At 40.5% G+C, this 139,849-nt stretch overlaps 2 protein-coding genes across 4 annotated transcripts in view; one reads left to right on the top strand and one right to left on the bottom strand.

Annotated features, from left to right (window-relative positions):
- Window positions 1-14,095, top strand: part of snorc (secondary ossification center associated regulator of chondrocyte maturation) — a 17,128-nt gene extending 3,033 nt beyond the window's left edge. The window contains exons 2-3 of one of the 2 annotated variants that reach the window (XM_028792261.2): window positions 13,224-13,412; window positions 13,774-14,095. In XM_028792261.2, coding sequence (XP_028648094.2) covers window positions 13,224-13,412; window positions 13,774-13,883 — 299 coding nt within the window. In that variant the 3' untranslated portion in view covers window positions 13,884-14,095. The remainder of the gene's footprint in view (window positions 1-13,223; window positions 13,413-13,773) is intronic. The other variant, XM_028792262.2, reaches the window with a different exon arrangement.
- An 18,536-nt stretch (window positions 14,096-32,631) lies between these two features.
- On the bottom strand, window positions 32,632-115,446 carry ngef (neuronal guanine nucleotide exchange factor). Of its 2 annotated transcripts, XM_028794761.2 has the most exons (16): window positions 115,289-115,446; window positions 114,683-114,994; window positions 96,608-96,722; window positions 87,462-87,734; window positions 85,703-85,812; window positions 75,852-76,102; window positions 66,979-67,139; window positions 63,348-63,500; window positions 61,093-61,222; window positions 55,174-55,248; window positions 51,866-51,955; window positions 51,094-51,257; window positions 46,679-46,837; window positions 37,004-37,080; window positions 33,204-33,308; window positions 32,632-33,044 (listed from the first exon to the last, which is right to left on the bottom strand). In XM_028794761.2, exons 2-16 carry the CDS (start codon window positions 114,954-114,956, stop codon window positions 32,854-32,856), a joined length of 2,328 nt encoding a protein of 775 aa, XP_028650594.1. In that variant the 5' UTR covers window positions 114,957-114,994; window positions 115,289-115,446; the 3' UTR covers window positions 32,632-32,853. The 2 variants fall into 2 exon arrangements, with proteins under 2 accessions (XP_028650594.1, XP_051779516.1); XM_051923556.1 differs by lacking the exon at window positions 55,174-55,248.
- Between the last annotated feature and the right edge of the window lie 24,403 nt (window positions 115,447-139,849).

A 139,849-nucleotide genomic window follows, 5' to 3' on the forward strand; every position in this document is an offset into this window, starting at 1 on the left:
CTTAGGAGCTCTATATTCTTGTTTAAATATTTTATCCACTGAAAACTGCATCTCATCCAATAATCCTGTATTCCTATATTAGCACACCAAATACGTCTAACTATTACAAGGCAGCAAGCAGGTGCACAATTCAAGCCAAGGATGGTGGATCTGTGAGTCGGCAGCGCTTACCACTGCACCAGCTCACCCTTCCCTCCATGTGTATATACACTTCTGTTAGCTGACACATTTGTGTACGTCTATCTCTTTAGTGACCCATGGCCACTGTTCACAAAGAGCCAGTCTCTTTCATATCTCCATTTTTAGTCCTTCTAGACACAACCTTCCTTTCATTTGCTGTTTCCTTATTTCTAAAACATTTTTTAAAGCTGTGAAAAACTAATTAGTAGATTAGACATGCATCAGAAGGTCAGCGAGTTTTATGTATCTGCTGTTGATCTTTGTTCTTATTTTAAGCTGCCTAATGAAAAAATAGCAAATAGAAATGGAGCAGGATCTGAGAAATGAAGCAATGCCTCCATTCTGGGAAGAGCAGTTTTGGGCATCTAAAACGTATTTTTGAGCCTTCCTTGGAGTAAACAGGTCCCTTTTGTATCCACAAACACGTCCGCTAAACTCAAAACATTTTCAAAGTGACTTCTCCAAAAACAGAATGTTTCCACAGCTCTTGAAAACAAGTTTGTTTAACATTTGGGGCCTGGGCTGGCCTGTGCAGCACAAGAGCGCATTTGTGGCTGTGGAGAAAAGCGCCTTTGAGTGGGCGGCTGGCAGGGCCTGTGGCTTCATGAGGCTGTGGCTCGGTTAGCCTGAAAGGAGTGAACAGAGGCCACAGAGTAGCTGGGTCAAGCCTGGGGGACTGAGCTGTTACACTCCCAAGACTGGGGGTCACCCCAGGAACCTTGGCATGGCTTGAAGGACTGCTGGGGACATAAAGGACTTGACTGGGCAAATTAAAGCAGAATCCAAAGCTAGCGTGGTGTTGGCATTAAAGTATAAGGCTCACGACTGGTACGTCTCACTTTAGTGTACTATAGGATACCAAACCAACTCAAGGACATGCCAGTCCATAGGTTGTCTCCTCCTTTTTGTCTCCACCCTGACAGGTCCTTCAGTGTGTTCTTTATCCTTCACCCAGATGGGCTAATGGATCCGAAAGGAAAGTGAGTGATGGGTCCAAATTTCCCTTGTACCCATCAACACGTGTCAGAGAGAGACAAGCCTTCATGAACTAAGCTTGTCAGGAGAGCAGAGCACTAGTTCCGCAGTAGTCCCTACACCTTTGCTTTTTTCCCAAAATGCTCAGCATCACCAAACACTCATTCATGTCTTCTCCACTAGTTCACCAACACTGGGTGTATTCTTCCCACCAAGGACAGCTCTTGATTCAGTGGAGGAATAGGGTGCAATTACCCCCAGACCCCAACCAGCAGCCTCTTGGTGTCCAGTCAGTAACCATCACCCTTTATGTAAAGTAGACATAAGGCTAACCTTACTTCAAGGGTCATGTCACCCTGCACTTTTTATTCGGGCCACTTTATAGGAGAAGCCCCTGCTCCCATTGAAATAAGACTACAATTTGATTTAGTGCTGTGTTTTAGGTGAAGGAGGAATGCCTTCCTAACTGACTTAAACAAGATGACTACCTATTAATGCCTTAACCATAAACAGTGCTGGTGGGGCAGTTGCTCTGGATCCCATGGAGCTGGGGGATCCAAAGAGACTTCATAGTTGTTGTTTTAATAACTTCATTTATTATTCACATGCTTACCTACTTCACATTAGAAAGAAAAGGTTAATTTAGCTCTCATCCCCACAACTCCATGAAGCTTAATTTTGACTGCTGACTTTTCACATAGTGTATATGCTTGATGGTGGTCATTTTTTAAATTGGATTTCATTTTATTCCACATGGGGGGACCCAATTAATTTTTTTTGCACTAAAGTCCATCAAATTCTAGTTAAGTCACTGCTGTCTAATTTGGAACCTTTTGCGAATACTGTACTCGAGCTTTTGGACATTCTTAAATAACATGGTATTATTTGGTGTTCAGTCTTCATAAACAATTACTTTGAATGGAAGCAGAAATGGATGTCTTCTTTTGTGACGTGCTATCTCCATGTTTCTTCATTTTTTCTCTTTGTTTTGGTGAACATATATAACTCAGACATTAATCCACTTAGGAGTGACCAGTCTTGGGCTTGACTCTGGACTTGGCCTACCACAGTGTTCCATGAAGGAGCCTGCTTATGTGAATTTGTTCTTGGCAAATGTGTTTTACCAAAAGATCATTTGATGGGAGAAGCCCATTCTGAATCCTACAGATTTTTATCCCTGGGTTAGATTATTTTACACCTTGATCATCATTGAGGTGGTCACCTGAAGTCTGCAGAGTCCCAAAACTTAACTGCCCAATCCCCATTGATGTGGTTCCCAAATGCCACGTCACCATGGCCATCAGTGGAGTCAAATCATCTCTTCAGTCTCCTGGGTCCTGTCCATATGACCTCCAAAACATTCATCTTTTACTCATTGGATCACTAACAATCCTATCCTGATCACCACTGATGTAATCACTTGGCCTGGTTGCCATCATCTGAGTCCAGGCTCCTCTGATTCCAGAGAGTGACCCACCCATAACTCCATCTTTTCAAGTCAAATGGCTTTTTGAGGTTCCCTAAGCCAAGCCCTAATTGCCATCAATGGAGTCACTTGGCCTTTTCAGATTTGTAGCAGCTATACCCCAACTGCTATTGACGGAGGTATGGAGGTGTCTGGTGTCTTTGGGGGGGGTCACAAAAAATGCATGCCAATCCCCATTGTTGGAGTTGGCCTTGTGAGGCAGTTGATGGAGTGTTTCACAGTCCCAACAGTCACATGCGGGTTGATAGTGACTGATGGGGTTAGAGAACTGTTTGCAGGATCCTTTGCTTTCTGTAACTCTAGGGATGGACGCTCTATAATGCTGAGACTGCACAAGGAGAAGCACAGGATTAAACTCTGACCAGGACTACTGAATGTGCAGGTTAGGCTCAATGTTAGCTGCTTTCTTCTATTGCTCTTTTAAATTGCAAATTACAGAGTGATTATTGATATTTTAAATGCTTCTTATATGCCCTTTTTATTTTTAATCACTGCAAAAATATGAATCCCCTTGTATTTGTGAAACTGAAGTGAAGGCTTCTTGAAAAAGTGTGTACAGTCGAAGTTTTTTTTTCAATGTGTTGGTTTCAGTAGTCAAATATTTTGCATTTGCTTTAAGTCCTTACAGCTGAATGCTAGATAGATAGATAGATACTTTATTAACCCCAAGGGGAAATTCACAACACGGAGCTGCTGAAAAGGCTGCCACTCTTGGCGGCGCCTGAGTAATAACATTAATAATAAATAAATGCTGATGAATGTGTTGTGTTTATAAAACAATTGTTAAGAATGCTTTGAAATCACTTTAGATTTTTTTTTTGTTTTGTTTCGTGCTTACTAACTTATCGGTATGAGGAAACCTCCACACATGATGTACTGTTCACCTCGTCTTGATGTTTAGTTATGCAAGATGTCAAGCCTTTTGGGGTTTTCCACTAATGTTGACCCTGTGCATCCTTGTTTTTAGGCTATTCTTGAACCATATTTTGTGCAGGAAATTACACCCTTATGATAAAGAGTAAATCAATAGGTACCTTTACCAAAAATGATCAGAAGGACCTGCAGTTGTGAATACCATTTCAACTAACCCCAGGGGTTGACCCCCTAATAAATTTACTCATTTTCACAAAACTTCAAAAAAAAAAAAAAAAAAGGGGGATCGGTAATATAGAAATGTAGAATGTTGTTTTATGCCATTTTTAGATTGCTGATCATGAATATGATAATATTTTTGGAACTTGATTCTTTACTGATGGTCCTAACCTTCCCAGAGTCCCTCCCAGAAGTTTAAAAATGACAAATTTCAATACTGTTTTACACTGTTTCAAGGTCGGTGGTTACGAATATAATGTTATTTTTTATTACGGATCTAGCCCTCTAAAGTCCTCTATCAATGGGTGAAAAATGACAACTTTCTATTAAAATTCAGAATATTTAGACTTTAAAGATTTAAACTGAAGCTCACATCTTAATATATCAAATGTTTAACACATTATTATGTACTCCTACCTTATGAAGTAAATGAGTACATTTCTGATGTACACCTGGAATTAGAGCAACTTACTCTATTTCAGACTCTCTATCCACTTTAATAAAAGGATAAGTGTCTTTGTGTCTGTGTGTTTTTTCCGGTTGCTTTGTGAAGCACCATCTGTTGGAAAGACAGAGACAAACATTTGTAGTAATAAAATGCATTGCTTTTTTCATTCCAACATATGGTACATCAGACATTAACACTGCTTTTACGAATTCCTTTCAAAAATGTCATATTATAATAGACATATGCATTTCATTTGTCATTTCAACAGATGGTGCACCACAAGCATTTATAGTAATGTACAGTATTTTATTACTACATGCATTCCAAAAGATGTTGCATGGCAAACTTTAACACTGGGGCCTATGTTGAAAATTTAGATTTCCGTCTGTCTTAGACGGCTAGCACAGCTAGTTTATATTTCAAGCACAAAGACTAGTTCAGCTATCCTAATCGTGCCTATTTTACATACTCTTTTTGTCAAATATTTTATAGCACAGCATTGCCCTGTGTCTCCACAGAGGTTTTGGGGTCTCCTGCTGACCGATTGATGCAGTGTAAAAACAAAAGCCAGCTTTCTTTTGTGCAGACCACCTCAATAGAAGTGTTTTTTTTTAAATACCAATTTCCCAGCACAAAAATCTATTTTGGCTGAATATATTTACATAATGCTAGCCAATTTTTCAATAAGCTGTTATTTATATTTAATTACATTTTTAGTATACCTCCACTGGTGAGCCAGAACAGCTGGACACAAAGCAAGTGGTCAGCAGCAGAATTTGAAAGCTGCCGTGCTCCTGTGAAAAGCCCATACACTGGCAGCGTGAAATGTAGACCAGTGATGTGAAAAATGGATATGCCTAGAAACGCGCCTACACAAAGACCCCCTTCATGCAGGCGGAGTGTGCAGACACCACAAAACAGGGTGAGAAGAGGACACCAGAGGAGGTCCAAGTTTGGTTCGTTTTATGTCTTGGAGGCACTGAATTGAAGGCTCTGTGCTTCCTCCTCCTATAAAAGTGACCTGCTGGGCAGCCATGTGCAAAGCTGGTAAGGGTCAGCAGCCTGGTGGAAACAATATAAATCTGCTGTTGTTTGTCTGTCTGTGCTGAAATGGGCATGAAAAGTGTAGGTCCAGTTAAAGCCCTTGGAAAAACACAACAGCCCCTATGGCAGCTTATTCACAACAAACCTGATTTAATGGCGGTCTTTGCAATTTTACCGTTATCCCACACAATGGGCCATCAGAGCAGACCAGTAGACTCAACTGTCCAACTGCAGTAAAACTGACTGCCGGTCGCATCTTTAAAGTCAATAATTGAAAGATAAAATTTCAGACAGGTACATGTGCAAAGCAACAGAGAAGACTTCCAAAGTCTGCTTTTATTGTCAAAGGCAATTGTTGTTGTTACATATCCATATTGTGTCATTTTGTATAGGACAGTGATGGGGCCCAAAACCTTTAAGAACTCAAGAAATTTAGCAAACAAGGTCTGATCACTCTGTTTATCAACATTAAACTAATAATAAAGTTATCCTAGAATCATCACTAGATGTTTAATAAGGGTCGGTGGGATCTGAGTTTCACCTGCACTACTTGGTAGTTCATTCCCAATTCCCATTACTCTTTGTGTGAAGAAGGGGCTCCTGGATCCTGCATGAGTGTACTTTCATAACAGCAGAGCGATACTGAGAATAGACAAACACGACAATGACAACGTCACACACTGAATTTAACTTTAATGTGAAATATGCTGTGCACACAATGGACAAAGAAAATTAGTCACATCTGGCTAAATCTTATCTAATAGGGTGCAACTCCCCCGTGAGACTGAAGAACAGCTGCAGTTCTGTCTGGCATAGACACCACCGGTTTGCAGATGTAGGCGCCATCAATTTCCATACATATCCCATATATAATCCCGATTGGTCACTAGGATTTCACCCGTTGCTCCAAATAGTTCCACAGATTTTCCATGGGGCCTGTCAAGATGCAAGAATGCTTCAGAATGCTCAGCATGCCAATCACACACACTTTCAGCCATGTGCATTCAACCATTGTGGTCTTGGAAGACTGGGGTAAGCATTCTGTGTTCACTCTAGAAACGAAGGTAACATGGTTTTTTCCAACACTTATTTTAGACAAGCATTAACTCTTAAATGGATTGCGACTAATTTTTGTCCAGTTGAATTATGTGTGTGTGTGTGTGTGTGTGTGTGTGTGTATATATCTCTATATAAAAAAGAAAATCCTGGAATGGAGAGCAAATGCAAGGCTACGATACGTGATAATCTCGAAAGAATTTTTAAACACCCGCGAGACCAAAGAGACTTGCCACAGTGTGTCTCGTGAGGACCGTAAACATGAGACTTGGTGCCAAGAGATTGTCCCAGGGCCGTAGCAAAAAGGACGGCGGCTGTACAGGCTTTAAAAAGATCGAAGGGCAGCGCGACAGCAGCTAAAACGAACGTGAGCAGCATTATACATCCAGCAAGAAAGAATTCAACCACACCCGTGGCCAGAAATAAAAGACAGGTATTGCTTTTACAACGTCACGCAAGACCAGGCAGTGAGCCATCATTTAAAACAAGCCAACAGACCTCTAAGCTAGCAGTTGTTGGATTGCTTTTGGCAGGCAAGCATCGTGTGCTCCCAGCTCTTAAAACAACGACATGCGACAGGCAGAAGAGGCAGCTAGCAAGCAGTAAAAAGACAGCAAATGATCAGCTGCAACACCCTTCACAACATGAGCAGCATTACACATCTGGCAAGAAAGAGATGTAACCAGGCTTGGGGCAGGAAATAAAGAAACAAGTATTGTTTTTACAAAAGTTTTTAAAGTAAAAGTGAAAATAATGCATATGTAACAATTCCCAAGAAAATAACAATCTCTTTAAATTGTAAATGGCCTGCCTAAGGTAAAGTCATCCCTGATGAATGGGGACGTGGGAATGAGGGGTCATTTTTTCGGATTAGCGCTATTTCAGATGTGGAATGGCAAAATGGGGGAGGCAGCTTGATGAATGAGGTCTCCAGGACTTTAAACAAATCCAAATCATATTATGTGATATCATCTAATGTGAAATTCTACTCCGTACTACTAGAATTTTTATTTTTATACTGTATTGAGGATTTATTCTGTTCTATGTATTGTACTGTATTGTATTGACCCCCTTCTTTTTGACACCCACTGCACGTCCAACCTGCCTGGAAAGGGGTCTCTCTTTGAACTGCCTTTCCCAAGGTTTCTTCCATTTTTTCCCTACAAGGGTTATTTTTTGGGGAGTTTTTCCTTGTCTTCTTAGATGAGTCAAGGATGGGCGGCTGTCAAGAGGCAGGGCCTGTTAAAGCCCATTGCGGCACTTCTTGTGTGATTTGGGGCTATACAAAAAATAAATTGTATTGTATATCCGATAAACCAAACACAGGGGTTGGTGAGCGAAGCGAGCAGGGGGCAGAGCCCCCTAGTGTGTATACTAGCAAAATACCCGCGCTTCGCAGCGGAGAAGTAGTGTGTTAAAGAGGTTATGTAAACATAAATATACATATACATATATACATATCTACATACAGTATACACATATCTACATATACATATATATACATATACATATACACATCCACATATACATATATATATACAAATTTACACATCTACATATATATATATATATATATACATATGTACATATATATACGTATAAATATATACATATCTACATATATATACACATACATATATACATATGCACATATATATATAAATATAGATATACATATATACATACATACATACATTCACATATATATATACATATCTACTTATATATATATTCACGGCATTCGTAGTCTGAATCACAATCTGATTGTATGGGTGGTTACCTACCAGGTAATGCTTATGGTTGGCCAGCAAGTCAGCTAACATCAGCCACGGTGCCTTCAGTTGTGAGAAGCAGATCATAGAATGGTTGAAAATAGTTTACTGTCAAATAATGCAAAGAGTACGCGACACGTGTTTCGCCCTAATTCTTCGCTCATCAGGCGTACACACTCACTGCACTCCCTTACAGGAATCGAACCTCGGACGTCAGCGCTAGAGGAGCTTTGCAGCGGTGAAGTATTGCTTTTGAATTTTAATTAAGAAGAAAAGAAAACCTTTTTAAATTGAGGGAAAATATACCAATAACAATTTGTTAAGGATCTGTTTTTTTGTGAAGCTGCCTTTACACAGCCTGTCCGCTGTTTTATAAACGAACGCCATATAAGGCCGTCCTTTCTCAGTTCACGTGATTACGTGGGAGGCGTGATGATGTGATACACAACCCTGCCTCCCACGGCCAGCGAGCTGCAGTCCATTACAGTATATGGACAAAAAAGAGGTTCCAGTTATGACCGTTACGCTTTGCATTTCGAAATGAAACCTGCCTAACTTTTGTAAGTAAGCTGTAAGGAATGAGCCTGCCAAATTTCAGCCTTCCACCTACACGGGAAGTTGGAGAATTAGTGATGAATGAGTGAGTGAGTGAGTGAGTCAGTGAGGTATTAGTATAGATATCGTATATGCTCACATATAAGTCGGGTCTTGAAACCCGAAAAATTGATCATAAAATCAGACCAAGACTTGTACGCCTGTTCAAAAATGTGACACTTAAATTTTATTTTATTTTTTTACATCTTCTTGCCTCCTCTAATCTCGCATCGGTTTCTCAGACGCATCGAATTTTGTTGCAGCACCACAGTTATCAATTTCTTTCGCTACTTCAACAACATTTAATTTAAAACCAGCTTCATATTTTCTTCTGATCGAATGCACCATCTTGGGTAAGGGATGCTTTTACAACAAAGGTGTATGAAGGTGTGAAATACAAAAAGCACAAATCAGTGCAAACGTCACCTCAGAATAGTTCGGGTATTACCATGTGGTCACTTAGCCACAATAGAGTGAGGGAGATTGAGGTTAGGAGAACACGCTGATACAGTGCATTGCCGCACCCACATAGACAAAAAAGGCAGTGTGCTCTGTGGTTACTCTCTCAGGTGGGCATTAGCATATCATAATCTCTTGGACCAATAACATGAGTTTTCCCAACTGTTAGAAGTCAGTGATGTGAAACTCTTCAGATCACAGTCAGTATTTGATCTCTGTGTTTACAAAGACTGAGCTTTGAATAACAAATGAACAAAAGCCCAGACTGGATCAGTAGGACTACATCCAATAATGATCAATATAATTAAAGATAAACCACAGAATAAAGAAGTGTGATCTTTTAGCCTTTTTGGTTGTTCATTGGCTCTGAAGATAGCATTACTATTAATCCTTTCTGGCAATGCTCTCTGATAATTCAGCAGCACGTCATTGCAGGGGACACTCGGGCACGCCCAAACTTATTAATTCTTGTCATCTCCTCAGTTACTATGTAATCTGACATGCAGGTATTTCAGATGTGAGAGGACAGAGTGTGCTATTTCCATAACGTTAGGGAGCTTCACCATTCTTTCAGCTGAATGCCAATCCGCAATATAAAAATCAGTGGCCAACCCTCTCTCACAGAGAGAAGCACAACTGAAGATTTTGAGTCAAATGAAAGGATATTAAATTGGGCCCACCACCCTGACCAAACCAACCCTGTACACCACACCTTTGAACCCATTCAAAACTTTTGATATCTTCACCTATGCTGAGCCAACCATGCTTGCTGGTTTAGATCCAGGTGAGTCCTGTGCTTACATAAGCTAATGACATATTCAAACTAAGGTTAACAGTTCTAGATGTTAATTGTTTTATGTGCGTTTTATATATTAATATTAGGGTAATGCAAGCAACATCAAAAATAAAATCTAGCAGGAAACAAGAATAGTAATACTGGGGTAATTGTTATTTAAATATAAGAAATATAATAGCCAGGAAAATTCAGTGCAAGTGCGCTGTATAAAAGAAAAGCATCTCCACGGCCAACTGTTGTCTTCTATCTAGAACTGACTAATGAGTGAGCATTAAAAATGTCTCCTTAGAGGGGTGCTGTCAAAAAATAAGGCCTGTTAAAACCCATTGAGTCATTCCTTGTGTGATTTTGGCTTTACAAGAAATAAATTGTTTTTGTTGTAATAAGAGCTTGTCAGGACAGTGAGCCATAGAATCAGCCATAAGAAGGAGTTCAAATCCTCACTAGCCACTTGTGCTGTCATCACACTTTGCTGTGCACTTTGCTTTTTGTGTGCGTATGTGTATTACTACTTGTAATTCACATTTGAAGCCCAGGCAAAATCACCCAGGATTGCTTAAACAGGCTAAATGTCATCTTTATTTTTCCCCAGCAAAGTGGATTTTTGTTCCTTAAGGCCAGAAGATGATCGTTTAAATATATAAATGGAGGAGCTGTGATTCCATTGAATAAGATGATGCCTGTGTTCATGTTTCACAAATGCAATAACTGAATACGCCAAAGGTTATATTGTAATGATCTGCACATACTTAGTCCTCATCATAAATTTTTACTTTGCAGATGTTTTCAAAGCAACTTAAATTCTATAAATTGAATTTGAAAATTTACCAGGAAACGTTAAAAAGCTGTCTACCATTAAGATCATTAGTAACAGAAACGTGTTTTTTTATTTAGTGCCAAATAACACATTCCTCATGGATTACTTAATATTATAATAAGATCTACACAGCTTATTCAAGCTTTTCTTGTCTTTCTTTTCTGGAACCCAGAATTTCCCTTCAACATTTCAGTTTATGCAAAACAACAACACATCTAATGTTGGCTAGTGAGCGTGTCAATTACCGCTCTATAAGAGAGGAGAAATGCAATGTAGAAACACCTTAGATTGCTACTGCATGCAAAAACATTAGTTTCTAAATTGCAAATTATTCGTTTAATGTAATTTCAATAACTGACTAATAGAAACTGAAAAAACTAGGTTCCAATATTTTTCAAGGTCACCGTCAGTCAGAGGCCATTGGAATCATCCTAACACCCCCCCTACGTATGGTACACCTGGTCACTAAAAACTGTGGACTACTCCAACTACATAAGGGACAAACAATTGTTCTCAGGAGACGATTTTGAGATTATCTTGGTTACCTTGGAAAATGAGAACGTGGTCACATTCATAATTTGTGTGTGTTGCACTGTTCTAGATAGATAGATAGATAGATAGATAGATAGATAGATACTTTATTAATCCCAATGGGAAATTCACATTCTTCAGCAGCAGCATACTGATACAATAAATAATATTAAATTAAAGAATGATAATAATACAGGTGAAAAAAACAGACAATAACTATGTATAATGTTAAATATTAACGTTTACCCCCCCTGGTGGAATTAAAGAGTCGCATAGTTTGGGGGAGGAACGATCTCCTCAATCTGTCTGTGGAGCAGGACAGTGACAGCAGTCTGTCGCTGAAGCTGCTCTTCTGTCTGGAGATGACATTATTTAATGGATGCAGTGGATTCTCCATAATTGATAGGAGCCTGCTGAGCGCCCTTCGCTCTGCCACAGATGTTAAACTGTCCAGCTCCATGCCAACAATAGAGCCTGCCTTCCTCACCAGTTTGTCCAGGCGTGAGGCGTCTTTCCTCTTAATGCTGCCTCCCCAGCACACCACTGCGTAGAAGAGGGCACTCGCCACAACTGTTTGATAGAACATCTGCAGCATCTTATTGCAGATGTTGAAGGAAGCCAGCCTTCTAAGGTAGTATAACCGGCTTTGTCCTTTCTTGCACAGAGCATCAGTATTGGCAGTCCAGTCTAATTTATCATCCAGCTGCACTCCCAGATATTTATAGGTCTGCACCATCTGCATACAGTCACCTTTGATGATCACTGGGTCTATGAGGGGTCTGGGCCTCCTAAAATCCACCAACAGCTCTTTGGTTTTGCTGGTGTTCAGGTGTAGGTGGTTTGAGTCGGACCATTTAACAAAGTCATTGATTAGGTCCCTATACTCCTCCTCCAGCCCATTCCTGATACAGCCCACGATAGCAGTGTCATCAGCGAACTTTTGCACATGGCAGGACTCCGAGTTGTATTGGAAGTCCGATGTATATAGGCTGAACAGGACCGGAGAAAGTACAGTCCCTTGTGGCGCTCCTGTGTTGCTGACCACAATGTCAGAATTCTGTTGAAGTGAAGTAGGAACTAACCTTTATGGTAATTGGTTTTTGTTTGGCTGTAAGTCTGAAAAAAACTTAAGGTACAAACACCCAAAATGAATTTCTTGGCATTGTTCCCACTTGTTGGTATTCTAGGATCTAATAAATGACTGGAGTTCTGCCAGATCATTCATAGAATCTGATCAATGACAGGGTGCCTGTACGGTATCAGAATCTATTAATAAACAATTGATATCCATCGCTGTGCTAAACACAATCTTTTCTAAACACCATTCTTTCAGTGGAAAGGGTCTCAGTAATGAGTGATATATAGATTTTTTTTTCCCCATCAGTCACAAGTAAAAATTTCCTACATTAGGGTGATTCTCCTCATTCAAAACATTTTTTGGCAAGTCAATGGATGACTCAAACTGACTCACGAATACAAACTTTTACCAGTATTTAGAGAAATATTAGAGACACCAACCAATCTGGGAGCACCTTTTTGACTTATGGGGAGAAAGCTGCATAGACTTGTGAAGGACAAGCAAACTCCAAATATAAACTTTTCAAACCAGAATCAAACATCTTCAGTGGTATCAATGCCAGATGCTGTGTCAGCTATGCTGACAAATGTTGTCTGCTATATATTGAGGCCATAACAATGAAATCAACTGACCAAAACCTGAGTATTTTAATTAATTTTGAATCACAGTCTTGAATTAGTCGATCTTATTCATCAGTGTTATTTAGCACTCATGTTAGTGTTAGTGGTCACATAATATACTAAGCAGCCGAGTCATCCTACATTAGCACTAGTGATTACAATTTAGTGGGGGACACTGTAGAAGCAGACATTAAAACACATATAGTAGGAAACATCTTGACTGTTTTCAAGTCATTTTCTTTATGCTTATTAAATAATTTTGCTTGTTTTTCTAGCGGCTCCAGCAGACCCTATCCCTACACCTGAAAACGTCAATATTGAAACTTCATCAGGTGGAGGGTCCATTGATGTTACCACCAAGGGCGCTTCACATGGTTTGACAGAATACCCCATTACCACTGAGTATGAGTACGAGGACATCACTTATTCTCAGCCTGTGGACAGAGAGGATGGTAAGACTCAAGGTGAAGCTGTACGTCTTCCCGATCTTTCCAGATGTGTATATATATATATATATATATATATATATATATATGCCAGTAATCTGAACTATGGCCATGCTTGAAATTATCTGCCTTTATGTAAAATGATAGGAAACACAATCTGTTTCATCAAAGTTCTTACTTAATTACTATTTTTTCTCTCATCATTTTTTTAACACTTGTTTGATCCGAGTTTATTCAACTATCCATTCCAAATGTGTGAAGAACACATAACCTCTAAAAGAGAAGACCCCAGATAAAAACACCGAGACAATATGACCTATGGTTATTTTCTCACTGGACTTCACTACTGTGATACTCATTCATCTGTTTCTCTCTGTAGGTTCACTTGGACCTGGTGCCATTGCCGCCATTGTGCTTGCAGTGATATTGGGAACTTCTGTCCTAATCGCCCTTGTTATCATCACACTGAAGAAATTCACAACGTCTTAAGTGTCTGTCAAAATTAAAAGACTCAAATTAAATTGTTTTGTGTCACTTCGAGAAAACATTAATTTGGCCTGAGCCACGTGGAATCAACATTCCCTAATGACAACGTGCAAATACAGACTCTTGGAATTTGGCAATCTAGGCCCTCAGGTACCAACATAGGCCATTTGTAAGTGAGTTAGACAAAAGATACTGTTATCAAATAAATATTCTTCTGATAATAAAATCTTTTTTTTATTTCTTAGTGTGGGTGCAGAGGTTTATGTCATTAACCCATGGATGCCCAGTGGTTTATGAAATGACTGCAAGATGACTTCAAAGTGCAGTCAGAAAGGCTGATTGACTTTTTGGAAGGATATATTAAAAGCAATTAATCTTATCAGTCTGAAGTACATGAGTGAGAAAAGAGCTTAGACAAAAAGGAAAAAAAATACAAACCCAAAACAGTAATCTCATGGAACTGTGGTCTAGAGAGCAACAATGAGGTCCCACAATGTTACTGAGCTGTGGTGGAGCACAAAGAGCTGGAGATCTCCTCATCTGATGAGCTGTGCAAAAATATGTCGGTGAGGTGTTGTTGTTTGAGGTGTTAATTATCAAACAAAGATAATGATGGTGAGTGGCACCATGGACTAGTGGCAACCTCTACCTTCTTATAGATGCAGAAGACTGCATCTGAATCATGGCTTAGTTACTGTCAATGTAGGATTTGGTAGTTTTGCCAGTCTAAATTGGCATCAGTGTGAGTGAGTGTGACAATGGCCTGCAATCTACTGGCACTTAGGCCAGCATCCTAGACACTACCTAAAAAGGCTGGGACAGGCACTGCCCAGATGGTAAATTAAATCATGCAGGTTAGATGAAGACTCTGATCAAAAGAGGGAGCATTTCTGAGTTAGGATTTGCTAATGGAGAGCAGGGTATCTGTGTTAAAACTGCTATGAGAAAAACTGGGTATGTGTTAGTCTGCCTAGAGAACAATATGGATGTCAAGGTGGGCTATGTTATGGTTTTGTTCATGGTTAAATTAATCATTGGAACATCATGGTGAACAGACGGTTCAAATTCTACTTTCTGATGTACTAGTGAATATGTTTACTAGCGTGTAGTACTTGAGAGTTCTCTTCATGTGGACAGCAAGCGTCTGAGGGAGTTGTTAATAAGCAAAGATGTGCTGTGAAACCATGGAAGATGATGGAAGTTCACATCATACAGCTTAATCTGTGTTTCAAGCCGCAATGAGATGTATACACAAATGAGACGATTGGAGAGTTTTATTTATAAGTAGTGCAATTCTTCTTAACTATTGTGAATTATGATTATTAATATGAGATTTATTAACAATTTCCCCTGAAAGTATTTCATTTCAGTTTACAGGATGAGGTGGACCCTAATAAGAATGGGGTACAAAATAGATTAGGCATCAGAGTTTGTTGCAATGAACCTCCTAATACCCTAATAATATGAGATGGGGTTCCCAAGTTCAGTTCTGTGGTCCCACTGTGGCTGTCATTCCAACTAATCTGACAAAGAAATGGTCCAGTTTCACTTCTAAACACTTGAATTGTTTCATTAATCTTAATTCATCTCATTGTTTTTCTGTTACCATTGCATGTACTTTAAATGCTAACTTTTTTTGTACCATATTCTTTTTAATTCACTTTTTCCTATGGAGTTTAATTGTATTCAAACACTGACAATTAGTGATTTGCAAAACTGGGAAATAACAGCTTGTTTAATAAAGGCAAGACTTAAATTAAAAGCAGAAGATTGGGATTGAAATGAACACTTTCAGGTAACGTGGTCCACGGCCTGAACTTGAGGGCCCCTTAATTAAGCTTTTTATTACTAGCTATGCTACCTGTTGAGGACAGGTAATGGAATCATTTAAAAATATTTGCTGTCTCTTGCCCTCCTTCTTCCCTCCTTGTTCCTTCTGCGCATTTTCTCAGTATCAGCGTTTGTGTGAACCTCTCTCGACTACGTTCCCATAAATCCTGCACATCAAACTCTGTCATTATTTTTGAGGAACCTTTCTCACCTCCTCTTTGCTTTTTTATATTTCCTGTCTTTGAAGTCAACTCTCTTAGCATGCCACTTATGCTTTTACTCATCCTAATGCTCCCACTTCCTCTTTTCATTCGGTCACCAAAGCCAAACTGACTAATCAGATTGCTCTGGGGGAATGGGCACACACACTCACACACAGACCTTAGTGTTTTATTAAATAGTAGACTAGCTGTGCTGCCCATCTAAGACAGGCTGAAATCTAGGCAATCGACATAGACCTCATCATTAGTGTTTGCAGTGCACATGTCTTTGCTATATGCTGTTTGGGATGGGATTGGTAAAAGCAGTGTTAATGTTTGTGATGTGCCACCTTTTGAAATTACAAATGCAATAATATGTCTCCATTATATGTCATTAGGTATAGGATTCGTAAAAACAGTGCTGATATTTGTGATGCGCCATCTCTTAGAATGACAAAGGCAATGCATTTTATTACTAAAAATATTTGTGATGCACCATCTACTGCAAAGACAGAGACATAGTAACCGGATGGACACACAGTCAGACACACAGACACTTATGCTTTTATTAAAGTGGATTAGCACACAAATGAATATAACATGGAAGTAGAGGCTGTGCTTTAACATTCAATGAAAGTTTTTCCTCTGTGTACGCAGCTAATCCAAAATTGTCAGTATTTTTGATACCATTTAAGTAGTAAACTCCACAATATTTGGGAAAATTATAATAAAATTGGTAAAATAAAGTCGTGTTTAACACTATGACACAGAAAATACATTTCTGAATTTCTTCTAAACGTAAATGTCATTCTAAAGCACTTTTCGGAATGCATAATTAAAAAAAGGCCAGCTGTCAGGGGTGGGGTTTGATTTGCTTTCAATTTTGTTTGGTTATAAGTTGATCTATTTGTATGGAATGATTACAATAAAAATTAATAAATAAAATATATATATATAAAAAAAAGGCCAGCTAAACAATTAGATCAATGAAACATAAGTGGCCCACTGACCAGTAAAATATTTGGAATGAAAGCCTGTAACCACAGCGGTATTCCAGAGATAAACTTGAGGACCCCCGACATGAAGCACTGAATGATGCTCAATTACCAATGTGGTCTAGAGAGGGGGTAGATCCAGACCTAATCTGACAAATGTAAGCACCGGGATCTCGTGACTTCACGTCTGTGTTTGTTACCATAGAGAGCAGCAGATGGACTGAGAAGAAGATGTGTCACACAAACATTAAAAACACTTGTGGAGGACACAACATCCTGAATGTGTGCTGAATTGTGGCAGACTCGGTCTGATGGGGCCAGATGTGATACTCTGCACAAAATTCACATCTGGAGACAACATCCTAAAACCAGGGTGGTGAATGGTGGGATAATCTGTCACTGAAAAGGATACGCTCACAAAGTTTCCTTCTAAAAATCTGCACCTAATTTGCTCCAGTCCATGCACTGTACAGTATATGTTCAGGGTACAACCAAAATCACAAGCCAGTCCACATTGTGCAAGCTAGCAAATTGTACTGAATTTCTGGAGGTAATATTAACGGAAAACTTCAAAACGTGAATCTTGGGAAAACCATTTGATTCTGTTCTGTCAGAGGTGTGTCCTGCTGGAGCAGCATCAGTGTCGTTGGGCACATTTACTGTTTCGAGTGCATTGAGTACTGAAATTTGCATCTCCTGCTGTTCTTCAATATCAATAGCACAAATGCCTCATATAACACAAGTTCTTTTCTCATTCTTTCAACTGGATGTAACAGTAGAACTGTGTAGCTTGAATAAAAAAATTAAAAACATTTCTTTGTATAGCAGATTTTCATACAAAAAAGTAGCTCAAAGTGCTTTACATAATGAAGAACAGTAAATTAAAAAAATATAACAACATAAGAAATTAAAATAAGACAATATTAGTTAACATAAAAAAAGAGTAAAGTCCGATGGCCAGGGTGGACAGAAAAAACAAAAATAAAAAAACCTCCAGACGGCTGGAGAAAAAAATAAAATCTGCAGGGGTTCCAGGCCACGAGACCACCCAGTCCCCTCTGGGCATTCTACCTAACATAAATGAAATAGTCCTCTTTGTATTTAGAGTTCTCACGGAGTCACTTGATGATGATGGACATGCACACTTCTGGCTTTTAATTCTTCACTGTTGAAATATCATGGTGCTTTGAGTAGATGGTGGTGGCGAAAGCAACCACCAAAAGGACACCGGAAAAAGAAACAGAAGAGAGAGTAGGGGTTAGTACAGATTTTAGAGCTACCATGGATAGTTATTATAATGAATTGGATATACAGAGTATCAGGATTTAAATTACAGTGAAGTTATGAGAAGGCCATGTTAAAATAATGTGTTTTCAGCAGTTTTTTAAAGTGCTCCACTGTATTAGACTGGCGAATTCCTACTGGCAGGCTATTCCAGATTTTAGGTGCATAACAGCAGAAGGCTGCTTCACCACTTCTTTTAAGTTTTGCTCTCGGAATTCTAAGGAGACACTCATTTGAGGATCTGAAGATATGATTTGGAATATAAGGTGTCAGACATTCCGATATATAAGATGGGGCGAGATTATTTAAGGCTTTATAAACCATAAGCAGAATTTTAAAGTCAATTCTGAATGACACAGGTAACCAGTGTAGTGACATCAAAACTGGAGAGATGTGCTCGGATTTTCTTTTCCTGGTTAGGATTCTAGCAGCTGCATTCTGCAGTAGTTGCAAACGATTTATGTCTTTTTTGGGTAGTCCTGAGAGGAGTGCGTTACAGTAATCTAGTCGACTGAAAACAAATGCGTGAACTAATTTCTCAGGATCTTTCAATGATATAAGAGGTCTAACTTTTGCTATGTTTCTTAGGTGAAAAAATGCTGTCCTAGTGATCTGATTAATATGCGATTTAAAATTCAGATTACAGTCAACAGTTACCCCTAAGCTTTTTACCTCCATCTTGACTTTTAATCCTAATATATCCAGTTTATTTCTAATAGCCTCATTGTATCCATTATTGCCAATCACTAAGATTTCAGTTTTCTCTTTATTTAGCTTGAGAAAATTACTATTCATCCATTTAGAAACACAAGTCAGACATTGTGTTAGTGAATCAAGAGAATTGGGGTCATCAGGTGCTATTGATAAATACAGTTGTGTGTCATCAGCATAGCTGTGGTAGCTCATGTTGTGCCCTGAGATAATCTGACCTAATGGAAGCATGTAGACTGAGAAGAGCAGTGGACCCAGGATAGAGCCTTGTGGAACACCATATAGAATATCATGTGTCTTTGAGTTATAATTACCACAACTAACAAAGAATTTTCTCCCTGCCAGGTAGGATTCAAACCAATTTAAGACACTGCCGGAGAGGCCCACCCATTGACTAAGGCGATTTCTACGAATATTATGATCAATGGTGTCAAATGCGACACTCAGATCTAAGAAGATGAGAACAGATAAATGGCCTCTGTCTGCATTTACCCGCAAGTCATTTACTACTTTAACGAGTGCAGTTTCTGTGCTGTGATTTGTTCTAAAACCTGACTGAAATTTATCAAGAATAGCATGTTTATTGAGGTGCTCATTTAACTGCATAATGACTGCCTTCTCTAAAATTTTACTTAAGAAAGGAAGGTTAGAGATGGGTCTAAAATTTTCAAGAGCAGAGGGGTCAAGATTATTTTTCTTAAGTAGGGGTTTAACTACCGCAGTCTTGAGACAGTCTGGGAAAACCCCCGTATCTAATGACGAATTTACTATGTCAAGAACATTATCAATAAGCACGCCCGATACTTCTTTGAAAAAATTTGTTGGTATTGGGTCAAGGGCACAGGTGGAGGGTTTCAGTTGAGAAATTATTTTATGTAAATCAGGTAAATCTATCCTGGTGAAAGAATTTAAATTGTTTACAACAGAATACTGGGGTTTAGGAGGATCCTTAGTGTTGGGGAGATATACTATGTTATTTCTAATATCATTAATTTTTTGATTGAAAAATACAGCGATTGCCTCACAGGTTTTACTGGAAGTACTTAGGAGGCATTCCTTTGAGTTACCTGGGTTTAACAGATGATCAATCGTCGAAAATAAGACTCTGGGATTACTGAGCATTGTTATTTATAATCTTAGAGAAATAGCAGCGCCTCTGAAGACGGACTGTGTTATTGTATTCTGTTATTTTAATTTTTAATATTTCATAGTGGATAGTTAGTTTAGTTTTCCTCCATTTACGCTCAGCTCTACGGCATGTTCTCTTTAAATCAGCCACTCTTTGGGTCTTCCAAGGTATAACAATGCTAGAAGATTTTTTAACTGTCTTTTCAGGTGCAACTATGTCAACAGCAGCCCTCACTTTAGTATTAAATCTTTCCACCTTACTATTTACATTCTCCTCGCTATTATAGTTGGGACTATAAACGGACTGATTGGTTAGAATGTTTGTAAGTTTTAAAGCTGCTAATGAGTCACAGAAGCGTTTTTTAACAAAATGCTTCTCATATGTGTTTTTTTATAACATTATTTCTAAATTAAAAAGTAGAAGAAAATGGTCTGATAGACCCATATCAATGTCCTGCTTTATATCAACTTTTAGTCCTTTAGTAATAACTAAGTCTAACGTATGACCTGCTTTTATGTGTAGGCTGATTAACGAGCTATCTCAAATCAAAAGAGTCCAGGAAGTTCATAAATTCTTTTACTTTTTAGTCACACTGATTATCTAAATGAAAATTAAAGTCGCCGACTATTAAAAGCGTGTCATAGTTCGTAATTAAAATTGACATTAATTCAGAGAATTCCTCAAAGAAAGATGCGTTGAATTTAGGAGGTCTATACACGGATAATACTAGAACGTGAGAATCTCCATGAATAACAACGGCGAAATACTCAAAGGACTTGAATTTACCAAAACTGACATCTTTACATTTTAACCGGCTCGAGTAAATATTTGCTAAGCGGCCACCATTTTTTCCTTGGCGATCTGCACGAGTAAAACTGTAATCCAGAGGTGCAGATTCGATTAAAACAGCTGCGCCATCTGAGCTAAGCCACGTCTCACTTAGTGCAATGAAATCAATTTTTCTATCACTAATAAGATCGTTGATAAAAAACGTCTTGTTAGTTAAAGCTCTAACATTTAATAGAGCCATATTTAATGTTTCGGAGGGGCAGAGATGAATACTATGTGCGTTATTGATATTTGGTACAGGAACTAAGTTATTTTTATTAGCGCTACTCTGTGTGTATTTTTTGTTTAATCTATAATCTGTTTTTATAGTTTTAATACATTGTTCATCTAAAGTAGTAATTTTAATTAAATTATTGTTGTTTATGCCATACTGCCTAGATTTTCTATGTGCATTGAGATTGGTTATTAGAGTATTAATGTTGTGCACTTTTACGGAAGATTTTATTAAACAATTATCATGTCCTACCACAGCAATAGCATTTCGGAAGGGGTTTAGAGTAGAGATAGATAGTCAAGATAAACGAATTACCTTAGATATGTTTTCGGAGAGGACCCGGGCTCCGAAACTGTTCGGATGCAGGCCATCTCTCTTGAAGAAACGCGGCCTTTCCCAAAAGAGGTCCCAGTTGTTGATGAATCCGATGTCTTGATTCTTGCAGAAGCCTTGCAGCCAGTTGTTTAATCCTAGCAGATGATCGTCTGATGAGAGATAGTGGACCCGAAATGAAGATCTTTGTTGATGGGGTCTTCTCCTTTGTGTCTTCAATTAGAGCTGCGAAGTCAGCCTTGAGGATTTCCGACTGTCGATGCCTTATGTCGTTCACGCCGGCATGCAAAACAATCGCTCCAAATGCCCTCTCTTTGTGCTTCTCGTAGATTGCCGGAGCACGTCTCATCACATCTCGGTCACAAGCACCGGAAAAACAAGAAACAAACGATTTTCGATTAGGGCATGCAATATTGAGGTTTCTAACAATAGAATCACCTACCACTATTACATCAACAGAGGCTGAAGGCAAACTGGGGACGCGGAGAGGGTCGATCCGGTTCTGAGTCAAAATGCTCGCCTGTGCCGATGGAGGTGTTCTAGCCTTGAACCCCCGCCTGCATAGCTGAAATCGGCCGAGGTCTTCGTCGGAGTCGTTGTTGCTTCCTTGAGGCGCGGGGGTGAAGTTTACTTGAGTGGCACAACGCAGGGTTGATGTTACTCCGATTACAGATGGTGAGGACGGTTTATCCAGTAGCCGAGCCTTCAGATCCCTAAGGTATCTTCGTCTGGACAGGAGCTTCTGAATCTGTTCGTTGAGTGCCTGGAGTTCTTCTATGACGACGACAAAGCGATTCATCTCACTGTCTGCTTCCGCTTCTGCTTCATGCCCTAGGAGGAATGAGAGAGAGAAATTGGTTAGTGAACCTTCCACACCCTCCCTCCGCTACTTTCTTGAGTTCTTGTTTCTAATTTTTTTAAACCTCGTGTTTCTTCTGACTGTATTGTCATAACTGTAAATAACAGAGAACAACATACAATCAGTGGCAATGTATCATTTACTTTCACGACTAATTTATTCATATCTTCCACTGCCAGAACTTATTCCAGTCTAACTAAATGGTTTTCCTTCTGCAGTATTTTGTATTTGCTCTTAACGCATGTAGTGTGTTCTTGAGACACAAGACACACACTTGTATGTTTAATAGGAGACTCTTCATCCATCAACAGTTTACCTATCATAGCCACAGGCTCGGATGACATTGACTAGAGCACTATTGCTCTTTGTTATTTAAATCACCACCCTTTCTATTAGCCCTGCCTTCAAGTGGCATTGGATTGGTTTAGAAATCAGTCAGTGAACCATCTAATTGTTCCCACCCAAATTTAAGCCAGCTTCATTCATGGCTGACTCCTGAAACAAAATGTGGTTTAAAGTGGAGGTGATGTTCTGGCAGATTGTCACTCCGTCATTAGGTAGGGTTTGTGCAGCAGGGCCGCTCCTGTTGTCTTACACTCACACTCTGATCAGCAGCATCCTTTGGGAAGCCCTCAAGTTTTGTCATAGCTTATGTCTTTGCCATCTTTCTGTGTCATTTTGATCACTCTTATCTTTTATGTGTCCTTCAGGATTTAGGTGGTTTAGGTGGGCTTTACTGCCTCAAGTAGTCTTTCAGAGCTCATGGCTGACCACAACTGACCTGAGCCCATGGAGATAGAAGTTTCTGGTGGGTGTTTAGATCAGTCAGGGTGAAGGGAACAGACTAGCTGGAGTAACCAACATTTGAGAAGATCGTGCCCTACAATAAAATGTTATTAATGATGGACACTGAAAGGGCCGAATACAAACAATAAACAAGGACAGCTGTTATGCATTTATTTATTTAAATAATCCAAAGATGTTCACTAATAAATACTTAACATGTTTTTTTTATTATTTCAGTAATTCAGATAACTCTGTGATTGCTTCATCCAGATCTGAATATGGTGAGAGTTCTTTTAGCATTACATTGGCAGAAGGGGCTGGGCATTACCGTGGATGATCACAAGTCTTCTTGTGGCCTAGAGGGGGGACTGAACCTGGTTCTGACCGATGAACCTGAAATGACTGACTGGTTTGGTCATTGATTGTCTGCAGGCTATACTTATACATTTCCTGTGCTTTTGTTTTTTCAGAAATTAATATCAAAGTATATTTTGTCTAGCGGCAAGCATCTATCTCACTATGAGTTGCTCCATGGGGGGCTTGTACTGAACAAGCAATGTGCTGAACTCTCACAAGGGTGGTTATTTAGAGAAAACGTCACTCAGCTGTCTTCCAAATGCTTTTCATTTTCCTCATTCACAGTTGCAGGTGGTGTAAAGTTTCTTTCTTTTTGTGTTCTGGCAGACGATGTCTCCTTCCTAACAGTGATAAAAGCCTATGGGCTAAGTGGATGCTTCCTCTGATTAATGCCAGATAGTTCATTCATTCATCCAAGAGTTCAGTGATGGCAGAAAGCAACTTAGAAAACCCAGCCACAGGGAATGCACAAACCAGTGTGTTTCTTCGTGCCAGTCCCAAGCCCGGATAAATGGGGAAGGTTACGTCAGGAAGGCCATCCGGTGTAAAATTTTGCCAAATCAATATGTGGACAACAATACAAATTTCCATACCAGATCGGTCGAGCCCTGGGTTAACAACGACCGCCACCAGTACTGTTAGCCAACAGGGTGCTGGCAGAAATTGGGCTACTGTTGGCCAAAGAAAAAGAAGGAGAAGAAGAGGGGGAGATGTGTCCGGAGGCAGGAGGAGAGGAGGAGGAAGGTAAAGAGAGTGGAACTGAGGGTAGGAACTTTGAATGTTGGCAGTATGACTGGTAAGGGGAGAGAGTTAGCAGATATGATGGAGAGAAGGAAGGCTGATATATTGTGCGTGCAAGAGACTAAATGGAAGGGGAGTAAGGCCAGGTGGATCGGAAGTGGATTCAAATTGTTCAATCATGGTGTGGATAGGAGGAGAAATGGAGTAGGGGTTATTCTGAAGGAACAGTATGTCAAGAGTGTTCTGGAGGTGAAAAGAGTGTCATGCAGAGTAATGATTATGAAGGTGGAAATTGGAGGTGTGATGATGAATGTTGTTAGTGCATATGCACCGCAAGTTGGGTGTGCAATGGATGAGAAAGAAGATTTTTGGAGTGAGTTGGATGAAGTGATGAACAGTGTATCCAAGGGAGAGAAAGTGGTGATTGGAGCGAATTTCAATGGGCATGTTGGTGAAGGGAACAGTGGAGATGAGGAGGTGATGGGTAGGTATGGTGTCAATGAGAGGAATGAAGAAGGTCAGAGGATAGTGGATTTTGCCAAAAGGATGGCCATGGCTGTGGTGAATACGTATTTTAAGAAGAGTGAGGAACATAGGGTTACATACAAGAGTGGAGGAAGATGCACACAGGTAGATTACATCCTATGCAGAAGAGTTGATCTAAAGGAGATTGAAGACTGCAAAGTGGTGGCAGGGGAAAGTGTAGTTAAGCAGCATAGGATGGTGGTCTGCAGGATGATGTTGAAGATCAAGAAGAGGAGGAGAGTGAGGGCAGAGCCAAGGATCAAATGGTGGAAGTTGAAAAAGGAAGATTGCAAGGTTGAGTTTAGGGAGGAGGTGAGACAGGCACTAAGTGGCAGTGAAGAGTTAACAGACAGCTGGGACAGCAGATATAGTAAGGGTGACAGCAAGAAGGGTGCTTGGTGTTACATTTGGATAGAGGAAGGAAGAAAAGGAAACCTGGTGGTGGAATGAGGAAATACAGCAGAGTATACAGAGGAAGAGGAAGGCAAAGAAGAAGTGGGATAGTCAAAGAGATGCAGAAAGTAGACAAGAGTACAATGAGATAAGGCACAAGGTGAAGAGAGAGGTGGCGAAGGCTAAAGGAAAGGCGTATGATGAGTTGTATGAGAAGCTGGACACTAAAGAGGGAGAAAAGGACCTGTACCGATTGGCTAGACAGAGGGACCAAGCTGGAAAAGATGTGCAGCAGGTTAGGGTGATAAGGATAAAGATGGAAACGTTCTCACAAGTGAGGAGAGTGTGTTGAGCAGATGGAAAGAGTACTTTGAGAGGCTGATGAATAAAGAGAACGAGAGAGAGAAGAGGTTGGATGATGTGGAGATAGTGAATCAGGAAGTGCAACGGATTAGCAAGGAGGAAGTAAGGACAGCTATGAAGAGCATGAAAAATGGAAAGGCCGTTGGTCTAGATGACATACCTATGGAAGCATGGAGCTGTTTAGGAGAGATGGCAGTGGAGTTTTTAAGCAGATTGTTTAATGGAATCTTGGAAAGTGAGAGGATGTCTGAGGAGTGGAGAAGTGTACAGGTGCCGATATTTAAGAATAAGGGGGATGTGCAGGACTGCAGTAATTACAGAGGAATAAAATTGATGAGCCACAGCATGAAGTTATGGAAAAGAGTAGTGGAAGCTAGGCTAAGAAGTGAGGTGATGATTAGTGAGCAGCAGTATGGTTTCATGCAAAGAAAAAGCACCACAGATGCAATGTTTGCTCTGAGGATGTTAATGGAGAAGTTTAGAGAAGGCCAGAAGGAGTTGCATTGCATCTTTGTGGACCTGGATAAAGCATATGACAGGGTGCCTCGAGAGGAGCTGTGGTATTGTATGAGGAAGTTGTGAGTGGCAGAGAAGTACGTAAGAGTTGTACAGGATATGTACGAGGGAAGTGTGACTGTGGTGAGGTCTGCAGTAGGAGTGACGGATGCATTCAAGGTGGAGGTGGGATTACATCAGGGATCGGCTCTGAGCCCTTTCTTATTTGCAATGGTGATAGACAGGTTGACAGATGAGATTAGACAGGAGTCCCCATGGACTATAATGTTTGCTGATGACATTGTGATCTGTAGTGATAGTAGGGAGCAGGTTGAGGAGACCCTGGAGAGGTGGAGATATGCTCTAGAGAGGAGAGGAATGAAGGTCAGTAGGAACAAGACAGAATACATGTGTGTAAATGAGAGGGAGGTCAGTGGAATGGTGAGGATGCAGGGAGTAGAGTTGACGAGGGTGGATGAGTTTAAATACTTGGGATCAACAGTACAGAGTAATGGGGATTGTGGAAGAGAGGTGAAAAAGAGAGTGCAGGCAGGGTGGAATGGGTGGAGAAGAGTGTCATGAGTGATTTGTGACAGACGGGTATCAGCAAGAGTGAAAGGGAAGGTCTACTCTACAGGACTGTAGTGAGACCTGCTATGTTATATGGGTTAGAGATGGTGGCACTGACCAGAAAGCAGGAGACAGAGCTGGAGGTAGCAGAGTTAAAGATGCTAAGATTTCCATTGAGTTTGACGAGGATGGATAGGATTAGAAATGAGTACATTAGAGGGTCAGCTCAAGTTGGACTTTGGGAGACAAAGTCAGAGAGGCGAGATTGCGTTGGTTTGGACATGTGCAGAGGAGAGATGCTGGGTATATTAGGAGAAGGATGCTAAGGATAGAGCTGCCAGGGAAGAGGAAAAGAGGAAGGTCTAAGAGAAGGTTTATGGATGTGGTGAGAGAGGACATGCAGGTGATGAGTGTAACAGAATAAGATCCAGAGGACAGAAAGATATGGAAGAAGATGATCTGCTGTGGCAACCCCTAACAGGAGCAGCCAAAAGAAGAAGAAGAAGAAGAAGAAGAAAGCAACTTAGAAGGGACACCATCCCATTGCAGGACACTCATCTGGGCCTGTTTAGAGTTGCCATGCTAATGTGCACAGCTTTGAAGGTAACAGGATACTGGAGTAGTGGGCAAAGAAAACACAATGTAGACTCCAATGAGACGGCGAATGAGCTGGGAATGGGACACACAGAATGTGTTCAATAAATTAAACCTATCTCTATCCACAATGCACTTCTATTATGGATAATAACACTGAGAACTGGATTTTTTTGTAGATGATTAGAGTGGCAAAGTGGCAAAGGAACTTGGCCTTAAGCTCTAGTCCTGCCAGTTCCATCTTTCTGTGACCCATAACAAGTCATATAACCATTATCTATTCAAATTGCCATAAAAATTATATATATCTAGTGTGAGTTCCTGTCTTGCACCCCAAAACATAAGGCAGAGTTTCAGTACTTTAGCAAAAGGAGCTTTATTCAGCTTGAAATAGGAAGAACACAGTTCTTTATTGTAGCAGGATCTACCACTCTCCTATACACAGACACAGCAATTGGGCAGGGTCATGGCCAAGTAATACTGTTCCTTGTATTTATAATGTTCCTTGCATCACCCATTGACTAGCGCGACCACAGTTAGCTCAGATTTGCTTTCGCAGCAAGCTGCTGCAGCGCTGCTCCAGCAACGGAGAAGCTGTCTTCCACAGACGCGGCAATCGCGCTTTGGGACGCTCTTCGGCATGTTGTGTTGTGAGAGGGGTTCCAAAAGAGTTTAGAAACCTTACAATATATGTATATATGTGTGTGTGTGTGTGTGTGTATATATATATATATATATATATATATATATATATATATATATATATATTATACACACACACACATATATACAGTAATCCCTCGCTATATCGCGCTTCGACTTTCGCGGCTTCACTCTATTGCGGATTTTATATGTAAGCATATTTAAATATATATCGCAGATTTTTTGCTGGTTTGCGGATTTCTGCGGACAATGGGTCTTTTAATTTCTGGTACATGCTTCCTCAGTTGGTTTGCCCAGTTGATTGCATACAAGGGACGCTATTGGCAGATGGCTGAGAAGCTACCCAATCAGAGCTCATATTACATATTAAATAAAACTCAAATATATTGTGAGCAAGGGGGCAGTTCGTACCCCTAGAGGATACGGTTGCTCCTCAAAAAACACTGAAAGATTACCTTCACATTGCTGCCATCCTTGCTGGGCTTTCATGTGGCAGCTTTGTCAAGCGATATGCTTCCCGCACTGTGCTTCGCATACTTAAAAGATCAAACAGCACGTATTGATTTTTGATTGTTTACTTTTCTCTCTCTCACTTGCTCTGACATTCTCTGCTCCTGATGGAGGGGGTATGAGCAGGGGGGCTGTTCGCACCCCTAGACGATACGGACGCTCGTCTAAAAATGCTGAAAGATTATCTTCACATTGCTCCCTTCCAGCTTTGTCAAGCGACATGCTTCCCGCACGGTGCTTCACATACTTCAAAGCTTGAATGGCACGTATTGATTTTTGATTGTTTGTTTTTCTCTGTCTCTCTCTGACATTCTCTGCTCCTGACAGATGGGGTGTGAGCAGAGGGGCTGTTCGCACACTGGCCTAGAGGATACGGACGCTCCTCTTAAAAAATGCTGAAAGACTTCCTTCACATTGCTCTCTTCCTTGCAACTGCTTTATACGGCGGTGCTTCGCATACTTAAAAGCCAAACAGCCCTATTGATTTGTTTGCTTTTTTTTCTCTCTCTCTCTCTCTGACATTCTCTGCTCCTGATGCGCACTCCTTTGAAGAGGAAGATATGTTTGCATTCTTTTAATTGTGAGACGGAACTTTCATCTCTGTCTTGTCATGGAGCACATTTTAAACTTTTGAAAAAGAGACAAATGTTTGTTTGCAGTGTTTGAATAAAGTTCCTGTCTCTCTATTACCTCCTGTGTTTCTGTGCAAATCTGTGACTCAAGCATGACAATATAAAAATAACCATATAAACATATGGTTTCTACTTCGCGGATTTTCACCTTTCGCGGGGGGTTCTGGAACGCAACCCCCGCGATCAAGGAGGGATTACTGTATATATATATATATATAATATATATATATATAGACACTAGGGGGTTCCCCCCTGCTCACTTCACGCACCAGCCACTTCGCATCTCTGCCGCTCATGTTGTGAAGAGGGGGGCTGAACGCATCCCAAGGAGATGAGATCACTCCTCCGACACCCCCTATTAAAACGGTGATACAATGAGAAACAAATGCAGTTTTTTTTACCTCCTTTTTGCTCGATCAGCTGCTGGCTTGCTGCTGCTGCCGTGCCGCGTGACCTGCATCTCGCATGGTGCTTCAAACATTTAAAAGCCTGTACAGCAGCTGTCCTACTCTTTGCCTTTTATTTCTGCCCTGGGCGTGATTTAATCTCTAAGTCTTGTCTCGCAGGATGTGACTTCTTGATACTTTTTAGTTTATAATTTAAAAATGGAATAAGAATCTGAAAATCTAACAGCATCACATTAAAGTTTGATAAATTCTGAAAAGAATGATACCAAACATATATATGTAGGTTTTAAAATAAGCCCAATTAAAAGCTTGACAAAAAACATAAAAAGTCACACAAAATCACTGTACAAAATTGTTGCACTTTTAGGCTTAGGATTTTATATATACAGTACAGAGAGTATTATCTCCCTATATCCTGGAATGGAAAGCAAATGCAAGGCTACGATACGTGATAATCTTGAAAGACATTTTAAAGACCCGCGAGACCAAGGAGACTTGCCACAGTGCGTCTCGCGGGGACCGTAAACATGAGACTTGGTGCCAAGAGATTGTCCCAGGGCCGTAGCAAAAAGGACAGCGGCTGTACAGGCTTTAAAAAGATCGAAGGGCAGCGCGACAGCAGCTATCCCAACCAAACGCGAGCAGCATTATACATCCAGCAAGAAAGAATTCAGCCACGCCCGGGGCCAGTAATAAAAGACAGGTATTGCTTTTACAACGTCATGCGAGACCAGGCAGTGAGCCATCATTTAAGACAAGTCAACAGACCTCTAAGCTAGCAGTTGTTGGATTGCTTTTGGCAGGCAAGCATCTTGTGCTCCCAGCTCTTAAAACAACGACATGCAACAGGCAGAAGAGGCAGCTAGCAAGCAGCAAAAATACAGCAAATGATCCAAAGGCATATCCTTAGCGTACATTCAGCCGCAACACCTTTCACAACACGAGCAGCATTATACGTCTGGGAAGAAAGAGATGTAACCTCGCGCTGGGCAGGAAATAAAGAAACAAGTATTGTTTTTACAAAAGTTTTTAAAGTAAAAGTGAAAATAATGCATATGTAACAATTCCCAAAACAATAACAATCTCTTTAAATTGTAGATTGCCTGCCTAAGGTAAAGTCATCCCTGATGATTGGGGATGTGGGAATGAAGGGTCCTTTCATTGGATTAGCGCTATTTCAGATGTGGAATGGCAAAATGGGGGAGGCAGCTTGATGAATGAGGTCTCCAGGACTTAAAACAAATCCAAATCATATTATGTGATATCATCTAATGTGAAATTCTACTCTGTACCGAATTTTTATTTTTATACTGTATTGAGGATTTATTCTGTTCGATGTATTGTACTGTATTTATTGACCCCCTTCTTTTGGACACCCACTGCACGCCCAACCTATCTGGAAAGGGGTCTCTCTTTGAACTGCCTTTCCTTAGGTTTCTTCCATTTTTTTCCCTACAAGGGTTTTTTTTTTTGGGAGTTTTTTCTGGTCTTCTTAGAGGGTCAAGGCTGGGGGGCTGTCAAGAGGCAGGGCCTGTTAAAGCCCATTGCGGCACTTCTTGTGTGATTTTGGGCTATACAAAAAATAAATTGTATTGTATATCTGGTAAACCAAACACAGGGGTTGGCGAGTGAAGCGCCCTAGTGTATAAAAAAAAAAAATATATATATATATAATATCGTATATGCTCACATAAAAGTCGGGTCTTGAAACCCGAAAAATTGATCATAAAATCAGACTAAGACTTGTAAGTCTGTTCAAAAATGTGACACTTAAATTTTTTATTTATTTATTTTTTTTATATATATCACTAGCAAAATTAATTTGTATAATTAATTGGAAAAAAAAGTTCCAAAAATGACAGTAGAGTCACTGTTATTTGCTGTAGTAAACATGTACCCAGCTGTGTCAATCCATTAGGCAACATAGGCCTTTTATGAAAGTTAAGGGATGGACATCAAGGAGGATACCCCCTAACCCCAAGTCAATCAGGTTGTAGAAGTATGATAATAATGTCCGTGATATGTACACAAAATGAGGCTGTTTGTGTTTCTGAAGGTGTGTGTGCTCCAGGCAATGAGGGGGGAACCCCTCAAATAGGTAATCGAACTATGATGATACTGAAAAGGTGCCATTAATGAAAGTCACCAAGGGGTGCACAACCATTAGGGTCCATTGTATATGCAGCAAAGGGGTGTCATTTGTGCTCCTGAAGGGTGTATACTCTGGACACTGAAGGGAAACCCAGAGGTTGTCCAAGACAAATAATAAGGACTACCCACTGTGGCCAATGAGGGGTGACATCTATCAATCCCACCTAGGGCTCCAAATGGGCTTCGACTGGCACTGAGACCACAGTACTTTTCTACAGTTAATTTTGTTGCATTTGAAGTATGACTGGTGTCTAAAGGAGTATTTAAGTTAAGATCAGCCGGCATGCAGAGAAAAGTGGTCTCCTACGATTACTTTTGACAGTTTAAATGTAAGAGAGATTTTTTTTTGCCATACCACGTTTAGGATCTGTTTAGGCCTGAAGTTGCACTTTGCCATCAGACCCACTGTGTTGAGTCAAGAAGATTTCTAAACTTTTTGATTCTGCACACTGTTGCTGATATTTACATGAGCTACATATTGTTATCATGCCTGCCATGACAGGTAAAGAGCATTTTTACTTTCTGTGCTGTTGTGTTGTAACTCTTATGGTGGAAACACCATCTCTGATCATATGAATGGAGTTGACTGTGAATGCCTGAGCTCTTATTACACTATTTGGTTGTCTAAGCTTGTTACCTGTGTGGTTTGTTTGTGTACATCACAAGATACTGAACAACCAGATATTTATAATCACAGACATCCTAACTTATATAGATTATGCCCAGTTGGCTACCACAATCCGTACATTCCCAGGAAATTGTAGTATCCCAGTCCGGCCCTGCCTACAGGCTAATTTGTTGTGTTATTTCCTTTCTTATGTTTCAGTGTTAAACACATACAGAGCATTCATCCATCCATTTATTTCACCCACATAATCTAGTTGCGGGGTTGCTGGGGAAAGGATCTGATCCCATCAACACATGGGGCACAAGGCAATGTCAGTCAGGCACGGGGCACACTTGGTCAATACAGAGGCACCAGTTCACCTAAACACACATCATCTTTCAAGTGTGTGAGAAATGGTAATGTGGACACTCTGCAAACTCCACACTGTGTGTGAGTGACTGGGGCCAGGATTTGAACCCAGGACAGTAAAGTTGTGAGGTAGCAACATTACCCTTATACATAGTTTAAATTATACAATTGAAATATTTAGAAATTCTATATAAACCTTTTTATTATACATATATATATGCATATTTTTGCAGTTTTTGTACTAAAATAAAATCCACAGGTTGCTGTATGCGCTAAGAAGTCCCGGCTCAGGCCGAACACATCAGCTGCTGGTGGCCTTCCCTTTTTCAGCCCTTGTGCTGCTTCTTTTTTTTTTTTTTCACTAAATACTTCAATGTCCTGAGTCTCACTGAAGCCTCCGTGTGTGTCAGTTGGGGGTTGTCTTGGTAAAGCGCCCCCTGGAGGTCAGCACTTTGACTTTTCCTGGGTTTGGCGGATGCAGGCGCTGGCATTCTCTGAGGTTCTGAGCCCGAAGTTGCTGATTTTGGATCACTTCCACCACCTTCCCGGGAAACCAGCCCCTCTCCCGGTCATGGAAGCGCTCGGCAAACATCCAGCCTGTGTCAGGAAAGAGAAAAACAGCATGAATGTTGGGGGGCTGCTCATCAGCTGCTTGGGCTTGTTATTCCACGTGTGTGGAATGTTTAGAATATCGCCTGCTGCCCTGTAATCACAGTGGGCGCACTAGAAGATGTAAAATAAAAATCAAGCACTGACCATCTTCCGTTTCCTCTAGAAGACAGAGAACATCTGCCAGCTCCAGAGAAAGCTCATCCTCTTCCTGAGCTACGTACGGGTGAACACACTGGACCTGCGGAGAATCTGTCAGATGGGAGACAGCCAATTACACACCCTGAGCCCAACACCCCTCTAACATTCCGCGCGGAGAAAACAAGACATGGCCCTCAGCTAAAAGTGACAAGGAGTGCAGCAAACACATGGTGTGGAGAACGACGTGACCCTTCAGTCCACCACAAGGCCACAAAAAAAAAAAAAAACAATCGGGCTGGAAAACAAGGCAGCAAAACAATGCAAAGGCAGACCGGCAAATTGGTGAAAAGGTTACACGTATCTTGCTGGTGCGAGGCCAGCCTGAGCTGAGATGATGAACTGGCCAAATCCAGACATTAGGGCCCTACAGCCTGCGGGACGTCAGTCGGTGCAAATCCCCTTTGATTTCTTTCGCGGACGTGGCTTTACAGAGGCATGATTCAGCTGGAATAATCCTCTGAGGAATGCTGCCGTCGCCGCCACCGAGTTTTTTAATTATTGAAGATTAACAAGAGCAGGAAATTGCACGGGCCCTCGGCATAGGGTGGGGGGTATCTGCTGAGCTGAATCAACAACGTGCTGCAAACTTTCACTGTTAACCATTTTCTCTCCAGCATTGGAGAGCCATCTTATTGAGCAGACTGTGGCTTTAGGGGTCGTCCCCATGGGATGATAGTTTAGTCTAGCCTCAACTCGTAATGAAATAATTGGCAATGTTGGTCAAAGTTCATCATGCAAAGTATTGTGGGATTTTCAAGATGATTTGGAACTTTTAAAGTCCAAATGACTAATTTATATGGTTTCATGTTACCACAACTAATGAAGATCCTTCAATCCATCCATCCATCCATGGATGTCCTATCAAAGTTGTTTAATCCAAGGCAGGGTTGAATGCATGGTAGTCGCGTATAAAATTTTGGAGTAACTTGAATCTGTGCTGATTTAACACAGTTTCTGAATTCTGCTTTACTTTGGGCTTGGGAGTTTAGGACTCCAAAGTGAATCTTCCATTATAAAATATTTGAATCCTTTTACTGGGTACATTGTTAAGTGACACCAATGTTCAGGAATGGTAATGTTAGGAAACCAGTTTGCCGATAATGCTCATCTCTCTCCACTTAATTCTCTCATCTTTTTGGTGTGCTGTGCCATACAATTCACAAGCTTGCTTAATTAAATTCAGGGTCTTGAATAACCCTAATTTCTTTGATGGTGCCATGGAAGACACCAAATCAAGATCTGAATAACTGATGGTCAACACAATGGCTAGCGCCAGTGCCTCACAGTCCAAGGGTTTTGGGTTGAAATCCAGCATGGTTCTGTCTATGTTGACTTTTCTGAGGATACACAAAGACATGAAATTAGTGAGTAGTGGGTGTGAGCGGGCCCTGTGCTGGACATGGACAGACATTCTGTCTGTGCTCCAGTCCTTCCATGGTTTTCTACTGGAATAAGTGCTTAAAGGCAAAAGAAATTAAATGCTTATCATAGATTGTGATGAATTGGCACCGGAGTTCCACATACATTGACAATCCTGTTGCATAATCATTATTGGAATGCCCGTTAATGTGTGCCAAGCTTGTTAGGTCACACTTTGCTGACCAGGAGCCTGGTTTGTTTACTCAGCCTTGTTCCAGACTGACTGTTGACTGACAACCATTGATTCTCAAAATCCCTGGGTGAAAGATAGAGTTCAGAACAGTAAATGCCATTGCACTATTATCTCCCCTCACATTCACTGTGACTCACTTTGCAATGTTGGTTAAGCTGGTTACGTAACGTGAAAAGCTGCTTGGGGGCACATCACGTGACACTCCGCGCTTTGCCTTCTCCTTACAGGCAGACTTTTGTTTATTGGACAACTGAGCAGTTGTTGTGACAGCAATCAGTGAATGTACATTTAATCTGTCAAAAACATGTCAATGAGAAACAAATAATGCTGTCATAAAAAAATCCAGCGTCATGGAAATTCTAGAGGTACAGACAGCTGGACACGGCATCACTGGTGATAGGTCAGACTGAAAATGGGCACCGCTGCTCATGCAGGTGGACACACCCCTCAGAGTTCAAGAAAGTTTCCAGACAGGATCAGCAACTCTGATGACAGACATGACAGTGCCATTGTCAAAGAGAATGAAAACAGTTGGTTTTATATCAAGAAACTAATCCATGCACTTTTTAAGGAACTTTTTATTTTATTTCTATTAAACATTTTTAATTGTAATTTAGTCCAAATGAAATATGACTTTAAACTGCAAAAGCAGCCTAGGAATCTGATATGTGTCTGTGCAGTCCTGCCACTAACAGCATTTTTATGACAGTAGTGGTCAAAGCCCTTATATAGCCCTAGGCTGATGGAGGGTCTGGATGTGCAACTACCAAAATGGCGCCCCTCAGTGTCCATAGCATAGTTGGGTTTGTGGTGGGCAGATAAGGCCCAGAACGAGTGTTACATACTGTAAATGGCACTCTTTGGTGTCTATATCACAGTTTCGATATTTTTAGACTTCAAGGACCTCTCCCCCTTGGTGTTTGTAGTATTGACCCTTGTCCTACCAAAACGGGATCCCTCAGTGTCCATAGTGTAGACATGGCTGTGGTGGGCAGATAAGGTCCAGAATGCGCATTACATAAATGGTGCCCCTTGGTGTTCACAGTGCACTTTCAGTATTATTAGACTTTGAGGACTTCGACTCCTTAGTGTCCGTAGGGTGCACCCCTTGTCCTACCAAAACGGTGTGTCTTTGTGTACATAGCACGCTTTCAGTATTATGATGACCCTGAACTACATGTGATGTTTTTTTATTATGGTGTCATTTGTTTCTCATTGACGTGTTTATTATGAGTATCTTGTATTAGAGTTCAAGGACCTGAGGATGTGGGGTGGAGTTTGGGGTCTCCTTGGTGTCCATAGTTTGGATGTAACAGAAAGGTATAAAGCATGAGCTGCTTGAGTTACATAAACGGCACCCATCTCTGTCCAGAGCGGGCGCCCCTCAACTTTCATAAATGTTGCCACTTGGGTGTCACGGCTAACCCATGTCGTCTAATGGATTGACGGCTCTGCTTTAGGATTGCATAGATAATAAAACAAATATGGTGGGACTTCAGTTTTATTTCAAGTGTATTGCAATGTTTCACAGGAATTCAAAAAGGAAGAATCTGTTCAGTAGCATATTTGTGTTACTTGGGTCAGCATCTGTCATAATCTTTCATTTTCAAAGTTAAAGACTCACTTTAGCACCTTTTTATTTTATTATTTTTCAATTGTTGTTTATGCTTTGCATTATTTTTGTGAGCTTATTGTGCCTCCATTTTGTTTTTACTTTCAGTCACAGCAGCCGCCATTTTGTACCTTTTTTTTTCATTTCATGGCTGTGGCCATATGGTTAGAGTTGCTGTTTCTGTTGCTTAGGCCATGACATGACTGCCTATTTAAGATGGTGGTGTGCAGCTTCTCACATTCAACTTTGGGAATAATAAAGAAACAATTGAAAATGTCTGTTTCCTCTTAGTTTGGTTCAGACCTTTTATAACTTTTTTTTGATCTTGGCTGTTTCTATTTTTGGACTTACATCCCAGTTTTCGGACCCCTGCCTGTCCTTTTCGGTTTGTCACAGACTTTGTCTTTCTTTGTTCTCCTGGTCATCTCAATTTTATAGACACCTTGCTTTTCATGGTGCTTCATAAAAACAAGTAAAGTATATGGAAAAGCAGAAGAGCTGCTGATCCTTCTGAAGACCTACTTGTGAGTGAGCTACTGGAGATGAACTTGTTCCTTGGATTTGGGCTCAGTGCACTCATCCAGCGGATTTTTTGACTCCTGGAAATCAAATCAGAAGACACAAGCAGCAATGTTAGCAAGCCTTGAGCATTAGATATATGAAGTGTTATTTTCTTCTCTTTACTTTACACTCAGTACAGCTGATCTAGCACTGCCCCAATATTTAACCATCAATCCATTTTCTAAACCAGTTACCCATTTCAGGGTTGTAGAAGGTCTAAGTCCATACCTGCAGCATCAGGCAAAAGGCAGGAACCAACCCTGGACAGGATGACACACTCTGTAATCTATCTTGGATTTTGGAGGTAAACTACCATAGCTGGAGACACAGGAATGACATTCAGAGTCCATAGAGAAATCTGCCAGGCTCTGTGAGAGCTGGGAGCAGCCAATGTTCATGGGATCAATACAGGGAGTTAGCCAAAGGCACTTGTGCAGATGGCTTTCTGATGGAGTTCATGTTTCTGAAATGTTGTTGCAATGTGATACCACCTCCTACAGAATGCTCAGTGCAATTACACAGTTAAATTCATTTTTGTATTTACATTTGCAGGTAAATGTAACAATGTTTTAAAAGTTGAAAAAAATTTACTTCACAATCATAAGTGTTCATTTATTGAGTCATGGATGTCACCAGGCAAGTACTTAAAGTTGCCTTTTCTGATCCACATTGAAATATTTTTGCATGTTTTAAAGTATTGCTGCATTCTGAATTCGAAAAACAGAAATTTACTGAAAACCATCTATTGGTTTACCAAGACATTCGAATAAGTAAATGGAAAAACAAAAGATACTGTTAGGTCTATAAGTATTTGGATATTGGCACAATTTTCATAATTGTGACTCTATATGACACCACAATGGATTTAAAATGAAGAAATAATTACATGATTGAAGTGTAGGCTTTCAGCATTAATTAAAGGGTTTAACAGAAATATAATATGAGCCATTTAGCAATGACAGCCATTTTTATACATATTCCCCCCATTTTCAGGGTCTGAAAAGTATTTGGACAATTGACTGGCGAGCTGTTCCATAGGCAGGGTGAGCAGGTCCCTCATTATTTCATCATCTGTTAAGCAGGTAGAAGGTTGCAGTTGATTCCAAGTATGGAATTAACATTTGGAAGCCATAGAAGACAACTGTGCTGGATGATTGAAGAATTCTTTCCTTGGTGAAGAAAAAACAATTCACAACATTTAGCCAAACCAAGAACACTCTCCAGGAGGCAGACCTATCAATTGCAAAGTCTACAATCAAGAGAAGACATTGTGAAAGTAAAGACAGAGGGTTTACCACAGAGTGCAAACCACCAGTAAGCCGCAAACATAGCAAGGGCAGATTAGACTTTGCCAGGAAATATTTTTTAAAAGCCTGTCCAGTTCTGGAACAATTTTCTTTGGACATAGGAAGCTAAGATCAATATATACCAGAATTTTGGAAAGAGAAGAGTATGGAGAAGAGAAGAAATGGCTCATGACCCAAAGAATACTATATCATCTGTGAAACATTGTGGAGGCAGTGTTATGGCATGAGCATGCATTGCTGCAAATGGAAGCCATTCACTGGTGTTTACTGATGACTGACTGCAGGCAGAAGTAGCAGGATGATTGCTGAAGCGTACAGGGCTATTACCATCTGCTCGAAATCAGCTAAATGCTGCAAAGCTGATAGAGCAATGCTTCACAGTACAGATGGGCAATGTGCCTTAAAACATACTGTGAAATCAAATCATGTGCTTTTCAACACAAATAGTGAAATATTTTTCAAATGCCAAGTCAATCAACTGACCTCAACCCATGCATTTCACTTGCTGAAGGCAAAACTGATAGCAGAATGTCCAACAAACAAGCAGCAACAGAAGACAGCTGCAGTAAAGGCCTGGCAAAGCATCACAAGGGTGAAAACCCTACACTTGAAGATGGCCATGCGTTCCAGACTTCAGGCAGCCATTGACTATAAAGGATTTTCAAGCAAATACTTAAAATAATCATTGTATTTATGATTATGTTAGTTTGTCCAGATACTTTTAAGCCCCTGAAAATGGGGGACCATGTATAAAAATGGCTGTCTTTTCAAAATGGTTCAAATAATGTTTTTGTTAAACACCTTAAATTAAAACTGCAAGTCTACACTTCAATCGCATTTTGATTCCTTCTTTTCCAAATCCTTTGTGGTGGTGTACAGAGCAAAAATTATGAAAACTAAATCACTGTCCAAATACTTATGGACCTAACTGGACTATTTCATTTATGTTAGGTAGAATGCCCAGAGGGGACTGGGCGGTCTCGTGGCCTGGAACTCCTACAGATTTTATTTTTTTCTCCAGCTTTCTGGAGTTTTTTTTTTGTTTTTTCTTTCCACCCAGGCCATCGCACCTTACTCCTTTTCTATGTTAACTAATGTTGCCTTATTTTAATTTCTTATTTCGTCTTTTATTTTTCTTTTCTTCATTATGTAAAGCACTTTGAGCTACTTTTTGTATGAAAATGTGCTATATAAATAAATGTTGTTACATAAATGTGTGTATATATACTTATATGAAATATATACATTTATACAATTCAAATTTACACACTGATTAGCCACAACATTAAAACCACCAGCCTAATATTGTGTAGGTCCCCCTCGTACCACCAAAATAGCTCTGATTTGTCTGACTCATTGAGGCATGGACTCTACAAGACTGTGAAACTGTCCTGTTGTCTCTGCTACCAAGACATAAGCAGCGGATCCCTTAAGACTTGTTTTTCTAGCACATCTCACAGATGCTTCATCGGATTGAGGTCTAGTTAATTTGAAGGCCAAGTCAACACCTTGAACTCTTTGTCATCTTCGTCAGACTATTCCTGAACAATTTTTTCATTGCGGCAGGGTGCATTATTTTGTTGAAAGAGGCCAGTGCCATCAACGTATATCACTGACATGAAGGGGTGTATGTGGTCTGCAATGATCTTTCGGATGGTGGTAAATGTTAAAGTTGACCCAAATGACCCAAGGCTTCCTAGCAGAACATTGCCCAGAGCATCACACCATCTCCACCAGTTTGCCTTTTTCCCATTGTACATCTTTGTACCATCTGTACCCCAGGTAAACAACACACACATACACTCAGCATTACACATGATCTAAACGAAAATGTGATTCATCACAGCAGGCCACCTTGTTCCATAGTTCCATGGTTCAGCTCTGATGCTCATGTGCTCATCGTAGTTGCTTTCAGTATTGGCCAGAGTTCAGCATGGACACTGACTGGTCTATGGCTACACAGCCCTATATGCAGCAGGTTACAATGCACTGTGAGTTCTGACATTTTCCTGTCATGGCCAGCATTAAGTTTTTCAGCAATTTGTGTCAGAGTAGCTCTTCTATAGGTTTGGATCAGACAGTCTGGCCTTCACTCACAACCTGCATCAATGAGCCTTGAGTGCCCATGACCCTGTTGCTGGTTCTACAATAGTCCTTCTTTGGACTTTTTTTTTTGGTAGGTACTAACTACTGCATACTGGGAACACCCCACAAGACCTGCTGCTTTGGAAATTCTCTTACTCAGTTGTCTACCCATCACAAATTGGCCCCTGTCAAAGTAGCTCACATCCTGAGGCTTGCCCATTTTTCCTTGCTTGTAACACATCACCTTCAAGAACTGACTGTTCACTTGCTGCCTAATGTATTCCACCCCTTGGCAGGTGCCAATGTAATAAGATAAGCAATGTTACTGTCAGTGCTTTTAATGATGTGGCTGATCAGTGCACATATTGGGAAAAAAAAAAAAACATACATATATATATGTATGCCTGATGAGCCCAGAATTAGGGCGAAACATGTGTCGCATACTCTTTGTATTATTTGACAGTAAACTATGCAACATTCTATGATCTACTTCTCGCAACTGAAGAGGGCACCGTGGCGGATGTTAGCCGACTTGCAGACCAACCACAAGCGTTACCTGGTAGGTAACCACCCATACAATCAGATTGTGATTCATACTGCAAATGTCATGAATGTAATTACCCCGATCTACATGCTGTCAAATAAATGAACAACACACCGTGGTGCAACGTAAGAGGCTTCGCCACTGATGTTCGAGGTTTGATCCCTGAGAGGGGGTGCAGTGAGTGTGTACGCCTGATGAGCCCAGAATTAGGATGAAACACGTGTTGCGTACTCTTTGCATTATTTGACAGTAAACTATGCAATATACAGGTGATGGTCATAAAATTAGAATATCATGACAAAGTTGATGTATTTCAGTAATTCCATTCAAAAAGTGAAACTTGTATATTAGATTCATTCATTACACACAGACTGATGTATTTCAAATGTTTATTTCTTTTAATGTTGATTATAACTGACAACTAATGAAAGTCCCAAATTCAGTATCTCGGAAAATTAGAATATCAATTAAGACCAATGCAAAAAAAGGATTTTTAGAAATGTTGGCCAACTGAAAGGTATGAACATGAAAAGTATGAGCATGTACAGCACTCAATATTTAGTTGGGGCTCCTTTGGCCTGGATTACTGCAGCAATGCGGCGTGGCATGGAGTCAATCAGTCTGTGGCACTGCTCAGGTGTTATGAGAGCCCATGTTGCTCTGATAGTGGCCTTCAGCTCTTCTGAATTGTTGGGTCTGGCATATTGCATCTTCCTCTTCACAATACCCCATAGATTTTCTATGGGGTTAAGGTCAGGTGAGTTTGCTGGCCAATCAAGAACAGGGATACCATGGTCCTTAAACCAGGTACTGGTAGCTTTGGCACTGTGTGCAGGTGCCAGGTCCTGTTGGAAAATGAAATCTGCATCTCCATAAAGTTCCTCAGCAGTAGGAAGCATGAAGTGCTCTAAAACTTCCTGGTAGACGGCTGCGTTGACCTTGGACCTCAGAAAACACAATGGACCAACACCAGCAGATGACATGGCACCCCAAACCATCACTGACTGTGGAAACTTTACACTGGACCTCACGCAACATGGATTCTGTGCCTCTCCTCTCTTCCTCCAGACTCTGGGACCTTGATTTCCAAAGGAAATGCAAAATTTACTTTCATCAGAGAACATAACTTTGGACCACTCAGCAGCAGTCCAGTCCTTTTTGTCTTTAGCCCAGGCGAGACGCTTCTGACGCTGTCTCTTGTTCAAGAGTTGCTTGACACAAGGAATGCGACAGCTGAAACCCATGTCTTACATACGTCTGTGCGTGGTGGTTCTTGAAGCACTAACTCCAGCTGCAGACCACTCTTTGTGAATCTCCCCCACATTTTTGAATGGGTTTTGTTTCACAATCCTCTCCAGGGTGCGGTTATCCCTATTACTTGTACACTTTTTTCTACCACATCTTGTCCTTCCCTTCGCCTCTCTATTAATGTGCTTGGACACAGAGCTCTGTGAACAGCCAGCCTCTTTAGCAATGACCTTTTGTGTCTTGCCCTCCTTGTGCAAGGTGTCAATGGTCGTCTTTTGGACAACTGTCAAGTCAGCAGTCTTCCCCATGATTGTGTAGCCTACAGAACTAGACTGAGAGACCATTTAAAGGCTTTTGCAGGTGTTTTGAGTTAATTAGCTGATTAGAGTGTGGCACCAGGTGTCTTCAATATTGAACCTTTTCACAATATTCTAATTTTCCGAGATACTGAATTTGGGACTTTCATTAGTTGTCAGTTATAATCAACAACATTAAAAGAAGTAAACATTTGAAATACATCAGTCTGTGTGTAATGAATGAATCTAATATACAAGTTTCACTTTTTGAATGGAATTACTGAAATAAATCAACTTTGTCATGATATTCTAATTTTATGACCAGCACCTGTATATATATATATATATATATAATTGTGGTACGCGGCTGGGGGTCAGACCCGGCTGGGACGCCTGGAAGGACTGGGTCATGGCTTATTTATCCACCGGGCCACGAGGGGGCAACTGCCCTGGAGTAGAAGAGGCCCACGGAAGGGGAGCAGGGAGGCTCAGGACCGTTGAGGCCTCTGGTCACCGCCAGGGGGCGCCCTGAGCCTCATGGAGCCCGGGACTTATTCACTTCCGCCACACCCATGGAGGACAACCCTTCCAGGGTCCCCGGAGTGCTTCCAGGTGTTCTCCTGATGCTTCCGCCACACCAGGACGTGACGTCAGGTAGAACACCTGGAGCTCATCCGGGTGAGGATAAAGGGGACTGCCTCCCTCCTGTCAGAGAGCTGAAGTCGAGAGCAGGAGCAGGACAAAGCTCCTGGAGAGAGAGTGCAGGTGGCCCAGGGACAAAGAGAGAGAAGGCCCAGGAGAAGAGAGACTGGGGCTAGAGGCACTGTGGAGTTGTGTGGGACTGACTTGTGTGTTGTGGAAGACAAAATAAAGGTATTTTGGATAAAGATGTGGTCTCCGACTGGTGGTGTCTGGGCAAATATCACAATATATATATATATATATATATATATATATATATATATATATATATATATATATATATATATATATATATATATATATATAAACAATTACATAAATACAATATAGAGTTCATGTAACTAAACAGATTATGAACATCACAAGTACATAGATAAGTAGAACTGCTAATGACAACCCAATAATTGATACATAGATAGATGATAAGACACTATATCCAATGGAGTTAGGCAAATAGAAAATGTACTACATAAAATAAAGGATAGATAGATAGATAAAAAAAGGCATTATATAGAATATAATGTAGGTTGAAAGGAACAAGCTATAGATGGATAGCTTCACATGCTTCTTCTTGGACTCCCCTTCTCTGTAGCACCCCATTTTGTGGCTACACCCCTTACTTATCTTTTTGCTTTCCTTCACCACTAGTAGGCCGGCTTCATGTCTGCTTTGCCAACACAAACACACACATGTTAACAGCCAACTGCCCTGTGTATCTACTAATCTCCTACTTTTAGGCATTTATCTGTCAGATGTATCCTTTGTTTCCAGTGGCATCAATTTTAATAATGAAGGCAATAACAATAAAAAAGTGCCCATTTCTCCCTTAGTCCAGTGCCACATAACATGTCATACTAGATGAAGCCACTGAGGTGTTTGCCCTGAAACCACAAAATTCCAATTCAGCTTCTAACCCCCTGAACTGCAGATTTTAAGCAAAATAAAAGTACATAAACAATTATATTGCTGTTATAAAACCCAATCAAATGGTGTTTACTGCAGAAAGACACAATATCATATATGTTGTTTTTATTTGAAATGATCAATTACTTTGTTAAAATTCTTCAAATGTAAAGCAAATAATATGGAATATAAGATAAAGGAAGCCTTGGTAGATTTTAAATTTATGGTTTAAAGGAGGCTTTTTGGCTAAGATACAGATAGCAATCGAGTCTCAGCAGTTCTTTTCAAAAAGCTCTGAGATCATCAAACAGTTTCTTTAACACAAGTGCACTTTTCCAGATTTACTGAGGCTGTATCGAACTCCTGTAATTCTCAAACTTGGCGGCTGAGACTTGGGCTTTGGAATGCTTGAAATACCAGTTTTAATCAGCTTGGACAAACAGACGAGTCCACGTTGAAAAAAGTGTTTAGATTTAAAGCGCCATCTGCTGGAATTTTTGCACAGCAGCTTTCCTTGGCTAGCTTATTCTACTCACTTTAATTTAAGTATATCCGGGAGTCTGCCTTCTAAAAGACTGGAAAACAGTCTATTTGTTCATGTAGCCTTTCACTTTTCTTAAACTGCGTATTTCAAATAAGCAAAACATTGACAGAACAAAGTAAAAGTAACCAGGTTTAGATAGGGCACCAGGCCTCCTCAGGCACACACCTACAATCACTTGTGATGGGCCAGTTTAGAGTCACCTGTTAATGGACCCTGAATGTGGGAGGAAAATAAGACAATCACGACATGGGAAGAAGATGCAAACGCTACGCTGATAGGAGCTGTAAAACACCAGCACCGTACATGTCCTCCATACATTTAGTTTTCCTCTCATATCCCAGCATAACATGTTACACTGGCCCTTATTTGAGTGACTGTGCCCTGTGATGGCTGTCTGCATTTATTTATTCTTTTTATTCATTATTTGACTGATGTTTTTATCCAAGATGACTGACAACATATGAGATACAATTGGTTACACTTCTTTTGTTTTTCCAGTTGGAGCACAGGCAAATGAAGTTACTTGCTTATAGTCACACAGTGTCAGTAGCAGGGTTTAAAGTCCAAAGCCTAAACCACTACACTACTCCACACTGCCTGCAGGGTGTGTTACTGCTCCCATTGATCCCCATGGTGACGGGAGATGAAGGTCTGAAGTAGTGTGTGTGTGTGTCTTTGTGTTTTATAATAAAAACAATGTGCTTTGGGTGGGCATAGGTGCCCGCTGTACTCTGGAGGAGTGACCCTAGGGTGTCGATGAAGGCACTGGCCGAGCCCGCATTCATGTGCAGACGCACACAGTTTGACCGATTTCCTCATTAGTGCTCTTGGGTTCATAATTAGAACACCTGCGCCCACTGAAGTATAAAAGGATAGAGATCGAGTAGAAGAAATGAAAAATTGAGACAGAGGTCGAGGTTAAAGGAACGAATACAGAAAAGAAGAGGTAAGGCTAAGTTGGCGCTTTGAAAAAGAGGCAACCAGTCATGAAGTGGTCCTGGGTGGAGGGAGCGGATGACGCTCATGGGGCAGTTTAGCTCCTGCTGTGATCATCTGCTCCGAATGACTCCCACTGAATGCTGAGAGAAGGCAGCAGAAGAAGAAAGCAAGGCTCACAGAGTTCAAGGCTGAACGCCAAGGGATGGTGGTGCGGACACGAGCCGGAGTGAAGGATGACTGCACATGCTGGCGGACGTCTCCTCTCGTTCAAGAGACCATAAAGGTTGAGCAGAGGAGACATTTGGTTTTTGTGGATAGACCCTGACTTTGTTTTTAACCTTCAGTTTCAACCTATTTATTGAATTACTGTAGTTACTTATGGATTTTTTTAACCTCTGTGGCACACTGCTTTTTATTGGATAATTTATTTATTTCAGAAAAATTATACTGCACTGCACTTTTGTTTTGAAAACTGAACATTATGGAAAATAAAAACACTAAGCATGTTTACACCTACCCTTGCTGTATTATGTGTCCTCATTTCCCAGTCCAACCTCGGTTTACATCTACTGATGTCCCAAGTGTAAGAGGAGTATGCCAGCTGTGGGTAACTGGCACAGACCATTGCGATGATTTTCCAAAATTCCTAATTATGTGGTAACATGACATTCTCAAAGCCATTTAATCCAAAATAGGGGCACTGAAAGCCCAGGCTGTATCTTGGCAGTACTGGACACAAGGCCAATACAGCGACCATTCATGCACACCTCTACTCTCGTATTGGGCCAATTTAGAAAATCCGTGTAACCCACCCTGCCCACCACTGGGGATGTAAGAGGAAACTCCTGAATACATGAGAAGAACAATGTAAATTCCACATGAACAATGACCAGGAATGGGATTCAAGACAAGGATTTTGGATCTATGAGGAAAAAGCAACCCCTCCCACTGTAACATGGTGCACACTTGTATTGTCAGTATTTTCTGCAGCACTGCTTTCACATCACACCACAAGGATTAATAGTTGTTGTATTTTGTAACATAAAATATTTTCTTGCTATCACTCACTGGCAAGAGGCCTTCAGCATGTAGGTGACTTCTCGCTCCTCCTGGTTCTCCAGTAGCCTCAGACAAAAAATGTTTTTCAGGGTTATTCCTTCGGTTTCCATGTCCTCGGTTCTTAACATTGCCTTTGACGCTGTGTCCACAACTTGATACTTGTCACCGCTAAAATAAGAAAGTAGGTGACAATAGTATACAAGAGTTGTGAAGACATGCACAACTAATAACCACATATTGGACATACAGTAATTCAAATGATTTTCATATAAGTCATAGAATTGAGGCTTATATTGTGTCAGACTTTAAGAACCCACTGACAGGATGACAAATGAAAAAAGAAAGTCAAGCTTTTACAATTTTCTTAACTTATCACTTTTTATGGTCATTTGTGACCAGCCCAGTCTTTAAGGGAGAAACACCCAATAAAGAAAAGTCAGTAGAGGTGCAGTCGTTGATCCCCAGACTGTCACTGTCTAGCTCCATATCATGCATTCACTCACAAAGTAGCCTCTAATGTAATATATTAATTCAGTGGGCTACTATATTTGTAATTTGTGTGACACAATATGTAAAAGCTACTCAATTCAGAAAACTGGGCCACCAGAAGTTCTGCCAATGGCCGAGTTCACTTCCTCAAGCAAATCCAGAAATTCTTATGATGGAGGCACATCATATGACAAGAAGCAGCCTAAAATGACCATGAGAAATGACATGCGGCAGCTCTCAACCATTAACCAACGGAGAGGAACAAGTTTAAAATAAGGTTTACTTTAATTTGAATATTATTTTTAAACTGCTTAATCATATTAGATGAGTTGGCTCAGTTAGCTGATGGGTTGGCTCTGAGTCTTATATATAAATGTCTACACGTGGAAGTGTGTGTGTGTGTCTGTCTGTCCAGTCCGGAAGTGAGAGGTAGAGTCGGGCTAAGGGCTTCACCTCCGAGGTTACACAAGTGAGGCTGGCATGTCGGCAAAATGAAACCTCCGAAAAAAGAGTCACTCGCTTAGCCGCTAATGTAGAAGTGAGGCGAGCACATCGGCAAAACGGTATCCCTTTTACTTTTCCTTCTGCCACTAATACACAAGCGAGGCAAACATATCGCCAAAACGAAACTTCCTAGGAGGGAGATGCCCAGAGTTGTTCCTTTTAATTACCTGACATATCTACATTTCAATTTTTTTTTTCTGACAATTTCAATAGTTTCTAGGACCCTGGGCTTTTTACAGCACGGGCTTATACAGCTATTATTTATAGTATTTTATAATAACATAGTTGAGTTAGAGCTGCTACTGAGGGTTTTATACTTGATTAAATTCAACTGTTTATTGTCATGTGTTCAAGTACCATGTACAATTAAAATCTTACTTGCATGTGCCTCCGCAGACATGGAAAGGACACCAGGGACAAAATAATTGTAGAATAAATACAAAATATAAAGAGTGTCAGAAAATGTATGTGCAAGGCAACAGTAGTAGTAGCAGTGGAGTTGACAAGATTACTAATTGTTCATGAGTCCAATTGCAGTTGGGTAAAAACTGTTCCTGAATCTGGAGGTGCATGTTCAGATGGACTTCAGATGCTTCCCAGATGGGAGGAGGGTGAAAAGTGGCAGTGCATGATGGCTGGAGTCCCGGCTGATACTGTTTACCTTCCTGAGACACCTTGCAGTGTAGATGTGGTGGATTGCCTGTGATCTGCTTTGCTGTTTTCACCATGCAATACGGAGTTCTGTGATCCTGAACTGAGCAGTTGCTGTATCAGGATGTAATAGATTCCACAGCAAACCTGTAGAAACTGCACAGGGTTGTGGGTAACATCTGGACCTTCCTCCATTTCCTGAGGAAGCAGAGCGTTGTTGGGCTTTTTTAACTCCTACTGCAGTGTGACTTGACAATTTAAAGTTATCAGTGAGGTCACCCCAAGGAACCTGAAGCTGCTAACCTGCTTCACAGCCTCCCTTCCAATGTAAATAGTGATGCGCTGTGCAAGAAAGGACAGAGCCGGTTATACTACCTTAGAAGGCTGGCGTCCTTCAACATCTGCAATAAGATGCTGCAGATGTTCTATCAGACAGTTGTGGCGAGCGCCCTCTTCTACGCAGTGGTGTGCTGGGGAGGCAGCATTAAGAGGAAAGACGCCTCACGTCTGGACAAACTGGTGAGGAAGGCAAGCTCTATTGTTGGCATGGAGCTGGACAGTTTAACATCTGTGGCAGAGCGAAGGGCGCTCAGCAGGCTCCTATCAATTATGGAGAATCCACTGCATCCACTTAATAGTATCATCTCCAGACAGAAGAGCAGCTTCAGCGACAGACTGCTGTCACTGTCCTGCTCCACTGATAGACTGAGGAGATCGTTTCTCCCCCAAACTATGCGACTCTTTAATTCCACCCGGGGCGGTAAACGTTAACATTCAACATTATACATAGTTATTGTCTGGTTTTCACCTGCATTATTATCATTCTTTAATTTAATATTATTTATTGTATCAGTATGCTGCTGCTGAAGAATGTGAATTTCCCATTGTATGTATGTATGTATGTATGTATGTATGTATGTATGTATGTATGTATGTATGTATGTATGTATGTATGTATGTATGTATGTATCTATCTATCTATCTATCTATCTATCTATCTATCTATCTATCTATCTATCTATCTATCTATCTATCTATCTATCTATCTATCTATCTATCTATCTATCTATCTATCTATCTATCTATCTATCTAAATGGGACGATGCTCCCTCAACCATGATCAGCTCCTTAGTTTTGCTAACATTGAGGGTGAGGTTGTTGTCCTGGCACCATTCTTTGCTTTCTAATAATTATGGCAATCGCTGACTGGGTTTCTGTTCCATTGAGAGGTATTTCTCTGTGTTTAGCAATCTTTCTTTATTCAAGGGATTGACTTTATATTTCTGTCTGTTCTGCCACTTTTGATGTCAGGAATAGTGTACCTTTTGTTCTGCACGGTTAACAATGGGCATCAGTGACAATGAGAATAATGCAAAGAATGCCACCGCCTTTTGAGAAAACCATAAAAAAAGGTACCATGATAACGTCACAAAAATGATATCAAATTAATATACTGTAAGCCCCAAAACAGAAACAGTCATAATTCCACAAATGACCTGAAATGAATCAGAACATTCTCAAATTACAAATTAACAAGTAACAAAAGTAACAATCAGATGAAATAAATCACAACATCTTCAAATGAGCTCCTGACAAAAGTCAGCATAATGTGAAATACTCTCAGTCCCTGACGCTAATCTGTAAAAAAGAAAAGTGTTGTGGAGGCTGTAGGAACACAAAACGTGTCTGAGGAATATAGTAAGAGAGCAAAAATGAACAGGCGATGGTTAGTCAAAAAAAAAAAAAGGGTCATAATCAGATGATACAGGGGATTGAAAAAGCTTGGAACCAAACCTAAAGGGCTAGCCATTAATCAGGAGTCAAGGGCAAAGCAAAAGTCAAATTCAGAGAAACATACTTAGCACTGGAGTGTAAATGAATTTAGGAACTAACTATGATAAGGATGCATTAACCACTGAGGGATAATACATAAAGTGACCATCTCATTTATGTTTCATTACTTTCGTGATGATATCAGCACAGCAATCTCAGTCATATAACATATCCAAACATTGTTGGGAAATTATAAAATAAATTTTGTTAAACTAAAAGAATCCTTATGAAGAAAAAACATGAAATATGGAAAAAAAAACCCATAAAACAATGTAAGTACCTACCTAGACTACAATAGCTCCTAGTGAGCAACAAAAAAGGTACAATGATACATGAACAAGAGTCAAGCTAACAAAGGAGTATAGGAAGCATAAAACCAAGAAAAGAATGCACTAAATACACCAACAGGAAACACATAATGTCAAAAAGACCCCACGAGTTCACTTACAGCTGTAAGAAATGACAACAATCTCCCTGCATCTACAAACTCCTTTTTATAAGATAATGAATTGCTGTCCTGATTCTAAATGCAATGCCATCACAATCATGCCCAACTCTCACAAAGTGCAACAGCTTGACAATCTCAAGGATGCAGCCATGTGGAAACCTTTAAAGACACCAGCCTTTGGGTCATAAAAACGTTAGGAGAACAAAATAAAAGAACATTTATCATTGAAGCTGTTCAACTGAACACTTTGATCACTGCCAATCAAGCAAATTTTCACATTGGCTATCTTCTGATATTAAAGGGCAGCTAAAAAACAACGTGGTTATCAAGAACAATATGGTAGCAAACATTTAGTAGAGAATCTATGGAAACTCCATCCAAAGACACTCTGATTATAGCCCCAGGTTAGTTACTTTACTCTTCACTTTTTCACATCCATGGCCTCATTTTGTTTAGAGACATCAACAAGTCACCAATGCTGCAGAATGCTGTCCTGTACCTGGAACTTCTCTTCGTCACCAACAGCAGATTATTGAATAGGAAGAAGTAGAGAGGCTGGAAGAGCTTCTTGGAGTGAAGAGTCCGGTTGCTCTTTGGGCCCATCATTTGAAGTAATTCTCCTCGCTTCACCAACCACCTGGAGTGTGAGATTATTGGCACTGACTGAAGAGACACATACATAAATATGTTATAATAGAAGTATTTTATAGACTTATATTGCATAAAATGTGAAAAGCTACAATGTGAGAAGGTCTTAGTCCTAATTTAAAACAAATTTCCAGTGGATATTTTTGCTAAGGTCATCCGTTAGCGTATATGAGATTGGGTGATGCCCACTGACAGTTTCCACTTGCTGGTCACGACTAGGAGATATGAGAAGTTCTCAGCATTTCTTTTAGAGCAGCAGTCTGGATAAGAAGCAACAAAATTGCACAGGACACATTTGGATTTGTAAAATGAATGTGTGAATATCTAAATGAACATAAAATAACTGAAAACGCAAATAACTTAGTAGTCAAAGTGTAAACATGATATCCTTAATAGAAAGAAAATGACGATATTCACAATTACAAACAAGTTGGCAGCACATTCAGAAAAGGCTCACTAGGAATGTTTGCAGCCCTCAGCCTCTTATGCTGATTTTAAGTTTGAAATCCATCCTGAAATATATTTACAACTGATTGATCAATTTACCGATCAAAAACGGAATTTTAATTCATGCAATTTCTCATATATTCTTAATGAATTCCTGACCCAAAAACAATGTTTACCTTGAACTTGAAATCCAGGGTTTTCTCAATGGCAATGAGTTCCTCTGTTCGATTCATTTTTCTCACACCTTCATTGCAGTTCTTGACAATCTATAACAAACAAACAGAATGAAAATCTGCCTGCGACAAAAACAGAGGAGGCACAGCCATTTAAAGCAGCTGTCTTTGTCAGACATCAGTTACAGACTGTTATGATTCTTCACACTTTAAAATGTACCCCTCTATTGATACATGTTTCTGCCAACTTCTGAGGGTAATTTTGAGGATGTTTGAATATGGATAATTAACTCTCCATTATATGCTTTCTTAGTTATGTACTTATCTAAGTCAATTTTTATTTTTGTTTCATTGAATGTTTACTGCCTTTCCATTTTGTTTTCTTGTGGATTCTTCCATTTTGGGGTTTTGTCATCATCTAGACATGGTGGTTCAATGCTGGGCTGTGACTTTGGAGGAAATGTAATGTTATATCATAAACACGAAGACATAAAAGCTATTATCAAAGAATTATAGTCATCCAAAACTGGGCAAACTGAAGAGTGGTGTGTGTGTTCTTCTTGAGAATGCTGGTCTTAAATAACATTGTAATTCCTTTTGACTTTGATTTTTAGTTAGCGTTTGGGCTTTGAAGACAGTGATTTTGACTTCCTGGTTACCTCTCTAGTCTGCCATTTAAAATTACAACCCATCTTATAGTCCAATTTAAATTAAAATAAAAATAAAATTGAAAAAAAAAAAACAGTGAGGCATCCAGAAAGAGTTAACATTTCACAAGTTTAACTTCTGGTCCTTGTTCAGCCAGTTGAACTGCCTATTGTCAGGTGTCACATTCTTACTCTTAGATATATTGGGTTAAATTAACTGGGAAGTGCATGTTGGTGTTTCTGTGGTTGGCAGGGAAACCTTTGTGCAATCTGTCCCTCTTTTTGTGTCCCCTTGACTCTACTCTATTGTCACCTCTCCAATGATGAGTCATTCTGAAAGCTCGTGACTTTGACCAGGGATCGATCGATCTATCTATCTATCTATCTATCTATCTATCTATCTATCTATCTATCTATCTATCTATCTATCTATCTATCTATCTATCTATCTATCTATCTATCTATCTATCTATTATAAGGATCAGAAGGCCATTGTTTTGGCCAACCATTAACATATTGAAGCTGCTTTAGGCACAAAACAATGCCTTCATGCTACTAAAGAGTCAAAGGCTATCAATGGAGGAGATGTGACATCTCAATAAATGAAAGGGTTGTGAAGAAACATTAACACCATCAAGCATAAAATGAGGAATAACAGTTCAGCTATCTAATGTGTATTTACACAACAGTGGAAATTCTCAATGGTTATATAAAATAGTTGTAAGTATAAAATAAGAAAAACTTATTGGGAGTTCAAGATGATCCTTTTTTATCAAGTGTGAATAGGATTAGAGCTTTGACAAGGGGGATGCTTTGAAAATGCCAGTTTCTTTAATCAAACTGAGGTCAAGTCTTTTATTTTTCTTTTTTATGCTCACAGACATCTTAAAGTTCAGAAATGCTTGGAGAAACATAGCTGCCCACATAACTACAGTTGCTCTTCCAAACCAAACACCTTAGCATCAATAAGGTGCCATTCATGGTGAGCAGTGTCGCCTTGGTTAAAGAACTAACAAGAAACAAATAATATATATTGAGTATATATAATAATATGGGAGATAAATATAAAAAATATGGGAAAAACATGTGTATTACAGATTAGCCGCACTCATTGTTACCAGGTGCGAAAACTCAAACACATAGCCATGGACTCCCCATTGGCCAACAATAGTAGTAGAACGATTCATAGTGTAGAGCTCAGTGACTTTAAACATAGTAATGTCATAGGATGTCACCTTCGTAACTAGTCAGCACGTGACATTTCTGCTCTGCTAGATCTACCATGGTCTACTGTAAGTGCTATTATTGTGAAGCAGAAGCATCTGGGACCAACAGTGGTTCAGCCATGAAGTGGTAGACCACACAAACTCACAGAGTGGGGTCACCGAGTGCTGAAGCACATAGCACGTAGAAATCTCCCATCATTTGTTGCATCACTCACAACAGTGTTCCATACTGCCTCTGGAAGCAACATTAGCATAAGAAATGTGTGTCAGGAACTTCATGAAATGGGTTTCCATGGCCAAGCAGCTTCACATCAGCCTATAACAGCGTTTCTCAACCTTTAAGTATTTGTGACCCGAGTTTTCATAACAGTTTTAATTGCGCCCCCCTAACTTTTTTTGAAACCTTAATAAAATGTATTCCTATATTTTTTGCTGCTGATACACTGCTACAAGTTTAAATTTTCCCTACAAATAGCGAAATTACGCCACATATGGCAACATTTGCGCCCCAAGAACCGCTGGCCTATAAGATCACTGTAGTCCTGTGGAGTGATGAATCATGCCTTACTATCTAATAGAAAAAAATCTGGGTTTGATACCAGGAGAGAGCTACATTTTGGAATGCACAGTGGCTACTGTAAAGTATGGTGGAGGAGGGTTGATTTGTTTTTTCAGGGTATGGGCTGTTAATTCTACAGCCACACAAAAATAATTCGGACAATTGTGCACTTCTAATTTTCTGGCAATAGTTTGGGGGAGGCCTAGAATGACTATGCTAGGTCCCAAAGGGACGATAAAGACATGGGGGAACTCAAGTGTCCTGCACAGAACAATGACCTCAACCCTTGTGAGCCAGGTCTTTTCGTCTAACATCATTATTTAACCTCACAATTGCTCTTTTGGCTGAATGGTCACAAATTTACACAGGCACACTGCCTTCTGGAAAGCCTTCCCAAAACATCTGAGGTTATTTTGGGATGTCCATCAAACTCATATAGGTGTGATGATCAATTGGTCACAAACATTTGGCCTTATATTGTATCTTATTTGTTATCGTACTGTATTCTGAATGTACTGTAGTGATAGTTTGTGAAGAATGAAATATAGAATTAAAGGGACATAAAAACATACTGTAATCACCAAGAGCAGGATTCATAGCTTTCCAAAAGCAAAAATTTTGATTTTTTTTTTGGAAAATAACAAGTTTCATTTTCTTTTATGTGATAGTTAATCTGGGAAAGAAATGCTCTTATTGTGTGCATTTTCACAATTTAAATGTGTAGTCATCATGTACTTCTTAACAAAATATATAAAGTGAGTAATGGCTAATAAACAGCAATGTATCAATCATGTAATGTTTTAATGTCTGCTGATCTCAAGATCTGAATAATTAGATGAATGACAATCAATATATATGTTGCCAAAGACTTGACTTTACCTTTTCTAACTCTGCCAGTGCTTTGACTGCATTGGCCTCTCTCTCTGAGCCCTCCTCAACATTCTTCAGGATGTTCTACAAAAGACACACAAACATGGATTATTCAGTCTCAAAGTGCTTGAATTCACTGCAATGTAACTGAGGTACTGCACAGTAAGGCCTGAAGTGTACAGTGGAGGTGGTCATGATTAGCAAGAAGATGTAAGGATTAGGAGCCAAACCAAAGGCAGGAGGGGATTTCAAGAGAACATCAACATCAGGAGATTTGAGGTAAGAGCTCACCTAGAGGAACAACGTGGCACAGAGTCTGTATTGTCTTGTTTTTATCTGTTTGCTTACTCTACTGGGATAAGTACTCAAAAGCTGGAAGAAGGTAAACAAAGCCTAACATTACCTTAACCTCTGACCTCAATTCAATATTATTTAGGGAGGGCACATTATAAAACACAGACCTAATATACTGGGAAATAGGCCTCTGGCTCCCACTTTACTTTCCTAAATTTGCCCCTTATCTGAAGATGTCTGATTATTGGGGCTGCAGAATGGTTACCACTACTGTCGTGATTTCAAAGGGCTCTCACCCCCAAGTTTTTATTAATGATTCATTAGTATTAGTTCTCTTCTTTTTCCTATGTTCTATTTGAGTTTTATTTCTGTAAATTGTTCTTAATTGTTTATTATTTACTCTTAGTTTCTTCAATGTGTTTAATTAATTGTCTTCTTTGTTTTTTTTTAAATATTTTACACTTAAGGTGAATTGCAAGAATCTTAACTAGGTAACAGTCGTCAGGCACTACAATCAGGATGATAAAAACTCCAAGCTTCCACTGCCTCAGTGCGGTGGCATTAGCTCTCAATTGTGTTCTTCTGCTCCCTTTTGTGTTCTTTCTTTGCAAGTTTAGTTCTCGCTTTGACCATTTAACTTTGTATTTTCGTATTTTCAGTTTTTTGCCATTGTTAGTTCATTTAATGGTCTTGGGTGTTCTACTTTGTTATTATTGGATTCTTAATTTCAGTTCTCAAATTCTGCATTTTGTTTAGGATTGTGGACTTTTGTTTTCAGGTTTTGCTGTGCTTTTGGTATATTTTGTACTAATATTTTTGTTCTTATTGTCTTTCCTTAATAAGTCTATTCAAAGTTTATTTCATTTGTGGTCAGGTTTTTGATGTTTTTTTCTTTAAAAGAACAAAACAACAGAGGCCTCACAGCTCCAGAGCTATGGCTTTGAACACTGTTGATTTGAAGTTGGTGCTTTTTTCCAGCAGCTACTGTATGTAACCCAACTTAGTGACGTGCAGATGTGTTAACTTGTGATAATAAGCTGGACTGTGGGAATAAGGGTGGGTGTGTGAGCATGCCCCCGATAGACTGCCCTCCCATCCAAAGTTGCATCCTGTCAGCTCTTGATGCAGGTGGAATTGCTTTGATTTCTCTCAACCATAAATTGGGCAAAAAGGGTTATTTTAGTGTGGTGTCCTGTGGTATTTGAAGCACTTCAGATTCCATGTTGAATTTTACAAAGTTACAAAAAGTTTAAAAAGTAGCCCTTTTCATTTTAGTTCAGTACCTTCAAAACTCTAAAATAGAAGATACCACTAAACAGCAAACTTCTTCCATCAGGACAGTTGTTCACTTTCAATCACATCCCTTTGAGTCTCAATAGTGATGAGCAAAATGATATGTACGAAATCGAATTTGCAATTTAAGATTTACTTTGAAAAAATTTTCAAAATAGTGTTTTACCACAAAAAAATATTTGTGTCATTAGCATATACTGTACATAATTTCATGTTATCTTCGATCTTTGAAACCATATGCAAAAGCATGGCAAAATGTATTCTGTCACAATCAGTAGAAAGTTTGGCACAGCTAGAAAGCATTTACAGTGCATCCAGAAAGTATTCACAGCGCATCACTTTTTCCACATTTTGTTATGTTACAGCCTTATTCCAAAATGGATTAAATTCATTTTTTTTCCTCAGAATTCTGCACACAACACTCCATAATGACAATGTGAAAAAAGTTTACTTGAGGTTTTTGCAAATTTATTAAAAATAAAAAAACTGAGAAATCACATGTACATAAGTATTCACAGCCTTTGCTCAATACTTTGTCGATGCAACTTTGGCAGCAATTACAGCCTCAAGTCTTGTTGAATATGATGCCACAAGCTTGGCACACCTATCCGTGGCCAGTTTCGCCCATTCCTCTTTGCAGCACCTCTCAAGCTCCATCAGGTTGGATGGGAAGCGTCGGTGCACAGCCATTTTAAGATCTCTCCAGAGATGTTCAATCGGATTCAAGTCTGGGCTCTGGCTGGGCCACTCAAGGACATTCACAGAGTTGTCCTGAAGCCACTCCTTTGATATCTTGGCTGTGTGCTTAGGGTCGTTGTCCTGCTGAAAGATGAACCGTCATCCCAGTCTGAGGTCAAGAGCGCTCTGGAGCAGGTTTTCATCCAGGATGTCTCTGTACATTGCTGCAGTCATCTTTCCTTTTATCCTGACTAGTCTCCCAGTCCCTACCGCTGAAAAACATCCCCACAGCATGATGCTGCCACCACCATGCTTCACTGTAGGGATGGTGCCAGGTTTCCTCCAAACGTGACGCCTGGCATTCACACCAAAGAGTTCAATCTTTGTCTCATCAGACCAGAGAATTTTCTTTCTCATGGTCAGACAGTCCTTCAGGTGCCTTTTGGCAAACTCCAGGCGGACTGCCATGTGCCTTTTACTAAGGAGTGCCTTCCGTCTGGCCACTCTACCATACAGGCCTGATTGGTGGATTGCTGCAGAGATGGTTGTCCTTCTGGAAGGTTCTCCTCTCTCCACAGAGGAGCTCTGGAGCTCTGACAGAGTGACCATCGGGTTCTTGGTCACCTCCCTGACTAAAGCCCTTCTCCCCCGATCGCTCAGTTTAGATTGGCCGGCCAGCTCTAGGAAGAGTCCTGGTGGTTTTGAACTTTTTCCACTTATGGATGATGGAGGCCTCTGTGCTCACTGGGACCTTCAAAGCAGCAGAAATTTTTCTGTAACTTTCCCCAGATTTGTGCCTCGAGACAATCCTGTCTCGGAGGTCTACAGACAATTCCTTTGACTTCATGCTTGGTTTGTGCTCTGACATGAACTGTCAACTGTGGGACCTTATATAGACAGGTGTGTGCCTTTCCAAATCATGTCCAATCAACTGAATTTATCACAGGTGGACTCAAATTAAGCTGCAGAAACATCTCAAGGATGATCAGGGGAAACAGGATGCACCTGAGCTCAATTTTGAGCTTCATGGCAAAGGCTATGAATACTTATGTACATGTGATTTCTCAATTTTTTTATATTTAATAAATCTGCAAAAACCTCAAGTAAACTTTTTTCACGTTGTTATTATGGGGTGTTGTGTGTAGAATTCTGAGGAAAAAAATGAATTTAATCCATTCTGGAATAAGGCTGTAACATAACAAAATGTGGAAAAAGTGATGCGCTGTGAATACTTTCCGGATGCACTGTACGTGCAAGCACTTTGGATTCACTTCTCTGCTCCTACAATCCATTGGCCTGCAAATGTGGCTGCCGATGAGTCAACAGAAGGATTCTGACCTGGATCAGCTACTTCAGTTGGGAAAGTGAGTGCAGATACCCCAGTGAGCTGTATGGGACAAAACCGGTGGTGTGAATGTGCAGGCTGGCAGATAAGAGCACAGAGAGTCGCATAGAAGGAGATGAAAAGATCAGGGAGGTGTTAGATGGCAACCGAGGAAGCAGACTGCAGTTTCAACTGCAGAATGACCCTTAAAGAGCAAATTTTTAAAACATCCAAAACCTCATTTTTATATTGTTTCAATGTTAGCAATCACATGCAAAACAAATTTTATGAGCAATTTTGCGAAATGAAACTCTGCTGTTTTGCTCATCACTGTGTCTTACAATCATTAATTTTCCTGCACGTGGCTTTCCAAGTACACGTTTAACTGGATCCCAAAGTAAAAAAGGAAGATTATGAGTATAGTACTCCCATTGGCATTGTTTTTTACTGTATGTGAGCAAGTTCTCTAACAGAAGAGAGAATTTCCATTCTGCTACTCGCTGATTGGTTTTAGTTCTTCTGATAGCCAAAGCCTTCTTTCCTTTTTCTTTTTTCCAACAGTCTCTGTAAGAGCTGTGACATTGCATTGACTGATGTGTTGCTGTGCTGATTATGAAAGATGAGCAAAGTTAAATAAGGCTTCCCTGTACACTTAGACAGGCCAAAAATTTTTGATTTTTGAGCATGTCTTGAATGTGATCATTAGTGATGAACAAAACAAGCAAGTTTCAATTCACATACATTTTCATGAAACTGATACTAAAATTAATTTTGTATTTAAGAAATGTGAAATTGTGATATTATAGTCAGGGTTTTTTTCCTGGCTTATATTTAATTTCCTGTTTGTTATTAAATGTCATTATTATTATTCATGTGATGTTTGATCTTATGTAACTATTCTTGTTTTTGTTTTCTTAATATTCATTATTTAGAATGTATGTATCACTTATTTAAATTGTTTGAATGTATCCCTTGTGTTTCAAGGGTGGAACCTCAGGAGGCAGGGCCACCATGACATCACTACTGAAGGACTGCCCTCAACATTCACACTGAGGTTGAGGAGATGGGCCTAGTAGAGTGGCATTAGAGTTGTGGAGTAAAGATCTTGCTCTGAGTATTGTGCTGGATTTTCCAGTTTGCTAAAAATTTTATTACTGGTTATTGAAATTTGCTATTGGATTGTGGATTTGGACTTGTTTGCCTTTTTAGCTATATCCTTTTGCCCCTTTTTGGCTTTGTTTTACCATTTTCTGTTATTCTTTTGTTTAATTAATACATTTTTTGAATTTTATGAATACGGTGCAGTGCAGTTTTTTTAAAACTATGGTGTGATATTTTTCATACAAAGACACATTACAGTGTTTTCTTCACAGGAAATTCTACACTGGAAGCCACATCTTTAGAATATCCATCACTAAGTTTGTTATAGTTGACAAATTGGGGTTCAGACTAACAGAATATGTCTGGAGGCTTAATAAAATGTCTACATGTGACAGGAAATGAGCCTAGTGATCCACATATACATAATAATAATAATTCATTACATTTATATAGCGCTTTTCTCAGTACTCAAAGCGCTATCCACACAGGGAGGAACCGGGAAGCGAACCCACAATCTTCCACAGTCTTCTTACTGCAAAGCAGCAGCACTACCACTGCGCCACCTGTGAGGACAATGTGGAATTACTGTATGTAAATGCTTCCAGTCATATTCTTGTGTAAATGTCATGAATTTTGCTGGAAGCAAATTGTTTGGGAAGCAAAAAAAAAAGATGAGTTTCACTGCAAAATCAATTTTGCACAAATCATTTCACTCCTCTCTAGCGATCATTCCACTGGGTTTACAGGGATGGATTTAAAATGAGCACTGGGAAGGAGTGCTGCTTCAACCACAAGAGTCCTCTGTCTGTTTCCTCCCAGTACAAACAGTGGTGACCCATATAAAGAATGGTGTCACCCCAGTTGAGTCCACAATCCATTGAATAGCTCGTTTGTCTCTAGATCACAACTCACACTCACCATAATACAATAGTCACTTTCGGCAGTGACATTAACTAACAGAATACACAGGCCTTTCCCACATTTGGCTCCCACCCTTCATTTTCTTTTGCCTTTTCTTTTAGCTGCCTCATTCACTTCTTGGTAGCCCATGGTGCACCACTCTGGTGTCTACCCCACCATTTAGGACTGAACTATTTATGAATATGTTGAACAATTTTCTCAGTTAATGCAGACTGTAGAATCTCAAAATTCTGAAAGGTATCAAAGAATGCAAATGCCAAGATAGTTGTAGCCCAGATCCTAATCCATCTACTCACCCTGCGATCTCATTGCTTTACCTGAACAAGCAGCTTGAGTTTGATAATCCTCTGAAAGGGAAGGATGAGAAAGGAAGTGAAAGGCAGTCCTTTGCATTTGGGGTCTCTCTCAAGCTGAGCTATCACCTCCTTGAAAGTTGTGTTTTCCTCACTGAATAAACACAAAACAATGACGTTAAATTACAAAGCCTACTGGGATCAGCACCCATACTATTAACACATCTAAGTCCCCTTTTAAATGTAGTCATGCCCAAGCTCTCTTACTTATCTTTTACATTGTCTAAACCATCTTAGTAGGAGTGTACGTGGTGAATTAAGCTCAGTTTTATCCTTCTAACATCCTCACCGCTCCAGGAACCTGGGTGGAAGTCCCTGATCATTCTTTGTATAAACTTTTCCTTTATGCCCATTTTGTGTTTCCTCTGGACACTTCATGTTCTTACCATATCCCAAAGAATTACACATTAGACTGAATGGCTGGCTCTGCGTGAGTAAGTGTTGGTATGTGAGTGACTGTGCCCTGTGATGCACTGGCATCCTGCCCAGGGTTCATTCCTAATCTGGATTCTGTGAACCTGAATTGGAATAACTGTTTAAAAATATGGATGAATGGACAGACTGTCCTTCTTTTGAGAAATAAGGAAATTATTATGAATTGTGGCAATTTAATTCCCGGAATGCACCTTTAAATAATATACATATGGAACTGTGCACTAGTGACTACTGTCACCTTCAAAGTACTCCTCTTGTGCATCTATATACTGACTTAAACAGTGTTCCCATTTCTGGAAGAAGGCCTGGAACTCATTTTCAATATTAACGTCCATCATTAATAATAATAATAATTCATTACATTTATATAACGCTTTTCTCAGTACTCAAAGCGCTATCCACACAGGGAGGAACCAGGAAGCAAACCCACAATCTTCCAGTCTCCTTACTGCAAAGCAGCAGCACTACCACTGCGCCACCTGTGAGGACATTGTTGTTCATTGTTGTTTTTGGCTGTTCGCTTCTGGGGTCATCCATCACATCTTCTCTCCCATCTTTGAACCTCTTATGCCACTCAAACATGCTTGACTTTTTCATAGCATCTTCACCATATGTCACTTGTAGCAGCTGTAAGATTTCAGTAGTGCATTTGCCGATTTTCACACAAAGTTTAATATTAATATTTGTACATTGCTCTAAATTTCGATCACCCATTTTTACGCCAAAGTGTACACGCAGACATCTATTACCTTCTTAATATCTAAATAACAACTGGCTCTATCAACATGCAGTTTACTCATGTATTAGTTCAAACACGAATACTCATGTGATTTTGATACAATTACGTCATGGGTGACACTACACGGCCAAAATGGGAATTAAATTGTCACACCTCGTACATCTTAACCAATAGGTGAGTTCCCATAGATAACCCTAGAGGACGCTGTAACAAAAGAGTGCAAGCTATAGATGAATATGCAGTGCTCGATATCTAATGTGACATATGGGTAACTATAGTGTTAGTCAAGTGGTGGCCATAATATTGTTAGGAAGAGACATCTACAGACCACACTAATTTTCACTGGGCCAATATGGGGATGCATTTACTTCTGTCAGTATTTTTTTGGATGATGAAATGAAACAAACTGAGGGAAGTAAAAGCACATTCTACATCCTAGTTAAAAATCAATGTAATGTATAAGGTGGCATTGCTATCCTCTTTAGGTTTTAATAACTCTTTGTAGCTTGACATGTTTGATAAAATGTCTAATGAACATCATCATATATCTTCATTTAATGTACACTGCTAAAAAAAAACATGATCATTAATCATCCATCCATCCATCCATTATCCAACCCGCTGAATCCGAACACAGGGTCACGGGGGTCTGCTGGAGCCAATCCCAGCCAACACAGGGCACAAGGCAGGAACCAATCCTGGGCAGGGTGCCAACCCACCGCAGGACACACACAAACACACCCACACACCAAGCACACACTAGGGCCAATTTAGAATCACCAATCCACCTAACCAGCATGTCTTTGGACTGTGGGAGGAAACCGGAGCGCCCGGAGGAAACCCACGCAGACACGGGGAGAACATGCAAACTCCACGCAGGGAGGACCCGGGAAGCGAACCCAGGTCCCCAGATGTCCCAACTGCGAGGCAGCAGCGCTACCCACTGCTCCACCGTGCCGCCCTATCATTAATCATCATAAATTAAAATAATGGAAATTAACAATAGAGTGGAGAGTGTTGGCTTCCGTGTTTCATTGTTTCTCACCATATTCTCCTGTAGGCTCTATCTTGGTACGTTTGATTTGACACATAATTTACAAATTCATGAAAGTATGTAAAGGCGTGGTGGTAGACGATGTCACAGACATCTGATATAATGAAATTCTCTTCAAAACGCTGCTCCAGATCTAATAATAATCTGAAAAAGAAAAAAACAAACAGAGCTCAAAAGACATTCTCTATGCAGTACTTTCCATAAAATATGGCATCATAAAGGAATATGGATATCAGTCAATGATGTTGCCTTGACATTTAATGGGCCAAGAAGTACATAGTGAAGTTAACAGAATGGGACATCCAAAAGACAAAGGTAAGATGGGAGAAAATGAGGTGACACCAAGTCTAGAAGACAGGACTGGCTGAGCTTAATGGATGAATGATACAAACAAAAAGGGTGGTCAGAGTTATGCGTATTTCTTGACAGTGGTTTTCAACACTCACATCATAACCGATCTGCCTGTGAGCTCATGGATGAATTGTATGCCAGAGGATGTGCAGGTAGCTGCTGAAGTGCAGTGGGGTGAACAAGGAGGATTTAGAAGATGCTGGAAAGGATATGAGATGAAGCAGGAACTGCAGAAGTAACAACATGGTGGAAAAGAAGTATTGAGAAATCTATCCCTATCAAATCATACAGCTTTGGAGTGTTGATATTTTAATAAGGGACGCCTTTGTACTGGAAGGACTGGGGGAGAGAGTTTATTCAGGACTCTCCCCGGGAACTCTAGAGGGCAGCCCCCCTGGCTTACAGCGGGGCAACGGGTTTGCAGCATGGAAGCTCAACCCTGCTGGGGCCCGTGACCCTGCCATGGGGCGCCTGGGTGTTTGCTGAGCCCTTCTTTGCAGCACTTCCGGCAAACCTGGAAGTGCTGTTGGAAGAGTGTCAACAACCACCTGGACCACTTCCAGGTACCCTATAAAAGGAGTCAGTGGCCACTACTCAAAAGGCCAGAGTCAGGAGGAAGAAAGATGAAACTTGCCGAAAGACTAGTAGAGGCAGAAGGACTGGGAAAAGGAAGGAAAGAAAAGACTTTGCATAGTTTGGTGCTGTACTGCTCTGGGGAGCAAGGAAAAATTGCTTTCCCATGGCACTATATATATCCTCACTCTATTGACTCACCTCTCACAAAACCCCAAAAATTATCAGATCCTATTATTTTCATTTCAATATTTCAAACTGGCGACGCAGTCCCTTCAACTCCCAAAGTCATCAGTCTGTTATTTTCTTTTCTGATATGTGTCTTTGTTGTCAGTCTTCTCAGTTTGATAATTTCACTGGTTTCAAGATGGCAATATTTATTATATTTCATCCATCCATCCATCCATCCATTTTCCAACCCGCTGAATCCGAACACAGGATCACGGGGGTCTGCTGGAGCCAATCCCAGCCAACACAGGGCACAAGGCAGGAACCAATCCCGGGCAGGGTGCCAACCCACCGTAGTATTAAATTTCAGTGCCCCAGAAACGAAAGCTCTCTGTGATGCATCAACCGCATTGTTTCACATACTGCCCTGTCACAAATAGTTTGATAAATAGAGGGCGGTTTATCACTTGATGCAGAATTTGTGCTTAGACAAACTTGGTTAATTTTACCATACAATTATGTACTGACCCATCACAGACATGTGTAAGACACACTGTTCTAAATGAAAGAGGCTGATAGATTTGCTTGTGTTTGAGAATTGATTCCCATAATTCATTGATAAGAATGGACCATTCATGTGACTGCAACACATTGTCATGTAGAAATGTGGTGGAGTAGAAAGTTGAGATACAGTATTTGCTATAAAATGTAGTGGAGTAAAAGTCAAAAGTATCCACAACTAAATCTACTTAAGTAAAGTACAGATATGTGAAAAATGTACTTAGGTACAATAATGAAGTCATTTACTTTCATTACATTCCACCACTGTTCATAAATTCAAATGTTGGACAACCAGGAAATGTAAGACATTGATCCTTATGCCACCACAGTAAGAACATCGCACTTCGTACACTCTCAGTTGTCAAGTTTAGTTATGTTTTGTTTTTTATCATTTTTGACTTATCATTATTAGAATTATTTGAGTTGTTAATATTTTTCATTTATATTTTTGCGACTGTGTTATTATTTTGTTTGTTGCTTTTCTATGTGTGTCAGTGTAATGTTTACAGCAATGAGACCTTTGATAGTCATGTGGTTCACTACCTGTGATGTCATTGCACCGCTATAAAATATGGAGTCCAAAACTTGAAAAAAAAGAGGGAGAGACACAAAAAAAAATTGTGATTCAATAGAAAACACGTGTCACACACATGCGCTTGAGAGATAACTTCAGGGATATTCAAACAGTAATTCTAATTTGAGCTATGGGTTGCTGCTGTCACTTAATGCCTCTTCTCTTCCTCCTTCTGTAGAACGAATGATAGACAGACAAAACACCAATGACTTCACTTTTGACTTCAAACCTCCTGAACCTCCCTCTTCCGCTCCTCAGCTCATAAAACCGGCTTAATGAACTTGTTCTTCTTACCTTTCTTGTATTGTTTTAAAATTGACTTTAAGTTTTCCCCTAGCTAAAATATTATTAATCATGTCAGTTGGACTCTTCTTTTATCAAAAACATGAAACTTGCAGAAATGTACTGGTGACTCTTGAGGGTCATTTGGCAAGAATAGACAACAGCAGGAAACTACCAGACAGATAAAATAGTAAGAAAAAAAAAATAGGAAAAAACAGGTTGAACTTGTGTTCAGGTGATGAATCTGATAGATCATGACTGTACTCATACAACTTGCTAGAGTTACAGTCTCTTGGAGTTTAGCCTATAGGCTGCTTAGGAGAAGGTTACGTATTCTTACTGATAATGAATCGCCTGTTCCACTATTCAGTTTGACATTTGTACTTTCTCTCCAATGATACATCCTGTAGGCAGCTCTACTTAGAAGTGCTACAGACTGACTAAATTGAAATGCTGATGCAGCTCGCCATGGGCCCTTTGCAGATCAAGTCCAATAGACATGGTCAAGAATATGAATGTGAGTCACTAAGGCCCAAGAAAGAAATGATGTGGCAGCTGCCAGAACAGAAGATGTTACATTGCAAAGACATATCACCACTTACTAAAGCAGTGATTGATAAAATGTGCTGGCATGTAAATATATCCATCCATCCATCCATTTTCCAACCCGCTGAATCCGAACACAGGGTCACGGGGGTCTGCTGGAGCCAATCCCAGCCAACACAGGGCACAAGGCAGGGAACCAATCCTGGGCAGGGTGCCAACCCACCGCAGGGCACACACAAACACACCCACACACCAAGCACACACTAGGGCCAATTTAGAATCGCCAATCCACCTAACCTGCATGTCTTTGGACTGTGGGAGGAAACCGGAGCGCCTGGAGGAAACCCACGCAGACACGGGGAGAACATGCAAACTCCACGCAGGGAGGACCTGGGAAGCGAACCCGGGTCCCCAGGTCTCCCAACTGCGAGGCAGCAGCGCTACCCACTGCGCCACCGTGCCTCCCCCATGTAAATATATTTAAAATAAAATTCATTGAAGAGAAATACCGAATTAACTATTATACCCAACATATACTCGCTGCAGTTCCACAAGAACACATCCTACCTCTCGCTGACCTTCATTACATCCAGAATGTTAGAGAACATGAAGTGCATATCAGATTGGCTGAGGCACTTTTTCAGATCTTTGTTCTCCATGAAGTGGGTCACAAGCAACTCCACACTCTTGTAGTAGGAAGCCTCTGAGGTAAGCAGCTCAAACATGGCCTAGAGAAGAACACAGTGGCATTAGAAAAGTCTTAAAGAGCAGACGAGAAATGAGACCTCTGGGGTGGGATGAACAGTTCTCACCTAATGATTTGTCATATGTTTTAGATATGCTTAGAAATACTTGGTTTGCAGAGCTTGACAGTGAGAAAGAAAATCAAAGTGTTGAGAAAAATGTTTCTGGGTATCAAAGGGAAGCATTGCTGTTGGATAGGTGAAGATTGGATTCCTGAAAGAACTCACGGATACACTTCTGTGAACTGTTGAACCTGAACATATTCAAAGTCAAAACCAGAAATCAGCAATATATTTGGCCTTACTAGGGGCGAGGGCCATCGGAAAAAGTTCACTTGTAATTAAACAAATTTGTTTAAGTTGAAATCTTAACATAGTAAGATTGTAATAGTTGCAGAAAATACGACTTTCATCATTGTACGGTCAGTTTTCACTTTCTTTGTAAACTTTGTAAAAGCTTTGGAGGCTAAAGTTCACCCCAGCATCATCAGGTGCAAAGGAAGAAGCAACCCTGGACATGGCAGTAGACTATCACAAGGCACACGAATGATGCATCTACCATCACTTATAGTGAGATATTTCAAAGTTGCCTATCGATTGGGCATGCTGGGATGTGGAGTGAGATCGGAGTACCTGCAGAAAACCCACAGGAACTTGGGGAATGAACGCAAACTCCACACACGAAAACAAATATCCTGTTAAAGCTGAAAAGTCAAGGATTCAAGCTTTTTGCTGATCCTTCAATCACATTGCTGTTGCTGAAAAGATTGTAGTAAGAGTAAATAGCCATTAGATGTCAGAGTTTCTACAAAAATCTTACCAACTTCCTTTAATGTGGTAATAGCTCTAGTCATAGAACCCAAGGGATTATGGGTCTAACCATTCGAAGAATTCAGTGGGATTCATTCATTCCTACTTATATTGATGTCCCATTCATTTCTCTTCACAGATGACAATTGTAATAGCTGGACAAAGACAAATGTGTAAGGGTGCTGGATATTGTGTATAAACACAGATTTCTAGAAATGTCCTGTTTTAATTTTTAACTTACTTGAGCTGTTTATCTCACATTCATTTTAATCATATGCTACTCTATTTCACCTCTGTTATTTCACAGTCCATTCAATCTCCAGATGTTTTTTTTTTAAGTTGCAGCAGGACATAAGAAGATAGACATTCAGGCCATTGAGCTTGTTTGGTTAGTTAATTGCTAAACTGTCTCAGTATCTCATCCAGGTAATGCTTAGAAGTTGTTAAAGTTTCAGCTTCAACTGCATGACTTGCCATTTTTTCCAGATTTCCCAATCTCTTTGTGTAAACAAGTTCAACCTGGAATCTGTCTTGGATTCTCTTTTACTTAATTTCCACTGGTGTCTTGCAGTATGTGATTCATTATTTAGCGAGCCATGCTAAACTAACAAGCAAGCATGACGAAGACGCCCAAGCTAGCTGCAGACTTACATACATCACCGCCTGAGCCTCTTACAATTGGCTCACTTGCATGAATGACGGCATGACTTATGTAAGAGTTAAGCATTTTGTCTGGTAATTTTATAGATTGTTTCAACACCTGTAAAACCATGTGACAGATATCCCAAGAGTCATACATTTGATGTTGATTTGCAAAATCGAAGAGTGGAGCTTCTTGGATTATCAGCCTCAGCTCTCATTCACAGAAAAACCTTGACCTGCTGATTTGCTAATAAATTCCTAAAGCAGCCTAAATGTATATAGGGTCTTATCATTCACTTAAAACCCCTTTTGTGCCAACTGTCCAGCTTGTTTGTAACCCTGTAGTGTGAAAAGCATGACAAATCTACAGTTTTCACATTCCCCGATCTTATTTATTCAATTTCTGGAAATCCTGTTTATTTTAGTAAGCTAAATAATTTTATCATTGGTTCATTGTGCTCCACCTATGTAAGATGGTGAAACACAGTATCTCATTATCAAAGTATTGCATCAATTTCTATAACTTTCAAGAGTTAGCGAGGGACTGATGAAATCAATCTTTGCAACTTTGATGTAGGTGAAGGTTTTGGCTCAGAGTTTAGGATTGTGCGTACTAATTGGTGATGTTTGTTTTGGTTGCTCTGACTCTGACCACGATTCATTCAGCTCCCTTCAACGTTCTTCCATCTACTGGTCATTATTTCCATCTCTCTCTAACCACTTTGAACATGTCTGTTCTTCCAAGTGATCAGAACCAAAACGTTGACTCAAGGCTAGTAGAGACTTACCCTGGGCAGGCGTTAATCCACTTTACAAGGTAAGTTGACCTGAGCTGAAGCAGGCAAATGAAAATCAATGTGTGTACTTATGGGGATCACATGACATGCAAAACAGCATACCATGAATGTTTATATTGCACACATAGCCAGATATTTGTTTGTGATATACGGAGTGCTTGAATTTATCAAAGCTATAAGGGAAGTAAAACTGTTTTGAAACATTTAGAAGATTCAGTATAATCTGTGTGTTTTCCACATATGTAAAGCACATCATGACCCCTTTTCTCTGGTTTATGAGATGTGATGGACGACCTGATCAAAATTAGAATTGCAAAGGCTTTTCCACAATGCATAATATTAGTGTGGTAATGGTGATGTTGCTAGTGCCTCTGGACCACCAGTAGTAGAGAGCACAAAACTCCATTATAAAAAATAAAACCATGGGTGATAAATACTGTTAGAGAAAGAAATTTAAATGAGGTATTGTGGGCAATACACAATATTGGAGCCCTGCAAAGACTTAGGTGGCCCCATGCATGCTTTTAAGATATGTGGCGGTGCATCTCTTTATGGGAAAATTAGGAAGTCTGTGATAATTGAAGCTCATAGTAGGAGCTATAGAAATAAAGACCAAAGAATTTTCTAAGCGGTTTCTGATCCCAGAAGTAATAGTTGGGCTTTGGCCAGAAGCAGTTCTTCCATCCATTGGTTCTGGATTCAGGAAGAAGGGTTTGGCAAATGTTTGACTGGTGGGAGGAAGATAGGGCAAAGCTACAATATGAAAGGTAGAAAAAGATTGATGAAGTATAACTATCATGTTTGAAAAGTGGACAAATGCAGTAGACACCTCATGTGGTAGGCATGGACCATGTCCTGTGTTCAGAGGAATCCAGTGGGACCGACAGGCTTTGGTTTTCTTTATTTACTTTGTTACTCTTGAATCTTTTGGTGTTTCCCCTTTCTTGTGTTTTTGTTTTGTTAACAAAAAACTCTTGTTTTATACTGCTTGGCTTTGTTTTGTATTGGGAGGCTAAAGTACTTTTTCCTGGCCACTGTGACGCTTGGAGTATGCAACCTGTGATCTTATGGCATAAGTCTATTTTATAAAGTTTAATATAAAATGAAGCAAATATCCCACTTGGCAGGTGGGTTGAAAAAAGACAACAGTCACCCATATGTTATATGTCAACCAGCATTAGTTGCCTGGCTTATGTGTGTTTTTATCATTTCTGTTAATTCTGAACTATTATCTCTGTTAATTCTGAATTATTATATTCTTTTCTATATTATGAATTACATGTATTTATGGTTTTTATGTAAATACTTTTAATATTGTTTTATTTAAATATTATTTCCTAGCTTTGTTTTGTGTATTTGTGTTTTTAAACTGTATTCCTTGTGTTTTGTGGGTGGGCCTCCAAGAGGAGGAGCCACCATGATGTCACTGCTGCTGGGACCACCCTCCACATTTATGTTCAGGTGAAGGATTTGATTCCAGCAGAGGAACACTGATTGTTGTTGAGTACTTTGGATAGCATTTTTTTGTAAGCACATCTCATGATTTGCTGGTTGTAGTCAATTGTGTTGTTTTGTCTTCAGATTCTGAGTATTGGACTCGTTAGCTTTAGGTTGCCTTTTTAGGCAAACATTTTTTGCCTCATTTTTGGCCTTTTTCTAGTTACCTTTTTTAATGCTTCTTTTTGTAATTTAAATAAATTCTTTATTTGTAAAGATTAAAGCATTTTCTGAACTTTAAAAGCTAGTCTTCCATTTTAGAGCTGTGCAGGTTAGGTTTAGGTTTAGGTTTATTTGTCATATATAGGTTAACAAAGGGTCAACATACAATGAAATGTGTATGACGAGAAAAACAAGTCACTCAGCCTAGATCCAATAAAGCTTAAAAAAAGATTACAAGTTAAAAATAGACAAGCCATATAAAATAATATGTGTATGTTTTAAAAGAAGTTATAGAGCAATATGAGTTGAATGAGCAGCAAGTACAAATGACAGTTATTGCACAGATAATGTTTTATAAGTACAGATGCATATTCCATAAAGTGCAGATGCATGTTCCAGTCAGTATTCTGAGTGTGTGCAGGTACAGTTTGTGTGTGAGTAGTGCAATGTAGATGTAGTGCAATGTAGATGTAATGTAAGTGTATGTAAGTGTTCAGGTGTTGCTGTTGAGGAGTCGAATGGCCTGGTGGTAAAAGCTGTTCTTAAGTCTTGTAGTCCGAGCAGCCAGACTCCTGTATCGTCTGCCAGACGGTAACAAGGAGAACAGCTGGTGTGCTGGATGGCTGTGGTCCTTTATGATGCTGCTTGTCTTACGCAAGCACCGATGGAGGTAAATGTCTTCAATGGCAGGAAGACTCCGGCTGCTGGCAGAGCAGCTCCCATACCAGACGGTAATGCAGCCCGTCAGCAGACTCTCGACCACACTCCTGTAAAAGTTTGAGGTGATGTTGGCATTCATGCCAAACTTCCTCAGCCTCCTCAGGAAGTAGAGCCGCTGGCAAGCTTTCTTGACCACAGTGTCTATGTGAAGGGTCCATGAGAGATCCTTGGTGATGTTTACTCCGAGGAACTTGAAGCTGTTAACCCTTTCAACTTCTATGCCACTGATGTAGATGGCCTGGTGTTCTCTGCCTTGTTGTTTTTCGATAGTCCACAATCATCTCCTTGGTTTTGCTGATGTTAAGAGACAAGTTGTTATCTAGGCACCAATTACTCAATGCCAGCACCTCTTCTCTGTAGGCTGTCTCATCGTTGTCAGTGATAAGGCCTATGATGGTTGTGTCGTCTGCAAACTTGATGATGGTGTTTGTGCCGTGTTTTGCAACACGGTCATGGGTGAACAAGGAATACAAGAGGGGGCTAAGCACACAGCCCTGCGGCGTTCCTGTGTTTAAAATGAGTGATGAGGATGTGTGTTTGCCAACTCTCACCACCTGGGGCCTGTTTGTGAGGAAAGAGAAAATCCATCTGCAGATGGTCGTCCCCAACCCAAGGTCGTCAAGCTTCAAGACGAGTTTTGAGGGGATGATGGTGTTGAATGCCGAGCTGTAATCTATGAACAGCATTCTTACATATGTATTTCCTCTTTCCAGGTAGGTGAGGGCAGTGTTTATTGTTAGCGCAACGGCATCCTCTGTCGATCTGTTTGCTCTGTAAGCAAATTGGAGAGGGATCCAGCGTGTCAGGGAGGGAGGAGTAGATGTAACCTTTGACTAGTTGCTCGAAACACTTCATAATGACCGATGTCAGTGCAACCGGGCGATAGTCATTCAGACAGGAGACCACCGGTTTCTTTGGGACAGGAATGATGGTGGATGCCTTGAAGGAAGTGGGGACCACTGACTGCCTCAGGGAGAGATTGAAAATGTTGGTGAACACACCTGCTAGCTGGTCAGTACACGCCCTGAGGGCACGGCCTGGGATGCCATCTGGTCCCGGAGCTTTGCGAGGATTGACCTTTTTGAAGGACCTTCTCACATCAGATGTTTCAAGGATCAGAGTGACAGACTCACTGCCCCCTTGAGGATATAGCACCTGTTCTTTGTTGGCTGCATCAAAACGAGCATAGAAAGTGTTGAGCTCGTCTGCAAGACATGCAGTGGGCTGAACACTGACTGTGTTTTTCTTTTTATAGTCAGTGATGCAGCACAGTCCATTCCACAGGCGCTTGGTGTCAGAGCTGTGGTAGCTTGACTCCACTTTGTCCCTGTAGTCCCGTTTGGCCTTCTTGATGGACCTCCGGAGGTCGTATCTGGCTGCTTTGTATGCATCAGAGTCCCCTGAGCCAAAGGCAGAGGTCCGCGCCTTGAGCTTAGCCCGGATCTCCCTATTTACCCAGGGTTTCTGGTTAGGATATATGCAAACAGTGGTTTTAGTGACAACATCGTCAATGCACTTGCTGATATATCCTGTGACAGAGTCTGTGAATTCATTGATGTTGCCATCAGCTGCATCCTCAAACATCTCCCAATCAGTTGTTTCAAAGCAGTCCTGTAAGACCCCCTCAGCTTCACTGTCCCATTTGTAGATGTTCCTGTAAACCGGTTTTTCCTGTTTAAGTCTTTGTTTATATGCAGGCAGCAGCAATATAGAGCAATGGTCTGCTTTTCCAAAAGCTGGTCGAGGGAGAGATTTGTAGGAGTCCTTGAATAAGGTGTAACAATGATCCAGTGTTTGATCACCTCTTGTGGGGGGAGAGATGTGCTGATAGTATCTAGGGAGAACTTTCTTCATGTTTGCTCTGTTAAAGTCTCCCAACACAATAAATGCTGCTTCTGAGTTAGCGTTCTCTAGTCCACTGATAACATGCTGTTGAGTTTGGTTCAGGCTGAGTGTGGTGAGGACTATCTTGAGGCAGGCCAGTGAAGGTCTGTGAGTCTTTCTGGAGGCCTTTCACCCTTTTTGCCTTTTTATGTTCCTGTATTCACAACACCTTGTTTGAGTGTTATCAATAAAGCTCCTTCAGTCTTTAAACAAATTACAGTGTATCTTAGTGATGAAGGAAGTTAAATGTCAAGTTGTGTTTATTAGGAAAAAGTAAAAAAATGTTACATAAAGTGAAAAGCACTAAACAAAGAATGAAGACACTGGCCTGCTGAGAAGTGGTCAGTGGTGGTGTGGTGTACCACGTCACCCCAGGCATTTGCTAGTTTCAATCTCAATGAAAGCTGTTCTGCTTTTCACTTTTTTAGATATGACTTATCCCCACTAATCAGATTTTTGATGTCTCTGTGCTTGGATTGATTACATTGATGAATAATGTTAGAATACTGTAATTGTGAAATCCCTGCACAATGTAAAGAGAAATGATGGCCCTGATCCCTCGCAGCTCTAGAGATGTGGGTCAGTATTTGTGTGGAGTTTACTGTTCTTTTCATGTACACATGGTTTTTCTGTAGGTGTTATGATTAGGTTTCTGTGATTTTATTTTGTAGATTATAATGTCTTGACTGCTATTTTCAGGTCCTTCTATCACCGTCAGTTTGGGGGCCATCATTAGTGCCACATACCCCACTTCTAGTGTTGTGGCTTCAGGGGTTGTGCCCTGCTGGCAATCTGCTCAATGGAATAAAATGTCAGCTGGGAACTTCTTCAGTTATCCAATCTGTGGATACAACCTCTTAAAATAAAAAAAAAGAATTCTTTGACCTCTTTGCCTGCTCTCTTAACTTCAATCCTTGTCTTCGATTTTTAGTATTTGGCAGCTTAATTTATTTTATTTGTTTTGGTTTCACTTTTAACACACTTCTTCTGGTTAGCTCATTAAAATATCACCTGCTTGTTTCTTGGTAGGACAGCAAAAACTTTTGATTAAGTTACTTTGCATTCCAAATTGGCTGAAAGTTAATGATGGACCAGTACCCTGCTCATGGCTACATTCTGTCTAAAAAGCCTGGATAGCCTCTGACCTCCATAACGACAGTAAGGGGGTAATAAAAAATAAAATAAATATGTACTGAAACTGTGAGGGCATGCAGTAATTTTGGCTTGAAATTTGATCATATATGACAGGGGTCAGCAACCTACGGCACGCATGTCAAGAGTAGCATGTGGAATGATTTTCAATGGCACTCTGACTGAATTGAAATATAGTAAAAAATTTAATATTTTAATTACGCCGCACCCTTACCTACATTTTGCATATGCTACTCACATATAAATGGAAACCATGTGTTCAATGCAGGCCATGGTACGTTAAAACAAACATCTTATTATTATATTTTAATTACAGCTCATGTATTCGCACTCCGCATCCCCACCTACTGTACATTTTGCACATGTGGCTCAAATGTAAAGGGAAACCATGTGTTCAGTGCAGGCCGTGGTACATTAAAATGTGTGCGTTATGCTGTAAAAGTGTTGTGTGTCGTACATCAAGTGAAGAAAGACATTATCAAACTAAACATCAGTCCATGTTTAAAAACTCTGATGAGAAAAGTGAAGCTATAAAAAGGGTTGTTTCTGGCATTATGAAACAAACTACTTATTTTAGTCAAATAATTGGAACCAAAAATAAAGCCACCAAATGTAGTTATAAAAAATTTGACAAAACATTCTTTTCACATATGATCCTATGTATTTTACAATATTGAATGACCAACAATATAAGATCCGGTTATAATGGGCTTCAAAAGTATATAATATAACAATAAATACTTTTGAAGCCCATTATAACTGAACTAATTTTGATACTATGAACTGTGTAACAAAATTGGTAGAATTATGTCGGCACACAGAATAACATTGTAACATAGGTTCAGCATGACACCGCTAAAAGGTTGCCGACCCCTGATATATGAAATACTCAGTACAGTGGTGGCTGACATTTTTTCAGACAGATTCTGAAAAGCTGGCATCCACAGTATTCATCTTGCTAGTGCTCCGAGTTTTAAAATAAAATGAGGAAGTCATTACAAAACATGTTCAGGGTACTAAAGTGCCATCTGACCTCCTGCAGCTTGATCTCCTCCGGGCTCAGCATGCTCAGTGCACCACTTGTTCTGACAGACATCTGATTCTGCCACAGGCTCCCATTCATCGTGGGGATTATCGTCTGTGTCTTACTTGCACTGTGAGTCTTAGCAGCAACTTCATGCACCATATATTCTCCTGATGTCGGTGAACCTGTTACATCACACTGCCGTCTCAGCTCTATCTCCTGAAGCTTTGATTTATCGCGGTACTCTTGATATAACAGCCCTGCAACAAGGCAAGAAAGGAGAAACGTATGGGGAATAGTCACAGCATTAATTATACCACAGAGGAAATAATTTTAGAAGTTTTGGAAGGAAATCTTGTGACTGAAATAGAAAGATTTTACTACATAAAATAAGCTAATGCTTTGTGGTCAGTGGCCTAAGAATTAGCCAGGCTCAGCTCAGATCCCAAAAACTCATTGAAATTTAGGTAAGGAACTACAGTGACAATAAAAAAATATTCAATCCTCTTGAAAGTCATCATAATGTTCTGCATCACTGAAGATCTGTAAACATATTTGTCCATTCAGAATTTTTAATGTAAACTCTCATGATGTAATAAATCATTTCCAAAATCAAAATAAACCATTTTCTATAGATATTTAACTGAAGAAGAAAAACTCAAAAGTTAGTGTTTGCATAAGTATTCAGGTACTACACATTAATACTTTGTCAAGAACCCTTTTCCTGCAATAACAGCCTTAATTGTTTTGGGGTAAGTATGTACCAGTTTTGCACATTGTTCAGGGGTGATTCTTCCCCATTCTTCTTGGCAGAATTTATAGAACTCCTCTAGGTTGGTGGGATGGCACCTCTGGACAGCAGTTTCCGAATAGTGCCACAGATTCTCAATAGGGTTAAGATCAGGGCTTTGACTTGGCCATTCCAGAACATTCACCTTTCCTGTTTTTAAGCCATTCCAGTATCACTTTGGCCGTATGATTAGGGTTATTGTCACGATGAAAGATGAACCTTCTCCGTAGCCGTAGGTTCATAGCAAACTGGAAAACGTTCTGCCATATTGTGAAGTGTTTGTGCCCGTTCACTGTCCCTTCAACTCTGACAAGATTCCCAGTCCCAGCACATGAAAACCATCCCCATAGCATGATGCTTGCCACCACCATATTTCACCATTGGTATGGTGTTTCTTAAGGCACAGAAAGTGTTCATTTTACACTGTACGTCTTTGAAGTCTGGCCAGAAAGTTCTGTTTTGGTCTCATTTAACCATAAAACCTTCTCCCAAAATTAAAATGGATCTTTCTAATGCTTTGTAGCAAATGCAATATGCACATATATTTCTTAAGAAACGGCTTCTTTCTTGCTATCCTTCTGTTTTATGGAGAGCTCTTGAAATTGTAGACCCATGCTCCTTCGCTCTTTTTGGCCTAAGAATATTACAGACTTCTGAGAGTGATGGTTGGATTCTTAGTAGCCTCTCTCACCAACTGACATCTTACTCTGATGTTTAGTTTTGACGGATAGCCTGGCTGGGTGCTGTGATGAACCTTCCACTTTATGATGATGGATCCAACAGTGTTTAATGGGACATTCAAACTCACCAATATTTTTTGTAGCCATTTCCTGCCTTGTGCATTTCAGTGATGTTGTTTTTCTCCTTTGTCTTCATTTTTGTATTGATTGTCTAATGAAGACTATGGCCCTTACAAAGAGTTTTTTTTTATATATCCAGAGAGATATAAAGGACTTACAAGTAGTACCTAATTAGGTTTAATTATGGTCAAATGACTGTCACCTTTGTTTCATTTGTGATTAATTTTTCATTTGTGTAAACTTGGAGCTTCCAAAGCACAGAGGTTTAAATACTTATACAAAAACGAACTTTGGAGTTTTTCTTCTTCAGCTGAATATCTGCAGTAAAGGGTTTATTTTGACCCTGGAAATATATTGTTACAGCAGAATAGTTTAGATTAAAATATTGAATGGATAAATATGTGTGCAAATCTTTTGTCATGCAGAAAACTATGATAACTGAATACTTCTGTAAGCCACTATATAAGCACACACACACTTTACAAACACAGCCATTTATAACAAATTATCCCCTTACCTTTCTACTTGTAAATGAAGTTAACTTGAACATTTCTGGACCTATGAGTGATTCAAATGTGAGACAATCAACTCCTGAGATTATTTTACCTTTGACTAGTACCAAATTTTCATTAGCATGATTGATAAATCACTGTCGCACTTGACATAAACATATGAAATTGTGCAGCATGCAGTCAGATAGGGTATGAAGAGAGACTGGCGCAATATTTGTGTCAAATGACAACACTACTGCACCTGTACACTGCCAAGCCCTTGAGTCTTTGTTCTTGCCATTACATCCTGGGACTTAGCCATCCTGGTGGCATCACTGTGGACCGGCCTTTTCTGGCATAAGTCATGTCTATATGGTGTGTGCCACAAGACTTCACCTGAACATACTGTAGGTATTTGAAAGATTTTTTTCCTGATGTGCCCTTTCACCTTTACCAACACTTGCCAGCCAACTGATAAAGAACAAACGTTTGCTGTGCAGTGTATGGGTGATTACCCAAAAGTAGGCACCTAAGAAGATTAGACTTGTTTATGTGAGGAATTTAGGATTTAATTGCGTTCATGCAATGGAATAATTGTTTCTATAACAACCATCACACCAAATGTGATTGGAGGAACATGAGGAGAAACAAAAAATATTGCTGTTGATGTCTGCTGTAGAACAAAAGACATATCCAAAGAGAATTTCAATTTTTTCATTTTTGCCATCATGCAGAAATAATGATGTTGTTATGTATTAACTGGGCTATAATACTGTGGTGCTGTGTGTTGCTTGCTGGCATTGACTCAGCAGATTGCTCTTGTCATAGACGATAAGGGCTGGCAGGTATCCTGGCTGAGATGAGTGACTTCTTACTCGGCCAGTGGTGCTTTGCTAATGGAAGGGTGGTACAAGTTTGCCTCTCAGGGCCATGGGTTTCCTCAGTACAATAGGTGGCAACAACTTTCTGGCAGGTCTTCCGTGTTCACTCCCACAGGAATGCCTGTAAGTTTTTGTTCCAATGTGCAGCCCTGCTGTATTTCATGGGAGCCACCAGGTTGAGATGGGTGGAGATATTGTCCCTAGTTTAAGGGGGTCCACCTGACCCAGAAGTGCTTCCTTAATGCAACAAGGTGGCATCAGAAGTACTCCTGGGTCCAGTATTACGGAGATTGCTCCACTTAACCAGGGCGAGCTGGAGTGGGGTGCAAAGTAAGGACAATGGTCGTCGGTAGGAGTGGAGGGGAAAGATTAAGGAGAAGTTTAATGTATTACATAGTGGTGAAGAAAGAAGCCGTGTAAAGGTAATTGTATTAAATAAAAGCCTTTACATGTACCAGAAGGGGGTTTGGGGAGCTGCTATGCCCCCCTTACTGGCAACACTCTTTAGTTAGCTTTCTCACCTTAGAAGGGGGGCGGCATGGTGGTGCAGTGGTAGCGCTGCTTCCTCGCAGTTAGGGGACCTGGGTTTGCTTCCCGGGTCCTCCCTGCGTGGAGTTTGCATGTTCTCCCCGTGTCTGCATGGGTTTCCTCCGGGTGCTTCGGTTTCCTCCCACAGTCCAAAGACATGCAGGTTAGGTGGATTGGTGATCCTAAAATTGTCCCTAGTGTGTGCTTGGTGTGTGGGTGTGCCCTGCGGTGGGCTGGCGCCCAGCCCGGGGTTTGTTTCCTGCCTTGCGCCCTGTGTTGGCTGGGATTGGCTCCCGCAGACCCCTGTGACCTTGTAGTTAGGATATAGCGGGTTGGAAAATGACTGACTGACTGACTGACCTTAGAAGGGTGTAAGAGTTGAATTTGAACCCTGGTCCAATGTGCACCCAGCATGTGTCTGAGTCTCATATCCTTCTGAGCTTATGCTTAAAAGATTTATCATTATTCACTATAATAAATGCATTTCTTGATATTTTATATAGCCCCTTAAGAAAAAATGTTATATTTTATGGCATAATCATTTTTCTGAATTTTCGCTTAGTACTGTTTCCTGTTTTTGTACCCAGCTGGACCATAAAAAAATTTACACTATTGTCCTTTCTTTGGAAAACACGATAACCCTGCAGAAAATCATACGTCTCCTAAAATAAGAATAAAAATAATACATTTAAGAAGTCACATACATCCTAAGTTAACAGGAGTATCAATCAAATTATGATCATTTAAAGTATTAACTTTGCCATGTTCCATTAGGAACTGGATGTAACCAATCATGTTAAAAGTTTTCTGATTATGCAATGAATTCCTTTTTTGAGTAGTGACCTAATGAATTGTATAAATATAGCGCAGATGACACTTTTTTCTTTGTAACATGTTGCTAATAAGATATGCACTTGTTGCCTCTTGCGAGATTTAGATAAAGAATAATGACTGATGCTTTCTCCTGCCTGTGTTTTATTGCTTAAATCGGGGCATTCCAGTGTGGGGGGGTGGGTAGTGATGGGGTGTCTGTTTCAAATTCTTTTCATCCACAAGTTCTGCTCACTTCAGGCACACTAGTTAGAAGATGCATGGCTTTGACAGGCTTGCCATTTTTATAGGCTTGCCGGAGTACCATGTATTTATTTTCTATCTATTATCTCATACCACCACTCCTAAAGACGTTTTTTGACTACTGATGTAATTTAATGTTGAGACGATGGCTGAAAAATTTGTTGACTGAATATGTTGGAAGGAAAGCAATTTCTCAGGCTAACCTGCAAGAACAACTTCAATATGTGTAGGGGCTGACGGTGCCGAATGATGAATCAATCACTTGGAACATGTGACGTGGGATTTTGCCCATCAGAATCTTAGTGTACCCTATAAGCTTAGTGATCTTCAAAGTTTCTGAGTGGTACAAAAAATACATCAATTGAGGTGGCATGTTGTAGAATAGAGGAGAATAGATTTGACTGACATTTAAGAAAATTATCCATCCATCATTAATTTAATAATTTCTATTGGTAAAATCCACATACAGTATTTTATATATAAATCTATTTAGCTACAATGTGTTTATTTAAATATTAGATTAGATAAACTTTATTTTATAGATAGATAGATAGATAGATAGATAGATAGATAGATAGATAGATAGATAGATAGATAGATAGATAGATAGATAGATAGATAGATAGATAGATAGATAGATAGATATGCACAAGATGGACTCATTCCTTCAGGGGTCCAACACATCAGTAACACAGCGGAAAATATGAGGGCAACTCAACATCCTAACTGTTTGCTACTTCCACCCTTCATTAGGAAGACTTCAACCTACTGGGAGACTTGTGAAGGGACACAAGCCCACCTACTTCTTCTATTCCAGGCAGGATATAAGAAGCAATGTGCAGGGAATCTTTATCATTAGTCCAGCCAGAAACAAGACACCAACATGTCAATCCAAACTTGTGTGTGTTTAACTTTCAATAATCATTAACTGCACAGCTCTTGGCTTCCCAAATCTACTTGACAATTTTGTATGCTTTTTCTTTGCAGAGGCGGCAGTAGTGTAGTGAGCAGAGTTTTCCAGAATGAATGAGCAAATGAGTCTAAAAACTATGCTGGATGTGTTGTAGAAATGGTGGACCAAATACAGAAAGGTAGGTGGTGACCCAGAAGACCAAAAGAGCAGAGGAAAAGGCAAGAAGAACATTAGATGATCACCCTCAGTAAGAGCAGAACTTAGTGCCAGCCCAGGTCATCTCCACACTGTAAATGATGTGAAGCCCGTAGTCTGCAACTCTTTTGGATGATTCAGTGAGCTTACAGAGGTGAAAATATAAACATACAGTGTACAGTATACAGTACATATGGTTTTAAATCACATTTCTAGTTGTTGTTGATGTTTAAATATGCATATTCTTCTACTTTTGTACAGTTTTCTTACGAGTACTTTGTTTTTTTTATATTATATTATACTATAACATAACATAACAGACCATACCATAACATTTTCATATGTGCATAATGCAGTTCAGAGTTTGCATGGCTCAATTCCTATTCTAGCAGTACATAGCATAAGGCAAATCCATATTATATTAAATTAGGGCTAGGACCTGGTGTTGCCCGGGTAAATAACTTTAAGGTAGAACTATCTCACTTCTTTTTGGCAGTAGCCAATTTCAGTCCTTTTCTTAGGAAGCATAGTTTTGACCAAAATAAAGGAATAAATACTAATAAAACTCAATAAAAAATATTTTTCCCTCAGATAAGAACTATGCATGAAAGATCACTCTGCCCAAATACACAAATATAATTTATTTTATGGCTCACAATCTTGAAAAGTCACTGTCCTTAAAACTTCCTGTAGTAAAAAAAAAAACTCCTGAACAAATAATTAAATTATTTTTAATTAAATACCTAGTATTGTGAGTGATGAGACCACCTCTGATCATCAGTACTGGGCTGTATATAACTGAAGACCACCTGAGGAGTCTACACACAGGAAAATCGGCAGGAGCAGATGAAGTCAGTCCTTGAGTCCTTAAGGCCTGTGCTAGTCAACTTTTTGGTGTCCTCTGTCACCAGTTCAGTCTGTCCCTAGGGCTCCAGAAAGTGTCACTGCTGTGAAATACATCCTACATGGTTCCTATTCCAAAGAAAGCAGGCACCTCTTCATCTAATGACTACAGACCAGTGGCACTAGTGTCTCGTGTTTACCTTTGAGAGACTGGTCCTGGACTATATTAATCCTTTTGTGGTAGACCACCTGGACCCGCTGCATTTGATTTGAGTGGAAGATGCAATTATTTATCTGCTCCACAAGGTTTATTCTCACCTGGACAAACCTGACAGCATCACAAGGATTGTACTCATTTGATTTCTCAGAAATATGCAGGTGGATGAAACTGTGGTGTCCCAGATAATGGACTATCTGCCTGGCAGGCCTTACTTTGCATTGAAACACTGGAGCACCACAGGAAACAGTCCTGTCTACTTTTCTCTTTACTCTGTACACCTCTCACTATAAATATTACACTTTGTCATGTCACTTGCAGAAATTCGAGTCAGGTAGAGAACTTTCTTTCTTGGTGCAAAGAAAACTGTCTGTGGCTTAACATCAGAAAAATCCACAGCCCTTAAGTCCATTCTCTATTCAGGGAGTGAAAATGGGGCTGCCATTTTCTATGCTGTGGTATGCTGGGCCCACAATATCATTTAAAGAAAGGCCCAAGAAATCAACAAGCTGATTATGAGGGCAATTTCAGTTTTGAGATTCACTCTTAACTCACTAGAGGTATTAATGAAAACAAAACTGAGAGCCATTATGAACAATGCTTCACATCTTCTCTCTGACACACTAACACTGAGGACTTTCAGTCAACGAATCATTCAGCAAAAGTGTGTCAAGAAACGTTCCTTTATACCAACAGCTACAGTTAGGAACATAAATATATGGACAGAGACAACTTTTTTCTAATTTTGGTTCTGTACATTACCACAATGAATTTTAAATGAAACAACTCAGATGCAGTTGAAGTGCAGACTTTCAGCTTTAATTCAGTGGGGTGAACAAAACGATTGCATAAAAATGTGAGGCAACTGAAGCATTTTTTTTAAACACAATCCCTTCATTTCAGGGGCTCAAAAGTAATTGGACAAATTAAATAACTGGAAATAAAATGTTCATTTCTAATACTTGGTTGAAAACCCTTTGCTGGCAATGACAGCCTGAAGTCTTGAACTCATGGAGATGCTGGGTTTCCTCCTTTTTAATGCTCTGCCAGGCCTTTACTGCAGCGGCTTACAGTTGCTGTTTGTTTGTGGGACTTTCTGTCTGAAGTTTAGTCTTCAACAAGTGAAATGCATGCTCAGTTGGGTTAAGATCAGGTGACTGACTTGGCCATTCAAGAATTTTCCACTTCTTTGCTTTAATAAACTCCTGGGTTGCTTTGGCTGTATGTTTTGGGTCATTGTCCATCTGTATCATGAAACGCCGCCCAATCAGTTTGACTGCAATTAGCTGGATTTGAGCAGACAGTATGTCTCTGAACACCTCAGAATTCATTCGGCTGCTTCTGTCCTGTGTCACATCATCAATAAACACTAGTGTCCCAGTGCCACTGGCAGCCATGCACGCCCAAGCCATCACACTGCCTCCATTGTGTTTTACAGATGATGTGGTATGCTTTGGATAATGAGCTGTTCCACGCCTTCTCCATACTTTTTTCTTGCCATCATTCTGGTAGAGGCTGATCTTGGTTTCATCTGTCCAAAGAGTGTTTTTCCAGAACTGTGCTGGCTTTTTTAGATGTTCTTTAGCAAAGTCCAATCTAGCCTTTCTATTCTTGAGGCTTATGAGTGGCTTGCACCTTGCAGTGCACCCTCTGTATTTACTTTCATGCATTCTTCTCTTTATGGTAAACTTGGATATTGATACGCCTACCCCCTGGAGAGTGTTGTTCACTTGGTTGGCTGTTGTGAAGGGGTTTCTCTTCGCCATTCTGCGATCATCCACCACTGTTGTCTTCCACGGACGTCCAGATCTTTTTGCATTGCTGAGTTCACCAGTGCTTGCTTTCTTTCTCAGGATGTACCAAACTGTAGATTTTGCCACTCGTAATATTGTAGCAACTTCCCGGAGGGGTTTTTTCTGTTTTCGCAGCTTAAGGATGGCTTCTTTCACCTGCATGGAGAGCTCCTTTGACCGCATGTTGTCTGTTCACAGCAAAATCTTCCACATGCAAGCACCACACCTCAAATCAACTCCAGGCCTTTTATCTGCTTAATTGATAATGACATAACGACGGACTTGCCCACACCTGCCAATGAAATAGCCTTTGAGTCAATTGTCCAATTACTTTTGAGCCCCTGAAATGAAGGGATTGTGTTAAAAAAATGCTTTAGTTGCCTCACATTTTTATGCAATTGTTTTGTTCACCCCACTGAATTAAAGCTGAAAGTCTGCACTTCAACTGCATCTGAGTTGTTTCATTTAAAATTCATTGTGGTAATGTACAGAACCAAAATTAGAAAAATGTTGTCTCTGTCCAAATATTTATGGACCTAACTGTATATGCCTGTGTAATGCCTCACGTCTCTTATTAGCAAAGTCAGATGACTTCAGTTTTTTGTAATTCTTGTGTGTGTTTCAGTCTGTGTGTGTTTCTTATACTATTTCCCTTGGGACAAATAAAGTTATATCGACTACAATAAATATATTCTGAATTTGTGTTAGATGATCTATGCAACAGCCATCTGGCATCTAATGATTTTGTGCTTTTTGACCACTTACTTGTCTTTTTGAAATTTTGTCTGTTGCTCCAGTTCTCATTCTGATCTTCAGGTATACTTTACATTTTACATAAGAACATAACAAACATAAGTCCATTGAGACAGTTTGTTTATCTAATACCTAAGCTGTCCCAATGTCTCTTCTGGATTCTTCTTAAAGGTTGTCAAGGTTTCTGCTTCAACTACATGTCTAGGCAGTTTATTTCAGCGTATCAAAACACTTTGCGTAAAGATGTGCTTCCAGTTTTAAATGCACTCCCCTTAATTTCCAGTGATGTCCTCAAATGCACGATTGAATTTTTTTTTAATTCAGTTACATTTTTACCACTTTAGAACACATTTTTTTTATTAAATCTGCCTGTCTGTTTGTGAATATTCCTTCTTCTGTTTTAGAGCACTTTTTTCTTAAATGTCAGACCTGCTTTCATGTCAGCTTGTCCAGACCTGAATTCTAACTGGATTTGGCACTGGCATCTGTGCTTGACACTGTGAGTGCCCTTCTGTGGTCCTGTCCATTAGCTTTGCCTGTTACCCTGCCCCATACCACCAGAATCAGAGAAGCTTCTCTTACCAATTTGCTCAATAAGTGTTCTCCATGCATCTGGAGGAGATCTGATCACTGGACCCTCTTTTGGCTGTTCCTCATTTTCTCTTTTGGTCAAAGCTGTTGCATCCAGTAAACTGTACAAAAGAGATGACACGTGTCTTAGCACACACTTGATAGCAAGATTCAGTAGAATGCACCATTATAAAATGACTCCACACTGTCATTGCCATTAAGATTGCTTGCAATTCCAATTTTCTACACTGTGGTGTGCTGGGCTGGGAAAAACACTTCAAGAGAGGCCCACCAAGTCAGAAAACTAATTAAAAAGGCAGGTTTAGTAATGGGACACACTGTGGACCTCCTGGTGGTAGAAGCAAATTAGTGAATGAAAACAAAACTGTGTCATTATGAACAGTGCTGCACATCCTCTCTCTGACACACTAACACTAAGGACTTTCAGCCAACAAATTATTCAAAAGAAGTGTGTCAAGAAACACTGCTGGGTTTCCTTTATACCAACAGCAATATGTATGCATAATGCCTCACTGGGATTGGGAATGCCATGTTAGATGTTTTCTTTCTTCTTAGTCATTCTGGTGGGCTATCTATCTATTGTGGATGGTAGTGGATGCTCCAGTTCCCCAAACACCCAACACAAAGGCTTAGACATAAGTATAAAATGAACAAGAGGAATTATTTTGGGAAATTCTTCCCCAGGAAGCGTTTCCTACAGTGCAGTCACAGTACACAGTACCAGCAATAAAGCACAATACTATGTTCTTCTTCCTTCTCTTTCTTTCTCTCTCTCTCTCTCTCTGTCCTGGTCATTCACTGACTCCACTCCCACCAGTAAGCTTCGTCCTCCTTCCTTCCAACTCTGGCTCCTGGAACTGAGGCAGCTGGTCTCTTTTATGTAACACCCATGATTACTTCCCATGTCCTAAAGGATTGGCCTCTGAGCACTTCCGGGTGATGTGGGAGCCCGACAAAGTATGGTTCCTCAATTCCTGCAGCACCCTCTGATGGCACCCACTGAACCCAGCAGGGCTGAGTCAGCAAACTCCAAGTCCCTTGATGACTGTAGGAATCTGGGGCACTGCTGCAAAGCAGGGGGGCTGCCACATAGCAATTTGGGGGAGGCAGTTCCCTACACAAGCTGCCTTCCCATATCCTTCCACTTCATGGATGTCCTGGCCGGATAAGGATGCCGGTTATCCCCTACACTATCTATGTAAGATGTTTGTATCTATCTGGGAGTGAAAGTAATTTTTATGAAAAGCTTTAAATTGAGTAAATGAATACACACATCTCATTGCTCAGACAGAGGTTTAACTTGTGAATGCTTAACTCTTTTATTGACCATATAAGCAAACTGATTGTTTTCACTTGATCTCGTAACCTTTGCTGTCATTTGCAAACAGGTGACACTCTATCACACTTTATTTTATTTCCACAAGTTACCCTACACCATTACTCTCTAATTCTAAGGGCAGCCTTCAAGGCAGTGATGACAATACTTAAAAGTAGGAAAGGTGCCAGCTTATCACCAGTGTCACAGTCCGTTAATGTAGCTGGTACACTAATACCATACATTGTTATGCCATTGTTAATGATCCAATAGGTACACGACAGTTAGGTCTCTGTCAGAATGTAGTAAAGACACAATACTTTACGCATTTGTGTGATGATATGTTAGGCACTCAGTTTTGTGTTACACATACAAATGAAGCTATTAACAGAAAAGCTGTTGGCAGACACCAATCATGTCTTTCTGCAAACCCACCTTAGAGATATGTTGTCAATATCGCTAATCTCTTCTGCAGGATGAGTGATTTCTGCTGACAGGTTGCTGGGTGACTGTTGAACATTACTAGTAGTAAAGCTTGGTGGTGAGGGCTCGGATTTGCTGCAGCCTCCCTGGCTGTGGGACAGGCGATTTTCTTCTAGGAATAGCTTCATGTCTTTGCTCTGTGACGGTAGACATTCTGTGACTGTGCAGCGCAGTGAACTTCTGTTCTCTCTTAACTGAGGCCTTGCTTTGAATCCCAAGCTTATTCTAAATGACAAGAAGAAAGAATTCCGCCACTACTTAATTACATTTGATTTGCCCTTACAAATACATTCACAGATTAAAACAAAGACAGTGCAACATATAGATTGTAATTCTGCTTCACATTTGTAGATACTTTGAGTAAGTCATTTATAATTTTGGAAAACCATTTAGATCAGGTAACATCACATTATAATATGACCTGGAGAAATTCTCTAGAAGCAGTGGTTCCCCTTAAAACAAAAGTGATCAAAGCACATAGAAACTGTCCCTGGTTTAATAACAACATTCAAGCTCTTAAATTAGAGTATCGAAAACTGGAGCGCAGATGGAGAACAACAAAGCTGCAGGTCTTTCAAATGCATAGACAGAGAGTGTTAAAAAATATAAAAAAGCTCTCTTTAAAGCTCGCTCAGACTACTATTCTAAAATCATAGCAATAATAAAAATCCTCGGGTACTGTTTAGAACAGTAGCTAATTTAACAAATGGGAATTCAGATCTACAGTGCAAGATACCAACAGAGATCAGCAGTACAGACTTTATGAACTTTTTAAATGAGAGAATTAAAAATAAAACAGCCCAGATCTCACATACTAGCTTGGCAGACCCTGTCCCACATTGCATCCAGCACTTTAGAAATTTCAATCCTGTAACAGAGCAGGAAATCTTGACTTTAATTTCTAAAATTAAACCTACTACTTGCTCCTTAGATCCAGTGCTAACAACACTAGTAAAAAGCGCAATGGATGTTCTTGCAGCACCTATTTTTAAAATTATCAACAGTTCATTAATGCATGGCACAATACCTGATGCACTAAAAGTGTCAGTCATTAAACCATTACTTAAAAAGTCAGACCTAGACCCACACATACTTAATATTTATAGACCCATTTCAAATTTACCCTTTCTCCCTAAAACACTTGAAAAAGTAGTTATCAATCAGCTTCAGTCACACCTTACACATCACAATTTATTTGAGAAATTCCAATCTGGCTTCCGCACTGGTCATAGTACAGAAACGGCACTAACACGTGTTGTAAATGATATTCTGATATCCTCTGATAAAGGAAATTCCATTGTAATTATGTTGTTAGATTTAAGCGCAGCGTTTGTCACCATTGACTATTCTATTTTACTGCACAGACTGGAAAATGATGTTGGGCTTACAGGCAGTGTTCTTGCCTGGTTTAGCTCTTATTTATCAATCGATTTCAATACGTACAGAAATGTGCTGACCGTACTCCATCATTATACACAGAAGTGAGATATGGTGTCCCTCATGGGACCTTTAATGTTTTCACTTTACATGCTTCCACTGGGATGTATCATTAGAAAATATAATGTTAATTTAAACTCATACATAGATGACACCCAGTTATAACTTTCTTTTAGACCAAATGAAGTTTCACCAATGTTGTCTTTAATTAGTTGTGTTAGTGAATTAAAGGGGTGAATGGATGAAAACTACTTGTCTTTAAACACCGATAAAACAGAGATGTAAATTATTGGAGGGAATGACGCTGATTGCAACAATATTTTGTTATCATTTAACTTGGTTGGAATCACCATTAATTTTACTATGAACAAATCCAAATCATGTTATGTAATATCTACAGTTGAATTCTGCTCTGTACTTGAAATATTTCTATTGCACTATTATATTGTATTGAGGATTACTTGTTTTTTGTTCTGTGTATTGTATTGTATTTACCCCTGTGACAAGAAGAGACACCAGACATCGCAAAGGTTTGGGGCAGCCACCCGTATAATATGTTCCTGGCTACAAAACAAAATAAGGTTGTTCAAAGCAAGTAATGGTTACAAGTCAGAGTCCAAACAGAACTGAATTCCAGAGGAAGAGAGTAAGGCTTTATAGGAAATCCGGAGGAAGTGATGTTGTCCTCAGGGCCGGGACTGGGAGTGATGTCGTCCTTGGGCCCGGGACTGGAAGTGATGTGTCCCTAGCTGAGGCACTGGCTTCTGGCTGGATTTCCCGGGAAAGGTCTGCAGGAGACTTAGAAAGAAAATTAGTACACCCCATCACCCCCTGGGCGGATGTATTAGTAGTAGTCTCTAAGCCCTTCAGCTACCTCCTACTCGCACGTGTGTGACAAGGCTCCCCCCTCAGCCCAGACCCGTTGGGTCGGGTGGCCTGCACCGAGAGGTCATGAGCCCGAGAGAGGGTGTCAGCGTTGGCGTGAACAGACCCCTGTCGATGAACGAGCGAAAACTTGTATGGTTGCAGGTCAAGAAACCACCTAGTGACCTGCGGGCTCACCTCCTTGTGAAGGGCCATCCACTGTAAAGCCGCATGGTCCGTCACCAGAGTGAACTCCTGGCCCAGGAGGTAGTACTGCAACTGGGTAATTGGCCATTTAATCGCCAAGGCTTCCTTCTCCACCACTGCATACCTGGTCTCCCGGTCCAACAGTTTCCGGCTAAGGTACATAACGGGGTGTTCGATACCATTGACGCCTTGGCTCAACACGGCTCCCAAGCCGGTGTCCGAGGCGTCTGTCTGGAGGATAAATGGAAGAGAGAAGTTAGGAGCTTTTAATATAGGTGCTGAAGTCAGAACCTGTTTCAAGTCACAGAACGCAGCTTCCGTCTTGTCAGTCCATACCACTTGGTTGGGAACTCTTTTCTTTGTTAGATCAGTCAAGGGCACCGCTCTCTCAGAGAAGCGAAGTACAAAGCGGTGGTAGTACCTGGGTAAACCGAAAAATGCACGGACTTGCCGCTTGTTTTGCAGACGGGACCATTTCAGAATGGCATTTAGTTTTGAACACTGTGGCTTCACAGTACTCCAGCCCACCAGGTAGCCCAAATATTTAGCCTCTCTCACTCCGAAGAAACATTTGTTGGGATTGATCCAAAGCCCGGCCTCTCTCAGTGTCCACAATACCTCTGTGACCTGCTGTACGTGTTCCTTCCATGTACTGGAATAGACGACGACGTCATCCAGGTAGGAAGCACTATATGTGTTATGGGGCCGGAGGACCTTGTCTACCAGATGCTGGAAAGTTGCAGGTGCCCCATGTAACCCGAATGGAAGGACATGATACTGCCAGTGTCCGCTAGGGGTGCTAAATGCGGTCTTGACCTTCGCGGACTCTGTTAAAAGAATCTGTCGATACCCCTTCATCATGTCAAGTGTGGTGAAGAAATTGGCTTGTCCCAACATCTCGAGGAGGTCGTCCACGCGTGGCATGGGATAAGCATTGAACTGAGAAACCTGGTTAAGCTGTCGGGCTTAGCAACCAAGACGATGGGGCTGGACCAGGGAAACTTTCCTCTATCACTCCTAGTTCCAGCATTCACTTGATTTCCAGCTCCACCTCAACTTTCTTTGCCTCCAGGAGTCTATAGAGCCGCTCTCAGACAATAACCTCTGGCTCAGTCAATATGTCATGCGCAACCAGAGAGGTCCGGCAGGGTGTTTCAATCACCAACTCTGGGACAGAGTGGATGGTTGCTTCCAGCTCATGCCTCTGTCTGTGAGACAATTCCTCACCGAAATTAAGGAGGTCTGTTTGAGCAAAGAGTGAGCGGGGCTGTCCGGAGTGGGGATCAGGGTTCCTTTCATTCCACGGCTTTAGCAAGTTCACATGTTACACCCGCTTGCTTGGTCAACGATTGAGATGTTTCACCAGATAATCAACCAGGTCTTTCCTCTCCTTAATTTCATAAGGTCCTTGCCAATGGGCGAGCAATTTGGAGTGAGAGGTGGGAACTAATACCATGACGCGATCCCCTGGACAGAACTCCAGGAGAGTTGTGCCATGGTCATAAAGACGGGCCTGTGCTGCTTGCGCATCCTCCATATGACTTTTGAGAATTGGTCTAATTTTTCCCAATCTATCGCGTAACTGTGCAATATAATCTAGTATATTTGTCGAGGAAAGAGCCTCTCCTTCCCAGCCTTCTTTTAAGATATCCAATATACCTCGGGGTTGTCGCCCCGTATAGCAGTTCAAATGGTGAGAAGCCTGTAGAGGCTTGTGGGACTTCCTGATAGGCAAAGAGGAAGAGAGGGAGAAGTTGATCCCAATTCCTCCCGTCCTTGCTGACCACCTTATGAAGCATCTACTTGAGAGTCTGATTGAACCTTTCTACCAAACCATCGGTTTGAGGATGGTACACCACGGTTCTTAAGTGCTTTATTTTCAGTAACTTGGCAGCATCCTTGAACGTTTCCAAGGTAAAAGGTGTCCCCTAGTCCGTTAGGACTTCTATAGGGATGCCGATCATGCAAAGACTCCTACTAATTTCCGTGTGATTGCTTTAGAAGTAGTCAAGCGCTGGGAGATGGCCTCCGGGTATCGGGTCACATAATCCACGAGGACCAATATATATTTATGTCCTCAGGCTGAGGGCTCTAAGGGTCCTACTATAATTCGACCCTGATTCTATCAAAGGGTACATCAATTAGGGGAACGGGGAACCAGAGGAGGACGGTCTCTCCTGGAAATTTGCCGTAGTTGACACTCCAGACAGGAAATGCAAAAACGGCAAAACTCCTCATTGATTCATGGCCAGAAAAATCTGAGCGTAATTCGCTCTAACATTTTTTCGGAGCCTAGATGGCCTTCAAGGAGGTGGGCATGCGCTAACTCACAGACTTGCCGCCGTTAGGTTCGTGGGATTAACAGCAATTTCCGGTCCTCCCCCTCATGTTTTGTGACCCGATATAACAGGTCATTCTCAATTACAAAGCGAGGTCTCTGTGGCATGGACTGATGAGTGCGTTGGCCATTGACCAGAACGATTTGCATTCTTCGCGTATTTCAGAGAGTTGTCATTCCACTGTTCTCTCTTGAAAGACGCTGGTGTCATTTTAAACTGAACTTGTAGTCAGAGAGCAGATCCGGTAGGACTTCAAGGGGTGGGGATTCCTCCCGGTCTGCTGGGGTGAGGGTGGATGACGTAGCTGCCGGGTGGATGACATAGACCAGGATCTTCCGCGTCGGCCTCATGGCTCTCAGTTGGCCGGCTACACTGCATGGAGGCAGCTTGAGATGAGTCACCCTAATCTACCGCGAGGCCTAGCGGCTGTCTGGAAGTACTCAGTAGTCTACCGCATTTGCTGTCAGACCAGTCCCGCCCTAGTATCACAGGAAAAGAAGGGTTGGAATGGACTGCTGCGGGGAGTCTTTTAAGTATTCCCTCCTGACAGATGTAACACCGCGCGGATTTATATACACACACTTCTCCGTGGATGCATCTCAGACTGGTCTTTTGTTTTTCGTCCACTGTTGCGGTAAGCCATATCGGCAAGCAACAATGGTCACGTTACTGCCGGAGTCAAACAATGCAGTGACTTTATACCCATTGATGAGCCAGTAGGTGAAGCCGCCAGGGGGTTGCTAAGGGCACACAAACAATATCCGTGCTTCCCCCTGCATTCCGCCTCGCTCCCGGACAGGTTGCAAACTGAGCAGTCAGGGGACCTCAGAATGGGCTCTGGTTTGTGCGGAAGAGACAGCGAGTGGGGCGTAGTCCCTTGGGGTTCTGCTAGAGGGCTTTTCCACCCTCCCGGATTTCGAGACTGGCCTTTAGTTTTTAATGAGCTGTATAAGCTCGTCCATGTTATGGAAATCTCCCCAGGCCGGCTGGGCAAAGGTCTGGGGCAGTTGTTGGAGGGACAAAAAACGGGCTACCTGTTGTACAATCTGCCAGGTTGTCATTTCAAATGGCTGTAGCCACAGACCCACCTGCTTCCAGAGAGTCATAGCCTGTTCAGGGACCGACCCCTCCAGATCAAATTCCCAGTGTTGAATTAACTTTACCTGCTGGCCTGTGGAAAGCCCATCTTTACCGGGGACCTTGGTCCCGATGGCCAGCTCAACTCTTTTGTCTGAGAGAGCATAGTAAGCCCTTTTTGTTTTCCCCCCAGTAACCAGCCCACGTCTGTGGGTCCCTACTATACTCTCCTTCCTGACCCCCCAATGCACTCCCCATCCAAAAACTCGGCCCCGGTACTTTCCTACCAGGTTTGATTTTGGGTTCTGTCCCGGTTTCTTCTGGGACAGTATCCTGCCAACTACACCAACGTGACAAGAAGAGACACCAGACATTGCAAAGGTTTGGGGCAGCCACCCATATAATATGTTCCTGGCTGCAAAACAGAGTAAGGTTGTTCAAAGCAAGTAATGGCTACAAGTCAGAGTCCAAAACAGAACTGAATTCCAGAGGAAGGGAGTGAGGCATTATAGGAAGTCCGGAGGAAGTGATGTCATCCTCGGGGCTGGGATTGGAAGTGATGTTGTCCTCGGGACCGGAAGTGATGTCATTCACAGGGAAGGGCCCTGAAGTGATGTCATCCTCGGGCCCGGGACCGAAAGTGATGCGTCCTACGCTGAGGCACTGGCTCCTGGCTGGATTTCCTGGGAAAGGTCTGCAGGAGACTTAAAAAGAGAGTTGGTGCACCTCGCCACCCCCTGGGTGGATGTATTAGTAGTAGTCTCTAAGCCCTTCAGCTGCCTCCTACTCGCACATGTGTGACACCCCTTTTTTTTTGACACCCACTGCACGCCAAACCTACTTGGAAAGGGGTCTCTCTTTGAACTGCCGTTCCCAAGGTTTCTTCAATTTTTTTCCCTACAATGTTTTTTTTTGGGGAGTTTTTCCTTTTCTTCTTAGGTAGTCAAGACTGGGGGTCTGTCAAAAGGCAGTGCCTGTTAAAACCCATTGCAGCCCTTCTTGTGTGATTTTGGGCTATACAAAAATATATTGTTTTGTATTGTAAATTGTATTTTATTGCCATGTTCAGTATGTGTTTCCTCCAACACCATGGTAATAAAGAGAGTGTCAAACAACTTATAACAACAAAAATGTGCTGACTGAAAACATGCAAACATAATCAGATGAAAAGATATGAAATGGAACAGGTTTAAATTCAGTCAAAAACATTTATCAATTTGTGAAAAAAATGTGGCATAGTGGCACAAACTTTAACATTGCTGCCTCAGAGCTCCAGGAACCTTGATTCAGTTCCAAATCCAATTGGTGTCTTTGTGGTGATTTCCTCATGTCTGTGTGGGTTTCCTCATCATACTGTGGATTTCTTCCCACATCTTAATGATGTGTAAGTTACTGTAATTTGAAACTATAATTTGGCCCTTTGGTTGTGTGTGTGTGCATTATTGTGCCATGCATTGGACTGGCATTCAAGTTCAAGTTCAGAAATTCTTACTTGTATGTCTCCTCAGGCCTCAGGACCTAACAAAGGTGCACACATACAAATTCTGTTCCTCTCCTTTTCCTAGTTTCATTTGAGGGTAGGCTCTGGGTTTCCCACAACACTGTGATGGAAACATATGTTATGAAAAATCATGTGGCTATTTCCCCTGACAAGATCTTGTATGCCCTAGACTGTCGCATATATGATGTCACTAAGTAAAAACTGGACTTGTTGTCTCCATGTAGTGTCCCTGGACTGAGCACATCTGGGCTTCAAGGGTATCCCAGATACTGATTGCTTTCCAGTGAACAACACTCACACATCTGTATCCAGAGTTGGCCTCTGGTACCCCTGTTCTTGGCGAGGGTTTCTTAAATTGTTTGTTTATTTGCAAAACTGCCAATCCTGTAATAAAAGATTGTGGAAAGCTGTGACTTGTTCTTGCAGTACTTTGTGGAAATGATCCAATACTTGAGTGCGCACCAACACTGCTTGCCTCCCTCACCTTGTCAATTAACCTAATGGGAATTGTCATGAAAGACAACTTGGGAAGGTTCTCTGCATGTCCAGTTTCTTATTCTGGCCTCAAACAACATGGCTTTGAACATCTTCGGGCATGTGAGCACCTTAACCTCTCTATCATTATAATCCACATTGCCTGCGAGGACCATGTGTAGATTCTTGATGAGATTCTTGATAAGTCTCATTAGTTTAAGTTTGTTCAGTCATAAGTTCAAGTGGTGGGCCTCATTTTATGCATTTGTAAGGTTTTAACTAGTACCCTCAGTTTTATACTATAAAATTAATGAGCTGATAGACCAACAGTTCACAAGGTGTATTTTCCAGACCACCTTTGGCCTGCTAATGTGAATCAAAGAGTTTGCTTTGGGGCAGCTAATATATCTGAATGATGTTATGTTTAAATCACTCAGTCATGTTAGTCCATTGTGCAATTACATAATTTTAAAACTTCAACATGGCTATGTCATTGCATTAGCATTATGTATTTGACTCACATCATGCTACATTCACACGGGAGTTTGGAGATTTGTGAACTCTCACTTTATGTTTTCATTGCATTCATATAAATTTCTGGTGGGATATTTAGGAGAACATAAAGGTTGCTGTTGGTCTACACATAACGCAATTTAAGTTAAGCTTTAATTTTTTTTTTCATAAAAATAAAGAGCAAACTACACAGATTCAAACTTTATCAGATCTCTTCAAGTACATTTTGACCACAAATGTTAAATTTCTACATCATCTGGTTAATTTTGATTTTATTTTGTATTATTGATTATTGAAGGTGAAAGCTTAGTGTTACCTGACATCTCTAAAAATTGGAGTAGCATTGTTTTCTCCGAATTGTCTGACTTGGATCTCCCACTTTGATGGACAATCACAGAGCAAAATATTGTGGGAACAATAAGAAGAAATATGAAGAAGCAGAATCACAAATTAAAAGCAGCTGCCAACTTTTGAATAAAATATAACAGCAGCAGGTGAGAAGAGAGGAGTCTTGAATACCCAGATACTCAAAAATAAAAGGCACATTCCTGTCCAGCATCAGCATCAAAATACAAATGTACTGTACTTACAGTCTTAAAGATTAGGCTTTACATCCAGTGTTCTTAATAGCAGCATAAACTTAATTGTAATGCTCTGAATAATTAGAACATTAAAAACTGACTTACTGTGGCAGGTCAGAGGAAGGAAGGGGGCTTGTCACTAGGGGATGCCTCCAGATGGGAGACTTTAGAGATTTGGCATTACTAGGAGCCACATGGTTGTCATCTTTACAATCAGCACCTTCAAAGAAAAAGGAAAGCTGGTAAATAAAGAAAAATAAATTACTGGCATACAAACAGCCATTCAAATATCAGTTGTCTGAGCCTGCTGTTTCCTGATTAGGAAAATCTGAACATAATTTGAACACCAAAATACATGCTGATGACCTAATGGTAGATAGATATGAAAGGCACTCTACAGATAGATAGTAATGAGCTAATGATATCTATCTATCTATCTATCTATCTATCTATCTATCTATCTATCTATCTATCTATCTATCTATCTATCTATCTATCTATCTATCTATCTATCTATCTATCTATCTATCTATCTATCTATCTATCTATCTATCTATCTATCTAAGTCCCTGCTCATCAAAATGGATTAGTCTGAAAAATAGCTCATTTCGCCATCAGGTCATGCAACAGAAAGATGTCCAAGTTTCCCACAGGACTGTAAGTGATCTGGTTCATTTATGGTCCATATTTATATTTCTCCCAGAGGCCAAGGTGGACGGGGTGAAGCCCTGTGGCTGAAGCTTTTTACTTCCCAGCACAAAGTGTTGCTTTCTCTATAGAACCAGTGGCTTCACAGTGTGTTAATTTAATAGGTTTACAAAATCTCCAGGAAAATTTCTGTAAACTGGACACAAATAATTCATTAATATTGTCTCCAGTCGAATGCTCTGTTAAAGACATGCTCAACCAACCCGAGTAAAGAAGCAATAAGCAAAAAACAGGCCCATTTTCCCCTGAGGAATTCTGAGGCTTTTTTCTTCTTCACCTGAGATGAAAGCCAAGCTATGCCAGTGCAAGGACCCCAAGCCAGTCTTATCGGTTTTGTCTCAGTATTAGTGAAGATTGCTAGCCATACCAAAATTTTGGTGTCTGCCATCATGTACTCTTAAAAATGAAAGTGCCAAAGTAGTTCTTCAGAGCAATGCTATGGGGAAACCACTTTTGGTTTCCAAACAACCCGCCATGTGAAAATTCCAGAAAGAACCATTTATTTATTTAGAACAAAAACTGGCTCTATATCAGTAAATCAGGGGTGTCCAAACTTTTTGCAAAGAGGGCCAGATTTGGTGAGGTGAAAATGTGTGGTGCGGACCATTCAGCCTGACATTCTTTGAACCATTAACATTAAATGCAAATGAACTATTTTATGAAATTTTTATTGCAAATGGCATACTTTTCTTTTCTTTACACAGAACACAAATAAATCTAAACAAGTTTTTACCAAAATCACTCTGCTTTTCATATTTGAAGACCACATAAGATGAAGAAAAAGTCTGTCTGGAAAAAAAAAAACTTTCGGAAAGATTAAACATAACGAGGTTCATTTGAAACATTACATATTATTCACTATTAAATGATCACTGTCAACTTCTAAATTCTAAACATGTGAACAGGAAAATAACACTAACAGTTATCTTATTCAAAAGTACAAAACATTGAAGGCTATATGAATCCGTGTATCGCTCGTTCTTTCGTTTTTCAATTGACCATCAAAAATCAAAAAATGAAAAAAGGTTATTTGATTTTGAATCGGGTATCAAAAACGAAAAAGGCCATGTTTTTCATTATTTCAATTTTAGACTCGCATCAAAAATATGAAATGGAAAAACGGGCTCCCGGACCGAATTTGATTTTAATATTTAATTTGTCGGGTTTACGAGACCCGGTTTGATTGTCAATTGAAAAACAAAAGAACAAATGATACACGGATTGAAAAGACTCTATGGTTTTGATCATCACAAAAAAAATCAATTAACTGAGATTTTAGAATGTATTTACCTCAGAAGACTAAACAAATAACTTGCCTGCACTAATGTGTAGGGTGATACTGAGATCTCGACTGCAGTAAATAGGCCAGATCTGGCTCAAAAACAGTGGTTTTGTTACGCAATATGTCACACAGGGGAGAGTCACTTAGTTTCGTCCTCACGCGGTTCTTGTTAATGTTCATAACCGAGAATGTCTTATCGCACAAGTATGTCGAGCGAAACAAACTCAGCATTTTCTTAGCAAGTGTTCGAATCTCTTGGAAAATGCCTTGATCCAGCTGGCGGTAAAAGTTGACAAGAGGGAGCTGTTGGTGCCGACTGCGACACTCGGCGTCACACTGCAGCTCAATGAGCTCCAGCTGCAGGTGGTCTGGAGCGTCATCAGGGTCCACGGAGAAAGGAGAGGACAAAAGCGTGATCTCCTTTTCAATAAATCCCGAAAGCGCTGTTGAAACTCCTCAGCCAGAGATGAGATGTCTGCTGCATACCTCCTCATTTGCGCACTGATATTGTTCTGTGGAAAACTGGTCATTATTTCCTGCAGTGATGGGAAATGTGTGGTACTGGGCTGCGTTTGTGACAGGTGCCTTTGGAAAAGTAGCAGCTTGGTCCCAAAGGCATTGATGTGTGAATACAGTTGGTTTACCACTGCATTTTGCCCCTGAAGGCTCGTGTTCAGCACGTTCAGATGTCGTGTTACGTAAACTAAAAATCCAAAATCAGCCAGCCAAACAGGATCAGATAGTTCTGGCATCGGTTGTCATTTTTTTTGCCAAGAATTGTCCGATTTCCTCCCTAAGAGAGTAGAAGCGCTGCAGTGCAGACCCCTGATTGAGCCATTTTACGTCGTTGTGGTGAATATAATTAATAGCCTTTATCACCGGTTTCATAACATGATCATATTTCAGATGTTTGGCACAGAGAACTTGTTGGTGAAAAATACAGTGGAGTTTTATAGCTTTGCCTCCTTCTTCGCTGACTTTGTTACAGACTAGGGTTGATAATCCGCTTCGCTCGCCAGCCATGGCAGCCTAACTGTGTTTGTTCACATTAAACTTTTGCCAACAGACCAGTCATTACCATTTGCTATGCTGATTCATTTTTCACAGCATGTTATGTAAACAAAAATGCATTAGATGAGTTTAACTCCATTAGTGATTGCATAACCTGAAGGCAACCTAAGGGACTGAAATATGTTGATCAGCCAATAGTACTAGGGTGTTGTACCGGGTTAGCCATTATGAATGTAGAGAAAAGTCAAGTAAAATTACACCTTTTATTAGCTAACTAAAAAGATTACAATATGCAGGCTAATCTTTTTAGTTAGCCAATAAAAGGTGTCATTTTGCTTGACTTTGATCAGCCAAGAAAAAAAAAAGCTCTGTGAAGTAAAAGTTGGGAAGGCACTGATTCACTTCTTACATCAATAAAAAAAGATTCTTCATGTAATGGGAGATGTGTTGTATGGCCAGTCTATTTGGGCTTTGGATAGCTAGCGGTGTTCACTTAGTGAGCTTACTTCACTTGACCCCTTACCCTGCCATATTCTCCATCACCGTATTTATTTTGTATGGCTGGCATTCACCCTTGCTGCTAGTTGCTTTCCCCCATAGGATCCAAAGTTAAGCCACATGATGGGCAGTCAAGTGAAAGGGAAGCTCACTGGGCACAGGCCACTGTTGCACCTTTGGCTCTGAGTGTTCATCTTGCTAGAGGCTCACTTCACTTGGAGCAGTTAAACCCGCACCTCACTCATAAGCCATTTCACTGCTGGATCACATTGTTACACTGTAGCAGCATTTAAATTATGGATGGTCATTAGATACTGTATGGTGGTAATTTAAAGAAACAGTCCACACAAAAATTATATTTTTTATATGGTAACTACGCAATGTGGTTTGTAGCTCATGACATAATACAAGTCAATGATGACCAATGCTGTACACAATGTGAAAACAACCCATGGAAAAAATAAGTAAAATCACACTCTACTCGTGTCATATAACCTACATGTCAGTTATCTAGTTGTGTGCTCAGAACGTGCAAAATGAATGCATGTTTTTCTAAAATTTCATTTAATGGATACTTAGGGAAAAATCAACACACATCATAAACAGGAAATGCAAGTTGCCATGGGATTGCCTTTTAAAATTGAGCGTCCACTTCTCCCCTTTGGCTCAAGAGTTCAATTCAAAAAGTTAATGCTTTGTGACTTGTGTTTAAGTATCTATTTAATAGTATTTTAGTGAAAAATGCATGTGTTTTGGATGGCACTATGGCACAGTGGTAGCACTGTGTTGTGTCTGCGTGGGTTTCCTCGAGTTATTCCTGTTTCTTCCCATTGTCCAAAGACATGCAGGTCAGGTGAATTGGCAATGCTAAAATTGGCCTGTGTGTGTCCACCCTGCGGAGGACTGGTGCCCTGTGAAGACTCTGCTCCTGTGTTGTGGCCTTTGCTAACTGGGATAAGCTCCAGCTTCCCAAGTGACCCTGGTCTGGTTTAAGTGGGTTAGAAAATGAAATGACATACTGTACATGCTTTTTGCTTTTCACACTGTTTGCAGTTGTACAGCATTGATCACCTTTGGATTTAATTATATCAAACATTTTTACTTCAGTTCTGCATGAAATGACTCAAACTACATGGGGTAAGTAATGTATAAAAAATTATCATTCTTTTAAGAAGAAAATTTAACAGTGATGATAAAAATGTATACAAAATATATATATATATATACAAATATATAAAAATATATACTATATATATATATATATATATATGTTATAGAGTACTTGTCAAATAATACAAAGAGTACACAAAGCATGTTTTGCCCTAATTAGGGCTCATCAGGTGTATGCACCTTTGCTTCCTCTTGCAGAGATCAAACCTCAGACGTTGAGCCAAGGCTGCTGGTTCACTTACTTGTCAGGGTGAAGTATCATATCCATAGGTCTGAATCACAATCTGATTATTTGGGTGGTCGCCTACCAGGTAACGCTTGTGGTTGGTACTTCTTGCAACTGAGATGGTGTAGCGGATGTTTACCAAATGTTTGACCAACCACGTGCATTACCTTGTAGGTGACCATCCAAATAATCAGATTGTGACTCAGACCTATGGAAATATGTATATACAGTGGTGTGAAAAACTATTTGCCCCCTTCCTGATTTCTTATTCTTTTGCATGTTTGTCACACAAAATGTTTCTGATCATCAAACACATTTAACCATTAGTCAAATATAACACAAGTAAACACAAAATGCAGTTTGTAAATGGTGGTTTTTATTATTTAGGGAGAAAAAAAAATCCAAACCTACATGGCCCTGTGTGAAAAAGTAATTGCCCCCTGAACCTAATAACTGGTTGGGCCACCCTTAGCAGCAATAACTGCAATCAAGCGTTTGCGATAACTTGCCATGAGTCTTTTACAGCGCTCTGGAGGAATTTTGGCCCACTCATCTTTGCAAAATTGTTGTAATTCAGCTTTATTTGAGGGTTTTCTAGCATGAACCGCCTTTTTAAGGTCATGCCATAGCATCTCAATTGGATTCAGGTCAGGACTTTGACTAGGCCACTCCAAAGTCTTCATTTTGTTTTTCTTCAGCCATTCAGAGGTGGATTTGCTGGTGTGTTTTGGGTCATTGTCCTGTTGCAGCACCCAAGATCGCTTCAGCTTGAGTTGACGAACAGATGGCCGGACATTCTCCTTCAGGATTTTTTGGTAGACAGTAGAATTCATGGTTCCATCTATCACAGCAAGCCTTCCAGGTCCTGAAGCAGCAAAACAACCCCAGACCATCACACTACCACCACCATATTTTACTGTTGGTATGATGTTCTTTTTCTGAAATGCTGTGTTCCTTTTACGCCAGATGTAACGGGACATTTGCCTTCCAAAAAGTTCAACTTTTGACTCATCAGTCCACAAGGTATTTTCCCAAAAGTCTTGGCAATCATTGAGATGTTTCTTAGCAAAATTGAGACGAGCCCTAATGTTCTTTTTGCTTAACAGTGGTTTGCGTCTTGGAAATCTGCCATGCAGGCCATTTTTGCCCAGTCTCTTTCTTATGGTGGAGTCGTGAACACTGACCTTAATTGAGGCAAGTGAGGCCTGCAGTTCTTTAGACGTTGTCCTGGGGTCTTTTGTGACCTCTCGGATGAGTCGTCTCTGCGCTCTTGGGGTAATTTTGGTCGGCCGGCCACTCCTGGGAAGGTTCACCACTGTTCCATGTTTTTGCCATTTGTGGATAATGGCTCTCACTGTGGTTCGCTGGAGTCCCAAAGCTTTAGAAATGGCTTTATAACCTTTACCAGACTGATAGATCTCAATTACTTCTGTTCTCATTTGTTCCTGAATTTCTTTGGATCTTGGCATGATGTGTAGCTTTTGAGGTGCTTTTGGTCTACTTCTCTGTGTCAGGCAGCTCCTATTTAAGTGATTTCTTGATTGAAACAGGTATGGCAGTAATCAGGCCTGGGGGTGGCTACGGAAATTGACCTCAGGTGTGATACACCACAGTTAGGTTATTTTTTAACAAGGGGGCAATTACTTTTTCACACAGGGCCATGTAGGTTTGGATTTTTTTTTCTCCCTAAATAATAAACACCATCATTTAAAAACTGCATTTTGTGTTTACTTGTGTTATATTTGACTAATGGTTAAATGTGTTTGATGATCAGAAACATTTTGTGTGACAAACATGCAAAAGAATAAGAAATCAGGAAGGGGGCAAAATAGTTTTTCACACATATATATAACACCCGGAAGTGCTGAGGGGAAGAGGATCGGGGACACCTGGAGTGCTTCCGGGTGCAGAGCTGGTACTTCCAGCACACTGGGGAGTGCCGGCGGAAGCTCATCGGAGGACACCTGGAGCACTTCCAGGTGTGGATAAAAGGGGCCGCCTCCCTCCATTCTGGGGCTTGAGTCGGGTGGAAAAAGGACAAGGTTTGAGAGGAGGCAAGGAGGCGGTCTGAAGAGAGAGAAGGCATTTGTGTTGAGGGCCTGGACTTGTGGGGACTTTTGGGGTTTGTGTGCACAACTGTAAATATGGAGCACTTGAATAAACGTGTTGTGGGTAACTTTAATGTGTCCGCCTGTCTGTGTCCAGGTATATATATATATATATATATATATATATATATATATATAGGGATGTGCCCCCTGGCCGTCTTTGGAGGCCTAACCCTCTGTTGATAGCTTGCTATGCTCACTATTGTTGCATGGTGGAATTTTTTGTTATATGAAAAAAATACAATAAATAACCATTTTAACAATATTTCACACAGGGTGGACCCCAGATATGAACTCACAATTTCTTTACTACAAGGTAGCCACACTACCATCACACCACCTGCATGGCTTGTTGGCTGCTTGTTGACTCTACCAATACTGTTCTTAATGGAGCAGATGTATATAATATATATTTTTTATGTAGTCAAGTAATAGTTAGTTGTATTGCCAAGAGAGTATCATTGTTGTATTCTCCTAATGAAGATGAAAAAATGATATATAGATATATAATATATAGCGTTGGCGGCACGGTGGCGCAGTGGGTAGCGCTGCTGCCTCGCAGTTGGGAGATCTGGGGACCTGGGTTCAATTCCCGGGTCCTCCCTGCGTGGAGTTTGCATGTTCTCCCCGTGTCTGCGTGGGTTTCCTCCGGGCGCTCCGGTTTCCTCCCACATTCCAAAGACATGCAGGTTAGGTGGATTGGCGATTCTAAATTGGCCCTAGTGTGTGCTTGGTGTGTGGGGTGTGTTTGTGTGTGTCCTGCGGTGGGTTGGCACCCTGCCCAGGATTGTTTCCTGCCTTGTGCCCTGTGTTGGCTGGGATTGGCTCCAGCAGACCCCCGTGACCCTGTGTTTGGATTCAGCGGGTTGGAAAATGGATGGATGGATATATAGCGTAAGGTTTTGAAGAAAAATTAGCATTGCTTAAAAACGTTGAATGATTTAGCTAATCTTGTTATGTATAGAGAGTAGATATGAAAAAATGTGAGAATGAATAAATGGGCCTTGAAATAAACTAACTCTGTCCTGCCTTACACTTTGTGCTGCTCATCTTCTACATTGAATGGTTTTGAAAATAACTGAAAGAATAATTCATCTGAAATCTGAAATGAATTTTATGGTTTCTGTGCCTAAAAGGTATGACCAATGCTACGCTGCCATTGTTGGCTATGAGTTTGTCAATATGGGATTTTGCTTTGTTCCCCTTGAGTTTGTGATTACACCCATTGTTTTTCAGTGCTCATTGTGAGCTAACACCATATTAAGATGTTGTGGTTTGTTTGGTAGAAAGAATTATCCAAAAGACTGAGGCAGATTTTTGTTAATAACTGGTAAACAACACCCTCTCAGTAGAAGAAACCAGGAGAACAGTCATTACACAGACAAGGGTCTTGGCAGTATGTGAAATACCCTGCGGTGCTCCAGCATTGGCTGAACACTGAAATCAGACTCTAGTATTTTGAAATACACACAAATCAGTTGTGGAGAACACTTATAATATGCACATTTTAAATAGATGAATACCATAATATATGAGTACACAATCTGCATATAAAAGCTACATCACCTTGTAGTCGTGACCAGCATCACACATAGCAGCTACTTTTCATGACACATTATGCACTTTGTGAGAAAGACCTCTAGAGCTTCAATCTGATCTTTCCCAATTGATCACTGAGTGTCTTTATGCCGATTAAGGCCTCCTCCTGTCAGCCGCTGCACACTCCTGCTGACTATTGGAAGCTAAAGTCTTCTCGATAACTCTGCCACAGATTCATTGCAATAACGGTCTTCTATATTGGGCAACAACAGGAAAACCATACCTTAAGAGCCTAACAAGACTGATGAGCTCACTTTCTCAAGATTATGGGGCACAGAAAAAAGAGATCAAAACAGAAATACAAACTGAAGACAAGATGTGTCTAGTTTCCTGCCGCTCCCACCTCAAACCCTACCAGTATTACAATATCAGCAATCACTTTTTCACTCTTCATCATCACAGAGATGTTACTCTGGTTTAGGTCTTTCCTGTGTCTCTGCCCTTCTTGATTCCTCTTCCCACCTTACTGACAAGCTGTTACCACCTCATCATCTAGTCCCATCGAGCACATGAAGAACTTGCTGCACTTTGCGATAGTGCCTTCTTGCTAACTCAGTATTGGACATTGAGTTATTCATAACACAAATATATTTTTCAGGGATTGTGATAATTTTAACTTTCTTATTTTCAGTGGTCCATAGGGTTAATTAGGGTCTGCCATGCCTCTCTTTTATTTTGGAATTTAGGTCTAGTCAAATATGAAACACAACTCTTAATCATGATAACCAAAACTATCTGAAAGAAAATGGTTTGTTCTTAAATCTATCCTAATAAGATATCCTAACTAGCATTAGTTTTGTCATTTTTCTGTAGGTTCTTCAGTTTTTAAGTTTGTATACGGGATAGTAGAACTGTGATGATGACACATGTCATGTTGCCATTAAACCATATGACCAGCGTGTGGTGTTAGCACGGAGCTGAACCTGCATCGTCACATTTGGTGGCAGCGGTGGGATGAGCTAGCAGTGGGGACAGAAGAGGAGACTGAGCAGCAAGTGGGACTGGTGCCAGACTTTTCAAGGACCCAAGACCCAAACCGGAGAAAGGACATTTAATGGACAGAGCTTTTTATGGACATTTATTGCTGGTTTTTATTTGTCTTTTAAAGAGTTCTTATTCTTTTAATGTCCTGTTTTAATGAAGGGGGGCTTGGGTTGGTTTTATTGTGGGATTAATGGTTTTAGTGCTTTTATTGGTTTTAGTGCAGTGTAGAGTGGCCGAGCTGTGGACCTGGTCTCCAGTTGCATTGGGTTGGTAGTGGCGTGGAGCCTTCCCATGCAACTGGAGTCTTATGGAGGGTGGAATGTGGTGTTATGGGTCCACAGCTCTTCCAGCAAAGGCCAGTTTGTTTAAAATAAATAATCACCGCGCTCGCAGCTTAGGAGGGGGCGTGGTGACTGTAGCGAGCCACAGAGTGATCTGCGGTGTGGGCGTTTCTCACCTAAGTGCACAGGTGAGAGACTGCCCACATCTGTGATTGTTCTTGTGGCTAATATGCTGCAGCTGCTACAGTATGTCCCTCGGCATAAAGGGAAGCGCGAGCCGGTTAAAGAGGAAGGAAAAAGAAAAGAAAGGAAAGAGAATGGGAGGTGGTGAAAGAAAGCAGGAAGCAAGCAAGCAAGCAAGCAATAGAGAGAGAAAGCGTCCGCTGGTGCGAGTGAGCGAGCGAGCAAAAGCAGGTTCGCGGCAGCTGAGCAGATGGCCTGGGGTTAGGCCGACACCAAGGGTGTAGTAGTGGTTGTCTCTCCTGCAGAGTTTGTTTCGGGAAGGACGGGAGTGACCGGGAGACGGGTGACTCTCCGCATGATGCCGCGGATGGCAGCGGGAGTCTGGACATGGGATATGGTGTCCTCCACGTGAGAGCCTTGGCTGTGGGGGGAAGTCCCAAGTCGTTGTCTGGAGGAGCCGACCGGAGCCAAGGAACGGTGAGGCAAGTCTGACAACAATAGCAGGAGGAGTAGGCAGAAGGTCAGCTGCAATGAGAGCGTCTCGCCTGTTGCAGGGCCTGCATGGGAGAAGCAGGTGAGACGCTAACGAAAAGAAGCACAGGGCTTGTCATTTGTTTTTTAAAGACTGCTTCCTGAAAGAACGTTTTAACCTCGTTTTAAAGGATTGTTGTTTTTGCATTGTTTTTAAACCTCCACATGTTTTAAGGATTATTTATTTAATGAAGACTTTTGAATGCACTGCTGCACTTTACTTTGAACACTGTGTTGATTGTTCTTTTGAATAAAAGCACTTTGCACATTTGTTACATCATCCCCTTGTTCATTGTTATTGCCTCACTGTCTAGCTCATCGGTGACATGACAGTGTTGGGTTCAAGGGCTCCCAGACCAACGAGGGGAGCACAGAGCTGAACCCGCATCGTCACACAGCGATAGACATAGTTGCTAGCAACAATATGGTGATATCTACAAAATCAACCAGAAAAATATCATGACATATTAAGAAAATACTCCATAGAATGCTAAGTGGTGACATCATGCATCTTATGCAGTTGATTCACGTGACTGACAATGAATACCATTATAACCACAATGACAGTGCCCATGAATGCTAATAATGGTTTGCCCAAATATTAAAACACTAAATTAAAAAAAACTGCTAAATACTGTACTTCTAATAACACATACCAAAACAACATAAACCCATTCAGGATGATACCACAGATATTCCCAATACAAGCCAGGAGAGCAAAATTTATGTGGAACACTGCTGCTACCTAGCACATGTATACTGAACTAAAGCTTTCATCGTCTTCCAAGGAATCTCTGAGAATTCTGAACTTTAGCTTCCTCTCCTGGACTCAGATGTATAAAAAAATACGTGGATTTCATCATGAAAGTATGTGTACATATTGAAAATCAGTAAAATTTGTATACCAAAGCAAAAATCTGATTTAGAATGCCTGGTAAATGCACATTTCTGTGCAAAACAAAACTTCTGGGCATTGCAAAACATTTTATTTGATGAATTTTTTTAATCAATAATGTTCACGTTTGGCTTGTTACTATAAGTTACTATTATTTTTAAATGAATTTTTAAATTGAATGGAAGATATGCATCTGTCCCTGTGAGGAGTTTGCTTGTTCTTCCCATGTCTGAGTGGGATTCCCCTGGGTGCTGCGCTCTCCTCCCACAGTCCAAAGACATGCTAATTAGGTGGACTGGTGATACTAAGTTGGTCCTAGTGTGAGGTTGGAGTATGTATGTGTGTGTTTGTGTGTTTTGCCCTGCAATGAACTGACACCCTGTCTAGGATTTGCTCCCGCCTTGCGCCCTATGCTGGCTGGGGTAGGTTCCAGCACCCCCTGAAACCCTGTCCAGGAATAAGTGGGTTAGAAAATGACTGACTGATAATGCTGCTATCATTGCAGACCCAAGCTTCGGCCTATCTCAACTTCTTTTTCGTGCAAGCTGATAATCTGAGAGATGTCACAAGGTGAACATAATGGATCTAAGTGTACCTTATGTCTACAATACCTGAGTGCATAAGAGACTCTGAGGAACACAAACTGGAATATATTATATATTCCCATGTTTAGCCAGTGGTACTGCGATCACTACTGCCAAAGGAGCTACCTCACAGTTCTTATGGATGTTTGGAGGGTTGTCGCATAAATGGACCATACTAATCAACCTCATACACATATAAGTTGAAATGATGAAGACAAGAGAAGAGAGGCCAAAAGCCAAAACTTTGAAGAGGTTCTCATATTTGAAGTAGAGGCATGCAAAGAACATTAATTTGTTGGCCTAAATGCGGGATTCACCGACAAGCACAAATGTGTTGAATGACAAAATCTTACTGTTGTATACAGTATGTCAGGAGATGAAGCAGATCACTTATCACTGGCATAATGTGTGTGCAACAGCAGGAGGAAAGGGTTCGTTCTCTGATTCCTGTCTGTGAATGGCCTCTGTAAATGCCCTATTATGCGACATGATGTCAGAGTCGTCTGGATATACAGATGTGACCGCTGCAGTGGATTCAGGTAAAACACTTAACATATGCCAGTTGTTGGGCTTTTAATGACAATCATCATCATGAATGTATTCACATTCAGGGATGGTTAAAGCTGCTGGGTGAAAGAGCCACCCAGGGGGACTACTGTGTAGCTGGTCCAAGTGGAATCTCAAGTGTCACACCAATGACTTCTCCATGTGTCATCAATGTGTTCAGCAGTGGCCATGTCCTAGTAGATGTGGTACTGCTGATGCAAAGAAACATGATCACAGCCATCCAAGAAGTGAGCCCAAGGAAATCAGAGGGGTATTAACAGAAATATGTGAGTCATTAAAAGACCTTGTTTGAAAATGTACCTGTGTGCCTGTTTGTTCATTTCACAAAGGGCTCATCACATCTTCATGCTGCCTTGCAGAGGGAAACAGAGTGGTTTGGCTCCATATCAATAAGGTCAGGAGTTTGGAAGATTATTATGCTGTTCCACAATAATTATGTAGCAGAGTACATGCAGTCATTTTTCTGCAGACCTTCATTGGCCTGATGCTTCCAGACCTTCAAGCAGTACCAAACAAGCTATTTGGTGTCATATGTTTAGTTTATGAATAGGCTATAGGCATGATATTTATACTTTCAGTATACAGGGAGTGAATCTCACTTGTGTTTTTATCTAATGCAGTTACTACAACAGCTGATTGCATTGGTTTCTAAACCTGAGAAGTGATAACAGGAAACTGATATAAACTGAGAGAAACCCAAGTAAGTGCTTCAGTTCAAATACGCAGTATTGACCCTCTTAAAAGGCAACTCCAATAGAGTCTGTTCATCATATTCATCACTTTTGATGTTTAATGTGTTAGGCATTTCAACACACGATAACAGATTGGAAATATTAATTACTTTATGCAGGAGTCGTTATTTATGTGGGTTGTCTGCATTTCCCTTTGTTTATCAAGGGTGTCATCATTTCCCACTTTTTTGAAAATGTTGTGTACGGGTTGGTCAGGGTTGCTGTAAAGATATTAAAGTTCTCACGTCAACTTTTCTTTTGCATGGAAAGTTGCATAAACACATTTCGGGCATCTTTTTGTGTATATCCAAGTTTCATAAATCTGACCCCCTGTCCCTTTGTGTTCCCCAAAGTTCTCAGTTTTCAATGAGCAGTTAGCATTCTCTGCCATATTCTGCCAGCTGGAACTCTATGATCATGTTTTAACTGTTCCATTTTTGTTAGCATGAAGCTGAATGCTTTAGTGAGCAGAAAAAAACATTCATACTGTGGTGCTGATAAAGTTGAATTGTTTGAATAAGAGTACAAGAGCAAACAAGAACAATGGAAAGAGTTGAAGTCTGAGTCTGCAGAGGAGGGCAGATTTGGAAGAATGTCACGTTGCAATGTGAAGTAGCCTGGTGAAGCCATTTTTACTTTTTCTCACTTTTAAGAATTTTTTTATATCTTAGAAATTAGAAACATATGGCATTTAATCCTAAACCTTACTAATATAATACAAATAAAGTCTATACAAGAGTTTAGACAAACCAGAAACAAAAAAAAATACAGGTTAATAAATGTAATAAATGACACAATTAAAGCTTTAATGTACTTTTGTAACCCAGAGGGAAAAAAATAATGAATGGCTTTAATCTTTCTGGCCCATATTGACCTGTGGTTGAGGTGTGGCAGGGTGTGAGGCAGTGTAGGAATTCATAAAAAAAAAAGAGAGAAGGATTAGGATGAGGAAGAGTGAAAGCTGAAGAGAGAAGCTGAAAGCACATGGTGGACAAGGACTTTTAGCAGCCGGACAAGAGACTTGGCGTTCACAGTCAGAGTCTGATGGGCCACTGGAAAGAAGAGGGAGTTCATGTTTAGCTAAACTCACTAAGATGGTTGTACTCTGCACTTTAGATCAAGCAGCCCAAGCTCACAATCAGCACCTTTGTGTGAGGGCATGAACCCATGGAGAGAAAACTTCTTTCTGGTGACTCTGGTAGTACAGTGAGGTGCTGCTGTTGACACATTGGGGAAAAATGGAAAGCCAACCAAAAACACAACTGGAATGAAATCTGTGATTTAGGATTAGGGGACTTTTTCTGGAGGTCAGTGAAATATGGTGAAAAAAAGAGAGAGTGTGCAGCTTAATTGGAGTCTGCCTGTGGTAAATTCAGTTGATTGGACATGATTTGGAAAGGCACACACCTGTCTATATAAGGTCCCACAGTTGACAGTTCATGTCAGAGCACAAACCAAGCATGAAGTCAAAGGAATTGTCTGTAGACCTCCGAGACAGGATTGTCTTGAGGCACAAATCTGGGGAAGGTTACAGAAAATTTCTGCTGCATTGAAGGTCCCAATGAGCACAGTGGCCTCCATCATCCGTAAGTGGAAGAAGTTTGAAACCACCAGGACTCTTCCTAGAGCTGGCCGGCCATCTAAACTGAGCGATCGGGGGAGAAGGGCCTTAGTCAGGGAGGTGACCAGGGACCCGATGGTCACTCTGTTAGAGCTCCAGGGGTCCTCTGTGGAGAGAGGAGAACCTTCCAGAAGGACAACCATCTCTGCAGCAATCCACCAATCAGGCCTGTATGGTAGAGTGGCCAGACGGAAGCCACTCCTTCGTAAAAGGCACATGGCAGCCCCCCTGGAGTTTGGTGTGAATGCCAGGCGTCACGTTTGGAGGAAACCAGGCACCGCTCATCACCAGGCCAATACCATCCCTACAGTGAAGCAATGGTGGTGGCAGCATCATGCTGTGGGGAAGTTTTTCAGTGGCAGGGACTGGGAAACTAGTCAGGATAAAGGGAAAGATGACTGCAGCAATGTACAGAGACATCCTGGATGAAAACCTGCTCCAGAGCGCTCTTGACCTCAGACTGGGGCGACGATTCATCTTTTAGCAGGACAACAACCCTAAGCACACAGCCAAGATATCAAAGGAGTGGCTTCAGGACAACTCTGTGAATGTCCTTGAATGGCCCAGCCAGAGCCCCGACTTGAATCCGATTGAACATCTCTGGAGAGATCTTAAAATGGCTGTGCACCGACGCTTCCCATCCAACCTGATGGAGCTTGAGAGGGGCTGCAAAGAGGAATGGGCGAAACTGGCCAAGGATAGGTGTGCCAAGCTTGACTTTCTGGATGCACTGTATCTTTTGAAAATGTCTGAGAAATCCGTAGCCTCTTGTAAACCCAAAAGTGAAAGCTGTCCTATTCCTGAGAGAGGGAGAATTAAGTGGAGAGAGGTGTGACATCTTGATGGCAATGTGAAGAGAAAGAGGGAGAACAAAAACCACAGATGTGAATCAAACGTCAGGGATACTAGTGTTTGGAGTGCTTTACTATGGAATAAAGTTAGCAATTTAATTTAAAAAGAATGCTTATGGCATTCAGTATATAAGCAAAGGGCCATCAAGGCAGGTTTTTAGCTCTGTGCTCTCATGGAGACCTCCCAGTTTGAATTAGGAACTTTAGTAATTATTTGAAGCTTTCATCTCTTCACGGCTTATATGTGTGTATGAATTCTTGGCTTGTGTTGAAAATTATTATCTTTAGTGCGCATAGTGAGGTTTGTTAAATTAAGTCTGTAAACAGCTCTTACATTCAGGGGTTTAGTTTTTGGATTAAGAGGGATGGAAAATAAATAGGTGGCTGGAATGGGTATGATGGTTATAAAGTTCATCATAACATATAAGACGACTGCAAAGACTGCCAGTTTTGTTATTTCCAACGCTGATGTGGGATGGATACCCCATGCTGCTTTACGGAGTAGCTGTGTATTTTCTCAAGGGCAATGTGAGATTCACTGCAATTACATATGGCCTTCTTCATGGTAAACGTGTTAAGAAGGCCAGTGGTACACCCCACTATGAACATATGGTAAACCCTGCACATTATGATGTTCTTTTGATAATTTTCAATTTGGCTTTATGATTTTAATTTATACTTTTGGCTATAGATTTTTAATTAGTGAATGTGGTTTTGTGTTTATTTGTATTGCCTTTGTTTTTGCTCCTTTTTTGTATTCTTAGTTTTAGAATTTTGGACTATTTGCTCACCTGTTTCTATCTGGTTTACTTATTTTAATAATTCTTTTTCTCATTTAGGCCAGTAGTTTTGGCAGAACCCCTCTCACCTTTTGGGTTTAGCCAAATTTTTGAGCTTTTTAAGTCCTAATGCCTGTTTTGGAGTTTTTAGGCCTTTGGCTCCCTTCTTCCTGCATTTTGAGCCGAAAGCACAACTAAGTTTCATACTTGCTTGTGCCAAGTGACCCTAAGATACGCTGAGACCCCCTATGAGCCCGAATTTCTGTTAGTTATGCTGCAAAATACAAATTATAGAAAATGTATCCAGTTTTGATACTGAAAACATGCTTATTTATCAAGTACAATTGGAAGAGCTGAGTATTATTTGTAAGAAATATATTTTTTTATTACCTTATATAAGCACTATAGCATATAAGCTGATTTTTGTGTTTCTATTAAATAAAATGGAGTTACTACATCCTTGTTCATCATGATGCCTATTGATCAGAGATGCAAGTAAGAATTTATTTGTTTTTCTGTACACATGGCACAACTACTACTACTGGTGCTACAAAACCAAAAGGGATATTTTGTACTTTGGCACCTGATTTAAAATCTTCCTTCAAAAAGGCTGCTTCTCTGATTTGCCTGGTAAAATGTCCTCACATTTCAAAGCTAGTGGAGAACAGTGGCCATCCTAAGTTTGCCTGACTACCAAAACCTTGCACCAGAGTTAATACGCAAATATGACCGAATGTATGTAGTCTATAGTAGTCCTCAGAGATGAAACCAGCAGCACAGGGAGGTTATATCTATGCTAGGCAGATGAACCACCACCTTAGGGTTGAACCTGACAGCTAAGCACTGTTAGCAGGTAGTACATCCCACAGGACCTCACTGAAACCATTTCCCATTTACGTATTCACTCAGTCATTTTTCGCATCTTCTTGTATTCTGATCTTCATTATTGGGTACTAAAGCCTTTCTAACTGGTAGAAGGTACAATGTCACACAGGACAAAGTTGTCAGCCAAATAAAGCGTACATTCAAAAAATAGTTGTTAATCAACCCTAGCAGTCTCAGGAGTGGAAGGAAGTTTGAACGCCAAGGGCACAGGGAGAGCTTACATGCAGTACTCAGCATAGGTGGCACCTCCATGTAGAATGTAACCTGGGGTCCTAGCAATGCAAGGTGATAATGCTACCTGTGACACTAATCTGAAAAGAGCATTCATTCATTCATACCATGAGCCCATTCATCTACTCATTTTCAGACCCTATCCAGGCTCAAAGGGACAACCAGTCCTAAATACAGCAACTACAGGGCATGCACCTCTTCTAACTCATACTAGCCCAATTGAAGGTCACCAGTAATCCTAATTGGAACATTTTCAGATGAGACAGGAAAGTAACATCCTAGAAAAATCAAACACACAGAATTACAGCTTGACAAACAAGCCACACAAAAGGCACTTTCAAAGAACACAGAATCATGGGCCAAGGCCTGGGACACAGCATCAGTACCCACTGTGAAGCTGCCCTAACCCCGTTAATTAAAAAGAAGGACTAAAATACTGTGAAAGGCTTGCTTACGGTCAGAGTGTCCTTGCTCCTTGTTTGAGACTGATTTAGGGGGTTTTCTCCTCATTGACCTGTAAAACTTAGAATTCCGGTGAATGGGAATAGGACCACTTCCTGGTAGTTCCAGTTGGCTGCTATCAGCACCCTGGGGTCCATCATCTAAACATTCCATATCCACTGGTTGACCGGAGGACTCCCTGCCCATGTCAGGTGTCGTTCTCACATAATTTGTTGGCATTCCAGAGAGTTCGACTGACTCCATATCCTTGTCCTTTGATTCAACCATTTATCAGATAGTCTCAACATTAGCTCCTCATCCCAGGGCTGAAAACAGATGGGACAAACAAAAGCATTAGAAATACTCAACATTTGTTCCTGATAAGATTTTTTGAAGTAATCAAAATTAGTAGAGCATTTGTTTTGTTAAGATTGAAGGCACAGAACTTCCCATTGTTTCACAGTACTGTTACATTCCATTGATCTTCTAATCAGCTTGTGAATGGATTTGAAATCATTAATTACAATATCATGCATCCTTAAATACACAAGCTTGGATTACAACACCGTATTCCTGTATTTTAAGATTTTATGTGTGACTAGAAAAGAAGTGAGCCTTACCTCCCTGTCAGAACTGCCCCCATTTAGTTCCAAATCCCATGCAAGTAGCCATACATTTAATAATGTGTCGACGATCTGAAAGCTTGGTAACTGTAACCACCAGCACTCACCTCCCAGGCGACCGTGAGTAATTAGTCACTCAATACCTTTTATCAAGTGGCTGCCAAAGGTCGTTACTCTCTACCTTTCAGTTGCGTAATGCCATGAAATGCCAGTGCACGCGCAGCAGGAGAACTTGTTCTGTCAAATGCCGTCTTTTGTTTTACTTTCCCCTTTCTTTATTGTTATAAAAGTAATTAAGTCAGAAACGACATGGTGACACCTACTGCTAAGATCTTTTGGCAGCTCAGGGAAACCATGAAGATTCTGATAGTGGATATGAGCAATTTCCAGGTTTAGGAAGTAAATTCAAACTATCTGGAAGCAAAACCAGTCAAGATGGGAAAATGTGTGTTAGATTGAAGGAACTGGTTCCATTCTTCTTAAAGTCTTTCATTGTTTAGATGCTGACATTGACACCAATGTTAAGTCAAATGCACACAAAGCAGGATGTTTAAGAAGTAATACAAAATGTTTTATATGGTGCTCTGGGCCACTATAATAAGACTAGTCTTGCTTTACCAATGCAGACTGTTGTGTATTAAAAATAAAATGGTCTTAAATTTGTTTTTGTATATTAAGTGTGATCTGGATGTACAGTTGGATTCAGAAAGTATTCAGACTCCGCAACTTGCTACAGACTTTATTGTGTGGTTGTTTTTAATTTTAAACGGTGTAATAAGTTTTTTCCCAAAAATAGAGCACTTCCATAAAGGAAAAAGGTTTGGGGACCGTCCCCGTATAATATCCGTTGGACAAAAGAAAATGCAAAAACTTTGTTCTGATCAAAAAGCATGTATAGCGATTGACCATTGTAACATTCAAAGACGGTGTTTATATACAAAATACAAAATGGAGAACAGAAGTGAGTTGGCAGAAGATGACATCAAAACTGTTGGACAGATACAATGTCATCAAAGGGGGGCCAGAAGTGAGGTAATGAAGGAAGTGATGTCATCAGATGGAGCCAGTAGTATCGTCATCGGGAAGTGCTGGAGGTGACATCTTGGCAGCCATCATGGAACCCAGAAATAAGTACTGTTTTATTTTTCTTCTTTTTGTTTGATGAGAGAGAGAGAGAGAGACAGATGTTAGTACCGCACATCAACCCCCTGTCTCACAATGTTTCACACGTCTTTGGGCTTGTTGACTGCCTCCTAAGCACATGTGTGTGACAACGGATGCATTTGACATTTGCAGCCATTGAGCTGCACTCAATAACACATAATGACAACATGACAGCATGTTTTCAGAAAGGTTTGCAAATGTATTCAAAATCAAAAACTGAAATCTCTCATCTATTTAAGTATTCAGACCCTTTGCTCTCCAAGCTATGGTCAGGTGCATCCTGTTTGCTTTAATTCTCTATGCCCAGAATTGATTGGACACCATTTAGAAAGGAACACACCTGTGTATATAAGGCCCCGCAATTCATACTTACTTGGCAGGACAAAGATCAAGGCATGAAGTTCAAGGAACTCTTTGTAGACTTCTGTGATCAAATTGTGTTGAGCCATAGATCAGGGCAAGGGGATAAAACCATTTCCCAATCTTTGAGTTTTCCCAGGAGTACCGTATTTGTAAAATGGAAGAAGTTTGGAACTACCAGGACTCTTCCTAGTGCTGGCAATCCACCCAATCTGAGTAACCAGGCAGGAAGGGCCTTGGTCAAGGAGGTGTCCAGAAGTCCTCTGCTGAGATGGGAGAACCTGTTAGAAGGATGACCATATCAGCAGCACTTTATCAATCAGGCATTTATGGTTGTAGGGCTAGGCAGTAGCCACTCTTGAGTAAAAGGTAAATGGCAGGTGAAAGGATTTGTTGTCAATATGTATAAAATTTATGTTCTGGTGCAAATTTAAAGGGGTCCTGGCATTAACTGTACTGATTTTAATAAGTTTAGCTCAGCTTTTTAGAGAAAAGAATTCAACTGTCATTAACTGTGCTTTCAGAAGTGTTGTTGACAAGTTTCTCAATTTTAATTTTGTTTCCTGTTGTACTGAAAGCCATGCCCTGTTTATACTGTCTACTTTCTAATTTTGATTAGAGAGCATAGCTTACTAAATCTTTGTTACTCAAAATGAAACAAAACATTTAGCAGCCAATAACACAATTATCCATCCATCCATCCATTTTCCAACCCGCTGAATCCGAACACAGGGTCACGGGGGTCTGCTGGAGCCAATCCCAGCCAACACAGGGCACAAGGCAGGAACCAATCCCGGGCAGGGTGCCAACCCACCGCAGGACACACATAAACACACCCACACACCAAGCACACACTAGTGCCAATTTAGAATCACCAATCCACCTAACCTGCATGTCTTCGGACTGTGGGAGGAAACCGGAGCGCCCGGAGGAAACCCACGCAGACACGGGGAGAACATGCAAACTCCATGCAGGGAGGACCCGGGAAGCGAACCCGGGTCCCCAGGTCTAACACAATTATTATTATTTATATTATTTTACTTGTTTTTAGCTTCTGTGAACTGTATTTTTATTGCATATTTGGGTTTTTTATTGTAAAGCATTTTGGTCACCTTAAACTTGTATTAAATGTGCTATATAAATAAAGCTGTTATAAAGCAGTTTGTTATTTTTGAGGCCAGTTACATTATGACAGGGTGGTATGGTGTTTAGCACTGCTATCTTGCTTCTCCAGTGTTGGGTTTTCGAATTCTGCATCCAGTCATTGTGTATATGCGCTGTGTTCTTGGAACAGGCTGTGGCCTCCACGTTCCTGTATTTGGATTAAACAGATTTGAGAAAGGTATGTTAAATAAGGCTAATAAAAGTCCTCACTTAACTGTTCATGTTGTGATGACACTCAGTTCATTATAAAAAGATAATGCACAATTTACCTGCCTCTGAGAGCTTCTGAACAGCCCAGCCACTGACCACCCATTGTCTGGAGGCCCAAGGACGTCCCAGTGCCAGTCACCCACTGCCAAACTCACATATCTTAACACTGAATAAATCCATGACTCACATTTTTCTTGTGAGTATCTGAGGGGATGATTCATATCTTTCACACTATAAACTAAAAGCAATTACATTTGGCAATCAAAAACACTGTGCAGAGAACCTAAGAAGTCTATGAAGGCTTAAGAAGATACAATAATTAAACAGAAATAAATTAAACACAGAGAGAGAAGTAAAAAAAGACTGTGCACAGGAAAGAAATTCCAGCGTTTCCTAAAGTTACAGTTTTTCTTTATTTTAGAAAGCCACTGTTACTGATTTGATGATGGCAAGGGCATTGTTTGTTGATGCAGAACTAACACTCCCTAAAAGGAATTTACTGCTTACCAACACTCCCCTGAAGCACATAAGGCTGGCCCAGTTGCTCATATTGAGAAGCCACCTATTTTTTCTATTCTGGGTGGACATATAAATACTTTATATCGACTTATGTTATGTTTATATTTTCTTTCTTTCTTTCTTTCTTTCTTTCTTTCTTTCTTTCTTTCTTTCTTTTTGGTAATTGACCTTCAAAGTCTGTTCTAAATCTGTTTGCTTGCTTTCTTTGCCAAGTACAATGACACATTTTATTTAGTTTGAAAATTATAGTGCTGAGCCTATGTCAATACAATTAAAGAGTTCTGCTGAAAGTGATATCTCAGATAAATTACACTTCATGCAATACAACTTCATAAATGTAATGGTGGTTAGTATCTTCCAAGTGAAATCTTCTGGAGTGACAATCATTAAAGAGACAAATAAACAAGAAAATGCTGTAAATAAATAATCCTCTTTCTCTCTCTCTCTTTATATATAATATATATATATATATATATATATATATAGATAGATAGTATATATATATATATACTGTATATATACTGTATATATATATATATATATAGATAGTATATATATATACTGTATATATACTGTATATATATATATATTGTGACAGACGACCGGCTATGGACTCCGGTCGTCAACCCCAGGCCGCTAGGAGGAGCCCTCCGGACAGCATATTTGCGCCCCGAGTTCCAGCAGGGCCCTATAGACTGTGTAGTGTTTTGACACAGCCCTGCTGGATACCTTGGGGGCCGCCAGGAGTCGCTGTAGGGGGGCTAGTGGGCTCTGGCATGCCCTATAACCCGGGAGTGCATCCCAGTCACGTGACTGGAAGAAGCGATGTGCTCCCGGGATGAAGAAAAGGACTTTGCCCTGACCCGGAAGGAAAACGGACTTATGGGTTTGGCTTGGAGCCACTTCCGGGTCAGGGGCTATAAAAGGACTCTGGGTAAGCCCAGACATTGAGCTGAGCTGGGAGGTAGGGTGGCGACGTGTCTGGGAGTGGAGGATTGTTTATAGTAGAGAGTTTATTGTTTAATGAGTGTGGAGTGGAGGGTGCTTTGTGCACTTTATAATAACAAAATAAAAAGTTATTATTATTATACTTTCACCTGGTCTGAAGAGTGGTACCTGAGGGTTCGAGAGGTGGACACGAGCATCAACTGCTACAATATATATATATATATATATATATATATATATATATATATATATACACACATATACAAGGAGGCTCTGCCCACTGCTCGCTTCGCTCGGCAAACCTGGGGGCAGGCGCTGGGCCTCCATCTATCCCGCAGCTGAGCCGCTCCATTAGAGAAAGCGATTGTATTTAAAGATATGGTACAATGTCCCCCTGGCACCTTCAGAGCCCAACCCCCAGTTGCGGCCTAGTAGGCCGCCACACGACTTTCTTGATATTTTAGTTTATAATTTAAAATAAGCCCAATTTAAAGCATGACAAAAAACATGACATAAAAACGTGACATAAAATCATTGCAGAAAATCGTTGCACTTATATATACATACTGCTCAAAAACATTAAAGGAACACTTTTTAATCAGAGAATAGCATCAAGTCAATGAAACTTCTGGGATATTGATCTGGTCAGCAGAGGGAGTTGTTAATCAGTTTCAGCTGCTTTGGTGTTAATAAAATGAACAACAGGTGCACTAGTGGGGCAACAGTGAGACGACCCCCAAAACAGGAATGGTTTAACAGGTGGAGGCCACTGACATTTTTCCCTCCTCATCTTTTCTGATTGTTTTTTCACTAGTTTTGCATTTGGCTATGGTCAGTGTCACTGCTGGTAGCATGAGGTGATACCTGGACCCTACCGAGGCTGCACAGGTAGTCCAGCTTCTCCAGGATGACACATCAATACGTGCCATTGCCAGAAGGTTTGCTGTGTCTGCCAGCACAGTCTCAAGCACAAGCAGTCTTGAAAGCAATTGCTGTATGTTGTAAAAAAGGACAAATCTTAAGACAAAGATGAAGAGTTGGGAGAACACTACGACGCAGTATATTATAAGGCAAAATATGTGGAGCTTTACAGCAAAAAGAAATGTCACTAAGGATGCGAGTCTCATATCAGACTATCCAAGATGGTGACACTTCCGGTTAAATGCTAGACAGGCAGGAAAAGGCGGGTCCTGGGGGACTGACACCGGAAGTGACAAGGTTGTCAATTATCTGATTTGTACAGGGAGGAAGCGAAGAGGCATTAGAATATGTGACCCAGTAGATTGCCGAGGAATTGCCACCACCAGCACCCTTAAGAATACGTGTGTGATAACGTATTATTGCAAATCATTGTGTGGTTTCCCCTTTGGTATTCCACACAAGTTGCATACAGATGTCAAATCGAATATTGGGACAGGGAGGGTTATACATGGATGTCATATCACAGAGTGAGGTTGCCCCATGGAGTTGAATGTAGAGTGGAAGCGGGAGAGAAAGTTGATGCCAATGGCTACGTCTGCTTTACTTAATAAAATGCCACCTAAAGAAAATTTTGACACCCTAGGCAACCACACAGTTTGCCCATATGGTAGAGCTGGCCCTGACTACATGCAGAACTAAAATACATTTTTTAAATATAAGTACTATAAGTTCTGTGTGCTGTTACCAGGCTCAGGCACTCAGAACTAAGCCCTGCTCATCTGCCTCCTTATATAAGGAGTGACATTAACTAGATGCACACATGGTGAATGGGTGGCTAAGCAACAAGGAAACACTAAAGATCAGAGCACATTGGCCAGCTGGAGGTGGTGTTATATAGTAAACTAGCCAACCCGCGGCGTACCATACGCCGCATAATCAGGCCGCTTTTTTAATGATTTTTAAGCACAGGGAAAAAATTAACATTTGAAAAATCTGGAGGAGAGGGGAAGGACGCCCATTACGCCCCATCGTATCGAAGCTTCGAAGCATTTGACACTCAACTCTCTAGTGACACCTCCTGGCCATTTTCATTAACGTTACAGAAACTTATGATACACTTCAATGACGTCTGTTAAAAGTCGTATTGCTTTTATTTTTTTCGTAGCTACAGACTGACAACGAAGAGAAGGGTTCGTCAGCAGCTTCTAGTGTCTGATGTGTAAAAAATATAAATATAACTAACGCCGACAGGCAGAATGCACTATACGATAGCAAGAGTTAAACAAAATAAGACGCCTCACCTCATGCATTCCCAGCTCTTTCAATTAGTATTTACTTTTGCACTGTATCATTATAATCGCTCCTGTTATTAGTATTATAATTAACCCTGATCTTTTCTTGAGATCACATTTAATAGCCTTAAATGTTTTCTTTGGTCTGTCTTAATTAAAACAGAGTAGACAGAAAATAAAGGTTTATCCCTGTACTTTGCCATGATATAGGTAAGCACATTTGAGAAAGAAAATGTGAAATCCTTAAATCACAGATGTCATTATTCGATCAAGTATTAAAATCTGCAGTGCTTCAAAAGCTCGACACAGTGTCGAAACCTTAGTATCGAGCGGCCCATCACTACCTGTGAGTCACGTAGAGTTTTCATTGTTGTTTGCGATTCTGGACGCTTTTCGCGTACTGAGTTGTTCGGGAGTCACAGTTGAGAAACAGTTTTTTAATGTCTTTTAAGCACAGGGGAAAAAATGAACATGTGGCCTGGTGCATTCTTTAACTGCCTTGTGGCACTGTAGTAGTACGGCTGCTTTGCAGTAAGGAGACAGTGGAAGATTGTGGGTTCGCTTCCTGGTTCGTCCCTGTGTGGATAGCAAATTATCCGCGACAAACAAACTGTTTTACACGCTGCAAACCAATCCGCGCTGCTTTTTCAATGTTTTTTAATCCTTCGAGTTGCTAATTAACTAACTAACACCCACCCACTCAGCTTGTGTGAAAAAAATGTGGCCGTTCTTTTATTATTTTGCTGTAGTCTATCAAAGACTTGGTGATCATGTTTTGTAGACTCAATATATATTGGCTTTTCACTCAGCGCGAGGGCGCGCATTTATCTCGGATTATTACATCTTGCTAGACTAATCTGCTACACGGCTGCGTTTGAAAAACCGACTTATCCCGGATGAGTTTCACCGGCATTAATGATTAGGAATCTGGTTGGAACAAAACCCTGCAGCCACAGGGGTTCACCAGGACCAAGTTTGGCAAACACTGCTGAACAGTGACGAAACCGACTCAGGTGAGGAGTGGGGGCGGGCAAAGTAGTTGGAGCTATTGATTATTCAGTGTTGTTTGCCTGGGTGTCTGATCTGCTCAACAGGATTATAAATAAAAGGAAAACAATGTGAAGGCAATGTCACAGGTGATCCTGTGGTATAGCGGGTCCACAGCTCCCCTTCAAAAGCCCATTTTTAAAAAAATAATCATCGCACTCACAGTGTAGCGAGGGGCGTGGAAGTGTGGCTGAAACAGTTTCAGGGTAGACTCGTGCTTCGGGAATTTTTCCCCTGTGCAGTGTGTGAGCGAGTGAGGAGAGAGAGAGAAAGCCGGTACGTTAGAGTGAGCGAGAGCAGGCTCGAAGGTAATGTGTTCCTGTGGTATAGCGGGTCCATAGCTCACATTGAAAAGGCCATTTTTAATCAGGCAACTGACAGTAGTGGAGTCAGGCACAGAGAAGGTCAGCTGCAGAGAGAGCGTCTCGACTGTTGCAGGGCCTGAAGCAGGTGAGACGCTAATGAAAAAGAGGCACAGGGCTTATTGATTTTTAAAGACTGCTTCCTTCATTGTGTTTTAACTTCAGTTTTAAAGGATTGCGCGGCTCTCTCTTGCGTTGCCTGTGTGTGCCTCTGTCTCTCTGTGGCGCTGCCTCTGTGTGTGTGCGTGGCTCTCTCTCATGCGCTGCCTGTGTGTGCGCTTGTCTCTCTCTCTGGCGTTGCCTTTCTGTGTGTGTGTGTGTGTGTGTGCGCGCGGCTCTCTCTCTCGCGCTGCCTCTGTGTGAACCAAGATTCCACTGAGGTTGACTAATGAAAAGTCAACGTAGCTCAGAGCTGCAAGTGGAATGTGGCACAGACAAACAGAAATGACGGCATGTTTTTCGAGGCGTTACGTCCGAGTTGGTGGGCGTGACTGATTTTTTCGTCGTATCCAATGGTCTAAGAGTTGGTGGGCGTGGCTCCTTCCTGCGTGCGCCATTGGCGTCTTACTTGTCAGCGGTTTAGTGAATCCACGCCCCTTCCGGCGTGCTTTCCATGGTTGGCCACTTGTCAGTTTAGTGAATCCACGCCCCTTCCGGGATGCTTTCCATGGTCAGCTACTTGTCTCCTGGCTTAGTGAATTCTATATATAGATCCTGGCTGGTAGGCTTGGTAACAAGGCAGTTTTATTGCCGTACCGTGTTGATTTTTGACAAAATAGTAAAGGTTTTAAAGCCGAGGGTTCATTTCATCCTTGAGGTCAAGCTGTGTAACCAGCACCAAATTCTTTTCATTGCACTGCAATGACAATAAATTGAATTGAACTGAGCTAGATGCAATTTTCAAAGTAAGATCTTTCAATGATAGAGTGATTTGCACACAGAGTCGTTACACAGGGATCAAATGTCTGGACTTCCTATCCAGTCATCATTTTACGCTGAAACTCTAGAATGTCATCCAAGCAAATTAGGCCGGACTTGGGGCCTCATGTTTAAAGCTGTGCGTAGAATTCACACTATAACATGGCGTACGGGCAAAAGCAGAAATGTGCTTACGCACAAAAAAATCCAGATGCATAAATCTGTGCGTATGCCAACTTCCATGTTCTTCTGCTACATAAATCCCGGTCAGAGTGAAAAGTAACGCACGTGCACGCGCCTGCTGTCCCGCCCAAACTCCTCCCAGAATTACGCCTCTTTGAATATGCAAATCAATATAAATAGCCCTTAAGCTCAGCCTTCTGTGTAAAGACAATGGTAAATGCACGGGGGAAAATAGAAGAATTTCAGCGAATACCAAGTGGAGGCAAGGAAAAACTTACTATTTGTTGGTTTAAACAGTGGTATAAACAACAAAAGGAAGTTGATCGAGTGACATAGCTTGTCGGAGAAACTCGAAAGCTCAAGTTCACAAAGTCGCACAGTGCCCGAAATAAAAATTAAGTTGTCAGATATCAATGTCGCCGTGAAAAGGCGAGTCGTAGCCCACCGTCTGAGTGTCATATGAAAGCTTATTAGGGTACAGAGAAAAAAAAAGCACACAGTGGGAAAAAAGCACAAATTGTCAACTTTAATCTCAAAATTTCCACTTTAATCATGTAGTTTATTTTGTCCTTAAAGTAGAAAATCATAAACTTCATCTTAAAATCATTTAATTTACTAGTTTCTTAAATCCCATCGTAAATAAAGTAGCATGTTAAATGCTTTGTTTTGTATTTGATCTTCTATGTGCTCTGTGTGTGTGAATCACTACTTGCTTCCGGGCTTTCTCTTCCTCCGACAGGACACAGAATCCATTACATTCGTACTATTACAGCTCTCTGAATAATTAAAATACAGAGATGTATACATGATATCATTTTCATGATGATAGGAGTTAAAGCATGTTATTAAACATGGGAACACGGTGGCGCAGTGATTGTTCATGTGTCACGCAAGATGCTTGCTGCGCTATGCGTGACCTTCGATGAAATAATTTATTGCAGCAATACTGTCTCTTTCAAACATACTAACCCCCAATTCCTGTCCTTACTTTTCTTTCTCCAAATACCCAATCGCCACACAATCAGCTCTGTAATAGACGTTAAGCCATCTGTAAGCATAGAACGCAGATTCTTCAAAACTTTTAGGGAACATTGAAATATCTTCATAGTATGTGTTTAATTATTCTATACATTCAGTGTCACGCCAGACCCAACAAGAATACAGCGCGAGGCAGGAAAAATCTGTGAACGGAGCGTCAGATCCTTGCTAGCGCAGCAACACCATGTCCTCACATGTTTAATTATTAACAATATAGATTATTTAAATGAAGTTAAAGTTTTATCTGTATAATATAATAAACATATTTTGCTGCATTTCATCTTAAAAATGATATCGTCATCATATGTAAATCCGCACTTTATAAGGTGGCTCAGGTTGTTCAATATTATAACTGTAGTGCAAGTTTACAGTGAGGTAATTGTACTTATAAGTAAAAACAGTTCTACAAGGAGCACTTGATGGACTGATTGAGTGCGTTTATAGTTCTTGGGATGAAACTGTTTCTGAACCGTGAGGTCCATACAAGAATGGCTTTGAAGCGTTTGCTGTGTGAGAGCAGTTCAAATAGGCAGCATGGCTGTGGCAGCATGTGCTTGATGCTGTATACCGATAATTCTCTGCTGTAGATCTGTGATTCCCCACTTAGATATAGTGATATAAATACTTCGAGTGGTACAGTGAGAGTAATATGGAAAAAGATGATCTGCTGTGGAAACACCTAGCAGGAGCAGCTGAAAGAAGAAAATGAAGGTGCAGTGAGAGTAACAACGCTAAAGCAGCTAAGGCATGTGGAATACTTTGGCTATTCCCTGCAACATTATATTGTTACAGGTTAATTACAATTAGATGCATTAAACTAATAAACAATTCAGATGGCTTAATGTCTATTACAGAGCTGATTGTGTGGCGATTGGGTATTTCGAGAAAGAAAAGTAAGGACAGGAATTGGAGGTTAGTACATTTGACAGAGACAGTACTGCTACAATAAAGTATTTCATCGAAGGTCGCGCATAGCACAGCAAGCATCTTGTGTGAGACATGAACAATCACTGCTCAACCGTATTCCCATGTTTAATAACATGCTTTAACTCCTATTATCATGAAAATGATATCATGTATACATCTCATTATTTTAATTATTCAGAGAGCTGTAATATCATGAATGTAATGAATTTTGTGTCCTGTTGGAGAAAGAGAAAGCCCGTTTAAGAAGCAGGTAGTGATTCCCACACACAGAGCACATAGAAGATCAAATACAGAACAAAGCATTTAACGTGCTACTTTAGTTACAATGGGATTTGAAAAACTAGTAAATTAAACGATTTTAAGATGAAGTTTATGATGTTCTACTTTAATGGCAAAATAAACTACGTGATTAAAGTGGAAATTTTGAGATTAAAGTTGACATTTCATGCTTTTTCCCCCACTGTGTGCCTTTTTTTTTTCTCTGTAGCCTAATAAGCTTTCATATGACACTCAGACGGTGGGCTACGACTTGCCTTTTCATGGCGACTTTGATATCTGACAACTTCTTTTTTATTTCGGGCACTGTGCGACTTTATGAACATGAGCTTTCGAGTTTCTCTGACACACTATGTCACTCGATCAACTTCCTTTTGTTGTTAATACCACTGTTTAAACCAACAAATAGTAAGTTTTTCCTTGCCTCCACTTGGTATTCGCTGAAATTCTTCTATTTTCTCTCGTGCTTTTGTCATTGCCTTTTCACAGAAGGCTGAACTTAAGCCCTATTTATATTGATTTGCATATTCAAAGAGGCGTAATTCTGGGAGGAATTTGGGCGGGACAGAAGGCGAGTTCACGTGCATTCCTTTTCACACTGACCGGGATTTATGGAGCGGAATAACGTGGCAGTTGCTGTTTGCACAGATTTATGCATCTGGACTTTTTTGTGCGTAAGCACATTTCTGCTTTTGTGCTTACGTCATGTTATAGTGTGAATTCTACACATGGCGTTATGCATGAGGCTCCAGGTCACACACTCATGCTGCCTGCAGACATCACAATAAGACTGACAAGGTTAATGCTGTTTGAGAAGGTGTTTGTAAGCAGGCATGGTGAATAGATCTTTGCACATCATTGGCATTAAATAAGAGCAGTATTTCACCTTGGCCCTCTGCTCATCTTCTGCAGCTAAAAGGAACGTTCTTTGGGTTCAGCTGCTGCTCTTCTCTCCAAATGGTGTCAGCTGACACTTTTGTCCATCTCTAGTTGATATTTACACATATATATCAATCCTGGTGTTCATAGCCTGGTGTAGTTGGCAGTATTTAATAATAATTCATTACATTTACATAGCGCTTTTCTCAGTACTCAAAGCGCTATCCACACAGGGAAGAACTGGGAAGCGAACCCACAATCTTCCACAGCCTCCTTACTGCAAAGCAGCAGCACTACAACTGCGCCACCTGTGATTTCTACAGGGGATGGGTAAACTGAGGAGGTGGTGCTACACAGTATGGTGGGGGCTGACTGAAAGAGAGCGGGAGTGTTTACCTGACATCACCAGGAAGCTCTTCACTTTGCACTTATACATCTGTCCCTGCTCAAATAGTTAATGGAGATCTCGTTTAGCTTATGCTTTAGAGAAGCTGCTTCTGAAATCCTTGTAATCTACATGTCACAGGTTATGTGGCTATCCACCAGAAATTGCCACAGTGCAAAATATCTGACCTGGGATGGTGTGAGTCTGTGGAAAAACTATAGCCCACCACATTGTTCTTTATGCAGCCGCCAGTTAATCCAAAATGCTGTGGCAAGAATTATTACAAGAACAACAAAATATGAACACATAACTCCAGTTCTTAAATCCTTACACTGGCTCCCAGTTAAGTTTAGGGCAGACTGCAAAAATCCTCCTTTTAACATATAAAGCCTTAAATGGCCAAGGTCCAGCTTACTTGTCAGAACTTATCATGACTTACAAACCAGAGTGCATATTAAGATCTCAAAATGTCGGTCTGCTTATGATTCCAAGAATTAATAAAATGACAGTGGGAGGTTGTGCTTTTAGTTAAAAAGCCCCTAAACTGTGAATGGTCTGCCTGCTACTATAAGAGATGCCCCTTCAGTCTCAGCTCTTAAATCCCAGCTGAAGACTCACTACTTCAGTTTAGAATATCCTGACTAGAGCTGCTGATTAACTATACAGACTGCAACTCTTTTGTTAGTTATTAGCACTAAAACATAAGAAACATGATAGTTATAATTTGTTACTAACCCTCACCTACTCTGTTTCTCCTCTCGGTACTCAAATGTGGCACTTGGTGCCACTGCCCACCTGCCAAGTTGTTTTGCTTGCCTAAGGTAAAGTCATCCCTGATGGAGGATCGCAGGAATCGTCGGGTAGATGGGTCCTTTCATTGGATTGGTTGTCTCAGCTGTGGAATGGCCAATTGAGGGTGGCAGCTTGATGGCTGAGGTCTCCAGGACTCTAAACAAATCCAAATCATATTATGTGATATCATCTACTGTTAAATTCTGCTCCATATTTGTAATATTTTTATTTTTATACTGTATTGAGGATTTGTTCTGTTCTGTGTATTGTATTGTATTGACCCCCTTCTTTTTGACACCCACTGCATGCCCAGTCTTCCTGGAAAGGGGTCTCTCTTTGAACTGCCTTTCCCAAGGTTTCTTCTATTTTTTCCCTACAATGTTTTTTTTTTTTTGGGAGTTTTTCCTTGTCTTCTTAGATGAGTCAAAGATGGGCGGCTGTCAAGAGGCAGGGCCTGTTAAAGCCCATTGCGGCACTTCTTGTGTGATTTTGGGCTATACAAAAATAAATTGTATTGCATTTTATTTCAGGCACCACCGCTGTTTAGGAGTTAATGTACCCAGTTAACAATGTTAAAAGAAATGCAGTAGCAACACGATAAACAGCTCCTCATCCTCCAGACAAAGCAAATGCAAGAATTTTATTTTCACTTTTCCAGAACATTATCTAGCTCACTTATCTCAGTTCCCAGTCTTGGAGGGTCAGAGCCTATCCTAGCAGCACTGGGTGCAAAGCAGGAAATGACCCCACATAGGACCCACTCATGAAAACACACACACTCTCACCAGTTTAGAGATGCCATTTAACCTGGCCTTTAGAATATTAGAACAATTGTGAAGAGATTTCAGCCTAACAAGTTATCCTATTTCTATCCTATTCACCCAGATTGTCCTAAATAACATACAGTAGAGATATGATGGTCCCTAAAGTCCTCTTTTTCCATCACACCTCTTGGTGATTTAATCCATTTGTTTATGGTTCTTTGTGTGAAGAAAACTTTGTAATGTTTGTGTGAAATCTACCTTTAACAGATGTCCAACTGTGTCTCCGTGTTTTTTGAAGAATTTATTTTAAATAACTTCTGGGATCCACTTACTAATTCCCTTCACAAATCTGAATACTTTAATTGTGTCATTGCTTAATTTCTATTTGTTAACACTGAAAATGTTTGACTTCTTCAATCTCTCCTCATAGCTCATACCTCTTAGACCTGGAATCAGCCTAGTTGCTTGCCTCTGGTCATTATCTAGTTCTGTTATGTTTTTTTGTAATATTAAGACCAAAACTAAGCACAGTATCTGAAGAGAGGTCACACCAGGATGTTAAATAAGTTAAGCATAACTTCCCTCGACTTGTATTCCACACATCATGAAGTATAACATAACATCCTATTAGGTTTCTTGATCACTTCTGCACACTGTCTGAATGTAGATAGTGATGAGTCCACTATGACTCCTAGGTTCTTCTCATAAGGTGTATTTTCAAGTTTCAGGCCTACCATTGCGTATTCAAATCTAACATTTTTGCTTCCAGCGTGCAATACCCTTCATTTAGTTACATTATATTTCATTTGCCACAATTCTGCCCCAGTCCTTTATATGATTCTGCTGGTTCTTGATCATCTGTCCTTTACCTGGTTTGGTGTCATCTGAAAACTTAACCAGCTTACTGGTTATATTCTTGTCCAGATTGTTGATGTTAATTGAAAGAGCAGCAAGACCCCTGATGGACCCCACTTTTACCCTCACCTAGGTTCCCTTCGTCATAACCCTTTACTTACTATGTGTTAGATGCAATTTTGCACCCACCGATAGACTTCACCCTCAATTCCCACTTATATTACCTTTCATGTGGTACCTTATCAAACCTTCTAAAAATCAAGATAAATAATACCATATGTACCTCTCTTACTGTATGCTTTTGTTGGTTCCCCATAGAATACAGCATATTATTGAAATGTGGCCTTACTTGTCAGAATCCATGGTATTTGCTAAAGCTCCCCTTCTAAATATGTGCTGCTTGATATTTTTGATATTCTTTTTTCCTTTAATTTACTTGTGATGTTCGTTAAGCTTTTCCAATTTCACATCACACAGCTTCAAGTTACAATGGATGTCACACTGTCATTGCTGATCTCATCGGTAAAATATGTCAATTTACATGAGTAAAACTCAATAGGGATGACTTCCTGGCACAGAAAGTACTTCTAGCTGACAGCCAATAATGTGAGAGAGCCAACTGTTGTGCAAAAGCTTTACTGGGTTGATGAGTTCTGTCACCGTCATGGCCTTTTCTTTTCTTTTTTTTAAAAAATTCTGTCATTGTACATAAATATATGTGAAATCAGACAGACGAATTTCTGTTGTTTTTGCATCCATAAGACCCATGTTCCTTATTTCTTGTCACTGCATTAAATGCATTGTATTGCTGGGAGAGCACCCACTGATTGTCACATCTCTTACATACAGAGCCCACTCTATGAATAAGACAAAATCAAAACATTGTGATTTTATTGGTCTGAGTTGCAAACTTGTCAGATTGAGTCAGTGGGTATGTCAAACTACACGACTGCCCAACTAAGATTATGTAAATGAGGTGTACAAGTGAAAATAACTGGAAAAGTCATGTAACATTACCTCATCTTTACTGGCCTTCAGTTACTTGGATACAGCTTCATTATTCTTTTAATACAATAAAACAATATTTTCTAGTTTCCATTCATTAGGTAATTTCTCAGTGTGCAGTGACATTTGAAAAATATGGCTCAACTTGGTTGTCTTTGGGATGAAGATTGAAGACTGGAGTCAAACCAACACAAAACTCCATACAGACAACAACCAGTCAGGCAAACCCAGGACACTGGATCTGTGAGGTGGCAGCATTGCCCACTGTGCCATGGTAGCTGCCCAATAACAACACACATGGTAGTTTGATTCTATAATAAATCACAATATAATGCAAAAATGTCTAAGGGTGGTGAATATATGTTATGGGCTTAGTATTTTATAGCATGTTGGAGAAGTAGAAATAAAGGACACTGTATGTTATAGATAGATAGATAGATAGATAGATACTGTATGAAAAGTGTTATTTATATAGTAGATGGATATATACATTATCTTCTGTCAAAGTAATGTAATAGCTCTATTCCATAAAAATACATTTTTAAGTTAAAAGACGTTTTATAGTATATATTCAGTGGAGTATTAACTTTTGATATTCCTGAAATTTCTGAAATACTGTCTGCAGAACTGCAGAAATTGACTTTTTCTGAGAACTAATTTACAGATGTACACAATTCTATGCTGCTATTACCTAACAGCTTTAATAAATGTATTGTGCCAGACAACGAAATTGAAAAAAAGGTAATCAGTGCTGAAGACATATACTGGTCCTTGTCACATTGAAAAGCTCCAAGGTAGGCTCAAATAAGTGACTGCTGGCTGAATGTTTTAGTATTGCAGCCTGTGTGGCCCCCTGGTGGCTAAGACCGGGTTCATTCTTCACCACTGATGTAAACTAAATGGTGTGCTCACAAAATGCAGGAAGGTCAACCTGGAGTGTGCTGGGCGGCACTAATTTAGTTACTGAATGTTTGTTTGAACAAAGGTGTACAAGAATACCATTTAGGCTTTATATTAGAGTACATTTAATTTCCAAACTGAGCAAAAGGTGGCAGCCATGAACCATGCTAGGATTGACCAACCCTCTTTAATGTTTGCCACCTTTGTGGAGACGCATTTTGCGTGTTTTGTTCCAGAGCAGTCTCATTAGTTTCTATTACTTATTCCTGTTTCTTGAGTATAACTCCAATTTGTACAATAATACACTACACCTTCTTCAAATTGGGTATTGAAGGGGGAAGCCCACGTTTAAAACAATTTACAATCACAAAAAGCTCAGGATCTCCTATATGGAGTAGCCTTTAGGACAATGAGGGCTGCCATTAAAATGTTTGATGACGGCTGTGATGGCCTACAAGAAGAACTGTCAAAGGAACTGAAGTAGCGTCCTCCATTGATAATTTAAATAGCAATCCATCTGCATGTGCATTGCGAAAGAATTGTGAAATAAACATGTAAGATCAGGAGTTCTTGCTCACAATGTTTTCCTTTTCACTTGTGCTATGTAAATGGACAAGGGAAACTGAGACATTTTTATTTTTTGCTTTAACGTAGAACCCTCTCGATCCAATTCAGGTCAGACTGCAAATAAAGCAGGAAGCAGCCCTGGGAAGGACACATTACAGGGACAATTTTGAATTGTTAATTAACCTAACTAGCAAATCTTTGAGGATGTGGGAGGAAAACTGGAGTCCCTGGAAGAAACCTCACAGGGAGAACATGCAGACTCCATACGGGCAGCAGCCAGGTGCACAATTCAAAACCGAGGACACTGGATACATGAGGCAGAAGTGTAACCCAATGATACTGTGCCCTCCCAGTGCAAAACAAAGCAATACGGCAAAAAGAAACAAAAAAATGTATGTTACTGCTTACTCAATTTGAAATAATATGTAAAAAGGGCTCTTCTTGCTCGCAGCCCTCTGAATGTAAAATGGAACGAGTTCTGCTGGTGTCCCTTACCCACAGATATTCTTGTTAAAGGCCATCTAGCCAGCATTTAGATCTCCTAACCCCCTACTTTCACAATCCTAAGATTTGGTGCTGCTCTCCTGTGGCAAACTGAGATTATTGCACTCTTGGTCTCTCCACTTTTCAGTTATGATTCTTCCATCAACTTGCAGTGTTAGTGAAGTATAAACTCATAAAGATCTCCGAATGTATTACTAGGCAATCCTCTGTGCCCCCTAGTCACAGCTGACATTGTACAGGGTACCACCCCAGAGCTTTTGTAACAGATTATGCTCACCCTGAGATGCAGCCCTTCATTTTCTGAGGTTGCCTTCACTTTCTCTGACCCTAAAAGATCATAATGTGGTCACTGATTCTCATAATAAATCCCTCAGCACATCCTTCTTGTTCACCGACCATTTTACTATGAAGAAAGCAAGAAGTTAACATACAATTTCAAGTATTTTATATCACAAATGATTGATCATCAGAATGTCTCAGGGTGGATGATTGAATACCATTCATGTACCCAGGTGAGCACACAAAGGCAACAAAAAAAAAAATGACGAGGCTCAAATGGCTGATCACAATGACTCAGCCTACAACTGTGCAATTACACTAGCCTTTGATTTATGTTGTCTCAGATTCCTTCCAGACTGGCTCAACAGTTTATTTACCCAAGCTTAGCTGGTGCCAATCGCTGGCTTCTTAAATATTGATCAGACAGCCTGAAGAATGTTTGTTCAATTGTTTCTGAATTGTTCTTTTATGTGTCCCTGCTGTGCAGCCCTCATTTAAAAGGGTGTGCCTTGCATGAAATCTATCAATCAATCTGTTATAGACCATCATGGCAAACACTTTCTGAATCTTTGTTTTAAAGTAACCATCACAAGATAACAGAGAACATCAAGCTAAACAAACCAATGCCAAAAAGGTAAAACATACACAAACCAATCCTAAAAAAATCATGGGACATTTTAAAGTTGTTGTCCTTACTCAGCACTTGGACCACTGGAGAATGCTGTCTGTATGTCATTGGGATGAATGGCACCTCTAAAGGGCTTAGTTACCAATAAGGTGGGATCTTTTGCTTAGCAAGTATTTATCTTATTTAGTTTCTTTCATATTAGGCCAAAAAAATGTCTGTGATGTCCTTCTGGCTTCTGTTGACCACTAGGTTTACTGCATCATTCCCAGCCCTCCACAGCCTTGCTAACTGAGTTGTTTTTGTAGATTTGGCTAACTTCTTTATTAATAACTAGCAAAATACCTGTGCTTCGCAGCGGAGAAGAAGTGTGTTTAAAGAGGTTATGTAAACATATATATATATACATAAACATATATACATATATACATTTATATATACATATACACATCCACATATATAAACATATATCAACATATATATATACACATACATATACACACATACATACATACACACACACATATACATATATATATATATATATATATATATATATAATATATATATATACATATATATAGACACATACAGACACATATATATACATATTTGTATATCTACATATATATACATATTTGTATATCTACATATATATACACATATATACATATATATACATATACATATTTGTATATCTACATACATACACATATATCTATCTATCTATATATAATATATATATATATATATATATATATATATATATATATATATATATATAGCTGATTAGCCAGTGGATTCGCTCACTGAGTGCAAGAGAAAAACATAAAATGTATGTATAAAATAAGTTTAATTGCCAAATTTATTTTTCCACAAATAAAGAGCACTTACAATAACATAGAAATCAATATAAACAACATTAACATCATTATCATATGAGAATATGAAGTAATATATAAGAAGCACATTGCATATAAATATAAATTATTAAACAGTAAAATGTTCTTCTATAATACGCTACCGTGGCTATTCGTTTGTCTGTCCAGGATTTTAAATCAGCTGTAGCTCGCAAACCGTTTCACCTATTGACTTGAAATTTGGTACACATATACTACGTCAAGTCTACTATTCGCTTTCCCACACATATGAACATACATATATATATATATATATATATACACATACACACATACACATATATACATATACATACATACATACATAGTGCGTTGCAACACGGGCTGTGATTGTTACATGGGAGGGAGAGGACAAATCACAGCTTCCCGCTTTCTAATCGGGCTTGTGATTGCTGCTTTGACGGATGCCCACATCCCACAGTATTTCCCCTTAGGAGAGGCGTTAGGCAAGTGTAATTGAATAGCGGTGCTGCAAGTTATTACTCTTTTTATCTTTATTTTATTTTATTGTAGAATCAACTCACAGCTGCGCGCACCAGTGCGTGCGTGGCGGATGCGTAGGGCTGACGTTTTCATTGTCTACCACCTTCGCTAATTATTCTTGAGGCAGATTGAAGACTTAAGTGCCAGCTTAACTGAAAAATTAAAGAAAACATATTAAGTTTTAAAAAAAATCAGTTTTAACGGGAAAAGATGCCGACGAAAGAAGAAAGCAGCGGGACGCTAGGGTGAAGAGCTGCTCATTAAGCAGCAAGCGCATCAACCTCTGAGCAAACGAATGGTAAACGTACAGAGAAAGAGGATAAATACTATGAATGGTCATGTCAAGTGTATTCACTCCACGTTATCGTGCAGTGCGCTGTTACTGGTATTTTGATAAAAGAATCTGAATAACATATAAGAAGCGTATAAATTATTAAACAGTAAAACATTAACATTTAAGAAGTAAAGATACATTGAGTACTACTGTAGTGCTTTCGGGTATAGTACATTTTTTGTTTGCCCATTACATGCATAAATGTATACATTTTTTGGTGTACCTACCCAAGAACACGCGACATGACCCGGCAGTTAAAAATTGATCGCTCCAGCAATTTTAACTCCGTTATAAAGTCATCTAATATGGTATTGCAAACGGCAGCGGGAGCTTTTCTATAAACTCAATTTAAACTTACTGTTTACACCGTGCTTTGAAGATGCATAGTATGCGACACGTGTTTCGCCGTAATTGTGGGCTCATCAGGAGTACACAGTCACTGCACTCCCTTACGGGAATCGATCCTCGGACGTAGAGGCGAAGCCCCTAACGTTGTGCCACGGCGTGTGGTTCGTTCATTTGACAGCATGTAGATCGGGGAAATTACATTGCAGGCATTCGTAGTCTGATTCACAATCTGATTGTATGAGTGGTTACCTACCAGGTAACGCTTGTGGTTGGTGAGCAAGTCGGCTAACTTCTGCCGCGGTGCCCTCTTTCAGTTGCGAGAAGCAGATCATACAATGGTTGAAATAGTTTAATATATATAGCAAAATCACCGCGCTTCGCAGGGGCGAATATGGTATTGCAAACGGCAGCGTTTCTATAAACTTAATTTAAAGTTACGGTTTATACCGTGCTTTGTTTCATATTCTTTTCCTACCTTATCAATTGTGTAATGTGTTTTTTGAACAGGTTTGATTCATGGAAGTGATCACTCCTGCTGCGTTCAGTCACTTCACGTGAGCCGCTCTCGTGTGATGTTGCGATGTCCACGGGTTTATTTAATGTTAGCTAAGACCCGGCAGTTAAAAGTTTCTCGCTACAGCAATTTTAACTCTGTTACAAAGTGATGCAAACTCTCGTTTATACCTCGTGTCTTCTCATTAAACTTGTATCTCGCGAATATGGCATTGCAAACGGCAGCGGAAGCGTTTCAATAAAGTTAATTTAAGGTTACGCTTTACACCGTGCTTTTTTATACCTCGTGTCTTCTCATTAAACTTGTATCTCGCGAATATGGTATTGCAAACGGCAGCGGGAGCGTTTCTATAAAGTTAATTTAGACTTACGGTTTACACCGTGCTTTTTTATACCTCGTGTCTTATGAAGATGCTTGTATGCGTCACTCACTTGCTTCTTATTGTTTCGCTGCCTTGTCAATTGTGTAATGAATGTTTTCTTCAGCGCTATTTGGGGCTCCTCCTTCTTTTCTACGTACTGAGTTCACAGTCAGTTCACGTGATTACGTGAGAGGCGTGATGACGCGACACGCAACTCAGTCTCCTACGGCCATCTTGCTGCCTTCCATTACAGTATATGGACAAAAAAGAGGTTCCAGTTATGACCATTACTCGTATAATTTTGAAATGAAACCTGCCTAACTTTTGTAAGTAAGCTGTAAGGAATGAGCCTGCCAAATTTCAGCCTTCCACCTACACGGGAAGTTGGACAATTAGTGATGAGTGAGTCAGTCAGTCAGTGAGTGAGTGAATCAGTCAGTGAGGGCTTTGCCTTTTATTATTATTATAGATTCTTTACAAGATCATTCCATGCTGGAGTAAAAGTAGCTCATCTGACGCACAGCTTAGGGTGACACAGTAAGTCACAAGCAGGAAGTGAACCAAAAAAACCCTTGGTTTTTAAGGCCACTACACCACACTGCTCTTTCTCACTAGTGTCCTCAGATAAGCTGCTTTGGGGGCAACCACTGCACTTGTAGAGCTTTGCCCAGCTAGCAAGAGAATTACCATAGGCAAGTGGATCATCTGGGTGATGTGTCCTGCGCAAAACCTCGAAAAAAGAAAGAGGCCCACGTTGGCAATGTGAAAAGACAGGGGCCACTGAGGAAGCTGCCTTTCCTGTTATACATCCATGTGTCATGTCAAGGTGAATCGGACAAGGACACCAGTTCACAGTGCAAGATAAAGAGTAGCTCCCTGAAGTGGAGACTGAGGACACTAGAAGACAGATGACACAGCTCATGCCATTGGCACCCCACTCTTTATCTGGCGGTCTTACAAGAGACTGACAAGTGATTGCATATTGTCCCAAGCAGGGGGAAATTGTGGATAAACTAGCTGCATCCTATATCTGATTTAGGTGGAGGACCTGTTTTTTGCTTTTTAAAGGTATTAAGCAGCTGCCTTGGAGACCAGGTAATTTAAGTGCTACCAACACCTTAGGGGTTGCACTAACACTGTGACCACTAGAGGGAGCTCTATTTTCATCTGAATGTAGTGAAAAAAGACTATAATAAAGACTAGCTGTAGACCTCCACAGCTCCAATCAAACTGCACACATCTTATGATGTTTAGCGTCCTTTGCATTATACATCAGTGGTGTTACGTGATTTGCCCAATGTACGAGGAATGTGCATCCCGGTGGGATAGAAGGATGTTTCATTACCCAGGCAGGAGGCCAGCCTGATGACAAAAGCGGACTGCCGGGCAAGGCAAGGAAATAAAGTTGTACCTAGCTGGTATGTTTTAATGGATGAACTGAGAAGAGCCGAGGAAAGGGATTGGTTCCATCCCCCATATACTAGGTGGCAGTGGTCATCATATGGTAACCCAATTGGGACACCCACAGGGGTGCTTAGGACATGGAACCTTGTCGGGGTCCCTGAAGATCAATAGAGGGCACTGTCAGGGGAGGACCTCCCTACTTTTTCTATGGCCTGGAAGTGCTTCCACCAGGACACAGAGTGACATTGGAAGCATTCTGGGTCCGACTTCAAATGAGTCCGCAGCCTCACTTCATTTGAGTCAGAGTCAGGAGGCAGCAATTGTTTATTTTTGTGCATTGTGCATCTGGAATTGGATAGGTGATTGTGGGGATTTGCTTTGTTTAAATAAATTATTTATTTTGTCATAGTAACGTGGTAGGTATTACTATGTTTTGGGTTTGGGTCTCATTGGCACCCCCTTGTCATACCAGTCATTTGCAATCTTTTTCAACACACCCATTTTTAAGGCATTCCTTGTGCTTTGTTCTTATAAAATATTCTTATACTATGGTTAAGTTTAGAGTTGTTGGAGGTTTATACAATTGTCAAGTGGGCGTGTCTTGCAGTGGGCGTGGCATGTAACACGACTGACCTCTCAGGTAGCTACACTGTCATGTGGCGCTGTGGGATGCTCAGATTTTCTGTTGTGTAAGCCATGTGACAGAAACATGAAATCCGATTGTAGCTCCTGAATCATGGAACGCTGGAGGTTTACAACTGGACTCTGTTGAGGAGCCAATTAATCTGCACACATTTTATGACTTTTAGTGTCCTTTGCATTATACATCAGTGACTTGCATTATACACAACCCCTGTCCCAAGAAGTGTGGTTAGAAGTGACTAGTAGCAGTTTTTCAAAGCCATCTAATGCATTGAGCCTGGAACTGTGCGAAGACTTGGATACCATAAGGCCTGGGCAGCTGAAAATGAATGTAAGTAAATGTAAGTTACTACACATAGGAAGTAGAAGTGTTAGATTTGAGTGCATAATGGGAGGTCTGCAACTTGAAACTACAGTACAACTTATTAGTAGGACCTAAGAGTCATATTGGACTCATCACAGTTAACATGAAGACAGTGTTCAGATGCCATTAAGAAGGCTAATAAAATATTAGGTTGTATATCACAATATGTGAAGTATAAGCCAAGGGAGTTGTATTTAGAACATGATAGTGAGGCCTCCTCTGGAGTACTGTATATAGTTTTGGTCTTCATATTACAGCAGTAGAGAAAGTTGAGAGAAGAACAACTCTGGGACTGAGAGGTATG

The sequence above is a fragment of the Erpetoichthys calabaricus genome, chromosome 2, assembly GCF_900747795.2.
Source record: "Erpetoichthys calabaricus chromosome 2, fErpCal1.3, whole genome shotgun sequence".
NCBI classification, from domain to species: Eukaryota; Metazoa; Chordata; class Cladistia; order Polypteriformes; family Polypteridae; genus Erpetoichthys; species Erpetoichthys calabaricus.

Coding starts and splice junctions, on each gene's coding strand:
- ngef (XM_028794761.2), bottom strand. CDS start 114,956: ATGGTTGAATCAAAGGACAAGGATATGGAGTCAGTCGAACTCTCTGGA. Junction 96,723..114,682: donor GGAGCAAGGACACTCTGACC/GTAAGCAAGCCT, acceptor TTTTCTTTGAAG/GTGCTGATTGTAAAGATGAC. Junction 85,813..87,461: donor ATTGACAACATATCTCTAAG/GTGGGTTTGCAG, acceptor TCTTTTGTACAG/TTTACTGGATGCAACAGCTT.